At 44.7% G+C, this 137,407-nt stretch overlaps 2 protein-coding genes across 4 annotated transcripts; both read left to right on the top strand.

The window, feature by feature from the left end:
* The first annotated feature begins 46,548 nt into the window (after positions 1–46,548).
* Cgn (cingulin) lies at positions 46,549–76,501 on the top strand. Of its 2 annotated transcripts, none has more exons than XM_042682091.1 (21): positions 46,549–46,645; positions 54,002–54,887; positions 55,848–55,948; positions 56,074–56,143; positions 56,261–56,356; positions 58,676–58,803; positions 60,053–60,185; positions 60,497–60,709; positions 61,423–61,571; positions 63,299–63,431; positions 67,516–67,725; positions 68,022–68,228; positions 68,648–68,905; positions 70,296–70,466; positions 71,853–72,014; positions 73,004–73,093; positions 73,548–73,631; positions 73,720–73,838; positions 74,113–74,221; positions 74,567–74,730; positions 75,058–76,501. In XM_042682091.1, exons 2-21 carry the CDS (start codon positions 54,036–54,038, stop codon positions 75,197–75,199), a joined length of 3,591 nt encoding a protein of 1,196 aa, XP_042538025.1. In that variant the 5' UTR covers positions 46,549–46,645; positions 54,002–54,035; the 3' UTR covers positions 75,200–76,501. The 2 variants fall into 2 exon arrangements, with proteins under 2 accessions (XP_042538025.1, XP_042538026.1); XM_042682092.1 differs by lacking the exon at positions 46,549–46,645 and adding an exon at positions 46,666–46,878.
* A 1,639-nt stretch (positions 76,502–78,140) lies between these two features.
* Tuft1 (tuftelin 1) lies at positions 78,141–126,880 on the top strand. Of its 2 annotated transcripts, XM_042681811.1 has the most exons (13): positions 78,141–78,245; positions 97,418–97,492; positions 97,868–97,969; positions 100,540–100,626; positions 102,022–102,111; positions 104,671–104,736; positions 109,054–109,167; positions 114,461–114,589; positions 115,150–115,244; positions 120,071–120,176; positions 121,670–121,753; positions 124,130–124,230; positions 125,211–126,880. In XM_042681811.1, exons 1-13 carry the CDS (start codon positions 78,186–78,188, stop codon positions 125,272–125,274), a joined length of 1,173 nt encoding a protein of 390 aa, XP_042537745.1. In that variant the 5' UTR covers positions 78,141–78,185; the 3' UTR covers positions 125,275–126,880. The 2 variants fall into 2 exon arrangements, with proteins under 2 accessions (XP_042537745.1, XP_042537746.1); XM_042681812.1 differs by lacking the exon at positions 97,418–97,492.
* Positions 126,881–137,407: the final 10,527 nt, after the last annotated feature.

The following is a 137,407-nucleotide window of genomic DNA, read 5'->3' as shown; positions in this document are numbered from 1 at the left end:
GGTGCTTGCCTGCCACAAAGGAATAAAGGAAGAATATTTGTACTGAATGTAAAAAGGGAAATTTTGCAAGGTCTGGAGGCAACTTCAAGGAAATGAGTGAGGAGCAGTGGGTACATAACACCAGGTGATTGAGTAGAGTAGACACCATTTTCCAGTATCCTGACTGTGCTACACTGGACAGAAAGAATTTACTGAATGAAATTACAGTTGAATGACAGCTGGATGAATGGTGAGCAAAGGCAATTTGTAACTTCAAAAGAGTCACAAAGTTTGAAGACAATTCACCCATCTAAAATCCCTGGAGAAGCATTAAAAAAAAAAAAAAGACTATGTATAAGCCTAGCACTGGTGGCTCATGCCTGTAATCCTAGCTACTCAGGAGGCTGAGATCTGAGGATCTCAGTTCAAAGCTAACCTGGGCAGGAAAGTCCGTGAGACTTTTATCTCCATTTAACCACCAGATAACCAGAAGTGGTGCCGTGGCTCAAGTGGTAGAGCGGTTGCCTTGAGCTGAAGAGCTGAGGGACAGCGCCCAGGTCCAGAGTTCAAGCCCCACGACAGACACAGACACAGACACACAGACACACAGACACACACACACACACACACACACACACACACATACACACACACACACACACAGATTATGTATAGCTCATACTCCCACCTTCAAGAAACATATTCCCTGTGCTAGAATGTCCATTTAGCTTGGGTAATTTTGGGATATTTTGTATCATCAGCTAATGCACAGGTTCCTAGAGTGAAGTAACAGGACTAATGATGGTGAGAGTGACAGGAAACCAAAGCAGAGGGACAAATAATTGAAATCAAATCCTTAGCAACTAATTCACATGTGCCTTCATAACACATTGGAAGGGAGTCTGGAAGTCAAAGTGGTCTGATACATTGAAATTGTGCCCTAATCATGCCAACCCTAAAACTCTACCCCAGTCTTCAGTAGCCAACTTAGAAGCATTGAATCCTTCCCATCTGGTTTCTTTGGGGGGGGGGGGGGGATTTAATATTTTTAATTTATATTATATTACTTTATTTAATATTTTTATTGTTACTATAAAGGTGATATACAGAGGGGTTATAGTCACATAAGTCAGATAAAGAGTATATTTCTTTTTTTTTTTTTTTGGGTCCGGTCGTAGGGCCTGAACTCTGGGCCTGGGCGCTGTCCCTCAGCTCTTCAGCTCAAGGCTAGCGCTCTACCACTGAGCCACCTTCTCAGCCCCTTTTTTTTTTTTTTTTTTTGGATTCGGTCGTGCAGCCTGAACTCTGGGCCTGGGCGCTGTCCCTCAGCTCTTCAGCTCAAGGCTAGCACTCTACCACTTGAGCCACAGTGCCACTTACGGCTTTTTTCTTTTTGCTTATGTGGTGCTGAGGAATCGAACTCAGGTCCTCAGGCATGCAAGGCAAGCGCTCTACCACTGAGCCACCTTCCCAGCCCCAAGAGTATATTTCTTGTCTTTCTTTCTTTTTCTTTTTTTGCCTGTCCTGGGGATTGAACTCAGGGCCTGGGTGCTGTCCCTGAGCTTTTGCTCAAGGCTAGCACTCTACCACTTGAACCATAGCACCACTTCTGGCCTTTTCTGTTTTTGTGGTACTGAGGAATCAAACCCAGGGCTTCTTGCATGCTAGGCAAACACTACCACTAAGCCACATTCCCAGTCCTAAGAGTATATTTCTTTTTGAACAATGTCATCACTTCCCTTGCTCTCTCCCAGTTTTTTTCCCTCCTGACCCCATCCACAAGTTGTATAGTTCATTTTCAGCATAGTGTCTATTGAGTAATTACTGCTGCATTTGTTCACCATTTGTCCCTCCATTCCTGTGCCCCTCCCCCTTTCCCTTACCTTCCCAAAGTCCCTCTGGTTTCTAAAAGTGAAAGTCAAAGATTAATGGCAGTCCTCATTGGGATTTTCACAGTTAGGTAGCAGGACAATTTTTTTTCACAATTAGTTAGCAGTGTTTCTTTTCCTACTGTTTGTTGAAACACTTATTTGCTTCCTTGGCTTATGGTTTCCACCACAAGTTGAAAATTGGAAGCACTGTAGCTTGGAAAGTGTCAGGACAGAAAGACAAATGATTTCAACATGTCTTTGAAAGCAGAAAGTCATGAGTAACTCCTTTGGTGTCACTTGCTGATATACAGATCCAGACCCAGTTGCTTCCCCCGCCCCGCCTCCCTACCCTCCCCCCCCAGTTTTGTTTGATCAGTGTGAGTTGGAGTGGAAAATATAGTTAGGGAGGAACAGATCCTGAGTTCAGTTGGGGCAGAAAGCAGCTTTGAAGAGATGATGTCAGGATTCTTTTTTAAAAAGTAGACGTTTCACCCTCTATAACACCAGTAGTCAAAACTGAGAATCAAAGAAAGCTCATTTTGGAAAATATAGGAGAAATAAAGAAGAGGAAACAATGGAAGCCAGGAGGTTCACATCTGTGATCCTAGCTACTCAGAAGGCTAAGCTCCTGGACTATCCCCATTCAAATCCAGTGTAGGCAGAAAAGTCCAACAGACTCTATTTTTAATTAAATACCAATAAACCTAGATTGAGGGCAAAAATATCCCCTGGATTGGTGGCATGGCTCAAGTAGTTGAGTGCCAGCTGAGCAAGTGTGAGAGCCTGAGTTCAAACCCTGGTGCTAGAAGGGGAAAAATCAGTGAAGGAATTTTCACCATTTAAGCAGCTCTCAAATTGAAAAGACTGACAACTGATTGTAGACTCTGGGCGTATGCAATCTATAAGTGTAAGTGGAGGAGAGGACACTGAAATGCCTAACTTGACAGAGACGTTGCCATGAAATTCAGAGCAAGTGAAGATCTATGTTTGACTAATGTCAAATGAAGACTAGAGAGCTTGGAAATTGCATCTGGATTTCACTTTGGAAAATTATTTTCTACCACCTTAGAACATATGTAGAAGTGGGGACTAGGAGGTGAGAAGAAGCCTGAGCAAGTTTTTAGACTAGGTTTCCTTTTTTTTTTATCATTGCTTTTTCAATTATTTTGGTGATTTTTTTCATTTATTTTCCAGCACCCCAGCACTACAGACATAATTCAGCTTTCACCTTCATCGTGTGTGTGTGTGTGTGTGTGTGTGTGTGTGTGTGTGTGTGTGTGTGTGTGTGTGTGCGTGTGGTGTGTGGGGGGGGGTGTGCTGGTCCTGGGGCTTGAACTCAGGGCCTGGGTGCTATTCCTGAGCTTCTTTTTATTTATTTATTTATTTATTTATTTTTAATTTTTATTCCTGAGCTTCTTTGCTTGAGGCTAGCCTTCTTGAGCTACAGCCCCACTTCCAGCTTTTTCTGAGTAATTTATTGGAGATAAGTCTCAACTCTTTCCTCAGATCTCAGCCACCTGATTTACTAGGGTTCCAGGAATGAGCCACTGGTACCCAGCTTGCTTTTTGTTTGTTTTTTTGTTTGTTTTATCTTTTGTGCTGGCACTAAGGGCTTGAACTTGAGCTTCATGTTCTTGCTTGGCTGTTCCGCTAGATACACACCTCCACTTCTTGCTTTTGTTTCTTACTTTGTGGGTACAGGGGACATGTCTCCTCTTCTAAGAATCTTTGGACCTGCTGGCCTGCAAGACTAATGAAGGAAAGAGGATCTGGCAAATGCTCCAGCTGGGAGTGAAAGGGCCTGAACCAGGCATCGCCTGGATGCACTGGATGAGGTCATTGTCACCCCCTTCCCACTTAGCCAGAACAGCTGCCTGCTAGGAAAGCACTCACATTTTCTCACAGCAATCTTCTGGCTACCCCAGCTTTGACCATTGCCATAATGATGTTGTCTGTGACCAAGAATGGGATTTTGTGCCTAATAAGTCACTCAATTACTTTGGGGTGTATCAGAAAGATTCCACATAGCCGAGCACCAGTGGCTCACACCTATAATCCTAGCTACTCAGGAGGCTGAGATCTGAGGATCTTGGTTCAAAGCCAGCCGGGGCAGGAAAGTCTGTTAGACACTCCAATAAGCCACTCGAAAACCAGAAGTGGCGCTGTGGCTCAAGAGGGGCTGGCCTTGAGCTGAAGAGCTGAAGGACACCACCCAGGCCCAGAGTTCAAGCCCTATGACTGACAAAAAAAAAAGAAAAGAGAGAGAGAGAGAGAGAGAGAGAGAGAGAGAGAGAGAGAGAGAGAGAGAGATTCTACAGTGTATTCAATATAGTATCTATAGTGGAAAATGAAAAAAAAAAAAAAAAAAAAGATCCATCAGGTGGCACTCACATCCAGGGGGCTTTCAGACCACTCACTCACTCTCTGCAGCAGGCCCATGATAGGCTCACCAAGGCTGCAAGGCTTTCAGCATGAGGTTCCTGTGGGATAGTATTGCTTTTGAGCCAATCATCCATACAAAGATTTTGAATCGAGGAAGTGGCGCTATAGCTCAAGTGGTAGGGCGCTCACCTTGAGCTGAAGAGCTGAGGGACAGCGCCCAGGCCCAGAGTTCAAGCCCCACGACCGACAAAAAAAAAAAAAAAAAAAAAAACTGTTACAGAAAGATTTTGAATCGAGGATAGCACCACTTCTCAACTGTGATTTGCTGAGCAGGCTTGAAATGCATGAAAGCTAAGGTAGGTAGATCAGTGTGCCTGTCCCTCAGCAAAACCAGCAAGCCAAGAGTTCACTCTGGCAAGCTCTGGCAAAAGCCAGTCAAGTACATTTCTGAGAATGATCCGATCTGCATTGTCTCCGACGTAACAGGAGGTGGCACCAAGATAAATAATGCCTGCAGCTTTGGGACAACAGTGGCTACATGTGTGCGTGAGCAACCATATCATATTGTAACTATTTCTCTTCTGCAGCTGCCATCTTGAAGATGATCTGTGCACATTTGATTTCATCTCCTGAACTGAAGGCAAACTCAAGGTCCAGATTCTCCCTACGCAGAGGAAAAGCAGAGCAGAGCAAAGCAGAAAATAGTGGCCTAGAAAATTGAGACTCCAGTGCCATCACTAACTTTGTAGGCACTGCTAGACTACAGCCAGAGCAGCAGCTGTGTCCAGAATTTGTACCTGTAGCTGAACATGCAACATAGCTTCAGGCTGGCAGAGAAGAAAGCAAGTGGTAGGTGTCTTCCCCCCCACATCCCTTAGGCTGACCGGGTTTCTATAGGGAGGTAAAAAATATTCTTATTACCTGTCATAAGAAGCAATTAAAAATCTCTGTCTTCAAAATATATGTTGTAAGAAATTCATGAGCAGCAACTTCATCAGTCATCGAAATTTCCGAGTTACTGCCTGATTTCATAGGAGATAATGATGTAGATTAACTTTGAATCAAATTATCATTATTTAAGAGATACTCTGAAGCAAAGCTATACTTGTTTCATCTAGGTTGTTGCTATGGTTTTGACCAGGTATGATTATCTAATAATTAAATTGATTTCATAATGCTTCATGAAGTCATAAATTAATTTTATAGAGACTTGATATCTGATTATTCATTATAATGGACCACAGGATAAATTTAATAAAATTTTCTTCTCTAGGATACATTCTTCTTTTAATTTACGAGTGTTTACATCTTATTGTAGTCATGAATAATTTTCAGAATGGAACTGTGGACAGGAAATAATTTACTAATCTGAAGGCCAATATATCTATAAAGATAAGAATGAAGAAATATCTACAAAGAATGAAGTATCCCTCAGAATTAAATTTCAAAGGTTTCTGGTCTATATAAGTGGTCACATCCTTTTGGATCTCTTCCTACTGGTTTTTTTTTTTTTGGGGTCTGGTCGTGGGGCCTGAACTCTGGGCCTGGGCCCTCAGCTCTTCAGCTCAAGGCTAGCGCTCTACCACTTGAGCCACAGCGCCACTTCCGGCTTTTTTTCTTTTTGCTTATGTGGTGCTGAGGAATCGAACCCAGGGCCTCAGGCATGCAAGGCAAGCGCTCTACCACTGAGCCACCTTCCCAGCCCCATGTTTTTTTTGTGTGTGTGTTTTTTTTTTATGTGTTCGTTTGTTCATTTTGCTGGTACCAGGGTTTGAACTCAGGGCCACCACTTAAGCCACACCTCCAGCCCTGCTTTTTGTTGATTATTTTGGAGAAATGGTTATTTTATGAGACAGAGTCTCATAAACCTTTCTGCCTAGACTGGTTTTGAACTTCAATCCTCCAGATCTCTGCCTTCTAAATATTATAACTAGGATTTCAGTGGTAAACCACCAGCACCTGGTTCTTATTGTTGTATATATACAATAAGGTAGAGATGGAAGACATTTTCTATTATAGCCAAGGATCCTTTTGTGGGGGTTGGTGTACTAGGTTTTGAATTCAGAGCTTTGTACTTGCTACGTAGGTGCTCTAGAGGTTTTACCTCTAGCGACCCTTTCCCTTTTATTTTTATTTTTTTCCCTTTTTATTTTTGTATTAGTTATTTTTGAGATAGGGTCTCCCTTCCTGTCAGGGCATGTGCCTGGACTGCTATCAGCCTAGTTGGTCTTGCTGTTATAACTGGGATGATATGTACATGCCACCATTCCCAGCTTCTTTCCTTGAAATGGAGTCTCCAAGAGTTGTTTTTGTACAAGCTGGCTTCAAGTTGTAATCTTCCTGAGATCACAGTAATTCTCATTACTAGCCTTCTAAGTAGCTAGAATTTGGATCTGCTTCTATATTTTGAGTTTGCCATTCCACTGAATGGGAAGCAGATTTACCTACATTGATTGATTGATTGACTCAGATAGGATATGTCTAGGTAGCCCAGATGCCTTGATCTCAAAAACCTTCTTTCTTGGCTTCTGAGTGCTGAAATTACTGGAATGAACCACCATGCCCAGCTTGCCGAATGACCTTTAGTTCCTCTGAGCCCAGAAATAATCTATCACCTGCTCTCACATTCCCTTTTGCAAGGACTCAGACTTAAAGCCCAATAACAGCTACATGGAAGACTTGGAATTACAGAGTTCTCTACATGTATTTTCAGTGAATTAGTCAATGAATCAGCAATGTAGGTTAAGCATCTCAGGAGAGCCTTTATATTTGTAGGATTGGAAAAATCAGAGATAGTAAACTCAGTATTCATGATAATCAATTTAACTGCCTGAAGTAGCTGAACTATCTGGTCATATTTTGGGTCTAGAGGTTCCTGAACTTTCCAGATGTTAAAGAATATCTTCTATAATCCTAGAACTTGAGAGCTGAGAGAGGGAGGCAGAAACACAAGTTAGAGGACAGTTAGGGCTATGCAGTGAGATTCTGCCTCAAAACAAATAAAAAATAAAGAATATCTTCAGTGTAAATTAAGTAGGAAGTAAAATAGTAAGAGTAATAAAATCTATGAGCTGGTGTCTCATGCCTTTAATTCTAGCTACTCAGGAGACTGAACTCTGAGGATCAAGGTTTAAAGCCAGCCCAGGCAGGAAAGTCCTTGAGATTCTCCAATTTTAATCACCAGAAGTGGATCTATGGCTCAAGCTGTAGAGTTCTAGCCTTGAGGGGAAAAAGAAAACTTAGGGTCCAGTCGTGGGGCCTGAACTCTGGGCCTGGGCGCTGTCCCTCAGCTCTTCAGCTCAAGGCTAACACTCTACCACTTGAGCCACAGCGCCACTTCCAGCTTTTTTCTTTCTGCTTATGTGGTGCTGAGGAATCGAACCCAAGGCTTCATGCATGCTAGGCAAGCACTCAACCACTAAGCTACATTCCCAGCCTATATATTGCTCTGGGAAGACAGAAAATGAAGGGAATCTTGTTCAAAGAGCCCAGGGTCTGAGGTGCTTTCCCAGGGGTTCATGAGCAGATCTTCAGATGAACTTTATGCTGAAAGATGCTGCAAATTTTGCATCTAAATAAATGTGTACTTTTCTAGGAAAGATAATCCATAACTTTCATTGGGATTGTTGCGGAGTTCATAATGCAGAAAAAGATTATAGGCTAGGTATAAGAACTATGGGGCTGGGAATGTAGCTTAGTGGTAGAGTGCTTGACTAGCATGCATGAAGCCCTGGGGTCCATTCCTCAGTACCACATAAACACAAAAAGCTGGAAGTGATGCTGTGGTTCACATGGCAGAGTTCCAACCTTGAGCAAAAGAAGCTCAGAAACAGTGCCAAGCCGTGAGTTCATTTTTCTAAGAGAGAGAAAAGAAGGAAGAAAGGAAGAAGGAAGGGAGGGAGGAAAGAAGGAAGAAGGAAAAGATAAAGAAATTCTCAAGCTCGGCTTGGTAGATCAAATCTGTAATCCCAGTCACTAAGGAAGTGTAGTTAGAAGGATTGCCAGCTTCAGTTTTCCTGGGGGGGGAGGGGGGGGGGAAGCATCAAAGTATCAAAAAAAAAAAGTGTGGGGCTAGGAAGGTGGCTCAGTGGTAGAGCGCTTGCCTTGCATGCATGAGGCCCTGGGTTCGATTCCTCAGCACCACATAAGCAAAAAGAAAAAAGCCAGAATTGGTGCTGTGGCTCAAGTGGTAGAATGCTAGCCTTGAGCTGAAGAGCTGAGGGACAGCACCCAGGCCCAGAGTTCAGGCCCCATGGCCGGACCAAAAAAAAAAAAAAAAGTGTGAAGCTGGGTGCTGGTGGCTCATGCCTGTAATCCTAGCTACTCAGGAGGCTGAGATCTGAGGATCCTGGCTCAGTCCCAACCACAGCAGAAAAGTCTCTTAACTCCAATTAAGCACCAAAAGCCAGAAATGGATCTGTGGCTCAAGTGGTAGAACATAGCCTTGAGCAAAAAACTCAGTGCCCAGGGCCTAGGCTCAAGTCCCCCCCCCCCCCCAGCACACGCACACTCATGCACACACACACACACACACACACACACACAAAATGAGATGGAAGATGATGATGTGACTTTGCAACATATTACAAAGGAGAAGATCTAGAGATCTCCAAGTATAGTATATTTTCACTCCTTTGTTCCTTCTGTACTTGACTAAGATGTAGATACAATTTGTAAGCTGGCCTCCCTTAAGTTGCCTAGGCCTGTAGGTTCATCCTCTAACTCCCCTCAGCTCTCTGGCTTGTCTGACAGACCACTTTGACTGTCACCTGGGGAGAGCAGAAGAGGTAGAGCATTTAAGGGCTGAGAAGGTGGCTCAGTGATAGAGTGCTTGCCTTGCATGCATAAGGCCCTGGGTTTGATTCCTCAGCACCGCATAAACAGAGAAAGCCAGAAGTGGCGCTGTGGCTCGAGTGGTAGAGCACTAGCCTTGAGCTGAAGAGCTGTCACAGTGCCCAGGGCCAGAGCTCAAGCCCCACAACTGACAGAAAAACAAAAAAAAAAACCCAACGTGTCAGTTCACAAGGTGAGCTTTAAGGCATACCATCTTTTGCACTGATGTCACAAATGCCTTTTAGGCAGGATCCAATATTCAGTAAGCCAGTGAGAGAAAGAGAAAGACAACACAGGAATTAGATGAAGGGTCCTGCCAGCAGTGTAACAAAAGGCAGGAAGTCTGACCATCTGGATTTGTGAAGCCTACCTAAACTACTGACACTTTAACTTGTCTAAGCCTCAGTTTTGATAGAGAGGGTTATCAGGCAACTTCATTGATTTAAGGCGTATTAGGAAAGTATTAAGGGTGACACTGTTCAAGATGCATTGTACAACTATGCTCAGATAATTTTTTTTTTTTTTTTTTTGCCGGTCATGGGGCTTGAACTCTGGGCCTGGGCGCTGTCCCTCAGCTCTTCAGCTCAAGGCTAGCCTCTACCACTGGAGCCACAGTGCCACTTCCGGCTTTTTTTGTTTATGTGGTGCTGAGGAAGCGAACCCAGGGCCTCATGCTTGCAAGGCATGCACTCTACCGCTGAGCTACCTTCCCAGCCCCCCTCAGATAATTTTTTAAATAAATTTAAAATGCTAGGAATGTGGCTTGGTGGTAGAGTTCTTGCATAGCATGCATGAAGCCCTGGGGTCCATTCCACATAAACAGAAAAAGCTGGAAGTGGCACAGTGGCTCAAATGGTAGAATACTAGCCTTGAGGGGCTGGGAAGGTGGCTCAGTGGTAGAGCACTTGCCTTGCATGCTCGAGACCCTGGGTTCAATTCCTCAGCACCACATAAGAGAAAAGCCGGAAGTGGCACTGTGGCTCAAGTGGTAGAGTGCTAGCCTTGAGCTGAAGAGCTGAGGGACAGCGCCCAGGCCCAGAGTTCAGGCCCCACGACCGGACCCAAAAAAAAAAAAAAAAAGAATACTAGCCTTGAGCAAAAGAAGCTCAGAGACAGCACCCAGGTCGTGAATTCAAGCTCCAGGACTGGCAAAATAAATAATCAAATAAATAAATTAAAAAATTTTAAAAAGGGACTGGGAAGGTGGCTCAGTGGTAGAGCGCTTGCCTTGCATGCTCGAGGACCTGGGCTCAATTCCTCAGCCCCACATAAGCAAAAAGAAAAAAGCCGGAAGTGGCACTGTGGCTCAAGTGGTAGAGTGCTAGCCTTGAGCTGAAGAGCTGAGGGACAGCGCCCAGGCCCAGAGTTCAGGCCCCACGAACAGACCAAAAAAAAAATTTTTTTAAAAAGTGGCCAGCCACTTGTGGCTCACATCCAAGATCTGAGTATCACCGTTCAAAGCCAGCCTAGGCAGAAAAGAACATGAGACATTTATCTTCAATCAACCAGGGGTGGTAGGGGAAAATGCCAGAAATGAGCTGTAGTTCAAGTGGTAGAGCATCAGCTTTGAGTGAAAAAGCTAGGTACATTGTCCTGAGTTCAAGCCCCAGTACTGGCACCAATAAGAAAACAAATAAATGCAAGGGATCAGTAAAGCTGTGTATATTATATTATTATTATTGCCATTACCATTTAGTAAAATTAATAGTGACCCATTATAGACAATAGCATGTATTTCCCTACCATCTGCATACATGGCTTTCTGATCCAAATGGTGAAAGGAAGATGTGTGCAAGCAAGGGACAGGATGGATGAAAAGGTGGACGATCTGATCACAAGCAGCAGAGAACCAACCAACTGAAAACAAAGTCAAATTCGAGCCCTTCAGACTTTCATATTATCTATATTGGGAGTATAAAATTTTAGAAGAAGAAATAAGACAAATAAATATTAAATATTTTTAAATTCTTTCTTATGTGTAAGTAGTTGTACAAAGAAGTTTCCTTTCTACAAAACAGTATATGAATACAAGGTGTCTGACACAATTGTCACCCATCGCTCCTAACCTATCTGTCCTCTCTCACTTTTCTTTTCTTTTTTTTTTTTTTTGTCAGTTGTGGGGCCTGAACTCTGGGCCCTGGGCGCTGTCCCTGAGCTCTTCAGCTCAAGGCTAGCACTCTACCACTTGAGCCACAGCGCCACTTCCAGCTTTTTCTTCTTATGTGGTGCTGAGGAATCGAACCCAGGGCCTCATGCATGCAAGGCAAGCACTCCACCACTGAGCCATCTTCCCAGCCCTTTCTTTTGAAATATTAAAATTAAAAAATAAAATAAAATAGAGTTGGCCTACAGGGGACTGCACTGGAGCTATACTTTCCACACATATTGGAACGTATCCACTGCCTAGGCAACAACAGGACAGGAGAGGAGCTAGAGACAAAAAAAGGAGCCTGGTCGGATGGCTTATTTTAATTTACAGCTTTCCTAATAGAAACAATAGTTTCAAGGAGACAAATTATTCACAAATCATTAGTAGCAAATGTTGAGATGGGAAGATGATAAGCAAGAAAGATAATTAAAGTCTGTACTATTCTTAAAATGAAATACTGTCTAAGCATAGTGTAATAAATTAGATGACTTCTCAAACCTTTCAAATCTAAGCATCCTTAAAAAAAAATTCTGTTGTCTAGCACCATGCTTTTTAAAGGTTTTTTTAATTTTATTTTATTATTTTTCTGCAACTCACAGTAAGAAGCCTATTTATCCTACCAGCTCCGTATTTCTTGTGCATTCTTTTTTTTTTTTTGGTCCAGTCGTGGGGCTTGAATTCTGGGCCTGGGCACTGTCCCTCAGCTCTTCAGCTCAAGGCTAGCACTCTACCACTTGAGCCACAGCACCACTTGCGGCTTTTTTTTTTCTTTTTGCTTATGTGGTGCTGAGGAATCAAACCCAGGGCCTCAGGCATTGCAAGGCAAGCGCTCTACCACTGAGCCACCTTCCCAGCCCCTTCTTGTGCATTCTTAATACTCTGTTCTCCCATGATTCAGGTTTCAAACTCTGTTCCTCACTATGTGATACCTTTCTTTCCTTTTCTTTTCTTTGTTTTTTTTTTGTCATCGGTCATGGGGCTTGAACTCTGGGCCTGGGCGCTGTCCCTCAGCTCTTCAGCTCAAGGCAAGCGCTCTACCACTTGAGCCACAGTGCCACTTCTGGTTTTCTGGTGGTTAATTGGAGGTAAGAGTCTTGCGGACTTTCCTGCCTGGGCTGGCTTTGAACCGCGATCCTCCAATCTCAGCCTCTTGAGTAGCTAGGATTATAGGGGTGAGTCTCCTGCGCCGGGCTGTGATCCCTTTTTATTCTTTGATTTCCATCCATCCCTCCTTCCCTCCCTTTTTTCTTTGCTCCCTCCCTCCCTTTCTCCCTTGTCCTTTCCCTCTTCCCCTTCTCTTCCTAATACTTCTTGTCCTATTGATTATACCACCTACGTTGAAAATTACAGTCTCATGGGCTTTCCCAATCCTTAAATATTTCTGTAGGTTTATTAACAATGTGGAAGAAATTCAACTCATCTTCCTGAAGGAACAGTTTCTGTGTTGGGCTTTTGTCTCTAGGGTTCAAAAGTCATTTTCTGGGGGACCTGGGTTTCTCTACAGGTGAAGCCAGGACTTTGGGGGGTTGGGGGGAGGTGGGAGTAGGTAACATGTGAATCAATGGAAAGAATACCAAGTCTGAAGACAAAAACCATTTGTCCAATAGAATCTATTTCCTATCAATTTTCTTAAAAATCTCCATCTTGAATATTTAGCATCAAGATGTACCTTGAACAATTAATCTCACAACCAGAACTCTGGCTTGGCTGTCCAACAATTGATTTTGATGGAAGAAGCCCTCTGATTTTCGGGGCTGTCGTGGGTCCCCCTAGGGCCGCACCCCTGCTCCTGCCTTGGGTAACTTTTCCCTTCAGTTTGGCGGAAGGTTACATCGGAAGAAAATAGTCCCTACTGTCTAGAAAGTTTTCAGGGGAAACGAAGGCGTTTGACGTGTGGGAGGCTGGGCGGCCTCAGTGGGGACCCGAAGTGCCGGGCCGGGGCGGAGGCCATGGGACGGAGGAAGGGACGGCCGGTGACACCCGGAGTCCCCCCAGCGACGCTGGGCTCTGCACTGCACTTCCCGGGTCGCCTCCCTGGGAGCCGCGCTGGCCTCAGGCGTGAACCCAGACTATGGACTGGGGTTCACCCCAGCTCTCTTAACCCCCAGACTCTCCTTGGGTTTGCCCGAACCGCCTTTTCTCATCTGTAATTTGTTTTGTTGTCATAATCTCTTGGCCTCCGATTGGGTTAAGGATGCCATAGCAAGAATGCAAGAAAATGAAGTGACCTGGAGAAAAAATTAAAATGGGATTAAAATTATATAGATTTTTCCCCCCTCCTTCAAACGAATTTGCTTCTAAACTGCGCTGTGAGAAAGCTTCCAGATCAGGATCAGTGGACTCTTGTCTTCTGCCTTTGATTGACACCAGAATAAGATGTGTGTGTGTGTGTGTGTGTGTGTGTGTGTGTGTGTGTGTGTGTGATAGTAATTTTGCCAAATGAAGGCCTGCTCTCAAAAACATCCCCCTGGTAAGTAATGAGTGTTCCACGGGTGATGACTGAGTTTTGTTTTACTTCTAATTTAAGACCCTATTTCAAGTGTTAAGATTATGTACCTAGCTCAACCCAGGTTTAATTCTGATCATTTACAATTTTTTCAATGATGAGTAATTTACCTAGTTTGTCAGTCAGGTTTAGGGTATTTTGTTTTCTTGTTATGTATATTGTAAGGGTTTTGTTTGTTTTCTTAGTGCAAATTAAACAACAAAAAAACCCCCCACAAAGCCTGGTGTAAGTGGTTCACACCTGGCCTGTAGTCTTAACTACTCAGGAAGCTGATGTAGAGATTACAGTTCAAAGCCAGGCCAATCACGGAAATTCTTGAGATTTTTATCTCCAATTACCACCAAAAAGGTAAAAGTGGAACTGTGGCTCAAGTGGTAAATGGCTAGCCTTGAGCAAAAAAGTTCAAGGCCAACACATAGGCCAGGAGCTTAAGCCCAGTACTGGTGTGGGTGGATGTATGTGTGCACGTGCACACTCACAAAAATAACACACAAACACAACAAAACCCAGCTGTTTCTCTTGTTTACTCCTTTCCTCCCTACCTCCCTTCCTCCCTCCACCCTCTTTCTCTCACTAGCTTTCCCCTGGTTAGCATTATCAACAAACATTTGGAACATGCTTAGTTAAGGACCTCCTTGGGTGTTACAGTCCAAACATCCAGCTTTCTAATCCTCATTACAAATAGTACTTAGGATTCCATATATCTGTTGTTTATACCATGTTATGTACCAGCAATCTTTATGAACTATAAGCTCCTTAAAGACCCTCTTTTACTCTTCTGTGATAGGGAGCTTGTTTCTTTATGGTTTTTGTTATGCATGTAAAAGCATGTAGGAAGCAATGGAGATACATTTAATGAAATCTGTTAGTATTACTTATCTTGACATCTTTCAAAGTGCTTTGCACCTGGCAGACATTCAGTAAATACTAGTAGACTGAATAAAGGTACCGTGGCCCGTATTCTACCTGTAGGGATTTACACACTAGGATGGGGACACTAATACAATGACTTCATTTCATCAAGATATTTAGTATATATCAATCATGTGGATCATTTAAAATTTTCAAAGACAAAGTATATTTTGTTAGCTCACAGGACCTAATCACTTGTTAGTCTAGAATATAAAACATTTGTCTAAATATGGAAAAACTAAGCTCACCTGACACAGATGAGAGGGAAAAAAGATTTCTTTTTTTTTTTTTTGGGTCCGGTCGTGGGGCCTGAACTCTGGGCCTGGGCACTGTCTCTCAGCTCTTCAGCTCAAGGCTAGCACTCTACCACTTGAGCCACAGCGCCACTTCTGGCTTTTTGCTTATGTGGTGCTGAGAATCGAACCCAGGGCCTCAGGCATGCAAGGCAAGCGCTCCACCACTGAGCCAACTTCCCAGCCCCAGAAAAAAAGATTTCTACACGTTATTTATGTCAACAGTGATTAGGGGACCTCAGCTTCCATTACATCATTCCTTAGAAAAGTGTGTGCTGGGAGCTCTGCAGGTCACATGGTTTGATGGAGGAATTAAGTCTGGATTTTCTTTGTGTTTCTGCCCTTAGCTATGTTCTGATTTTAGTATATTTAAGAAAAGATTGAGGCAGAACTTAGAGATCTAGTTTATTTTAATGCTGTTAGACAGTTAAAGGGTGGAAAGTTGTTGAAGAGATTTACTGAGCTGTTTCCTTAGATTAAAGACTTTAGTGAATTAATTTCAAAGGTTCTGAGAGATAGAAGGTGCCAGAGCCTAACTGGCTCATAATATTGTACTTTCTTACTGATGCAGTATGACAGCTGAGCTCAGTACATGTAAGACGGAAGGGAAGTAATTCAAGATGTGTTCAAACTGGCTTTGACAACCAAGTCTGCTGAGCGTTGGATTTATTTAGTTTTGCCCAAGCCCCCTGAGTTTAGTAACTCAGATTTTGACAAGGTGCTCAGATATTTGGTGAAGATGAGGTCACAACTTCAAAAGAGCGTCATAGATATTAATGTGTTAGCACTGTTGCACATGTAAGTAGTTGGTTTTAGAATGTACACCTTAACATGGGCCTCGGTTACTGAGCCAATCAGTTTCCAGAGCAATTAGCTGAGCTGAAAGTAAACTAAAACCATAAGAAGACAAAGATTGAGGTTGAAGATTTAGCTCAGTGGAAGAGTACTTACCTGGCAAGTGCAAGGTCCTGATTTCAGTCCTCAGCTCCGCAAAAAGAAATATAAAAGGTGTGCTGGGAAGGTAGCTCAGTGTAGAGTGCTTGCCTTGCATGCATGAGACCCTGGCTGTGATTCTTCAGCACCACAGAAGCAGAAAAAGCTGGAAGTGGTACTGTGGCTCAAGTGGTAGAGCGCTAGCCTTGAGCTGAAGAGCTGAGGGACAGCGCTCAGGGCCCAGAGTTCAAGCCCCACGGTCGACCAAAAATAAATAAATTAATTAATTAATTAAAAATAAAATTAAAAAAATAAAAAAGGTGAGGATGGCCATGTAATTTTAGAGAAAAGTAGAATTGAAATGTGTAATTTAAGAAATGAGTAAAATTTTTGTTGAAGTGCTGGGCAGTGTTCTAGCTGGTTCAGAAATTACATACTTTTTCGGGAAAATGTTAACATTGAAACTGAGAGCCAGGCTGAGGGCATGGCTCAAGTGGTAGAGCAAATGCATGGCCTTGAATTCAAGCCTCAGTTACCACCACCACACACAGAGAAGGGGGGAAAAAAAGGCTGAAAGTCCTCACCTGTAATCCTAGCACTTGGGAGGCTAAGTCAGGAGGATTGTAAACTTGAGGCCAGCCTGGAGTATATAAAGAAACCCTGTCCCCAAAACAAAAAGTACACATTAGGGCTGGGAAGTTGGCTCAGTCGTAGAGCGCTTGCCTTGCATGCATGAGGCCCTGGGTTCGATTCCTCAGCACCACATAAGAAAAAAGAAAAAAAAGCTGGAAGTGGCGCTGTGGCTCAAGTGGTAGAGCGCTAGCCTTGAGCTGAAGAGCTGAGGGACAGCGCCCAGGCCCAGAGTTCAGGCCCCACGACCAGACCCCCCCCCCAAAAAAAAAGTACACATTAGGTCATGGCACTTCCCTGCTTAAAACCTTAAATATATGACAAATATATGTAGAACAAACATAAGATGATGTGGAGCACCAAGCCCCAAAACGCTATTGACTAAATTCAGTGTCTCAATTTCTTCCCTTCACTCTCCTCTTTTCTTTTCTTTTTTTTTTTTTTTTTGCTAGTCCTAGGGCTGGAACTCAAGAGTCTGGGTGCTGTCCTTGAGCTTCACTTGCTCAAGACTAGCACTCTACCACTTGAACCACAGCACCACTTCTGGCTTTTTCTGTGTATGTAGTACTGAGGAATTGAAGCCAGGGCTTCATGCATGCTAGGTAAGCACTCTACCACTGAGCCACCTTCCCAGCCCCCACTCTTCTCTTTTCTGCCTCTTGTTCTCTCCCGGCTTTTTTGTCAGTCTGCTCTTTATCACCTCCTTCTTCCTGTCGCTTATTAGTTATTCATTTCTATTTTCTTGCCTTCTATTTTCTTCCCAGTTTCTTTTCTTCCTGCCTTAGTCTATTATAATATTGAACATAAATAGATTTAATCTTTTTTTTGTCAGTCGTGGGGCTTGAACTCTGAGCCTGTGCACCGTTCCTCAGCAATTCAGCTCAAGGCTAGCACTGTACCACTTGAGCCACAGCACCACTTCCAGTTGTCTGGTGGTTAATTGGAGATAAGAGTCTCATGGAGGGGCTGGGAAGGTGGCTCAGTGGTAGAGCGCTTGCCTTGCATGCCTGAGGCCCTGGGTTTGATTCCTCAGCACCACATAAGCAAAAAGAAAAAAGCTGGAAGTGGCGCTGTGGCTCAAGTGGTAGAGCGCTAGCCTTGAAGAACTGAGGGACAGCGCCCAGGCCCAGAGTTCAGGCCCCACGACTGGACCAAAAAAAAAAAAAAGAGTCTCATGGATTTTCCTGCCCAGGTTGGCTTTGAACGGTAATCTGATCCTCAGATCTCAGCCTCCTGAGTAGCTAGGATTACAGGGGTGAGCCACCAGTACTCGGCTTAGATTTAAGTAATTATGTTGCCCAAGTTCTTTACTAAAGAACAGAAGAGCTTGACTTTTTATCAAGATTAAAGTTCTTTTGCCAAGCACTAGTAGCTCATGCCTGTAATCCTAGCTACTTAGGAGGCTGAGATCTGAGGATCACGGTTCAAAGCCAGCCAAGTCAGGAAAGTCCACGAGCCTCTTATCTCCAATAAAACCTAGAAAACCAAAAGTGGAGCTGGGGCTCAAAGTGGTAGACCACTAGTCTTGAATGAAAGAGTTCAGTAACAGTCCCAGGCCCTGAGTTCAAGCCTCATGACCCCTTCCCCCCAAAAAAAGATTCTTTTACTTTGACATTGTCCTCAATGAACTTTTCTTGTGAATGAATGAGTTTCTGTGGAGAAATACATATTATCTTCACCTTCTGGAAGGAAAAGAATAATCTTCACAATTAGTAGAGAAGAAATGATGCAGTTATGTAACACAGGATCATTTAGACTTGGCACCCTTCAGAAGAACCCAGGCCTTGGCCCACAGGTGAGCAAGTCTTAGGCTGATCCAGGTCTATAGCAGCTGCCTTCTGGCAGTAGAGCAGTAAGGCACGTGAATAATTCAGTGTTTGTGGAGGTGAGTAAAGAAATGAGATGTCTAATTAAATAAATCTTCAGGGTGCTGAGAGCTGGCAGGTTCTTTACACATTTTCTTTGGAGGATTAGTTCCCTTGCTTGGAAGAACCAAGCTAGGCATATGGGCCAATTCCTTGCAGTTATTAGAAAGCAGACTTATGACCCTTATGTACTCATCATCTGTTTATAGCTGTAACATAAGCAGTATGTCACTGGTCCACTCTTTTTGCCTGTGAGAACCAAGAGAGCCCCTGAGATTTTAGAAGGAAGACTGGAAGTCATAAATGAGAAAGACTTCTAGATGTTAAGGCACAATAGACATCAGCACAAAACAGATGTGGGCACCGACTGCTCATGCCTGTAATCCTACTTGCTCAAGAGACTGAGATTTGAAGATCATGGTTTGAAGTCAGTTCTAGCAGGAATGTCTATGGGACTCTTATCTCCAATTAACCACCAAAAAGCCAAAAGTGGGGGCTGGGAAGGTGACTCAGTGGTAGAGCGCTTGCCTTGCATGCCTGAGGCCCTGGGTTCGATTCCTCAGCACCACAGAAGCAAAAAAAAAAAAAAGAAAGAAAAAAGCCGGAAGTGGCGCTATGGCTCAGGTGGTAGAGCGCTAGCCTTGAGCTGAAGAGCTGAGGGACAGCGCCCAGGCCCAGAGTTCAGGCCCCACAACTGGACCCCTCCCCCCCTAAAAAAAAACCAACCCAGAGAAAGCCAAAAGTCAAGCTGTGGTTCAAATGATGGAGGCTTGAGCACAAAAACTCAGAGACAGTGCCTAGGCCCTGAGGCTCTTAGCCTAGAAAAGACGCCTATGTGTAGAAGAAGAACCATATTCTCCATCTAGCCTTCTCCAGAAAAGCTTCAGAATCAACCAGCATTTGTTGAGTAGATACTAAATATGAAGCAGCTCCCTATATATTTTCTTCTATACTTTTTTATATTTTAATCTTTTTTTGTTGTGGTGGTGGTGGTCGTGGGGCTAGAACTTGGCCTGAGTGCTGTCCCTGAGCTCTTCAGCTCAAGGCAAGTGCTTTACTTCTTGAGCCACAGCATCACTTCTGGTTTTCTGGTGGTTAATTGGAGATAAAAGTCTCATGGACCTTTCTGCCCAGGCTGGCTTTGAACTGTGATTCTCAGATCTCTGCCTCCTGAATAGTGAAGTTTTTTCCCAGGCAGATTTACAATTGTGAAAGAAAATATAAAGCAGTAGGTTGTATTAGTTAGTATAGACTAATTTCTATGACATATAGGCCCAAATAAGAATAATGGCATAATACAGTAGACTTATTTTTTGCTTCTTGGATGAAGGGCAATACTCCTCCATACAGTCTTTCTGAAATGTAGGGTAATGACAACTGTTAGGCAAAATGTGTAGGAGAGCATACACAGGAGGTTTGTATTAGCTTTAAGAAGTATGCACTCCAACAATGAGAGCCACAGACTGGCATTGGTTTGCTATTACTTATAGGTTTTACAACATAAGAACAGAAATGCAAATGGCAATTTTGGGAAAGTAATCTTACGTTTATTGAATCATTTTTTTAAAATCAAGTTTAGTTTTACTTTTACAATTTGTACAAATAATAATTTATTAAAAAAATCAAATTTACTAACTGGATTCCAGTAGCTCACATCTGTAATCCTAGCTAGTCAGGAGGCTGAGATCTGAGAACCACTGTTCAAAGCCAGCCCAGGCAGGAAAGTCCATGGGATTCTAATCTCCAATAAACTACTAGAATAATCTCCAATAAACTACTGGAAGTGGCACTGTGGCTCAAGTGAGAAAGTGCTTACCTTGAGCTGAAGAGCTCAGGGACAGCGCCCAGATCCAGAGTTCATGACCCAAGACCAACAACAAAAAAAGAAAGTCAAATTCGCTGGCTAGGGGTCTGACTCAAGTAGTAGAACACCAGCTTAGTAAGTGCAAAGCCTTGAGTTTAAACTCCAACCACCAAATAAATAGATTAATTTAATTTAATTCAGGAAGTAGAGATAGGCTTAAATGGTAGGATGCCTACTTAGCAAGCATGAGGCCTTCAATTCAAAATCCAAATGCTACCTATTATCCTAGTATGGAAAGCTAAGAACAGGATTATGGTTTTAGGCCAGCCTGGGCAGAAAACTCCATGAGACCATATTTCAAAAATTAACAGTGAAGGGCTGGGAAGGTGGCTCAGTGGTAGAGCGCTTGCTTTGCGTGCTCAAGGCCCTAGGTTCGATTCCTCAGCACCACATAAGCAAAAAGAAAAAAGCTGGAAGTGGCACTGTGGCTCAAGTGGTAGAGCGCTAGCCTTGAGCTGAAGAGCTGAGGGACAGCGCCCAGGCCCAGAGTTCAGGCCCCATGACCAGACCCAAAAAAAAAAAAAATTAACAGTGAAAAATAGGGCTGGAGTCATGACTCAAGGGGTAGTACACCAGACTAGCAAACACAGGCCCTGGATTCAAACCCCAGTACTGCCAGTAGATAAATAAGCAAGATACAGTGGCTTTACTTCCTTCATAATAATTGTAACCATTTAGTAAAGTATTGCTAACATTCTCCCCACTGACTGTATTTCTCCTTCTTTGTCCTTGAGCTAAATGATACCTATGATTTTTTTTCCCATGGCTCAAAGCTATATATTTTATTTGATTTGTCTACAAATTAACTTTACATTGGGGAGTGATTACATTTCAGATACATAGACTAAATTATAATAGAGTTGGAATACTGAAAAATTAGAATACTGGTAACTTGTTAGAAAATCAGTATAAGGTTTTTTTTTCTTTTTCTGAAAAGAAAATTGTCTAGGAAAGTAGATAACAGCCTGGAGCTAAGGAACCATATCATCTGATAGGCTAATCTTAGAACACGTTGTGGCTTCTAGAACTGCAAATCCTGCTAGCATGTGGCCACCCGAAGACTGGGAGTCCCACTGTGGCCATAATAGCGCAGAGAACTTGAAGGAGCCCCAGTCCCAAGAGAAAGAGCCACTGTACCCACATCAGCTTGGGTGTTTTGAACTTTTTGCACATAAGAGAGAAGTAAAGTTTTTGTTTCTTTAAACCACTTCTTAAGGAAACAGGGCTGTGGATCAAATGGTAGAGAGCCAGCCTTGAGCACAAAAGTTAAGAACAGTGCCAGGCCTTTAGGCACAAAACACCAACAACAAAGACCAAAGTCTTAGATTTTCTGTTTTATTTAGTTTACTTTTTTCTTTTCCTCTTTCTTTCCTTCCTTCTTTCTTTTTCTTTTTTAGCTTATTTATCCACCTTTTTAAAAAAAAAAAATTGAACTCAGGGCCTGGGCACTGTCCTTGAGCTTCTTTTGCTCAAGGCTAGCACTCTACCACTTGAGCCACAGCGCTACTTCTGGCTCTTTCTGCTTATGTGGGCCTAAGGAATCGAACCCAGGGCTTCATTCATGCTAGGCAAGTACTCTACCACTAAGCCACATTCCCAGCTTTTTAAAAAAATGATGTTATTGGATTTTGAAATCAGGGCCTCATACTTGCTCTGCTTGTGGGCTCTGCTGATACTCTCTACTTGAACCATGTCTCCAGCCTGGTCCTTTACTGGTCATTTTGGAGATGGAGCCTTGCAGACTTTTTTGCTGATGTTGAATCACAATCCTCCAGGTTGCGAGGCTCTTGAAAAGCAAGACAAGGCACACATCACCATATCCAGTTCTTCTGTAAGAAGCGGGGGAGGGGTCTCATGAACTTTTCTGTCTAGAATAATATCAAACCAAGATCCTCCCCATTTCAACCTTCCAAGTTGCTAGGATTATAGATGTGAGCTACTGGCGCCTGGTTCAAACTTAATCTTTTCTTTTTTTGTCTGCTATGGGGCTTGAACTCAGGGCCTGGACACTGTCCCTGAGCCTCTTTGTGCTTAAGGCTAGTGCTCTATCCCTTGAGCCATAGTGCCACTTCTGGCTTTTGAGTGGTTAATTGGACATAAGCATCTCATGGGAACTTTTCTGCCCAGTCTGGCTTTGAACTGTGATTCTCAGCTCTCAGCCTCCTGAGTAGCTAGTATTACTGGTGTTAACCACCAGTGTCCCGCTTTAAACTTAATCAGTAGACTCAATCAGTGCCTTCCTATGTCAGGTATTGTATATGTGTTATCTCTTTTAATTTTTTTTTTTGTGGGAAGGAGATAAAGAAAGCACTTCATGTGCAATTATGTTATTCCTAGATGCCCAGGACATGACCTCAGGAAAGGAGACTGAGGAGGGATCGAGGAGAATATTGCTGAGGAAGAAAAGCTCCAGTAGCTGCTACTTAATTTCCAGGGCACCAAATTCTACATTAAATGCAAAGGGGTATATATAATGAGGGTGTGCCATGTGGGTAGACTGCCTGAAGTAAGGTGGGAAGATCGAGAATGATTACCTTGGTAGTAATGTCATAGATACTAGGGACGTAGCGGCATTCTCAAGAGAAACAATATAACAGAGCTGTGCCCTTCACCATCAACCTCTCAAAAAGATTTCTTATCGAAATGAGCTTTCTTGGAAGGCTTCTAGATTTATCTGGAAACCTACTACCAGAGTAAGAACTGACAATATGATCAGTGTCCAATGATGCAGTGAGAATACATTATCTCTTTTTATCTTCATGGCCATGTTACAAAAGTTGGCCATAATGTTCCTTACAAACTGTCTCTATGTGCCTCGATTTCCTCATCTGTAAAATAAAGATAATAATAGCACTTCCTCATCGAGCTCTGAAGATGTCTCACATTCATATTTATAAAGTACTAGAACTATGTTTGGGCACAGAGTAAATGTAAAGTATTAGCCATTCAGTACTGTATGGCAATAATGCAACCATATTCAGAGGCCTGGTTATAGCTCAGAAAGCTTCAGTAACTTGTTGAGACGACACATTAAGTGATAGGGCCAAGATTCAAACTCAGACCTGAGTGACTTAAAACTATGTTTAATTCACTGTCATATAGATTGCAAGGTGGAGGGCTGGGTAAGAATGAATGAATGAAATACTGCCTTTTACTCCTGTGTAACTTATTTTTAATGTCTTCCCCACGGAGGAGCTGGATCCATCTCGCCCTCTAGTGGCCATCAGACTTGCTGTGCGCTTAAGGCTATTAGAAGAAAGCCAGAGGGAGGGGGCTAAAATCAGCCAAGTGCTTGGGTCTTCTTGTCCATGGAAGAAAACTGAGGTATTGGAAAGAAGAGTGGCAGTGAAAATAAGTTCAAGGGAACCATGTCTATCTCAGTGCCTAACTTTCTTTCATTCTCTCTCTCTCTCTCTCTCCTCTTTTTCAAAAAATTTTTGTTTCCTTCCTGAATTCTAGTAACTAGATAATAGGAATAGGGGCCTCTGCCTAATGGCTGTATGTAATATTCTAGGATTCAGATGGCCAAAAACAAGTCTGCAGTCTCTCTCTCTCTCTGGCCAGTCCTGGGGCTTCAACTCAGAGTCTAGGCACTGTCCTTGAGACTCTCTGTGTTCAAGGCTAGTGCTCTCTACCACTTGGGTCACAGAATGACTTCCAGCTTTTCTGTTTATGTGTACTTGGGAATGCAACCTAGAGCTTCATGCATACTACACAAGCACTTTACCACTAAGTCACATTCCCAGACCAAGTCTGCAGTCTCTCTTGCTAAAGCCTTCCCATTTAAGGAAGTGACTAGGAGCCAGGCACTGGTGGCTCACACCTGAAATCCTTACTACTCAGGAGGCTGAGATCTGAGGATCTCGGTTCAAAGCCAGCCTGGGCAGGAAAGGCCATGAGACTCTTACCTCCAATAAACCACCAGAAAACTGGAAGTGGTACTATGGCTCAAATGGTACAGCACTCACTTATAGCTGAAGAGCCGAGGGACAGTGCCCAGGTCGAGTTCAAGCTCCATGTCCAGGGAAAAAGAAAAGAAAAGAAAAAAAAAGTGACTGGGCGGGGCTGGGAAGGTGGCTCAGTGGTAGAGCGCTTGCCTTGCATGCATGAGGCCCTGGGTTTGATTCCTCAGCACCACATAAGCAAAAAGAAAAAAGCCAGAAGTGGCGCTGTGGCTCAAGTGGTAGAGCGCTAGCCTTGAGCTGAAGAGCTGAGGGACAGCGCCCAAGCCCAGAGTTCAGGCCCACGACTGGACCAAAAAAAAAAAAAGTGACTGGGCAAAAATAAGAGACTCTGAACAAAAAACAAAAATAAAACCTAAAGCAGAAAGGTTATAAATGTGGTTCAAGTGGTAGCATGTTTGTCCAACAAGCACAAGGCCTTGAGTTCAAACCGCAGTACCACAAAGAAGAAGGTGTCTGATACGATATCCACTTCATTAATGTGATTTATTATCACTTTTATTTTTGTTCTAAATCTTAAAGGAAAAAAATCTATGAACAGATAGAAGCTTCCCACCACACCAGAGCACTGCTGGGCGTGAGGCTGGGTTCAGAGGATCCTAGCTCAGCTAGTTCTGTACTTTCACATTTTATATATATCATTCACATGAGACTTCTGACCGAAATGATAGAGTCACATCTGAATAATTAGAGAGTAAACAAAAGCTACTCAGAAAAATAGTCTCATCTAAAATCTATTTTTCATGTTCACAAAAGGATTCTTATTTTCTTTTGTTAGTTGTGGGACTTGAACTTAGGGCCTGGGTACTACCCCTGAGCTCTTTGGCTTAAGGCTAGCATTCTACCACTTTGAGCCACAGTATCACTTCTTGATTTCTGGTGGTTAATTGGAGCTAAGAGTCTCACAGACTTTCCTGCTAGGGCTGGCATTGAACCACAGTCCTCAGATCTCAGCCTCCTGAGTAGTTAGGATTATGGGCATGAGCCCTTAGTACCCAGCAAACTTTTTTTTTCTACTCCTCTGTTTCCCTTTTTCTCTCATTTTTTAGGTGCTGATGATGAACTCAGGGCCTCACACTTCACAAATGCTAAGCATACACACTACCACTTACCTATACTCCCAGTCCACACTGCCCTATGTCTGAGTCCCAAGGTCATACATAGACCTAAAAGTGCTAGTGTCTCATGAAAATGAGCTCCAGAGGGCTGGGAAAGTGGCTCAGTGGTAGAGCACTTGCCTTGCATGCTCGAGGCCCTGGGTTCAATTCCTCAGCACCACATAAGAAAAAAGCCAGAAGTGGCGCTGTGGCTCAAGTGGTAGAGTGCTAGCCTTGAGCTGAAGAGCTGAGGGACAGCACCCAGGCCCAGAGTTCAGGCCCCACGACTGGACCCAAAAAAAAAAAAAAAAGAAAATGAGCTCCAGAAAGTTAGTAAGACTTTCTTCAGCATGATATAAATATCTCAAATGGAACATATAGTCTTTTCTTCAAAGAACTCATAATCATTCCATTTGAGCAGTCAAAAAGCAGAACTGTACATGGGTAAGAGTAAGATTGTAGCAGGAGCTAGGCACTGGTGACTCACACCTGAAATCCTAACTACTCAGGAGGCTGAGATCTGAGGATTGTGGTTCAAAGCCAGCCAGGGCAGGAAAGGCCATGAGACTCTTACCTCCAATAACCACCAGAAAACTGGAAGTGGTACTATGGCTCAAATGGTACAGCGCTCACTTATAGCTGAAGAGCTGAGGGACAGTGCCCAGGTCGAGTTCAAGCTCCATGTCCAGGGAAAAAGAAAAGAAAAGTGGTAGAGCACTAGACTTGAGCTAAAGAGCTGAGGGACAGCGCTCAGGCCCAGAGTTCAAGCCCCACGACCGACAACAAGAATAAAAACAAGTAAGATTGTAGAGTCAGATGTAAATCCTGCTGCTTCCTGTGTGACCTTAGGTACAATAGCTTACCTCCTCTGCTGTTCAGTTTTCTCACTGAGGGCTGGGGATGTAGCTTGGTGGTAAAGTGCTTGCCTAGCGTATGCTATACCCTGGATTTGATCTCCACATTACCAATAAATAAATAAATAGTGTCTTACTTGAAAGGAGAGTAATAGTACTACCTATTTTGTAAGGTTATTATGCAAATTAAATGAGGTAACACTTGTAAAGTAATTAGAATAGTAATTAAAGTAGAAAATGCTTTAATGTATCAATAAATATACACAGACTAATTAGATATAAACATAACATACATAAGCTGGGCGCTGGTGACTCACGCCTATAATCCTAGCTACTCAGGAGGCTGAGATCTGAGGATCCCAGTTCAGAGCCAGCCTGGGAAGGAAGGTCCCTGAGACTCTTATCTCCAATTAACCACCAGAAAACCAGAAGTGGTGCTGTGGCTCAAGTGGTGGAGCACTCACCTTGAGCTGAAGAGAGCAGGGACAGTGCCCAGGCCCAGAGTTCAAGCCCCTCCCTCTCCCCCCCCTCCCAAAAAAGAAAAAAAGAAAAGTAAAGTAAAAATTAGAGCCAGGTACCAGTGGCTCATGCTATAATCCTGGTTACTCGGGAAGCTAAGATCTGAGGATCATGGTTTGAAGCCAACCCAGGCAGGAAAGTTCATGAAACTCTTACCTCCAATAAACTACTCAGAAAAAGCTGGAAGTGGTGCTGTGTTTCAAGTGGTAGAGTACTAACCTTGAGCAAAAGAAGCTCAGGAACAGTGCCCAAGACCACAGTTCAAGCCCTAGGACAGATCAAAAAAAAAAGAAAAGAAAAGAAAAAGAAAGAAAGAAAGAAAGGAAATAAAGGATGGAAGGAAGGAAAAAAAAGAGGGAGAGAGGGAGGGAGGGAGGAAGGAAAAGGAGGGAGGGAGAGAAATTAGAAGTACTTCACTGAAATGGTAAAAAATAAGTAGTGGATAGGATTTGTGTGATAGCAGAGATGTGCCCAGTTCTGGAGACCAACAGGTAAATCTAAAACACAGAGACAGGAACTAGCATGGCTCAGGCACAGATCAAGTGAGAAGTGAGAAGAATTGGAAGTAGGAAGCTGTAAGGTTGAGGCCTCGTTATATAAGCCATAATAGGCCACAGGGAAATGTACCTTTCCTGAGTGAAATGACATGAAATGGCATGAAAGTGGTGTTTTAGGAATATCCATCTGGCAGTGGATTCCTGCAAAGATCAGAGAAAAGATTAGAAGAGAGGAACGCTAGGAGGTGGTTACAGCAATTCTGGCCTGAGGCAGTTAGGACCTAATTTAGTGATGCACTAGATATGGAGGAGATAAAAAAACAAAAACAAGCCAAGAGCAGGTGGCTAATGCTGCAATCCTAGCTACTCAGGAGGCTGAGATCTGAGGATCACGGTTCAAACCAGCCCAGGCTGGAAAGTCATTGAGACTCTATCTCCAATTAACCACTCAGAAAACTCGAAGTGGCACTGTAGCTCAAGTGGTAGAGCACTTGCCTTGAGCTGAAGAGCTGAGGGACAGTGCCCAGGCCCAGAGTTCAAACCCCACAACCAACAAAAAACAAAACAAAACTGGATGATATTCTCTTCTCTTTCTCTAGTTCTCTATGCCCAGTCTGATCTACAAAGGTAAAAGTAGATATACACAGTTGACTTCTTTCTTTCTTTGTTTCTTTCTCTTTGTTTTTTTTCTTTCTTTGTTTCTTTGTTTCTTTTTTTTTTTGCTGGTTGTGGGGTTTGAACTCAGGGCATGGACACTTGTCACACTGCTCAAATCTAGCACCCTACCACCTTGGAACACAGCTCCACTTCTGGTTTTGAGCCACCTTCCCAGCCCATGGTTTTCTTGAGATAAGGTCTCAGGGACTTTCTGGCCCAGGCTGGCTTTGAACTATAATCCTCAGATCTCAGCCTCCTGAGTAGCTAGGATTACAGGGATGAGCCACAGTCTCAACCTGGTCAGAGTTAACTATTTACTGAAATTTTTTTTTTCTATAAACTTGCCACAAACACAAAATTAGCAACTTTTTCTATTGAAGAAAATTCAGAATTATTGTCTTATAAACTCCTGCTCATAATATTTTCTTCTGATCAATACATAAGTTATTTTATACATGCTTTTGTTTGTTTGTTTGTTTGTTTATATCAGTCATAGAGCTTGAACTTGGCCTGGGTGCTGTCCCTGAGCTCTTCAGCTCAAGGTGAGTACTCTACCACTTGAGCCATCTTGCCACTTCCAGTTTTCTGGTTTGTTTGTTTTTTTTTGTCGGTTGTGGGGCTTGAACTCTGGGCCTGGGTGCTGTCCCTCAGCTCTTCAGCTCAAGGTGAGTGCTCTACCACTTGAGTTACAGCGCCACTTCTGGTTTTCTGGTGGTTTATTGGAGATAGGAGTCTCATGGTCTCTCCTGCCTGGGTTGGCTTTGAACCGCGATCCTCAGATCTCAGCCTCCTGAGTAGCTAGGATTACAGGCATGAGCCACCAGCGCCCGGCCCACTTCCAGTTTTCTGGTTCCTGTCCGGGCTGGCTTTGAACTGGGATTCTCAGATCTCAGACTCCTGAGTAGCTAGGATTATAGATGTGAGCCATGGTCACTTGGCTCATGCTTCTCTTTAAAGAGAACTTATTTTACTGTTGACCAACACTGACTTTATGGCCAGTAACCTCATGGAAGCCCGAAGAAGACATGGCATGCATTTTTTCCATAAGACACATCATAGTCTTCTTGAATTTTGGAACATTAAATAGTACTTCAGCACAACTGTTGGGGGCCATTTCATTTTATTTAGTCATCTGGATTGTGTGTGTGTATGAGTGAGTGTATGTGTGGAACACTCTACCACTGAGCCATATCTCCATCCCTTTTCAGTACTAGTCATTTGGAGCTAGGATCTTACTTTTTGCTCAGGCCCACACCTGAACAATGGTCCTACTGTTTTGCACTTTTTGCCATCCTTGGGATGGCTGATATAAGGCACAAGGCCCATCTTCTTCTGTTGAGAAAATCTGTTTCATTCCCCTCCTCCCTTCCTGCTAGACTGGCCTTGAACTCGGTCTCTTGAGTACAGAATTACTGGGTGTACTTCTACACCCAGTTTCTGGGAAACATTTTAAATAACAAAATCACTCTCCCCACAAAGAAAGAATGAAAAAAATGTAGCACTGAATAGATTATGAAAAATAAAAAGATACTTGTTTCCAGTGGTAGATCTGAGACAAGAAGACCTTAGTGTTGCCTTACCTGACCTTGTTTATTAACACAATTGCCCAGTGGCATTTTTCTTTTTGCTGCTGGTTGCATATTTTTTGGATGACCATAAAACCACCATGGGGTGTTAATCTGAGGATTATATAAATTTAGTGAGCTGGGTACTGGTGGCTCATACCTATAATCCTAGTTACTTAGGAGGCTAAGATCTGAGGATTGTAATTCAAAGCCAGTTCTGGCAGAAAAGTCCCTGAGAGACTCTTTTTTTTTTTTGGTCATAGGGCTTGAACTCTGGGCCTGGGCACTGTTCCTCAGCTCTTCAGCTCAAGTTGAGCACTCTACCACTTCAGCCACAGTGCCACTTCTGGTTTTCTAGTGGTTTATTGGAGATGAGTCTAACAGACTTTCCTGCCTGGGCTAGCTTTGAACCTTGATCCTTAGATCTCAGCCTCCTTAGTAGCTAGGATTACAGGCATGAGCCACTGGTGCTGGCCTCCTTGTGAGACTCTTAACTCTATTTAACCACCGAAAGCCTGGAAGTGGAGCTGTTACTCAATGTGTTAGACCACTAGTTTTGAGCAAAAGAGCTCAAGGACAGCACCAGGGCCTTGAATTCAAGCCCCACAACTTACCCCCCCCCCCCCCAAAAAAAAAAACTAGTAAGTGAATTGACAAATATAAAATCAAATAATGAGGATCAACTTTGTTTGGTGATAGGACTAGCTTCAAGGGCGGAGACCTGTGCAGTGGTATAGGATTCTCACTCTGAAGAGTCCTAAGCTTGTTTTAATGCTCTGCTCTTGCTGATGTATTGAAACTCATAAACAAGGGACTCCTGGCCATGAAGAGGGTGAATGAGTATGAGTAAGGTTTATTTGTACGTAGGAAAATAGAACAATCGAATCTGTTGAAATCATTTTAGGAAGGAGAGTGGGAAGAGTGTTAGAGAGGGTGAGGTTGAAAGGGATACATTGAATGTATGGAAATGAAATCCCTCCTTATACAACTAATGTATGTTAATTTAAAAAGATCATTACTGCTTTTACTGAGTTTTCTTAATAAATTTACTAAATGAATCAATCGTAATCAATGGAGCTCAGATCATATTGAGCTAGACATATTCAGGATGCAGAATCAGCAAATCATTGAGTATTAAGTTTCTATCTCCATTCCCCTCTTCAAGCTATCTTCTCTGAGGCTTTGGCACCTTCCTCTTTCTCCATCTCCACCCAATGCCCTGCACATTGCTTCTTAGTTTTCTTTCTTTCTTTCTTTCTTTTTTTTTTTTGGGGGGGGGGTCTGGTTGTGGGGCCTGAACTCTGGTCCTGGGCGCTGTCCCTCAACTCTTCAGCTCAAGGCTAGCACTCTACCACTTGAGCCACAGTGCCATTTCCAGCTTTTTCTGCTTATGTGGTGCTAAGGAATAAAACCCAGGGCCTCATGCATGCAAGGCAAGCACTCTACCACTGAGCCACCTTCCCAGTCCTTTCCAGTACAATTCTAAGGAAAGAATCGCTCCTTCTCTTCCTGGGGAAATTGAGGGCTATGATAAGTAAAGACAGGAAGTTGGGGAGGAATGCTGGGAAAGTTAATGCACCTCATTTGTCTGTGTTCTAAGGAAAAGTAAAATGCACAGGAATGAGAAGTTCCAGAGAAAGTTGGAAGTAAAGGTCAGTGTGGTATGCTTATCTCTATGATTATTCTGAGTATGTAGATGAGTATAGTAGTGTAGTAACCAGTGTTTAGACATCTCAAGGTTGTCTGCTTTTAGAGGTAGAAATGGAAAATGTGAGAGTGAGCCACTGAGACAAGGAAAGACCTTTTTCTACAGACAGAGGTCAGGGAAGAAGTTCCTTGAGAAGACGCAGGGCAGGGACTGGAGCTGGAGATTAAAGACAAGATTTATGCTATGAAAATCCAAGGACGAAAGAAGGTGACAAAGTGGAGGCAGAGGCTCAAGTAACCTTTATCAGAAGGAAGACTGAGAAAAGCTCTAGTCTCTGAGCTCCAGTACAAAAGAGACAAGAGGGATGTGGAACCACTGGGTATAAAGTATGTGGAGATGGCCAAGCACATTAGGGAAAGAAAGAGGAGAGCAGCAACACACTGCGAAAAGATTAGAAGTTTCTCTTACACATATTTTGGGCAGAAGGAAAGTAACCCACAAATTACATTTGGGAGGTGGAATAGGTTCTAGTTTTTTCTCTCCCCACAAAGAAAAACTCACAGTTAAGCACAAGAAAGCAGGGATCATTTCTAATGTGATTTCTGTCATATTCCTCGGCCTTAGCATAGTGCCTGACACCTTGTGAATGGTCAGTAAATATTGCTGAAGAAAAGAGCAGGAATTATGTTTCGAATACTGGGGAGTGGGATCGGGAGCACCCAGCAGGGAAGATTAGGCTAGAGACAAGGAAGAGTTAGCTGATAGAGGATGGGCTGAGGATGAACTGAGGAGGGCAGGCCTGTGAGGGAAACAAGGGTAGAAATCTGCCAGCTGCCACCATACAGGACAGCCAACAGCCTGCCAGGCACATGAGCTTAGCCCTTTGCATTGAAGCTGAGTGTCCCCCACAATACAATGAACAAAGAGAAGTGACAATGTGATGACCTGATTTAGGTTAATGAGCTACTCATCACCTCCTCAGCGGGTGGGAAGGAGTTTGTAGCTACTCACTTCTGTAGAGCATTTTTTGTTGTAAATGACTCAACTTGTTTCATTACTCAGAATGTGTGTGTGTGTGTGTGTGTGTGTGTTTGTGAGTTGATAGAGGTCAAAATTCAGGATGGCCTGGGTGCGGTGGCTTACACACTCGTGCAATCCTAGCGTTCAGCCTCAGGTGGGTGGACACCAAGTTTGAGGCTAGCCTGGCCTCTGCAATAAGACTCCATCTCAGAAAAAAACAAAAAAAAAACACACAAAAAAACCCCCCAAAAATACAAACCAGGGAGAACATCACTAGCTCCCACATCTGCCTCAATTTCTGGTGGATGCTCAATTATATTTATTGTAGGTAGAATATCATGGATGTGTATGTATGTCAGGACTATCCAATTGTATCCTTCACATTTTTATAGTTTACTGTGAATCTAGTATGCCCTAATAATACTATTTTCAAAAGGAAAATTTTTTTTTTCTGCCAGTCTGGGGCTTGAACTCAGGATCTGAGCATTGTCCCTGAGCTTCTTTTGCTCAAGGCTAGCACTCTACCTCTTGAACCACAGTGCTACTTCTGGCTTTTTCTGTTTATGTAGTACAGAGGAATTGAACCCAGGGCAATTAAAAAAAAAAATCTTATGTGCAAAATTTTAAAAATTACACAGTTGGGGTATTTAAGTTATATATGCTTATTTACAAATATAAATTGATTGAATTCATCTATGTGGGCATCATAAAGTCATCTGGAAATAAAATAATTCTTTGTTTTAATGCTGGAGAAAGAACGCAAGGCCTTTCTGCCTTTTGTGTCCCAGGCAAATGCTAGGCCACTGAACTGCACCCCTAAACTTAAAATTAAATAATCACTTTGGGGAAAACAAAGGCAGTCAAGGGACACAAGCTACAAAGAATGCCATTGTGGGATTCTAGCCCCACATTAGGATAAACCAACTACTCCCTTTCCTGGGAGGAGAACTGCAGATAAAATGTTGTTCGTTGGAGTGAGAATGTTGTGTTCTTTTTGTACATGTTTTGTAATTTCGCACTTAATGGGTTGACTCTGCCCTTGACACTAGTTTCTCCTGGCCCCCTCCAAATTACAGAAAAATCCTCACTTTCACAGCCCAGAAAGAAGGTCTTTTTGCTCCTAGGGAGGCTAGTGTTCTGGCATTCTGCTGCTCCAGGGTCCCAGTTTGTAGTTCTGATCAACACTTAAGAGATTATGCTGTGCAACTCACCCAGTCCATGGACCCAGGTACTGGTTTCCCTGGACTCAGTACTCAGCAAGGTATCAGACACTTGCTGGGGAAAGTCTACTTTATGCTTGCTAAAGACATTTCAGGAATTATTATTTATTTTTTAAGTATACTGAAGTGGCTAAGGATTTAAATTACTCCTAATTTAGTGCCCCACACCTATTGGAATGGGTTTTATAGTGGACAGTATACATGAAGCAGTGTTGGACACTACTCATAAGGAAACAGGGTTGGTTCTTTTTTGTTGTTGTTGTTTTTTGGGTCCGGTCGTGGGGCCTGAACTCTGGGCCTGGGCGCTGTCCCTCAGCTCTTCAGCTCAAGGCTAGCGCTCTACCACTTGAGCCACAGCGCCACTTCCGGCTTTTTTCTTTTTGCTTATGTGGTGCTGAGGAATCGAACCCAGGGCCTCAGGCATGCAAGGCAAGTGCTCTACCACTGAGCCACCTTCCCAGCCCCAGGGTTGGTTCTTGATCTTGACTTGAAATTCAGGTTGGGTACCAGTGGGTCAGGCCTGAAATCCTAGCTAGATACTCAAGTAGCTGAGATCTGAGGATCACAGTTCAAAGTCAGCTTCAGCAACAAAATCTATGAGACTCGAGCTGGGAAGGTGGCTCAGTGGTAGAGTGCTTGCCTTGCATGCATGAGGCCCTGGGTTTTATTCCTTAGCACCACATAAGCAGAAAAAGCTGGAAATGGCACTGTGGCTCAAGTGGTAGAGCGCTAGCCTTGAGCTGAAGAGCTGAGGGACAGTGCCCAGGCCCAGAGTTCAGGCCCCACAACTGACCAAAATAAATCAATCAAATCAAATCAAATCTATGAGACTCTTATCTCCAATTAAACATCAATAAGCAAGGAGTAGTGGTTCAATTGTTAGGGCACTATCCAGCCTTGAACAGAAAAGTTCAGGGACAGTGCTCAAGCCTCAAGTTCAAGCACCAGTACTGGCACAAACATACACACACACACAAACACAAAATGAGAAATTGAGGATTTGTAACCTTGGGATAGGGTAACAAATCTATATTTACTTTCTTAATCAGGCATAGTCTTCTATTAAGTTACTTATTTATGAGAGCAAAAGTTAATTCCTTGAATAAACAGACCCCAAATTTACCCAAACTTGAAGAACTCCTGAAGGAATGGAGCCAAAGTTGCCTGTTATTATTTTCTAATCATTCAGGCTTTAATTTGAAAGCTACCTCCTCACAGGCATACTTCCCTGCTCACTCTCCACATCAACTGGCCATCCTAGTCCTCTTTTAAAATGTCTTCACAGGGGCTGGGAAGGTGGCTCAGTGGTAGAGTGCTTGCCTTGCATGCCTGAGACCCTGGGTTCGATTGCTCAGCACCACATAAGTAAAAAGAAAAAAGCCGGAAGTGGTGCTGTGGCTCAAGTGGTAGAGCGCTAGCCTTGAGCTGAAGAGTTGAGGGACAGCGCCCAGGCCCAGAGTTCAGGCCCCACGACCGGACCCCCCCAAAAAACAATAAAATAAAATGTCTTCACAAGCCAGGTGCTGGTGGCTCATGCCAATAATACTAGCTACTCAGGAGTCTAAGATCTGGGGATCACGGTTCAAAGCCAGCCCAAGCAGCAAAGTCCATGAGACTCTTATCTCCAATAAACCACCAGAAAACTGGAAGTGGCACTGTGGCTTAAAAGTGGGAGAGTGGGCTAGGAATGTGGCCTAGTGGTAGAATGCTTGCCAAGCATGCATGAAGCCCTGGGTTCGATTCTTCAGTACCACGTACACAGAAAAAGCAGGAAGTGGCACTGTTGCTCAAGTGGTAGAGTGTTAGCCTTGAGCTGAAGAGCTCAGGGACAATGCTCAGGCCTCAGAGTTCAAGCCCCTCAACCAACAACAATTAAAAAAAAAATGTCTTCACAAGTCAGATGTTGGTGTCTCATGCCTGTAATCCTAGATCCTCAGGAGGCTGAGATCTGAATATTGAGATTTAAAGCCAGACAGGACAGACAAATCTAAGACTCTCATCTCCAACCAACCATCAAAAAGCTGGAAGTAGAATTGTAGCTTCAATGGGTGAGTGCCAGCCTTGCATAGAAAAAACAAAGCAAGAGTGCAAGGCCCTCAAGGAAGTTGGATCTTATCTCCGTCTTACAAGCCATGATAATAAGAACTCCTGGCCTCCCAAAGATGCCAACATTCTAACCATAGTAGATACTGGATTTGTACCTCACATGACAAAAGACATTTTGCAGGCGTGATTAAGGATTTTGAGACAGGGAAATTATTCTAAATTGCAGCTAGATCAATGTGATCACAAGAATTCATACAATAAGGAAGAAGGAGCATTAGAGTCAGAAGGAGATGTAACTACAAAAGCAGTGGTGTACAGGTAAATCAGTCAGGCATGTTGTTGTATACATTTAGTCCCAGCACTCAGGAACTTGAGGCAAGTGCTGAGCTAAGCCTGGTCTACATAATGAGTTCAAGATAGGCTTGGTTTCAGTACTGGGCTGCTGTCTCAACAAAACAAAATACTAGAACAAAAAAATTCTCAGAGTTTAGACAAATTATATTTAACAGTATTTATTTGCACAAAATCTAACTTGTGAATCAGGCAGTACTCAGCAACAGAAAAAACTCAAGAGAACACCATCCAACAATGTGAGCAGCAAGCTTTAATAAGCTTCTTACTGCTGGTGGAGACCAATCATCTGTTTGAGTCCAGATAGGTATCTGCCTTATTTGGACATGGTGTGAAAAGTTGGCTACCTGTGATTGGCTGAAACTTGGCTATTTGTTATATTCTTAAATTAGGTTTCAGTCTTTTTATATGCTGTTAGGTTGGAGAGTTTGTTGTGACTTGGGAACTTGAGGTACAGAGACAGTCTCTAGGTAGTAGTAGCCTCTTTTCTGTTTAGTTTAACAATGCTGTGTTGCTGGCTTTAAGGATTAAAGGAAAGGCCATGAGCCAAGGAATGCAGAGACTGGAAAAATTCTAGAAGCTTAAAAAAGGCAAGGAAACAAACTCTTTCTTAGAGCTTCCAGAAGGAGAATAGCCTTGCAGAGAACTGGTTATGATTTCTGAACTCCAGAATTGTAAGATTTGTAGCTTTTTTGTTTCTTTTTTGTGTAGGTTGTGGGGCTTGAAATTAGGGCTTGGGTGTGTTCTGAGTTCTTTGGCTCAAGGCTGGTGCTCTACCACTTTGAGTCACAGCTCCACTTCTGTTTTTTGTTTTGTTTTTTTGGGTCCAGTCGTGGGGCCTGAACTCTGGGCCTGGGCGCTGCCCCTCTGCTCTTCAGCTCAAGGCTAGCACTCTACCACTTGAGCCACAGCACCACTTCCGGCTTTTTTCTTTTTGCTTATGTGGTGCTGAGGAATCGAACCCAGGGCCTCAGGCATGCAAAGCAAGTGCTCTACCACTGACACACCTTCCCAGCCCTCCACTTCTGGTTTTTGAGTGGTTAACTGGAGATAAGTGTCTCCTGGGTACTTTTCTGCTGGGCTGGCTTCAAACCACAATCCTCAGATCTCAGCCTTCTAAGTAATTAGGATTATATATGTGAGCCACCAGTTCCTGGCCTTCTCCTTTTTTTTTTGAATCAGTTGTGGGGCCTGAACTCTGGGCCTGGGCGCTGTCCCTCAGCTCTTCAGCTCAAGGCTAGCGCTCTACCACTTGAGCCACAGCGCCACTTCCAGCTTTTTCTGTTTATATGGTACTGAGTTGATGTGTACCCTCCAATAGTTTACAGCACCCCTGTCCCTTCCCCTTATCGGGGTCACTCACAATATTATTGTTTTTTTTTTTTTTTGCCAGTCCTGGGGCTTGAACTCAGGGACTGAGCACTGTCCCTAGGCTTCATTTGCCTACCACTTGAGCCAGGTGAGCCATAGCGCCACTTCCAGCTTTTACTGTGTATGTGATACTGAGAAACTGACCCCAGGGCTTTATGTGTGGTAGACAAGCACTCTACCACTAAGCCACATTCCCAGCCACAGTAATTTTTCTTCTTGCCTGGTGATCTCTATGTACAGAGAGTTCAAAATGCCCAAGTGATAGCCATAGCATGTAATTCACTGTGACCCTTACTAGAAAGAGTAATTCCATCTGGGGACCAGGAATTGCAGTGAGTCATCAGGAGGGATGGGAATGGGGTCATTCCTTTGCTACTCTAGGCTTCCCTCTGGTAGCCTTTTGTGTCACCAAACACACAGGTCAGAGCAGTGTTTCTAGTGGGGAACATGTTCCCTTCAGAACCTAAAGACACCAGATACTGTGACTTTTTTTTCCTTGTGGCAGTGGATGGAAGACACAGCAATTTGTCTTTTAGAAAAGATACCCTTGGGCTGGGAAGGTGGCTCAGTGGTAGAGCGCTTGCCTTGCATACCTGAGGCACTGGGTTCGATTCCTCAGCACCACATAAGCAAAAAGAAAAAAAGCTGGAAGTGGTGCTGTGGCTTAAGTGGTAGAGCACTAGCCTTGAGCTGAAGAGTTGAGGGACAGCGCCCAGGCCCAGAGTTCAGGTCCCACAACCAACAACAACAACAAAAAAAGATGCCCTCGCATGCCCCATATACACTGGATTCCTCAGAACTTTACTGATGTAGTAGGCTCTGAATTTGGTGAATTGCTGGTAGCCCATCTGGGAGCTAGGATTATAAGTATGAGCCATTGGCGCCAGGCTATTCCTACTCACATGGCAAGCCTCGTTGGTTGTCCTTCTGACATCCTCTTCACTGATCATTGCAACCTCTATCCTCAGGCTTTTGTCAATTAAATGATACCAATAGCTTCTATTGCTTCAAGACTATCGTTAATACAAAAGGGCTAAGCTGGTAACAGTGTCTTGTTAGCTCTGATTTGTAAAAGGAGGTCACCACTGAGCTTTTGGGTTATATGGGTAATTTTTTTGGGGGGAGGAGGTCCGGTCGTGGGGTCTGAACTCTGGGCCTGGGCGTTGTCCCTCAGCTCTTCAGCTCAAGGCTAGCGCTCTACCACTAGAGCCACAGCGCCACTTCCGGCTTTTTTCTTTTTGCTTATGTGGTGCTGAGGAATCGAACCCAGGGTCTCATGCATGCAAGGCAAGGGCTCTACCACTGAGCCACCTTCCCAGCCCCATATGGGTAATTTTTTTCTCCAGCACATTCCTGCTGGTTCCTCTGGTTTCTTTTTCTTTTTTCTTTTCTTCTTGTCGGTCATGGAGTTTGAACTCTGGGCCTGGGTGTTGTCCCTCAGCTTTTCAGTTCTAGGCTAGTGCTCTACCACTTGAGCCACAGGGCCACTTCTGGCTTTCTGGTGGTTTATCGGATATAAGAGTTTCATGGTTTTTCCTTCCTGGGGCTGCTTTGAACCATGATCTTCAGAGCTCAGCCTTTTGAGTAGCTAGGACTACAGGCGTGAGCCACTGGTACCCCGCTCCTCTAGGTTTTCTATGGACCCCTCTTCAGCAGGGATTCTGGCCTTTTAGAATTGACTCTTTGCTGCTTGCTTCACTGAGGCATTTAATCCTTTCTTTTCCCAGTTATTATGGCAATTCAGGCATTTGACTTTCACTTAGTAAGGGCTATCACTTCCTTCTTGTTTCTCAGAGCCACTAGGGCATGTTCTTACCAGGAAGTTAAATTCTATCCCAAGAAAATGGCCCCTAAGTCAATTAACTCTCTCTTTTTCACTCTTGTAGTTCATTTCCTAGATAAAACATCACCCAAATCCAATCCCAGGGGCTCAGGGACAGAGAGCTTTCCTAGCATGGTGTTGTGTGTGTGTGGAGGATGGGGTGAGGGAGTGGGAAACAGACCCATAGTTAACTTTTATCATTCCCTGTTGCTAATTTTTGCAGATACTTTGAGGCACAGTCCCTTTCCTCCCTTAGCAAGTCCAGCATGTTCTTTCTCCCTAGATTATGCTGAAAACAAACCCTAATTACAATCCCAACAGGCAGGAGATTCTGAAGGGAGAGGGGTCTTTGCAGGTCTCCTACATGGAAGGAGTGCAAGCTATTCCCAAGCAGCTCCCTCCAATAGCCCTGAAGATTCAGAAAAATAAAGGAAGCCAGAGTCTTTGGGGGCATCCTTCTGATATCTCCACTCCATGTCCGGATTTTTCCCAACCAGGACCAGGGCCCTGACCTTGATGGCAGATCTGCCTCTGGGAACTCTACTGGGTCAGGAGTTTGATCTTAGGATTTTTCCCCCCTCACCCACTACTGTAGATAAGGGCTTCTTTGTAAGCCATCAAAGAAGCCTTGTGGCTTTCACAGTTAATTTTCAATGTGTGTTAACTGCTCTCAGCTTTTCACTATAACTTGGCAGGGCTTAATGCAATTTAATAACAGGCATCCAATTCCATTGTTCCTGTGTTCATTGCTATCCCTCTGCCCAGCCCATATACCAGAGTTGTTGTACCATAGAAGTATTCTCCTACTTGCTTTTAGTGAAAAAGCAATTGGGCCACAGCCTCTTCCTGTAGATTGTCTGTACCCCTAGACCATCTAGGAATTGTTATTTGTTTTTGTTTTGTTTTGTGCCAATTGTGGGGCTTGAATTCATAGACTGTGAGCTGACCCTGAGCTTTTGTGCTTAAGGCTAGTATTCTACTACTTGAACCACAGCTCCACTTCCAACTTTTTGGAAATTAGAGTCTCCTGGACTTTCCTGCCCAAGCTGGCTTTGAACCATGATCTTCAGATCTAAGCCTCCTGAGTGGTTAGGATTTACAGGCATTAGGCAACAGTGCCCAGCTAGGAATAGTTTTGTTTTTGTTTTATTGCCCAGGCTAGCCATGAACTCCTGAGCTCAAGTGCGCCTTAATTCTCCTGCCTCTGCCTCATGAGTAACTTAGACTAAAAGTGTTTACCAGGAGGGGCTTTGATTGCTAGCCAGGTAGTGAGTAATGAGATTTTCAAATCCTTCTTTAAAAAAAAAAAAAATCACTCCTGAAACTGAGTCCATTCAGGTGGTCTGGTAAGCAGATGGAAAAATGAAGTCAGGAGTCCAAAAGGTGCATGCAATGCTTGTATACCTATGAAAGACAGAACAAGGAGTAAGAGAGGGGCAGAGAAAGCTTTTGGGTAGTAATGACAATCTGATACTTTTGAAAGGAAATGAGATGGGAAGCAAAACTGGGCAAAGAGAACCTTAAACCATGGTACAGATCCTTCCAAGTTGTCTACCTAATGAGAAAGCTCCACAGCAAAGTACATTCTGTAGAGGAGTCCAACAGATGGTTCCAAAGGTAATGAAACAGGAGGCTGGCTGACTCTTTTTTTTTTTTTTTCTTCCTTTTAAAAAAATATCATTATAAAAGTGATGTACAGAGGGATTACAGGAACATAAATCAGGTAGAATACATTTCTTTTTGGGCGATGTCATCCCTTCCCTTGCTCTCTCCCAGTTTTTCCCTCCTGCTCCCCACCCACAAGTTATATAGCTCATTTTCAACATAGTGTCTAATGAGTACTATTGCTGCAACTGTTCACTCTTTGTCCAACCATTTCTGTGTCCCTCCCCCCCTTACCCTCCAAAAGACAGATAAATGAACAAACAAGACAAAAGGAAAAGAAAACAAAAAGAGCAACAAAGAACAAACAAACAAACCTCTTGTTTCCATTTCCTGGAATTCATTTCAATAAATATTATTTTATATGACTAGAGACACAGAGGCATTGTGCCTTTGTTTTCCTCCCCTAAGAAAATCATTATTTGGTGGCTGACTTTAAGTAAGGAACCCATGGCTGACACATCAAGTACTCTGACTTTGAGTCCCATACTATTTTTATGTGTCTTGTCTCTGTACTCTGAAACATAAACTTAAAAAAAAAAACAGACTCAGAAGAGGAACCTAAGCAAATCAAGCAATTAGTTCTACTAATTGCCTGCTAAAAGTCTTGGCTACAGTGGACTCAGTGGACTGTAGGGCTCTTAACGCCTTTGGGAATGTGTGTATGGGATTAAGCTGCCAAGTTTCTGTTTCCTTCACTGATGAGAGTAGGAAAGAGAACTTGGAGGTGGAATCAGCTGTTGTTTGGGTGAGTGATGGGAAGCTGGCTTTCTCCTCAGAATGGCATTTTAACAACCCCTAAAAAAATGTATGTGAAGGAATTTCATGCCTTTTTCATTTCATTGGAATTGGAGATATGTGGCTTTTTGCTACATATCTTAAAAACCTATATATATATTTTTTTCTTTACTTTGACATGATATTCTTGTTGAATGTATACAGGAGACTTTGAACATTATGGATTTAGTTGCTTGGAGCATTAGAGGTGGGTAGCTACAGGGACAAGAAAGAGGTTGGAAGGTGTGGGATCGTCCAGACAAGATTTTTTTTCCCTCGACTCTGATTAGACTGAAAAATGTTGCTTGGGATTCTTTGCCCTAAACAGTTACCATTCATGTACCAGATATGGTTACACTTATTGTTCCCAGATAGTGATAAAAGGAGGAGCTGGAGCCCAGCACCAGCAATCCTGTAGGATTAATCCTAGCTAAGAACAGGACTGTAGTTCAAGATCAGCCTAAGCAGAAAAACTTATGACATCCCCATCTTAATGCATAGGTGGACACAGTGGCATGAATCTGACATCCTAGCTTCCTTTGGCAGGAAAGTCCATGATACTCTTTTTTTTTTTTTTCTTTTTAGTCATGGGGCTTGAACTCTGGGCCTGGGTACTACTGTACCTCAGCTCTTCAGCTCAAGGCAAGTGCTCTACCATTTGAGCCACAGGCATGTCTGGTTTTCTGGTGGTTCATTGGAGATGAGAGTCTCACAGATTTTCCTACCTGGGCTGGCTTTGAACCATGATCCTCAGATCTCAGCCTCCTGAGTAGCTAAGATTACAAGGTGAGCCACCAGCACCTGGTTTTCCATGACACTCTTATCTCCAATAAACTACTCAGAAAAAAGCTGGAAGTGGTCCTGTGGCTCAAGTGGTAGAGTGCTAGCCTGGAGCAAAAAGAAGCTCATGGACAGAGACCAGGCCCAGAGTTCAAGCCTCAGGACTGGCAAAAAAAAAAAAAAAGTATATATACATATTTAAATATATATATATAGAGAGAGAGAGGGAGAGAGAGAGGCTAGAAGACCTGAATCATTTTTCCCTGCTGAGGAGCTTATAGGAAATGTATCACAAAATCTGGGATCAATTTCTTAATTTTCAGAAGGATCTGAATCCCCAATAATTTAGAAGATAGCTAGAACTACAGCTTTTCCAGAAGTAAAATTAGAATATAGGTCTTCTGACTCCAGAATCAGTGCTCTGCTCATGGACATCATAAAAGTTTCATGGTTCTGCTTCTCTAATTAAAAGAGAGGAGTGGACAACTTGGGTCAGAAGAATGAAATGCCTTTTGGAGATTTTTGGAGATTCTGAACCCCAAGGCTAGAGGGTTATTACAATGACCTTTTCATTTCTTTTCTTGTTTGTGTTTTTTGAGACAAGGTACAGGTTATATGTCCAGGCTGGCCTCAAATTTACAATCCTGCCTCAGCATCTTGAGTGCTAGGATTATGGGCATAAGCCACTCTGACTAGTTTAGGCTTACTGTGACCATTTCTTATTATCTTTCCTGACCATATTCAGGACAGAAGTTTGTCTCAACCAGGAAAAGCCCCAAATGTTAATATAATTGCTGGTTATTACTGCTGTTAAGGAGCAAAACATTTATTTGTAAATAAAGCCAAGGAGAGAAACAACGGGAAATGTGTCTTAAAAAAATACATCAGGTGAGTGGGTCCCCATCTCCTTTGCTGGCATTCTAGTTTGTAGGAATTTCTAAACCTCGCTGTAATATACCTTACACTTGCCAGGAGATTCATCATATAGACCTTTCTGGCATATTGTCCTTTACAGGCTTGAAAACCTTCACTAGCTCTCCATTATCTGCCATTTAAGCATTTGTTTATTTTGATATTCAAGGCCTTGCAAAATGGACTTCTCACTCTATTTCTCTCTATTCTCCTTCCCTCTATTATTCTTCTCCTCCTCCTGCTCCTCCTCCTCCTTCTGTTCCTCCTCCTCCTTCCTCTTCTTTTTTTTTTTTTTGCCAGTCCTGGGACTTGAACTCAAGGCCTGAGTACTATCCTTGAGCTTCTTTTGCTCAAGGCTAGTACCTACCACTTGAGCCACAGCGCCATTTCCAGCTTTTATTTTGTTTATATGGTACTGAGGAATTGAACCCAGTGCTTCATGCATGCTAGGCAAGCACTCTACCACTAAGCCACATTCCCAGCTCTTCCCTCTATTCTTCTTTGCTCAATCTATAGACTTTCCTTCCATTTCTTTCAAACATTTTTTCTGACCCTGGGTTATTAGACATTTTCTTGTTCTTTCCTCTTTCTCTTTTATCTACTTATTTTCTCAAGGTCCAGACTTGTTCAGAAGGTAAGCATTTCACTTGTGCCAGTTAGCATTTATCATACTCTTCCTTAGTCTTGTAGATTATTTCTTTTTTTTGGGGGGGGGGGGGGCGGTTCCGGTCGTGGGGCCTGAACTCTGGGCCTGGGTGCCGTCCTCAGCTCTTCAGCTCAAGGCTAGTGCTCTACCACTTGAGCCACAGCATCACTTCCGGCTTTTTTTTCTGCTTATGTGGTGCTAAGGAATCAAACCCAGGGCCTCAGGCATGCAAGGCAAGCGCTCTACCACTGACCACCATCCCAGCCCTTGCAGATTATTTCAACAACTCCAAACCTTGATTACAAAATTTCCAGCCTCAAAGACAGAATTATACTTCTCTTTGGCAGGTTCAGCAATCTAGTGACTAAAGTTGTCTAACTCAACTCCTTCACATACCTGCTCGCTCCTTCCTTCCTTCCTTCTTTCCTTCCTTCCTTCCTTCCTTCCTTCTTTCCTTCCTCCCTCCCTCTCTCCCTCCCTCCTCTTCTCTCTTTCTCTCTCTTTCCTCTCTCTCTCTCTTCTTTCTTTTTTTGTCATGGGGCTTGAACTCTGAGCCTGGATGTTATCCCTCAGCTCTTAGGCTCAAGGCTAGAGCTCTACCAATTGAGTTACAGTACCACTTCCGGTTTTCTGGTAGTTAATTGGAGATAGTCTCATGGAGGGCTGGGAAGGTGGCTCAGGGGTAGAGTGCTTGCCTTGCATGCATGGGGCCCTGGGTTCAATTCCTCAGAACCACATAAGTAGAAAAACCCAGAAGTGGTGCTGTTGCTCAAAGTGTTGGAGCACTACCCTTGAGCTAAAGAGCTGAGGGACAGCGCCCAGGCCCACAGTTCAGGTTCCACAACCTACAAAAACAAAACAAAACAAAAAAACAAAACAAAAAGAGTCTCATGGACTTTCCTGCCCAGGTTGGCTTCGAACCGTGATCTCAGCCTCCTGAGTAGCTAGGATTACAGGCATGAGCCACCAGCGCCTGGCCTGTTCTTCTTTTGCTATGTTTACAAATTGGACAAATTTTCCAAAATGGAAACTTTTTTTCTTGACAGTCCTGGAACTTGAACACAGGGCCTGGGTGCTATCACTGAACTTCTTTGTGCTCAAGGCTAGAGCTCTACAACTTGATCCACAAAGCCACTTCTGGCTTTTTTTTTTTTTTGGGGGGGTAGTTTATTGGAGACAAGAGTCTCACACATTTTCCTGCCTGGGCTGGCTTTGAACTGCAATCCTCAGATCTTAGCCTCCTCAATAGCTAGGATTACAGGCTTGAGCCACCTTCACTCCGATTGGAAACATGTGTTGACATGGTTAACTTCATCTCTAGGGCCTGATGACCACGTCCTTCTGAGACAGAGTGCTTCCTCAAAAAACAGATCAAGACAGTGACTCAGGTGCTCTTGTATTTTCCTTATAGCTTGCCATTGGTAGGGCAGGGTAACTACCCTACTTTGATTTACTACAAATACAATAAGTAGTTACAGGGTTACCTAGGAGAATTTAGTCACTTTCACTTTTCCAATATCTGGATCTATTCAACAATCCCGTAATTAAAAAGAAAAAAAATCTCTGTATAAAATTACCCCAGTGGTCTGGGGATAAATAGACCACTTCTATCTCTACACTCACCACACCTTTTCTTGTGGTTCCTCCCTAGGCCCTGAGCCGGTTGGTTGGCTCTATTCCTGGTAGACAACTTCCTTTGGAATGTGGAGACTTTGCAACCGAGTTTATAACAGGTAGGTGGACTTTCCCCTCCTGGGCCCACACCCAGCTTCTGAAGGCTGAAGAGGGTAGAGGGGGAGGAGGAGGAGGAGGAAATGAGTTCCAAGGCACCCAACAGCTGGCTGCACTGAAGATTTCTTGCAACAAATATTTATTGAACAAATTAATGAGAGAAATATTTAGAGCCCCAGCAAGGCAAGCCAAGTCAATCACTTTTTAATTTTTTTTTCAACAGTGTACACTAGAAGCCACCTGTCATGTTTAACTGCAGCTGGTGTGACCCTAGTGCCCCCAGATTCTGCTTTTTTCTGGGAACTGGGATCGGTATCTTCTTGAAAGGCTTTTCAGGACAGGTAGATTTATGTTCCCGGGTTGCGTTCCCTTCTACTTAGAATCAAAGTCATCCCAATGCCTGTAAATTTATATTCTCAGTTCCTATCGTCCTATCCTAATATATTCTGGACCCCGTTGTCGGCATTTAGGATGAAGCAAACAAGATCCTCGCCCTGGAGGAGTTTATCATAGGATGGGAGACAAATGATGAAAGTGTAAAAAATCCCAGAACACTGAAGTTGGGTGATGAATATCACCAAAGGAAGAGATGACAGGCTGGGAAATGTGGAGGCCAGGGGATGGGAGAAGAGAACCAAGACTGGGGATCCGGTTTGGTTTTGGGGTGGGGGTAGAAGAGGGTACGAGCTGAGCTGCAGGAGGCGTTGATGTCGGCGGTGGGATAACCGGGATGTTTTCTGCAGAAAAAAATCTGGCTTATGCGGAGGAAGATGAAGGGCAGCAAGGGCTCCGAACGGGGATTCGGACTGCGAAACCCGCGGTGGGAGGCTCTCGCACCGCACAGCCGAGGTGATGCTCTAACTGCAGTGGTACCGAGGCTCCATCTAGGGGGGCGGGGTGCCCACAGACTGTCAGCCACTACGCCCCCAAAATGGCCTCCGATGCCCCTCACCGCCCCGCCCCAGCACTTTGCAGCCTGCCGGCCCACGTGACCCGGCCGCCTCTCCCGCCCACCCGGCTCGAGACCCCAGGTCTGGGTCCCCTCCGCGGCGGAGGCCCCGCCCCCCAGGGAAATGGACCAATCGGAGGAGGAGGAAGGCGGGGACAGGTGCTGACGTCAAATGGAGGCGGGGCTCCGGAGGGGAGTAACAGGTTGGTGGGAGGGGGAGAAGGGAGGGAGCACCGAGGGACCGAGGGGGAGGGCCCGGGAGCCGCGCGTGCAGCTCTGCCAGAGCCCGATCCTGAGCCCGAGCCCGGAGCCGCGAGCCCGGGAGCGCTGAGCCCGGCTGGGGTGAGTGACTGGACTGAGGCAAGGGCACTTGAGATGACCGTGGAACCCCAGGTGGATCTGTGAGGGGCAGGAGTGGAGGCGATCAGAGATAACCCCTACTTGGGCACCGGTGCAGATGTGGAGAGGGGAAGAGGGAAGGTCAGGGTTTGGTGGCAGAACTACGAGCTTGGTCCCTACTCTTAAGATGCCCGAAGCAGGTGGCTGAGGAGGAGCCAGGCGTGAGGCATCTGAAGGTAAGACTATTCCCAGGGCACGAAGGCGTCTCAGCGCCAGGGTATCTCTGGAGGTCAGACGCCAGCCCTAGGGGCGGAATTTCTCCTGGAGACCGGAGTGGTGGGGGAAAGGAGTTGGTCTCAGCTGGGCAAAGGGAGGTTCCGAGGAACAGTGGATGGCATCGGCAGGTGCTGCTTTTCTAAGGTGCCTTCCCCTGGCTGGCCACTGACACCTCCTTTCTGGCGTGGGCTCTTTCTCCGCTCTGACTATGCGTCTACAGGTGCAGTCAGATGAGAAACACTAGTGAAGGGCAGAAGAGGGCAAGCCTATGGCTTTGCTAGGTGTGAAACTACTAGGGTTTTCTGTTTCTGTCTTTGTTTTCATGGCAGGGAGAAATTTTCCAGAGTCGGGGTGGGGGCGGGGAGGGTGAGTGAGGCTGGGGAGGGGAGCTTTAAGAGTAAGGGGTGTAGAGAGAGGAAAAAATACAGCTGTGGGAATATTTATTTCTCCTAGTCGTCTTTCCAGGGCCTAATACCAAACCCTTCTTTGGTTCTAGACGGGAGCCAATGGGGTGTAAGGTTTGGGAGCCCAATCAATTATGTCTCCCAGGATCTCTTCACTTGGAGAAACTTCATCAGGCATCTTTCACTCTTGATCCTTGCTGGCTTTTAGATTGGCAATAGGCTATACTGGTACAGGAAATAGGCAGAACTCCCAAGGAGACCACAAGACTAGGGGAATTACCACCTCCCAATCCCCAGGCCAGATGAGAGGTGTGCATTGGGGCCAGACAAGACTTCTGAGGCAAATTTCCTTGCCTTAGGCAGCTATGGAACCAGCGCCAACCTGAGTTTGGCCCCTTTGATGCCCTGCCTGAGTATAGTTGCTGTAATTGGGAAATAATTAGCAACCGCTATGTCTGTAGACATGCTGCCTATGCATACCAGGGTACCTCTTCTTTCATCCTGAATATTTAAGGGTAGGGGTCTGGCTTTGGGGGCCTGATAATCCAGAGATTTGCTGCCTGACTCTAAGAGGATTTTGGCTTCCTGTGGTTCCCAGGCTGCTGCAGGCTATTACTCTTGTGGGAGGGGAGGCAGAGGGGGGGTTCTCTTTGTACCAGGGAGGGGAAAACTAAGGGCCTGGGAGGTGGCCAAGGTAAGTGGGATTAGGAATGTAACTTTGGAAACTTGGGAGGGTGTGGTGAAGGTAGACGAAGTCATCCTGTCACCCATTGGTCTGTACTCACCGAAGTTCTTTGTTCATCTGCTGCACTTGTCTCTTCCCTGCCCAACCTTCTGCCTCCTTCAGAGCCTTGGTTTTGGCATCCAGGCTGGATAGTGCCCCTACTCATGGTCTTGCCCCTCTGCCTGCTCTGGCGTGGAATCTCTGGTCTTCTTTACAAGCTGCCAGTGTAGTTTCCCTGGCCCTCCCTTTCCCTTTGCCTCTCAAACCAGTCTAGCCAGTTTGCAGAGGTCCTGTTCTTCATTGTGTTCTGCCCCCCCCCCCCCCCATTGGCCAAGCAGCTCCAGCTTGGCTCTCAGGTTTCTGCTTTTTCTGTGGACTTAGCCAGGAGTTCACTTGGGGGGGTCTATTTGGACCTACAAGGAATCATCTTATCTCCCTATGAAAAAGGGAGCCAGCCAAGTGACCAAGGTCACTAAGCTGTCCTTTTCGGTCTTCGCTGTTTGCTTTTCTCATTTCCACCAAGGGGGATCTAATCTCTATTCCCTTAGTTCTCTCCTTTTTTTTTTCTAAATGTGCCTGTTATTTAGCACCTAGCATATTGCCTGGCTCTGAGTGTCCTTCTGAAGCCACCCCACCCCCACTTCCTGCCAGAAGTCCAGGGGCCCTGTCACTCCTAGTTGGAAGCCAGATGCATATGGCTGGGCCAGAGGTGATGGAATTGGGGCAAGGCAGGCTAATGAATAACTCAGGGAGAAGTCAGTGGATGTCTGGTACAGGTGTAGTGTGCCCTTCCCTTCCTCACAAGCAGGAATGGCAGAGATAAAACAGATAAGGCTTAATTCACTTGTGTCCTGGTCTCTTCTCAGAGTACATTTGGTCAGAAGAGCCCTGGGCATGTATCAGGAGAGGGAAAAGCAGGGTCAGGCAGGCTTTAGACTCCTAGTTGTGGACCCAGATTGTTGTTTACCTGCCTTTGGGGCTTACGCAAGGCCTTGAGCTGCCCTGTTCCTTTGGCCCCGCCCCACTGTCCTCTGTAACTGAAGGCGGGTAGGTTTCGGGTTTTCCATGTTGAATCATTTAGAACCTTGCTTTCTGACCCACCCCAAAGATCCCTCAGTCCTCCTGGCCTCTGACACCTATGTCTTGGTACTGAAGGTGATTGAGATTGGGGTGTCATTGGGACTTGAGGGAGCATTCAATACCATATCTGTGCAACTTAGAACACTCATCCAAGGAGCTGTACACCTTGCTGGGCCAAGGCAGGAACTATTTGACCTGAATCTGGAAGATCTGTAGAGATACTGACAGGGCAGAACTGTGTCATGAATAAATCATGTGACTTCTGAGGGCTGGCAGTCTAGGCACATCTGATTCTAATATCACAACTGTGTAGGGCAATCCAGACCAGGATGACAGACTAGTTACTAGGATAAAAGAGAAATATTGTGAACAATCTGTGACAATCTTCCTGCCCTTGCTGCTGGAGATGCCTTTGTTCCTGATACAATCTTCATTAAGGACTTACTCACATCTTCCATGTGCCAGGCACTGGAGTTAGCTGAGACCCATAGTTTTTGTCATCTATGAGTTTATAGTTTAATGGGGGAGATGGATAATAATCACTCCAATAAATGCATAACGACAAAATGAGGTAAACCCATCAAAGGGTAACTGAAAAGCATAGGTAGATCTGACCTATTGAGTAGAAGGGCCTGGTCAGGAAGGCTTCTCAGAGGAAGTGCTATCTAAAGGAATGGCTTGTGTTAGTGGTGACACTTGTGAGATTTTGTGACAGGAGTATGTATGCATGTATTTTATTTTATTTATTTTTTGTCAGTCCTGAGACTTGAACTCAGGGCCTGGGCACTGTCCCTGAGCTACTTTTGCTCAAGGCTAGCGCTCTACCTCTTGAGCCACAGTGTCATTTCCAGCTTTTTCTGCTTATGTGGTATGAGGAATCCCAACCCAGAGATTCATACTTACTAGGCAAACACTCTACCACTAAGCCACATTCCCAGCCCTGTATTTGTTTTTGTGCCAGTACTGGCGCTTAAATTCAGGGCTCACATTCTCATTTGGCTTTTTTGCTCAAGGCTGCCACTTTAGCCATACCTCTACTTCCTGCTTTTTGGTGGTTTCTTGGAGAATAGAATCTCACAGACGTCTGCCTGCTCTGGTTTTGAACTGTTCCTCAGATCTCAGCCTTCTGAGTAGTTAGAATTACAGATGTGAGTTACTAGCAAACGGCATGTGACAGGGATTTTATGTTTAATATCTTTACTCCACTGTTGGTTGAAGTCAAACCTAAGTACAATAAGGTTATTATAAAATAAGTATATTTTAAAACTATAGTTTGGTAACTTCTTGTATACATAGTGTAATTATCTAATTCTCACAGGTAATTACCTTGTGAGTTAGTATATCCATTTTACTGATGAGGAAACTGATGCTCAGAAGAATTGTACTTTGCTCAGGTTATATACATCAAGTAAAGAACAGATTAGAATTTTCTGAGTCAGATCCTAATTTCTTTTCTTACTCATGATTTCTGGAATGAATTTACCTCTTGTTGTCACAAATTTTTTTTTTTTTTTTGTTGGTCGTGGAGCTTGAACTCTGGGCCTGGGTGCTGTCCCTGAGCTCTTCAGCTCAAGGCTAGCACTCTACCACTTGAGCCACAGCGCCACTTCTGGTTTCCTGGTTGTTAATTGGAAATAAGAGACTCATGGACATTTCTTCCTGGGCTGGCTTTGAATCATGATCCTCAGATCTCAGCCTCCTGAATAGCAAGGATTACAGGTGTGAGCCACTGGCACCCGGCTTTGTTGTCACAAACTTTGTAAGATTTGGTAGTAAAATTTTGGCTCCAGGGCCCAAAAGGTGAACCAGCAGCTCCTAATAAAGAAGGGGAAGGGGGAGTTTTCCTTTCTCTTGAGGGAAGAGCAGGAATGCTAAGGATGCTGTTCCTCTACCTCCATTTCTCAGCTGGAACCCTTTCTTTCCATTCTAAATTCTGCCTTTCCTATTCCCTCCCCTCCCCAATCAGCTCACCTTGGTTACCTGGCTTCTGAGAGCTTCTATAATCCTGTGAAAAGGGACCTTGCCAAGTTTCCTTGGCCCAGAACTCCACAGGGAAGTTGAGTTGGGCATGTTTGTTTTCCTGTTTGGCATGCTAGAGACTCCTCCTCTAGTTTGATGCTGGGCTCTGATGGAGACTTAACACACTAGCTGAAGGGGTGGGGAAAGTTCCTAGAGCCAGAGCGTACCTGAAACACATTCCATTTGCTGACTCTAATCCTAGGTAATGTGGACTAGTGAGTCAGCCTGTGGATATTTTTTTTTTCATTTTATTTTTTTTTGTGAACATACTGTACAGAAGGGTTACAATTACATGGGCAAGATAATGCGTACATTTCTTATCAAGCATTGCAGCCTCCTCCTTTGTTTACCCTTCACATCCCTTCCCAGCCCCCCCCAGCCTGTGGATATTTTTTGTCCTGGCCCCCAGGTGGGAAGGCCCTATGTTTTCTGGGGCCCCTTGGATAGATGCATTTAAAATCGTATTTAAGTTCTTCTCCCTCTCTCCCTCCTCCCTCTATTTCTTGCTGTCTGCAGCACTAGAGATTAAACTTTGGGTCTTTCACATGCTGAGCAAGTGCTGACCACTTGAGCTACATCCCTAGCCCTAAATCTTTCTTTGAATAGGTAATATATGTACTTGATTCCAAATTAAAAAGACACAGAAGGAGGGTGTAACAATGTTCAATAGGAAATGTACTCATTACCTTACTCATATAACTGTAACCCTTCTGTACAGTATCTTAAAAAATATATGCTAGGGCTGGGAAAGTGGCTCAGTGGTAGAGTGCTTGACTTGCATGCATGAGGCCTTGGGTTCGATTCCTCAGCACCACATAATCAAAAAGAAAAAAGCCAGAAGTGGCGCTGTGGCTCAAGTGGTAGAGCGCTAGCCTTGAGCTGAAGAGCTGAGGGACAGCGCCCAGGCCCAGAGTTCAGGCCCCACGATGGGACCCGCCCCCCCCCCCCAAAATATATATGTTAAAAAAAAGACATACAAAAGTACCCTGTAGAAAGTCCATCCCTGCCGGGCTCTGGTAGATCACACCTGTAATCGTAACTACAGGCTGAGTTCTCAGGATCATGGTTCAAAGTCAGCCTGGGCAGGAAAGGCTGTGAGACTCTTATCTCCAATAAAACACCAGAAAACCAGACGTGGTGCTATGGATCAAGTGGTAGAGTGACAGCCATTACTGAAGAGCTGAAAGATAGTGCCAGGCCCAGAGTTCAAGACCCATGACCGACAAAAAAAGAAAGAAAGAAAGGAAGAAAGAAAGAGAGAAAAAAAGAGAGAAAGAAAGTCAGTCCATCCTTTTCTATTCTCCCAGAGAATATCTCTAGCTTTTAGTTTCCTCATCCCAGAGACAGCACTGCTGTTAGTTTGAATGTCTTCTCAGAAATGGGACAACTTATTTTCTGTTCTTCTATATTTTATTTGTTTTGTTTTTTGTTTTTGGGTCCAGTCGTGGTGCCTGAACTCTGGGCCTGGGCGCTGTCCCTCAGCTCTTCAGCTCAAGGCTAGCACTCTACCATTTGAGCCACAGCGCCACTTCCGGCTTTTTTCTTATGTGGTGCTGAGGAATCGAACCCAGGGCCTCATGTATGCAAGGCAAGCGCTCTACCACTGAGCCACCTTCCCAGCCCTGTTCTTCTATATTTTAAATGAGCCCTCTTTTCTCCAGTGAGAGAAGTATCTGATAGGCAGGGCATGAGGTCTGTGCTTTCCTCATATTATATGTATGAAGATCAAATGAAAGATTTTTTTTTTTTTTGTCGGTTATGAGCTTGAACTCTGGGCTTGACTTCAGCTCTACCACTTGAGCCACAGCACCACTTCGGTTTTCTGATGGTTAATTGGAGATAAGAATCTCACAGCCTTTCCTGCCCTGACTGGCTTTGAATGGTGATCTTCAGATCTCAGCCTCCTGAGTAGCTAGGATTCCAGGCATAAACCACCGGCACCCCGCCAAATGAAAGCTTTGTGTGTGTGTGTGTGTGTGTGTGTGTGTGTGTGTGTGTACACACGCATGCACGTGCATGCACACCAGTATTGGAGTATGAATTCTCAAATTCTCATTCTCTCTCTTGGCAGTTTTTTTCCCCCCAGGCTTGCCATCTACCTCTTAAGTCACACCTGAACCTGTGACTTTTGTTTTGTTTTGTTTTGTCAGTCATGGGGCTTGAACTCTGGGCCTGAGCACTGTCCCTCAGCTCTTCAACTCAAGGTGAGCGCTCTACCACTTGAGCTACAGTGCCACTTCTGGTGGTTTATTGGAGATAGGAGTCTCACAGTCTTTCCTGCCTGGGCTGGCTTTGAACAGCGATCCTCAGATCTCAGCCTCCTGAGTAGCTAGGATTACAGGCGTGAGCCACCAGCACCCAGCACACTTGTGACTTTTTGGTGGTTAATTGGAGATTAGACTGAAATTTATCCAGGCTTTTCTGCTTGTGTGGTGCTGAGGAATCGAACCCAGGGCCTCATGCATGCAAGGCAAGCACTCTACCACTGAGCCACCACCCCAGCCCGGAAATAGATTCTTCTTGGTGTGTTATGTGTTTGTTACCCTTCCCTGCTCCTGTTTAACCAAAGCTAGCAAGTACTCTACCACTGAGCTAATGTTATCTGGACCAAAGTACCAACAGCATTGCTCAAGAGAACTTGGTGAGAAACATAAAATCTCAGATCCCAGTCTAGACTCTATTGAATTAGAAACTGATGACAGGGTCTCACATCTCATTTCTGCTACTCACATGAAGTATGAGAATCCTGGTGCTATGTAGAAGGGACTGACAAGACTTCCACTAGAGCGGGAGGATGGAAGTTTCTGGGTTTCTATATTAAGTTTCTTAGCTAAAACCCTTCCCTTTGTCTTCTAGGGTCCCCCCACCGTCCATGGAATAGGCATTCGCCATGGCTGAGCCCCGAGGCCCTGTAGACCATGGAGTTCAGATTCGCTTCATCACAGAGCCAGAGGGTGCTACAGAGAAGTCCACACTACGCCGTGGTGCGCGACGCCCTGCTAAGGATGCAAGAGCCAGTAGCTATGGGGTTGCTGTACGTGTGCAGGGCATCGCTGGACAGCCTTTTGTGGTGCTTAACAGTGGAGAGAAAGGGGGTGACTCCTTTGGGGTCCAAATCAAGGGGGACAACAGCAAAGGAACCCCAGGAACTCTGAGCTCTGATTCGGAACTCCCTGAAAACCCCTACTCTCAGGTGCAGGGGTCATCTGCCCCCTCCCAGGGCAGCACGTCTGATGAGGAGCTTGGGGCTCGTTGGAATAGAAGACTGCTCCGTTCCCAGTCACAGGCTTCACTGGCAGGCCCTACCCCTATAGGGCCTAACAATAGGAGTTCCAGCTTGCTGGAGCTAGCCCCTCCAGAGCCTTCCCCAGGTAATACCATTGACACTGCTCCCCTGTCTTCAGTGGATTCACTCATCAGCAAGTTCAACCATCAAGTGGGGGGTCAGGTCAGGGGTCGGACTGGTCGTCGCACACGGACCCTGCCGCATGAACAGCGGAAGCGGAGCCAGAGCCTGGACAGCCGGCCCCCACAAGACACCCTTGTGGAACGGGAACCACAGTCCACCAAACACTGGACCCCTAGTAAGAATGACAGCCCTGTGGACAATTCAAAACAGCCACTGCCACTTCAGAGCAAGAGCCCTTTGGGTGCTTTCAGCCGCTCCCGTCAGACTCAGGACTGGGTCCTTAAGAGTTTTGAGGAGCCACAGGAGAAAGCACAGGATCCTGCTGTGCTGCAGGTCAGATTCCATCCCTCCCTATTTCCAACCCTTCAGCTCATCTCCCACCCTGACCTGTCAACCCTGAGGCTCCACTAATTCAAATAACCTAGGGCAGAAAAGTCTTGACCATTTGCTCTCCTTGTTATCCACCAAGTAGAAGGTATTCACAAGCAAAGAAGTTCCCTGGGTAAAATGCTAAAGAGAACTATGAACTCACCATTAACAGATGTGCAGTTACTTGTTTTTGCCCTAGCCATTAGCTAGCAAATGCTCATTTGTTCAGTGCACAATCCTCATAAAGAAGACTCGATGCTCTAGCCAAAATTCTATGCCTTTCTCTCTGTCTCAGGAGTGCAGGTAAGTGAGAGAGCAACTTTACTTTGAGACAAACTTAAGTCCATTCTGAAAGTAAATCATTTATGAATATATGAATATGGTACATCAACTGTCACAGTGGCAAATGCTTTGTGACACAGCCCACAGCTGGTTGAGATCTGCTTATTGAAGAAAATCTGGTTCAGAGTAACAATTTAGAGGGGATGAGGCCTGTTGCTCAGGCCTTATCAGCGAAGTTCATCATGCCGAGAGGTGACCTCATCTCCTTGATGCCACCTCTATTTCCCTCCCTCCTTTCTTCTCCCTCCTCTTCCTTTCTCCCCTTCTATATTCTCTCCTCTTCTTCCCTCCTTCCTTCCCCCACTTTCTCCCCTTTTCCCCTCTCTTTTTCCCTCTTTCCCTCCTTTACTTTTTTCCTCCTTTCTTCCCTGGTGGTCTTGGAGTTTGAACTAAGTGTCATGCCTGCCAGGCAAGTAGGCAAGTGATTGATCACTTGAGCCACATTCTCAACCCTTTTTGCTATTTGCTATGGTTTTTTTTTTTTAATTTTTTTTTTTAGATAGGGTCTTGTGATTTTCCTGGGGATAACCTGCATGCCTCACCTTACTCAGCTCTCTCTTCTTACAATAATTGTTTTTGCAGTTGAAATCAACTCCAGACCTTCTCCGAGATCAGCAGGAGACAGCCCCACCAGACAGTATGGACCATGTGAAGGCCACCATCTTTGGCATTCTGAGGGAAGGGTGAGTGGGGCCTGCTCGGTCACTTTTCTTTTTCATTGTCTCCATTTTACTTGTTTTTTTCCTTTTCCTTATCTCTTTTGCCTCTCTCCTCCCCTCCCCTTCGCTTCTGCCCTTCTGTCTTCTAGAAGCTCGGAAAGTGAGGCTTCTGTGAGGAGGAAGGTTAGTTTGGTGCTGGAGCAGATGCAGCCTCTCTCGGTAAGTGACCTTCCCTTGGTAGGAACAAGGGTGAAGGTTTGGATCTTGAGGACATCTAGGGATCTGGATATGGACTTATGTCCTATCCTCCTTCCTTGTCCTATATCTTTGTGGCAGATGATTGCTCCTGCTTCTAATAAGACCCTGGCAGGGCAAGGCGAGCTCACCCGAGGAGTAGAGGGACTGCAGAAAAAGCTGGATGAAGAGATGAAGGTGAGGAGAAGTTAGCCTTTTGGGAGGCATGCAGGACCACAGGGAAAACACCTTGGCCTGGGGATTGCTGACACTGGCTTTTGCAAGCAATGGGACAAGTTGTATTACTATATTAGTGTTGACAAGGATTTTGGGGTTTCTGTGGAACTTATTACTCATGTTCCCTGTGTCTCAAGTTCTTCCATCATAAGTAATGCTGGCAGTGACAATGACTGTCATTTACTAAATGTAATTTTTGTAGTAGATACTGTCCCGAGTAATATATAATCATAAAATTGACCCATAAAAAAGGAATTTTGGACTCTTTTCTGATGGGAAAAGTGAAGATCCCAGAAGTTAAATGGATTTACTCTGGTAATGTTTCAGCGAAAGAATTTATGTTTGGGTTTTTTTTTTTAATTGTATTTTTTTTTGTTTGGTCTTTTCTTTTTTGGTACTGGGGATCGAACCCAGGATGTTGCACTTGCTAGGCAAGCGCTTTGCCACTGAGCTACATCCCAGCCCCAAAGAAAGAATTAAAAAAAAAACAAAAACCAACACATAGCTTTAGCTGGGCAACAGTGGCTCATATCTGTAATCCTAAGTACTCAGGATGCTGAGATCTGAGGACTGTGGTTCAGTTAGTCCAGGTGGGAAAATCCGTTAATTCATTTCCATTAACCACCAAAAAGCTGGAAGTAGAGCTGTGGTTCAAGTAGACCACTAGCTTTGAGCAAAAAAGTTCAGGGATGTGCCAGGCCCTAAGTTTAAGCCCCAGGCACCAAAAATAAAAAAAGAAAGAAAAAGAGAAAAAGAATATATCGCTTTCTCTTAAAATTTAAAGGCCCTTTTGTGAAGTTTTTTTGCTGGTCCTGAACTACAGTGTAACTCCCCTCTTTTTTTCTGAGTAGTTTATGGAGATAAGAGTCTCATGGACTTTTCTTCCTAGGCTGGCTCCGAACTTTGATCCTGAGATCTCAGCCTCCTGAATAGACCTGAACCACCAGCTCCCAGCTTGTAAAGTTTTTCACAGTATTGCTTTTCATGTAGTTGGTGCTCATTATAAGTGGCCTCTTGTTTCCAGGAAAGCATAGCAGCCAGGCACCTGTGGCTTATACCTGTAATCCTAGCTACTCATACCTGTAATCCTAGCTACTCAGGAGGCTGAGATCTGAGGATTGTTGTTCAAAGCCAGCCCCGGCAGGAAAGTCCATGAGACCCAATCTCCAATTAAAAAAAAACAAAAAACAAAAAAACACCAGAAAACCGGAAGCAGTGTTGTGGCTCAAGTGGTAGAGCACTAGCCTTGAGCTGAAGAGCTGAGGGACAATGCCCAGGCCCAGAGTTCAAGCCCCATGATGACCAAAAAAAAAAAAAACCAGAAAGCACAGCAATGTAATTGTTAAGTGATGGGCTATAGAACCAAACTAAATAGATTTAGATCTTGATACTTGGCTGTGTAACAACTTGGATAAGTTCTTTAAGTGTTTTAAGCTTCTAGTTCTTTAATTGCAAAGTGGATATAAAAGTACTATTATTTATTTATGGCTGTAAAACTAATCACACTTAGAATTTAGCAGCTTAAAATAAGCATTTCCCAGGATCTGAGGGACAAGAATCTGAGATCAGCTCAGCTGGGAAATTTTGACCCAAGTTAAAAGTTCACACTCACAAGCTTGAGTAGAGATGGAGGATCTGCTTCTTAAATGGTTTAATTAAATGGCTTTGGTTGAAGCTCTCAGTCCTTCAGTGTAAGGACCCCTTCATAGAGGTGCTTTAGTGTCCTCAGAATGAGTGATGTAAGAGAAAAAGTATGAAAGAAAAAATGCAGTGCCTTTTTATGACCTAACATCAGAATTCACATGTCCATTCCTCATTTTTCCATTCTAGCCCACACTCAGAATCGAAAGAAATGCTAATTAATTTCTCCACACATACACACATATATATGTTTTGTTTATTTTTGCCAGTCCTGGGGCTTGAACTCAGAGCCTGGTCATTGTCCATGAGCTTATTTTTGCTCAAGGCTAGCACTCTTATCACTTGAGTCACAGCGCTACTTCCAGCTTTTTCTGATTATGTGGTACTGGGGAATCAGACCCAGGGCTTCATGCATGCTAGGCAAGCACTCTATCACTAAGCCATCTTCCCAGACCTGCACATATTTTTAATAATCCCAAATATCTAGGTTTGTTGTGAGGATTAAATGCCTAAATATGTATGAGGCCCATAGTACAATGTCTATCATAGATCAAGTGTCCAATATGTGTTGGACATTCCTTTTATAGTGGATCTTTTCTGTTTTTTTCTCTACTCTCTACTTGCTATACTCTTTTTCAGAAGCGGCAGAGGCTAGAACCATCCCAGGTTGGGCTGGAGCGGCAACTGGAGGAGAAAGCAGAAGAGTGTAACCGACTGCAGGAGCTCCTAGAAAGAAGGAAAGGGGAAGTCCAGCAGAGCACCAAAGAGTGAGTGCAGTGGATGGCACATGTGGGGCTGTTTGGGGCCCCTGTTTGACCTCTAGGCTGGACCTAGAGGTCACCCTTCCCAGGGTTGAAGGAGACAGGAAATCTCTAGAAGTTTAAAGGGGCAGGGATGGTTCAATCACGGAACCTTTTTCTTTACCTTCTCTCTCTCTCTCTTTTTTTTTTTTTTTTTGGATTGTTGATTGTGGGGCTTGAACTTGGGGCCTGGGCACTGTCCCTGAGATCTTTATGCTCAAGTCTAGTACTCTACCCACTTTGAGCCACAGCTTCACTTCTGGCTTTCTGGTGGTTAATTGGAGATAAGAGTCACACAGACTTTCCTTCCTTTGAACCTCAGTCCTCAGATCTCAGCCTCCTAAGTAGCTAGGATTACAGGTGTGAGCCACCAGCACTCGAGCCCCTTGCCTCTCTGTCAGTAATGTTGATAATGCATGTATTTTAGGCAATGTCTCAGGTTCTTAATCTATAAAATATGTTCATTATGAGGATTTACTTATTTATTTAGCACATGCCTTCCCAATGATGACAGACACTAATCTAAGTTCCTGAGGTACCTCAGTGAGGTAGCCATGCTGATGAAGGGGTCTGCCTTCTGGAAACATAGTAGGCAAACAGTTAGCAAGCATGGTATGTAAGTAAATGTGTAACACATAAGAAGGTGCTGAATAGAGCAGATTAAGACAGATCAAGGGGACTACATTGTTAGAGGATTGCAGTATTATATAAGATAGTCAGGGGAGCTGTCATTAAGATTTAAACAAGGGTTGGGAATGTAGCTCAGTGGTAGAGTGCTTAAATAATACAGACAAGACCTTGGGTTCTATTCCCATAGCAAAAACTAAACCGATGTAACAACAAAATCCAAAACAAATGACAAAAGAGAGGTGAACAAATACCTTTTTTTTTGTCGGTCGTGGGGCTTGAACTCTGGGCTTGGTTGCTGTCCCTCAGCTCTTCAGCTCAAGGCAAGCGCTCTACCGCTTGAGCCACAGCGCCACTTCTGGTTTTCTAGTAGTTTATTGGAGATAAGAGTCTCATGGAGTTTTCTGCCTGGGCTGGCTTTGAACCGTGATCCTCATATCTCAGCCTCTTGAATAGGTAGGATTACAGGCGTGAGCCACCAGGGCCTGGCTGAACAGATACTTTTAAAGGAAGTTTAAATGAACTAATATATGAAAAGTATTTCAAAACTGCCTGACACATAGTGTTCAATAATGTTGCTTATTACCAGGCTCCAGAACATGAAGCTCCTCCTGGACCAGGGTGAAAGGTTACGGCATGGATTGGAGACCCAGGTGAAGGAGCTACAGAACAAGCTAAAACAGGGCCAGAGCCCTGAGCCTGCTAAAGAGGTGCTTCTGAAGGTAGAGTATGGGGTTGTATGGTCTAGTCGTAGCTTCCTTTCAACTGGACCACTCCATGTTTGCTATTCACATGTGCCCCAATGTAGTCTAGCTTATAGCAGGTACTATTTCGTGTGCTTTCAGGAAGACTCAAAGGCAGAGAGAGGTCTCATGGATATGTCTGGACAGGCTTCAAAACCATGATCCTCAGCTAGGTTATAGGCTTGAGCCGCTGGCACCTAACTTCTTATTTTTATTTTTTCAGCTAAATGGATGAATTATTACTAAACAGATGGTTCCTAATATAGTCACCCCTTTTGATCTTTTCCTAGGACCTGGTAGATACCCGGGAACTTCTAGAAGAAGTCTTAGAAGGGAAACAACGAGTAGAGGAGCAGTTGAGGCTGCGAGAACGGGAACTGACCGCCCTGAAGGGGGCTCTGAAGGAGGAGGTGGCTTCGAGGGACCAAGAGGTGGAACATGTCCGGCAGCAGTACCAAAGAGACACAGAGAAACTTCGCCGGAGCATGCAGGATGCATCGCAGGCACGTGACAAAAGCAGGGGCTGGGAGAGGAGGGAGCAGCCTTAAATTATGTTTCAACTTTTCATGGTTGCAACTAGGAACTCTCCTTAAAGGGCATATGTGAGAAGTCGTGAAAATCATGTCCAGGAAATCTACATATTGGGGAAGGGAGAGAGAGAGAGAAAAGGGGAGAGGAAAGGAGAGAGGCGAGGGGAGAAGCGAGAGAGGAGAGAAGAGAGGAGGAACATAGGCCAGAAGGTTATGTGACTAAGTTTTTGTTGTTGTTGTCGGTCGTGGGGCTTGAACTCTGGGCCTGAGCGCTGTCCCTCAGCTCTTCAGCTCAAGGCTAGTGCTCTACCACTTGAGCTACAGTGCCACTTCCGGTTTTCTGGTGGTTTATTGGAGATAAGAGTTTCATGGACTTTCCTGCCCGGGCTGGCTTTGAACCGTGATCCTCAGATCTCAGCCTCCTGAGTAGCTAGGATTACTGGCGTGAGCCACCAGCGCCTGGCTGTGACTAAGTTTTGTCGGGGGAAGTAACTAGGAGAGGCTTCCTATAGATGGTTATGAAGGTGGACTCACTGGCATTGAACCAGGTACCCCCAGGGTTGTCAGAGTGCAGCCAGCATGGTGCCCTTTGAACCTGACCTTCCCCTTGTGCACACTCTCAGATCGCCTTGAAGTGAGCTCTGCCCTGAGCCTGAGCCTTCTGAGCCTGCCTTTCTTTTCCCTAGGACCATGCAGCACTGGAGGCTGAGAGGCAGAAGATGTCAACCCTGGTACTAGAACTTCAGAGGGAGCTAGAAGAGACTTCAGAGGAAACAGGGCATTGGCAGAACATGTTTCAGAAGAACAAAGAAGAGCTGAGAGCCACCAAGCAAGAGTAAGAACTTCATCTTCTCCTGGGAGCACTTATCCATGACTCTTAGATCCTTCTACTTTTCTTTTTCTTTTGTTGAGATACTGTAGGATATTACACTTGTTAGACAGTTTACTTGAGTTATCTCTCCAACTCCCTTTTTCAAAAAAGTTAATTTTATTTTAACTATTAAGGTGTTATACAGAGGGGCTACCATTTCATAAGTGAGGTAATAAGTACTATTTTATTTATTTATTTATTTATTGTCAGTTGTGGAGCTTGAACTCGTGGCCTGGACACTGTCCCTGAGCTCTTTTGCTCAAGGCTAGTGCTCTACCCCTTTGAGCCACAGTGCCACCTCCAGTTTTCTGGTGGCTAATCGAAGATAAGAATCTTACAGGTTTGGAACCACAATCCTCAGATCTCAGCCTTCTAAATAGCTAGGATTACAGGTGTGAACCACCAGCATCTGGCCATTTCTTTTTTTGAACAATGTTATTCCTTCTTTTACTTTCCCCGTTTTCCCCCACCCATCCCTCCCCACAAGTAACATAAGTAATTTTCCACATAGTGTGTACTGCATAGCATGATTGCATTTATTCACTCTTCCTCCCTCCCTTCCCCTCTCAGAAGAAAAAAACCCCAAAGCAAAAACACCAAACACTACCACAGTAACAATAACAAAAACAAAAGCAAAACATGTTCCCATTTCTTGGAGTTCATTTCCATAAATAGTATTTGACATGTTCAGAGGAGTTATACCTTTGTATTCCTTCCCCTAAGGGTATCTTCCTTTAGTCTGATTGTTTGTGTGTGAATGCCTAGAGTCTGTATAAGTTATTATGTCCAGTTATATTTTAGATCTAGCTTCCACATATGCAGCTCTTTTGTGTGTGTGTGTGTGTGTGTGTTGATTAATTTCAAGGAAGGGTCTTGCTATTAAGCAAGGACCAGCCTATGCTTCAGTCTCCTACTTATGATTTCCTATGTCACTGAGTTTAACGAGCACACACCACTATCCAGCCATTGGTTGAGATGGAATCTCATAAACTTTTATGCCTTGGTGGAAAGTGAACTGGGATCCCCTATCTCTACCTCCCAGTTAGCTAGAATTCTAGCCAATCCTCTCTCTCTCTCTCTCTCTCTCTCTCTCTCTCTCTCTCCCCCAGTCCTGGGGTTTGACCTGGGCACTCTCCCTGAGCGTCTTTTTTTTGGGGGGGTCCGGTCGTGGGGAACTCTGGGCCTGGGCGCTGTCCCTCAGCTCTTCAGCTCAAGGGTAGAGCTCTACCACTTGAGTCACAGCGCCACTTCTGGTTTTTTTCTTTTTGCTTATGTGGTGCTGAGGAATCGAACCCAGGGCCTCATGCATGCAAGGCAAGCGCTCTACCACTAAGCCACCTTCCCAGCCCAACTTGAGCATCTTTTGTTCAAGGCTAGCACTCTACCACTTGAGCCACAGTGCCACTTCAGGCCTTTTCTGTTTTATTTGGTACTGAGGAATTGAACCCAGGGCTTCCTGCATGCTAGGCAAGCACTCTACCATTAAGCCACGTTCTCAGCCCTCACCAATCCTTTCTAACATGCTGTGTTCTTCCATTTCCTAAACTGCCTTTCTCCAAATCCACTTTCTTCCTTGAGAGTGGGAGCTCAAGATGGTAGCCTCCGGAGAACTGGTTTACACTGTCAGACAGTGCAAGGCTAGAGTCCTAACCCTGTTCCCTTTCTTCTTTATTTTATCTTGCTGGGCTCAGACTCCTGCAGCTGCGCATGGAGAAGGAGGAGATAGAAGAGGAGCTTGGGGAGAAGATAGAGGTCTTACAAAGGAACTTGGATCAGTCTCGAGGTGGTGGTAGAGATGCTCAACAAGTTGAGGAACTCAAGAAGGTACCTGGCAGTTTGGGAACAGAATGGCAAGTTGGGGTGATAGACACTTGGGTATCTTATCGACAGGGGTCCTCATGCTCATGGGGCCAGCTGCTGGTGCAGACCTTACTGCAGTGTTTTCTTTCCAGCACAATAGAACTGGTTTCCTCATTGGTTCTGGAGGTTTGTAGTGGAAAAGGCTCTCAGTAGCCAGGTTGGGGTAGAGCCAGAGGATGCTGGCAGCCTCCCAAGAGACCTCATGGGGTAGCAGCATTTAGGTGGATTTGTGAAAGTCCAAGGTCATTTTTATAGGCTCAGAAACTTAATTTGGTCAGCATAGCAAAAGCTGCTCTGTCCTTCTAGGGGCGTGGTGGGAGGATTCATTAGCTATGGTTATGATATTAACTATGGGATTTTTGTCTAGAATGCTGGTTTATTAATTTACAATGAGAAATACGATCACGTGGACTGGAATGCTTCTATTGGCATGGCTAGCTGACCTACATGCGAAGCCAGACTGTAATCTGAAGGCTGTTGTAAAGTACACAGTCTAGTCATGGGGAAATAAAAGATCCCTCGCATTTAGTGTGTCCGTCTCCCCAGTCTCCAAGACACAGCCTTGCTGGTGGTTTGGTACCATCCAAAGTTCAGTCAGCTTCCTTTTTTGGTCTTTGTTTTCTTAGTCAATTCTATTTTTTTTTTTTTTTTGTCGGTCCTGGGGCTTGAACTCTGGGCCTGGGCTCTGTCCCTGTGCTCTTCAGCTCAAGGCGAGCACTCTACCACTTGAGCTACAGCGCCACTTCCGGTTTTCTGGTGGTTTGTTGGAGATAGTAGTCTCACGGTCTCTCCTGCCCGGGCTGGCTTTGAACCTCGATCCTCAGATCTCAGCCTCCTGAGTAGCTAGGATTACAGGCGTGAGCCACCAGCGCCTGGCTTATTTTTTTTTTTAACTCATGCCTAGGGTGATGCTTCATGAGTCATAAATGAAAGGTCATAAAATTGATAGGAACATAATTTCTTGATATTCTTAGTGTTTCAGTTTATGAAGGATAAAAAGGCAATGGGTTATTTTTTTATTTTTTGGGTCCAGTCATGGGACCTGAACTCTGGGCCTGGGCGCTGTCCCTCAGCTCTTCGGCTCAAGGTGAGCGCTCTACCACTTGAGCCACAGTGCCACTTCTGGCTTTTTTCTTTTTGCTTATGTGGTGCTGAGGAATCGAACCCAGGGCATCTGGCATGCAAGGCAAGTGCTCTATCACTGAGCACCTTCCCAGCCCTGGCAATGGGTTATTTTTTTGAACAACTTGGATAACTTAGAAAATCCTTTCATTGGGACACTGGCATTTAAGGCTTCCTGAAGATGCATTTATCTCTAATTTCATGGATATACTGTCCTAGACAGGTAGTAGGCACTCAGTTTACAAATATTAGTCAATGCTTGTGTATTATATTTCTACCATAAAACTATCTAATGACAGTGAAAATAATGGTATTTTTATTTTTAACTTTTGTCAGTTGTAGGACTTGAACTCAGGGCCTGGGTGCTGTCCCTGAGCTCTTTTTTTTTAAAGCTAGTACTCTGACTACTTTGAGCTACAGCTCCACTTCCAGTTTTTGAGTGGTTAGTTGGAGATAAGAATTTTATAAGGACTTTTTTGTCCCAGCTGGCTTTGAACCGCAATCCTTACCTTTCTTTCTTTTTTTTTTCTTTTTTTTTTTTTTGGGTCCGGTCGTGGAGCCTGAACTCTGGGCCTGGGCGCTGTCCCTCAGCTCTTCAGCTCAAGGCTAGCGCTCTACCACTTGAGCCACAGCGCCACTTCCGGCATTTTTTCTTTTTGCTTATGTGGTGCTGAGGAATCGAACCCAGAGCCTCAGGCATGCAAGGCAAGCGCTCTACCACTGAGCCAGCTTCCCAGCCCCAGATCTCAAACTCCTGAGTAGCTAGGATTACAGGTGTGAGTCACTGGCGCCTGGCTCATATATTATTATTTTGATATGGCTGTTGATGTGACAGGGTCATACCATGTAGCCTAAGCAGATCTGAAACTCTTCATCCTCTTCTGATCCTCATTAGTGCTGAGATTGCAGGTATATACAACCATGCCTGGTTCTTTTTTTTTTTTTTTGGTAGTAGTAGGATTTGAACTCAGGGCCTAGTGCTTATTAGGCAACTATTCTACCACTTAAGCCATACCCTTACCTTTTTTTCTGCCTTAGTTTATATTTTATAGATAGCTAGTCTTGTCTAGTCTTGTTTTAGCTATAAGTTCATCTACTTGTCTACCTTTCTTTCTTTCTTTCTTCCTTTCTTTCTGTCTATCTCTTTCTTTCTGTCTTTCTTTCTTTCATGCCAGTGCTGGGATTTGAACTCAGGGTTTTGCTCTCACTTGGCTTTTTCACTTAAGGCTGGCAGTCTACCACTTGAGCAACACCTCCTTTTCTTGCTTTTTTTTCTTATCTGGACATAAGAGTCTCACAGATGTTTCTGCCTGGGCTGGCTTTGAACTGTGATCATCAGATCTCAGCCTCCTGAGAAGCCATTGGTGCCTAGCTCTACATAGAATTTCTTAATGATATATTTATTTTATTTTATTTTATTTTTTTGCCATTCCTGGGGCTTGAACTCAGGAAGGGTCTGGGCTCTGTTCCTGAGCTTCTCTGTGTTCAAGGCTAGCTCTCTACCACTTGAGCCACAGCGCTACTTTGCTCTTTTTCTATGTATGTGGTACTGAGGAATACCCAGGGCTTTATGTGTGCTAGGCAAGCTCTCTACCACTAAGCCACATTCCCAGCCTGATGTTATATTTTATTTTATTTATTTTATTTATTTATTTATTTTTGTCGGTCGTGGGGCTTGAACTCTGGGCCTGGGCGCTGTCCCTCAGCTCTTCAGCTCAAGGCGAGCGCTCTACCACTTGAGCTACAGCGCCACTTCCGGTTTTCTGGTGTTTTATTGGAGATAGGAGTCTCACGGTCTCTCCTGCCCGGGCTGGCTTTGAACTGCGATCCTCAGATCTCAGCCTCCTGAGTAGCTAGGATTACAGGCGTGAGCCACCAGCGCCCGGCAGATGATGTTATATTTTATAAACTATGAAATTCCTCCTTTAAAAGTAGACAAGCCAGGCTGGGTGCTGGTGACTCACACCTGTAATTCTAGCTACTAAGGAAGCTGAGATCTGAGGATCATGGTTCAAAGCCAGCCCAGGCAGGAAAGTCCATGAGACTCTTACTTCTAATAAACTACCAGAAAACCAGAAGTGGTGCTGTGCTTCAACTGGTAGAGTGCTTGCCTTGAACTGAAGAGCTGAGCGAGAGTGCCCAGGCCCAGAGTTCAAACCCTATGACTGACTCCTTCCCCCCCCCCCCAAAAAAAAGGACAAGCCAGTTGTTTTCTTAGTGTATACATTCTAAGTTGTGAAACTGCCACCACTATCTACTTATAAAATATTTTAATCACCCAAACCAGATATGCTATGACCATTAGTAGTCATTCTTTGAACCACTGGCACCAGTAGTCAACCTGCTATCTCTCTGGATTTGCCTCTTCTGGCTATTTCATACAATTGTAATCCTACAGTAAGAGGTCTTTCATTTCTGGCTTTTTATTTTTATTTCTTATTTTTTACCTGACATCATGTTTTCAGGGCTCAACCATGTGGAAACAAATATCTTTTCCCTTTTCTAAGGATGCATAATGTTCTACTCTTTTTTTTTTTTTTTGTCGGTCATGGGGCTTGAACTCTGGGCTTGGGCGCTGTCCTTGTGCTCTTCAGCTCAAGGCGAGCGCTCTACCACTTGAGCCACAGCACCACTTCCGGTTTTCTAGCGGTTTATTGGAGATAAGAGTCTCACCAACTTTCCTGCCCGGGCTGGCTTTGAACGGTGATCCTCAGATCTCAGCCTCCTGAGTAGCTAGGATTACAGGCGTGAGCCACCGGCGCCCGGCTTTGTGTTCAACTTCTGGCTAAACTGCCAGATTGCTTTCCAAAGTGGCTACATCATTTATGCCCTGATTCACAATGTGTGAGAATTTCACTTTTTCCACTTTCTAGAGTCTCATTCTTGCTGTGATGGTCTCCCCATCACCATTTTCCCTCCCATCTAGGAGCTGCACCGGACAAAGGAGGAGGTTAAGGAGCTCCAGGCAGAACTACAGAGCCAGGAGATGTCTGGGCGACACAGGGACCGGGAGCTGGAGAAGCAGCTGGTTGTCCTGAGAGTGGAGGCTGATCGAGGCCGAGAACTGGAACAGCAGAATCTCCAGCTGCAGAAAACCATCCAGCAACTGAGACTCGACTGTGAAGAGGCTTCCAAGGCAAGGGGAGTGGGCCCAGGGCTTAGGAGGTGGAGGCTGAGGTAGGGCTGAGAAGCCAGAGGGCATGGAAAGTTACCTATGATGGGTATGTACCAATCAGCCCTGTGGCTTTAGGTGTGTGGTGAAAAGCATGATTTGGCAGTGGAGGCTATTGTACCTGGTGATACCTATTGCCTTTGTGTAGGGGTGAGATTCTCAGTGGAGCCCCTGGCTGGGGCTATCCTTCTCTAATTAAACCTGGCTCTGGTGGGCTCTGAGGCCTCCTGGTCTGAGCGGCTGCTCCCAACTGCCCGCAGGCCAAGCTGGCCGCCAAGGCAGAGGCTGAAATGTTGGGGCAGCGACGGGCAGCAGTGGAGACCACGCTTCGGGAGACCCAGGAGGAAAATGATGAATTCCGACGACACATCCTGGGTCTGGAGCAGCAGCTAAAGGAGTCAAGAGGCCTGGCGGAGGGGGGGGAAGTGGTGGAGGCTCGACTTCGGGAGAAGGTGCAGCGGCTGGAGGTCAGTGCATCTGCCCCCAGGGTTGGCCTCCTTGCAGGCCTCTCTATCTGTAGCCTTGGCCAAGTTAACTCCTTTGCTAAACAGTCAGCCATCAGTTTTCAGTTGCTGGTACTGTGTTTCTTTTTCTTTTGCCTTCCAAATCCTCTGTTAACCTTGGGTTTATTTCCTGGAGTGCACTTTGGTGTGAATGTTTCAGACTTTACACTAGTATTTTTGTCTCCTATGTCCCACCCCTTGCTTGCTCTCCAAGGTCTTAATGTCTTTTGCTGATTCCTCTGAGTCTTATTTTCACTGCTCACTTTTGAATAAATACCTTCTTCCCCACCCCTCCCATTTATCTACCTCCAAATGCCTTAAGCCCAAGCTTTGCCTTTGACCAGCTTCCTCACATCTCCCTTCTCTCCTCTCCCCTCTCCCAGGCAGAGAAACAACGGCTACAAGAGGCACTAAATGTATCCCAGGAGGAGGAGGGGAGTCTGGCAGCTTCTAAGCGCGCACTGGAGATCCGACTAGATGAGGCCCAGCGGGGGCTGTTGCGCATGGGGCAGGAACAGCAGGCCCTGAACCGGGCCCTGGAGGAAGAAGGGAAGCAGCGGGAGGCACTTCGCAGGAGCAAGGCAGAGTTGGAGGAGCAGAAGCGTTTGCTAGACAGGACTGTGGACAGACTCAACAAAGAGGTGGGCCTGGGAGTCTCAGGCCTTTATAAAAACTCACACAGAAGCTGGCCTGTGGGCTGGATTTGGGCTGGGGTCAGGATGTGTACTATCTGCTCTTCTCAAGTACAAGATGGGCAAGACCACGGTCTAACCTTCCTAAAGTATGTCCTTACCTCCCCTCTGTGTTCTTGGTGCCTTTGTTCGTGTGTGTGTGTGTGTGTGTGTGTGTGTGTATGTGTGTGTGTGTGTGTGTGTATGCTGATACTGGTGCTTGAACTCAGGGCCTGGGTACTGTCCCTTAGCCTTTTCACTCAAGGCTGGTGTTCTACTACTTGAGCCTCTTCTGCCCTTTTGATGACTAATTGTAGATGAGAGTCTCATGGACTTCCCAGTCCCAGCTGGCTTCAAACTACAATCCCTCCTATCAGCTTCCTGAAGAGCTAGGATTACAGACTTGAACCACCAGTGCCCAGCCCATTCTATTTCTTTATGGCCTTCATTCTTGCAGAATAGTCCTGGGATTCCTTTTTAGAAGTCTATAAGACCTATACAGAAAAATCTTCTCTTTAGAAGAGTTTTAAATTGAAAGGGGGGCAAGGAGAAAGAGGGATAAAGGAATCAGTTGCCTTTTGCTGGTAAGGTTCTCCTAATTTTTTAACCTTATAAAACCAAACACCCAATGTTTGTGTTATTACTTATCAATTCAGAAAAAAGTACATATTTTGTCATCTCTGAGATTGGATTGTATCTGAAAATTGATGGTATGCCATAGTTCAGTTGTCAGAGGTTTTTCTCTTAGTGGTACGGCTGAAAGTCATTGGCACCTTGGGTTTGTGGAGTATAGTCATTGAAGGTTTACTTTATAACAGACACTGTTGAATTATTCTATCCAGCTAATACAATTCTCATAACAACTGGCTATTGTAGATACTATTACTGTCATCCTATTTTATAGATGGGGATTGAGACCCAGTGTTAGTAAATATCTTGGCATTGGGTCAGTAGTAAGTGCCAGGATTTGAGCCCAGAATTTACATATAAGTACTAGCCATACTAGGAAACCAGGCCTGGAAAGAGCAAAAGAAGGTTTCCTGGCAGGACAGAGGCTTCTGGGAGAGCCTTAGGACCTGGACCTAGAGAAGGGGCAGAACAGCTGTTAAAGATTGTTAAAAAAACAGCTAAATGCTGTTGGGTCACTCCTGTAATCCTAGCTACTCAGGAGCAGGCTGAGATCTGAGGATCACAATTCAAAGCCAGCCCAGGCAGGGAAGTCCATGAGACTCTTATCTTCAATTAATCATACAAAAAATACAAAAAGGAGCTCAGGGACAGTGTATAGGCCCAGAGTTCAAGCCCCAGGACTGGCAAAAAAAAAAAAAAAATGCTGAAAACTTTTTTTCCTGCACTTTAGCTGGAGCAGATTGGAGATGACTCTAAGCAAGCGCTGCAACAGCTTCAGACCCAGATGGAAGATTACAAGGAAAAGGCCCGGCGGGAAGTGGCAGATGCCCAGCGCCAAGCCAAAGATTGGGCTAGTGAGGCTGAAAAGAACTCTGGGGGACTGAGCCGGCTACAAGATGAGGTAGGAGTCTAGATGGCAAGAGGATAAGAACCATCCAGGAGTCTTGAATTGGAAGATCTTTGCCTGTTAACTGAGCCTCTGGGCCTGGCATCCTGAGGCCTGGACTTAGGTATCAATTTTTACAGTGGCATACTAAGGTGGGGGAGGGGAAGGGAATCACCTGTCCTCCAGAGAGTGTAATGTCTGTAGAGCAGTGGCTTTCAAACTCTGTTGCCAATTAGAGTCAGCTGAGGCGGTCTGGCAAAGTCTCAGGGTCCCCAAAATGTATTCTATATTACTTAGTCATTCATCTCTAGTGGTGACACCCAGGATCAGAATTTTTAAAACCTCCTCAACTAGCTAGGCACAGTGACATTGATCTGTAAGAATAGAGCTATTTGGATGGCTGAGGCAAGAAAATCACTTGATTCTTGTTTTTGTTTTTGGCTTGAAATTAGGATCTAGGCACTGACCTTTAGCTTTTTTACTCAAGGCTAGTACTCTTACTACTTAAGCCGCAGCTGGACTTTTGGCTTTTGGCTGGTTAAGGTGATAAACACCTCATGCGTTTTCCTGCCCAGGTTGGTTTTGAACCATGATCCTCAGATCTCAGCCTCCTGAGTAGCTAGGATTACAGGCATGAGCCACTAATGCCCAGAAATTGTTTGAGGTTTTAGCAACAGCCTGGGCAACACAGACCACTTACAAAGAAAACCTCCAGCCAGGTGCGGGTGGCTCATGCCTGTAATCCTAGCTACTCAGGAGGCTGAGATCTGAGGATCGTGGTTCAAAGCCAGCCCGGGCAAGAAAATCCGTGAGACTCTGATCTCCAATAAACCACTAGAAAATCGGAAGTGGTGCTGTGGCTCAAGTGGTAGAGCACTCGCCTTGAGCTGAAGAGTGCAGAGACAGTGCCCAGGCCCAGAGTTCAAACCCCACAACCAACTAAAAGAAAAAAAAAAAAAAGAAAACCTCAAATGACTTAAGAAAGTTTTAAGACAAAAGGGAGTGAAAATCAGTCATAATATCACTCTGAGAGAGCAGTTCTAAAGAATGTCAGTGGCTGGAGCTGGTAGCTGATGCCTATAATCCTAGCTACTCAGGAGGTTGAGATCTGAGCATGGTTTGAAGCCAGACCAAGCAGGAAAGTCCATGAGACTCTTACTTCCAATGAACCACCAGAAAGCCAGAAGTATTGCTGTGGCTCAAAGTGGTAGAGCCCTAGCCTTGAGCATAAAGACCTCAGGGATAGTGCCCAGGCCCTGAGTTCAAGCCCCACAACCACCACTACCACCAACAAAAAGAATGTCAGTTATAGGATACTTCTCCTGGCAATGCATAGTATCCTACTCTTCACCTCCACACCTTATACTACTCTGAGCCGCTGCATGTTTTCCTCTTGTCCAGACCCAGAGACTGCGGCATGCCCTGCAAACATCTCAGGCAGAACGGGACACAGCCCGGCTGGACAGAGAGCTGATGGCCCAGCGATTGCAGGGGCTGGAGCAAGAAGCAGAGAACAGGAAGCGCTCCCAGGATGATAAGATTCGGCAACTGAAGAGCCTCGAGGTGAGAACACTGTGGGTGGTTTTTGGGGAATGAGTCTGGGCCTGGGTCCTGGCACAGGTGGCATGTCTATAGGGAAAGGAACCAAGCTTCTTCTTCATTAGCTTATGAACATTTGGATCATTTCTTTTCTTTTTTGGTCAGTCGTGGGGCTTGAACTCTGGGCCTGGGTGCTGTCCCTACGCTCTCCAGCTCAAGGCAAGTGCTCTACCGCTTGAGCTACAGCACCACTTTCAGTTTTTTAGTGGTTTATTGGAGATCAGAGTCTCATGGACTTTCCTGCCTGGACTGGCTTTGAACCATGATCCTCAGATCTCAGCCTCCTGAGTAGCTAGGATTATAGGCATGAGCCACCAGTGCCCGGCTGCAAGTCTGTAGTTTTTGAGCCTCTTCATGGTACTTCCTAGCTGAAATGTATTCCCTCAATCTGCACTCTGGTGCTTCTGTGTCTGAGTCTTTCCATCTTGTTCTCAGTTTAGGAAGTTGGGTTTCTTTCTTAGTTTTTCCTTTGGGGAATTTGAATCCCCCAGTGAGGAATGGATTCTGAGGTTTCCCTCATGATGACCATGCATGAACACAGCAAGTCCGACTTCATCTCCTGATATCACACCTGGCCAGCAGAGGGCGCTGGTTCCATGGTGCTTCTGGTAGGGATGGGAACCAAAAAGTTCCTGGAACATATAAGAGAGAAAATTCTTTTTTTTTTTGGGTCCGGTCGTGGGGCCTGAACTCTGGGCCTGGGCGCTGTCCCTGAGCCCTTCAGCTCAAGGCTAGCACTCTAACACTTGAGCCATAGCGCCACTTCCGGCTTTTTTCTTTTTGCTTATGTGGTGCTGAGGAATCAAACCCAGGGCCTCATGCATGCAAGGCAAGCGCTCTACCACTGAGCCACCTTCCCAGCCCAAGAGAGGAAATTCTATGGAGTTTGAGAAAGTACTGCTCTGAATTTGGCAATCCAGAATTTGGGGAAGAATTTTATCCGTCTGCCATAGGAAAAAGTCTCCCGGCTGGAAGCAGAGTTAGATGAAGAGAAGAACACTGTGGAGCTGCTAACGGACCGGGTGAATCGTAGTCGGGACCAGGTGAGTCTTCTTTACCTTTCATTATATCTGCCCTGTGTAACGTATAGGCCCCCTTGAAGACAATTCTTCCCTCCCATCTGTTGTGATCTGGAGAGTTCTAGATGTAGAGTCTGTATATAGCTGAGTCCACTTTAAGGTCTCCTGTACTTCTGGAAGAATTGGAAGGTTTCTTGAGGTGGAAAGATGCCAAGAATTTAAGTGGAAGAAGGAGTGGCCTGGGTTATTTTGACCTGAGTCAGAGTTGTTTTGGTTCAAGAGGGCTGCTGGTTGCTGGTGGAAGTAAAGAAACAGTTTCAGTCCCATGGCTCCTTCCATTTATAGATAACCATTTCTTAGTTGCCTGGGAATTTTTAAGATTCAGTGTTCAGAGATCGATTTCCAGGACCCTGTCCTACTTGATTCAGCTTGCTGGTTCACCTCTGCCAGGTCTAGCTCCTTCTTATATTTCCACTAGATGGATCAGCTAAGGACAGAGCTCATGCAGGAGAGGTCTACTCGGCAAGACTTGGAATGTGACAAAATCTCCTTGGAGAGACAGGTGAAAGGAAGGGGAATCTTGAAGGTGGACCCCAGATGGTGAGTAGAAGACCTACTGGAATGCTAACCATGGAAGCTTTCTATCTCAGAACAAGGACTTGAAGACCCGGTTGGCCAGCACAGAAGGCTTCCAGAAGCCCAATGCCAATCTCTCCCAGCTTGAATCTCAGAATCAGTTGTTGCAAGAGAAGCTACAAGCTGAAGAGAGGTAATTAGAGCTTCTTCTCTCCTTCCCTTCTTCCCTCTCAGTTTTATTCCTTCTGCCTTATAATCTAGCCAACCTGGCTTCATCTTCAGGGAGTCTTTTTTTCTTCTGATTCAGAACAGATTGTTGCAGAAACTCTGAGATGTGAATTCTTTCTCTCTGGTTCTTTAGATTTTCCATGGATGCTTCCTAATATACCGATGGAGTTCATGACTGAGAAAATGCTTAAGAGGCAGTAAGGGACGAAGTAAAGTTTCTTTCTTTTTCACTCTGTTAGGGAGAAGACAGTTCTACAGTCCACCAACCGAAAACTGGAGAGGAGAGTTAAAGAGTTGACAATCCAAATTGATGATGAGCGGCAGCATGTCAATGACCAGAAAGATCAGGTGAGGCCAAGCAATTGCAGCACAGGTATGTATTATGCATTTCCCTGAAGATCATAGAAGACCTGGATCTCTCATAGGTCTTCCAAACTTTGGATTTCCTTATAGAAAGTCAAAGCTTGGATTGAAGGGACTAGAAGAGTCATAGCTTATATATTGGGTACTATTTTCTCTAAGTGTTATATCTGAATTCATTTAATTTCCAAAACAACCTTCTGAGGCAAGGAAATTTGCTCATAGTCACAAATTTTTTTCCAGGGGCAATTATCCTTTATCATCATTGTTACAGGTGAGGTCCCAGGTAGTGGTAGCAGTTGCTTTTCTAATGTGGGCACTTGGTATCCTTAGTTAAGCCTGAGGGTGAAGGCTTTGAAGCGGCAGGTAGATGAAGCAGAAGAGGAAATTGAGCGACTGGATGGTTTGAGGAAGAAGGCACAGCGTGAGCTGGAGGAGCAGCAGGAGGTCAACGAACAGCTCCATACTCGGATCAAATCCCTGGAAAAGGACTCCTGGTATGGATTGCCCCTCTGTGCTTTGCTCTATGAGATCAATAGAACAGGAAATGAATGGTGCTTCCTGAGCTGGAGAAGGAGGAGATTCTCTAAGATGTTATTCTCCTTGGATTCATTGCATGTGCATGTGTGGTCATACCTTCCAGCCTGGTAGCCAGTATGATTATTTCTTAGCATCTCAGCCGCCATCCTCTACCTCATCTCGCTAGATCTCTGATTGGTGGGGTAATCTTGTGAATGGCCCTAGGCCCTAGAAGAATTAATTCCTTAGTATGAATCTATTCTCAATCTATTCCCCCTCATTTACCAGTATTTTCTCTGACTCAGGCGCAAAACTTCCCGCTCAGTGGCTGAATCAGCCCTCAAGCACGAGGGACTGAGCTCTGATGAGGAATTTGACAGCGTCTACGACCCTTCATCTATCGCATCATTGCTTACAGAGAGCAACCTGCAGACCAGCTCCTGTTAACTTGTAGTCTTCAGAGGTCCAAAATCAGTCTTGAAGCCTATCCAGACAGCCCTACTCTGCCTTACTTTGGTCTGATTGCCATGGATTCCTCTTTCCTGTGGGTGATCCTGTTATTCAGACCTAAAACAGGGGGAGATCTGGGTGAAGTTGATGGATGGACTTGGCCTTTCCAGTGGAGGAGTAGGTATTTTAGGCCTGCTGAGCTCTTCCTGTTGATGCTGACTCCTTCTTCATCTCCCTTATTGTGGAAGAATGGGCAACAGCAGATTGAGGGGGGCTGTGAAGGATAAAAGAAGATGGAAATTGCCATGTATATAAAGCTTTATTTCTTTAGCCCTTAATCCTACAGCTCAGGGAAATACCCAATGCTATTCTGCTCCTTGGATTCCCACAATTTATTTTCCTTCCATTCTGGAGCAAGGTAAAGGGAACGTTATGGGTAATGAACACGCAGGCGTGGTTCTGCCCACTTCTTATATGCTTCTCTTTGCACAGTCATGGGGGCCCATATGGTAGTCCCTACACATCTCCAGTCCCTACATTTTTGTCTTCTCTAAGCCAGTGGGACCAGGGGACCCTGCATCCTCTCCCTTTCCCATCTTGCTTCTTTCCTTTCAGTGCCTTAGCCAGGGTGAGGAGATAAGGATGCTCTTCTTGCCTTTTATACCTACACATTCATACCTCTCCAAAGATCAGCCTTCCCCCAACTGGGGTCCTCAGCCTGCCCTACTTCCCCAGTGTCTGGTCCAGAGACTATTCTGCCAAGGGGCTCCTGGGAGGGGGACTTTGGTAGAGCCATGGTAAGGTGGTTCTGCTCAGGGTTTCCGTTTTTCCTTTTGCTATTCTGGATGTGGGTTATAAGGAACTGCACCTGGGAACTCTAGCAACTGTCTATACAGGTTTCAAAAGCCAAGGACTCAGTCTTTATAGTCTTCCTTCTGGCTTCTCTGACCAGATGTACCTAGCCTCAGTAGAAAACCAATGGAGCCTCCTTTTCTCAGGAATGGGTCCCAACTCAATGCTTTGGCTAGAGTTGGAGCTGCCTCTGCAGAAATAGGAAGAGGCAATGGAGAATTTACTTCTTGGATTTTAGGGCAAGTTAGGTCCGGAGGAGGGGGTAAGGGGGGATTATTAACCATGTGTGTCCCAAGAAAGTTCTGTAGGGAACCTGCAGAAGAAGGCTCTTCTCACCAATGATTTGTAATTTCATGATTAAAAAAGAAAACCTATATTTCACAAATCAGGCATTTTCTCCCATCTAATCCAGCCTTGGTTTAAATTAAATATTAAAATTATATACCATATGGAATCATTGTCATCTTTTTCCTGGCTTATTTGAAGGTGTAAGATTTGGGAAGAAGCTCTTTTAGTTTAACTATACAGCTTTTGGAGGTTTCATTCATTTTTTAAAGAGGTCCTTTAGAGCAGATCAAAATTGGAAGTGTATATAGCAGCTCCATTTTTCCTTTTTTTCCCCCAATTGCATTTGGCATTCTACCACTTGAGCCACACCCCCACTTCTTTTTGCTGGCTTATTGGAGATGAGAATTTCAAGGATTTGTCTAACTGGACTGACTTCAAATCTTGATTCTCAGATCTCAGTTTCCTGAGTGGCTAGGATTTTACAGGCATGCACCACTGTTACTTCATTTTCTCCTAAACTATTTTCTGGGAATATAGCAAGGCCAGAAAACTGCCTCCTTTGAGAGCTATAGGGGAACGGTCCAGAACTGTGTTTTATTTCCTGAGGTCATAAAGATATCCCCAGTATTTACCTCCCAGGCAAAAAAAATTGCATCACTGCTCCTTGCCTTTGCTGGCTTGAAGAGACAGCTAACTGTTCACCAAACCTAGCACCCACTCAAGAATGAAGCCAGACTTCTGATATATTCTGCCTTCTGCCCAGGCAGCTCATAGTGGCTATTCCACTGGCCAGAACAGCTAAGCTGGGAAGAAACTCCAGGATCCCAGTGAGCAATTCCCTCTCTTCTCTGCATTCAAGATCTCAGCCCTAAGCCTTCGGATCAAGGGCCATTGTCAAAGTTACGAATCATTCTTGGTCTAGAATACAAATTCCTTTTAAGGTGATGTGTCCCGCCTCTCCCCACCAAATAAGGGTAGCTTTGGTATAATAGCTTCTGCAAAACAAGCCCCACCCAGAGCTGGCTTTGACTTTGGCCTGGGCGCCTTGCCAGGGAAGGGCACCTTGCCAGGGAAGGGCACCTGTCAGACTGGCTTAGGTTAGTCTGAATGAGCTGGCCCATAGTGCTTGCCTTTTTAAATCATAGAGCAAAGATTTACTCAGCTCTACAAAGCCTACAGGCTGATTTACCTATAACAGGCAAGTGCCTGAAAGTGTGTGCAGGCCTCAATTCCTCAGCTACAGGAAGAACAAATAGGGCAAATTCCCTCTAACCCACACTGAGAGTTGGAAGGAGGTAAGATTAATAAAGAATGTGGAAGCTAGGCGTCAGTGGCTCAAGGCTGTAATCTTAGCTATTCAGGAAGCTGGAATCTGAGGATCACAGTTCGAAGCCAGACGGGGCAGGAAAGTCCATGAGACTCTTATCTCCAATAAACTACAAAAAAAAAAAAAAAAGCTGAAGTGTCATTGTGGCTCAGGCCCTGAGGTGCCTACAAGCTTTGAGTTTAAGCCCCAGGACTAGCACAAAAAAAAAAGTATATTAAAGCACCACCAGAAGCCTAGAAAAAAACTGTTCAGTTAAGCAGCCCCACTTCACTCCTAAGCCCCACCTTTATGTAAATTTTAACCAGCGCAAATGGGGCGTGCCCGGAAGCCTCCTGACACCGCCCACTTGGTCCTTTCCTTCGTCTTCGTTGGCGAACAGCATGTGGTGGGCGTGGCTAACGTTCGCTCACGCCCCCGACGCGCCTATACCTGGGGGAGGTTCCGCGTGCGGCCGCCCAGTAGGAACCGGACAGCCGAGCGAAGGGGTGGCTTGTGCGCTGTGACCCCCGCGGGAAGATGAACGGAACGCGGAACTGGTGTACCCTGGTGGACGTGCACCCCGAAGGCCAGACCGTGGTAAGGAAACGTGCCCACGCCGCCTTTCCCCGCTTGGGCATTCTCGGATTCCGATTCCACTGCTCCGGTTTCCCCGCGCCGAGTTCACTGACATTTACCTGGAGCCTGGCTTCGGGGAGCTCCCGCGGCACTTTCTTTTCTCTTGTCCTGAGGCGGTTAGTGGAGGCTCGGGGTGGGGCTGGGGGGTTCTTGGGGCTCCAGGTCTGGGGATGTTCCTGCCCTTTGGGGGGGGGGACGCTGCAGCTGCCGCCGGAGACTCGGCGCGGGCGAGACCCGGGCTGGGGCCACACGCCTGGGCGCGCCTGACTCAGGCGACCCGTGGGCAGCCAGACTGGGTCGTTGGAGAAGGAGCTCCAGAGACGGGATCCCGGCGCTCTGTTGGACCTCGTGGGGGTGGAATAAGCTTTTCCGTGGGTCCTGGTGACCTCAGAGGCCCCTCGATGAATTTTCTGGTGCTTCAGGTGTTCAGTACGGGGCAAAGGTTGTAAAGGGTGAAATCCTAGTAGGTGGAATCGCAGCTGGGGGCGGTAGGGCTCACATTACTGGGAGGATGGTCTGGGACTCTTAACCTTTAAATGCTAAGAAGGACAGGGCCTTCCACCCGGTGGTCGCCTCTCGGATTTCTCCATACCCCTTGCTATTCTGCTCCTCTCGCTCTGCTGGCCCACCGATCGCTTCCCGGGACAGTTTTCTTGGTGTTGATTCCATCCAGTGCAAATGGATGTAGGGAATCTCTCAGAACCCTGGCTGAGAGAAGGGAAGGGACGTGGACCTCAGAAGGGAAATTTCTGATTAAGGGAAGATTGAAGAGAGAGGGAGTGTTCTTCACTGCAAGCAAGTCTGCCTTGTTTCCCTCAGTCTCTGACTTCCTGCCCCAAAGTTGACCATATGCTCTCCAGTGGCAAAGGTACTTTATGGCTGAGTGTTTTCTAGGCCTGGAATCAAACCCAGCACAGGTGTGTAGTGTATCATCAATAGGCAAGAGTGAAATGGGAGCCAAAGTGATGGGGAGTTTGTATGCTCCCCCCATTTGATTCTCTTCTGCCTGTCTCAGCATGCCACTTGCGGTAGAACTTAATCCAGCTTTCTTCAAAGAGTTTTTGTAGAATAGGTGCTTATTTGAAGTTTAGAGTACAGAAGATCATTTAATTTTGTTAACAGTTTCCTCACCATTTATGCCACATTGCAAGTCTTGCTACTGTCCAACCCTAGTAGGGCAACAGCACTCTCTTTTCTTTCCCAGCTATGGGATGCTGAAGAAATAGGGAGAAAAAAAAAATTCCAGCCCCAAGTCCTAGTCCATACTCTTGCTGTTTTAAAATGGTTTGAGGAAGAGCAAGGAGTGTGAAATAAATGGAGAGGGGTGTTTGGCATCATTTTACTTATAGAATAGGGATCCAGAAAGAAGTCTACTACCATGACATTGAAAACATTGAGAATGAATCTTGCTCCTTAATGTTTGCTGGGCATAAAGAATAGGTGGGAAAACAGTAAACAAGGAATTCCGAATAACCATAGATAAATTTGAAGCTAACCAGAAGCCTCTGTAGCAAATGGGGCTGCCCTAAATTCCCTTTATTCCCTTTTGTTCCTTTTGTCTAGGATGAACTTATGCTGGGAATGAAGTAGTCATTGCCCAGGTCTAGATCCTGGAGACATTTCTGGGCTCTTAAAGAAGGGGAGGAGGAGATGATAAACAATCTATCAGTCAGGAGACAGGCTTTGTCTTGGATTCCTCTCCTCTGAGCCAGCATGCATATAGAATTTATGGCTCTGGACAGTCCCCAGGAACCTGCCATATATTCATACCATCAAAAAGTGTTCAGCACATGTGCAAAGTGAATGAATAAATGAACAGACATTTTTTTTCTCTCTCCTGGAATTGGCAGTGTAGACAATTGGTATCCCAGTCTACTGATTCAGGACCCTGGGACCCTGTTAATGTTTGTCCATGAGTGGGCTGTGTGCCTTAGTCACACATTGATATGGAAATATGGCTAGTACACACCTCGGGTTGTTTTTATTGTTGGAATTAGATGTAACTGCTACAAGAAGTCAGTGTTTTTGAAAACTGCACACCATAACCACTAGTGGGTCTGAAATCAATGTAGTGGGAGTAAGAACAGCATTTAAAAAAAATAGAAGCTGGGCGCCAGTGGCTCACGCCTGAGTAGCCTCTAGCCATTCAGGAGGCTGAGATCTGAGGATCGCGGTTCAAAGCCAGCCTGGGCTGCAAATTTTGTGAGACTCTTATCTCTAATAAACCATTAGAAAACCGGAAATGGTGCTGTGGCTCCAATGATGAGTGCTCGCCTTGAGCTGAAGACACAGGGACAGCACCCAAGCCCAGAGCTCAAGCCCACAACCAATCAAAAATAAATAAATAAATAAAAATAAATAAATAGAATTCACATTCTCAAAGTGTTAGGTGAGGGGAGACTTTTTTAGCAGGACTTTTCTTTCAAATCTATATGTTTACATATGTATATGTATATATGTGATATCTATGATGGGAAAAATGTATATTTTTGCAAGTCCCTTTGGTTACATTGCACATAAAATACAAATAAACCTCAAACCCATTTTTATTAGACATCTTCATGAATTTCCTTTGGTTATAATAGCAGTTAACAAATTCCTACTGTGAGACATAATTTCTTACAAGGAAATGGGGCAGTGTACAAACTTTAAGGGAAAACTTTAAAAGTCGAAACCGAGGAAATCCAGAGTCCTGAGACTTTAAGTAAGTAAGTACAAAGAACTAATGGGAACTTTTTTATTTCTGGGTGAATTGGATCTATGTATTTAGATCTTTTGCCACCAAGATTCCAGGAAGAGGATACCACTGTTCCCTTACATCCCTACCGCTCTGACTGGGAATAGGACAGAGTTTCTTGATTGATAGACATACAAGATTAGATTAACCAACCACTTGAGGGATACTCTCCAGAACAAAAACAATTATTCTTACTAGTGGAGGATAGTAGAAGCTATGTGGTTAAAGAACAAATGTCCATGGCATTAGACTTTGGCATGGCGAATCTCCCTCCCTCCCTCCTTCCTCCTCCTCTTCTCTCCTCTTCTTCTTTTCAAGATATTTTTAATATATATTTTATATATAGCTGGGTATTGGTGGCTCATGTTTGTAATCCTAGCGGCTGAGGAGGCTGAGTTTAAGGATTGTGGTCCAAAGCCAGTCTGGGCACAAAAGTCTGTGGACTCTTATCTCCAATTAACCACCAGAAAACTGGAAGTGGCATTGTGATTCAAAATGGTAGAGTGGGGGCTGGGAAGGTGGCTCAGTGGTAGAGCGCTTGCCTTGCATGCCTGAGGCCCTGAGTTCGATTCCTCAGCACCACATAAGCAAAAAGAAAAAAAAAAAAAAAAAAGCCGGAAGTGGCACTGTGGCTCAAGTGGTAGAGCGCTAGCTTTGAGCTGAAGAGCTGAAGGACAGCGCCCAAGCCCAGAGTTCAGGCCCCGTGACCGGACCCAAAAACAAAATGGTAGAGTGCTAGCCTGAGCAAAAGAGCTCAGGGACAGTGTGAAGGTCCTGAGTTCAAGCCTCATGACTGACCAAAAAACCCAACACACACACACATTTTATTTAAACAGCTTTTAAAAGAATATAACAATCCTCTACTTACAAGTCTGCTCCATATAAGTTGCCAACTTTAGCTGTTTTGTCTGGTGTAAACCTCCATGTTTTCTAAATAAAATGTTTATAGTGATATTGCTTGATGTATCAGTTTTCAATACTTATTGATTTCCTGTTAAATGAGCTATAGGCAGATTTATACTCCTTGCCTCTTACATGCTGCTTTACCATAATCCCAGTGTAATTATATTACAATTTTAAGCTTTCTATTAGTAACATCGTTTACTTAAAAGCCTGGGTCTGGGAATCTAAGATGGGCTGTGGTTAGGGCTCTGATGTTTCCATTGCCAAAGATTACATTGGTAATTTCATTTCTTTATTCTCAGTTTCTTAATCTGTAAAATAGGGATAATAATTACACCCTTCTCATCATACTATGAGGATTAAGTAAGATAATACATATGAAACGTTAAGTACGGTTCTTGGCACATGGTAAATGCTCAGATATTAACTACTATTTCCTGTTTGCTACTGACTTGAACTAGACTAATTTAACCTTTTGTGGGCACCCAAGCCTGAGAGTCTGTGAATTCTCTGGCTTGGTCAAAGTTTGCTTTTTTTTTTTTTTTTTTTTCCCATTTCCCAGAGTTCATTCCAATAAATATTATTTTGTATAACCAGAGGCACATAGGTATTGTGGGTTTGCTCCTTCCTATTGTATTGACATTTGTTTGTTCTTATCTACTCTTTCCTTTCATTATTAGTCTAGGTCCTTCTGCAATAAGGGTCTCAAGGGTAAGAAAGGCCTGTGTGGATAGATCCATGGCAAAGAGCTGAGGGCCTTTACTAGTTCTAACTCAGCCAGGATTGCTTCTACACAGAGTTATGTTCAGGGCTTATATTTTGACATCCTTCTCAGTGCCCTTTCCTCTTTTTCTGATCTTCTGACCAGTCCAAACTAGTGTACACTGCTTCTCTGGGCTCTCTGATAAGGTGATTCTCTCTAATTTACCAGGATTACCCTTCTTTTGTTTTGAATTTGCTTTAGTCAGAGGGTTTCTAATAGCTGGGTAGATTTAGAATTTGTAGTTAGGACCATGGAACAGGTGACATTTCCTTGAGACCTCAGAAGCTGAAATAGTTTAATGTCAAGCCTTTCCTGAGCCCCACTTGTATGTGTATGTTTGTGTGTGTATGTCTGTGTGTGTGTATGTATATGCATGCATGTGCACTTGTGCATGTGTGCATGTGCTGCCATTAGGACTTGAATTAAGGGCTTTGTGCTTTCTCTTAGCTTTTTCTTCTCAAAGCTGGTGCTCTATCGCTTGAGCTACACCTCCACTTAAGGCTTTTTGCTAGTTAATTGGAGTTAAGAGTCTTGGATTTGTCTGCCTAGGCTGGCTTTGAACTTGCAACCCTCATATCTGAGCCTCTTGAATATCTAGGATTACATGCATGAGTCACCAGTGCTCGGCTAAGCCCCATTTTATTGGAAAGCTTACCATGAACTTAATCTGTTTTATAATAGCTTTATTGAAATTCTTTTTTTTTTTTTTTGTCAGTCTTAAGGCTTGAACTCAGGGCCTGGGTGCTGTCCCTGAGCTTTCCTGGTCAAGGCTAGTGCTCTATCACTTTGAATCACAGCTTTCCTTCTGATTTTCTGGTGGTTAATTGTACATAAGAGTCTAATAGACTTTACTGTTTGGGCAGGCTTTGAACCACAATCCTCAGATCTCAGTCTCCTGAGTAGCTAGGATTGTAGGCATGAGACACCAGTGCCCAGCTGAAATTAATTCTTTTTTTTTTGTTTTTTGTTTTTTGGTACAGTTGTGGGGCCTGAACTCTGGGCCTGGCCACTGTCCCTCAGCTCTTCAGCTCAAGGCTAGCACTCTACCACTTGAGCCACAGCGCCACTTCCAGCTTTTTTCTTTTTGCTTATGTGGTGCTGAGGAATTGAACCCAGGGCCTCATGCATGCAAGGCAAGCGCTCTACCACTGAGCCACCTTCCCAGCCCCCTGAAATTAATTCTTATATGATTCGCCCATTTAAGGTATACAATTTAGTGGATTTAAGTATATTCTAAAGAGTTGGGCAGTCATCAATAATTCAACTTTAGAACATTTTCTTCACTTTATAGAAATCCTGACCCACAAGAAGTCACTTTCCAGTTCCTTCCAGTCTCTCTAGATTTAGGTAATTCCCAGCCTACTTTCCTTCTCTATGAATTTACTCTATGTGTTTGTGTGTGCATGTGCACTTGTGCCAGTCCTGGACTTTAACTCAGGGCCTGGGAACTGTCCCTGGGAACTGTCCCTGAGGTGTTTGTTTTTTCTCAAGGCAAGTGCTTTACCACTTGAGCCATAGCTTCACTTCTGGATTTTTTGATGGTTAATTGGAGATAAGAGATTCACGGACTCTCCTGCCCAGGCTAGCTTTGAACTGCAGTCCTTAAATCTCAGCCTCCTAAGTAGCTAGAATTACAGGTATGAGCCACCAGGCCTGGCTAATTTACTTTTTGATATTTTAAATAAATGTAATCAGTATGTGACAGGCTTCTTTCAATTTGTATGCAGTTTTAAAGATTCACCTGCATTATAACGTTCTTACTCATTTTTCAAACTGAAAATCACAGTGTTTTTATTTATTTATTGTTTTTACTCTGGTGCTGGGGATTAAATTTAGGATTTATAGCATGCTAAATAAGTGCTGTAATCACTGAGAAACTTCTGAGACTTCTGTTGACTGTATTATAGATTTGTTCATCATGGCCAAATGATGATCAGCATTTGTGTTGTTTTTATATTTTGGCTACTGTGAATAATACTGCTGTGAAATTTTGTGTGCAGGTTTGTTTTTTTTTTGTCTGTTGTGGGGCCTGAACTCTGGGCCTGGGCGCTGTCCCTCAGCTCTTCAGCTCAAGGCTAGCACTCTACCATTTGAGCCACAGAGCCACTTCCAGCTTTTTCTGCTTATGTGGTACTGAGGAATTGAACCCAGGGCCTCATGCATGCAAGGCAAGCACTCTACCACTGAGCCACCTTCCCAGCCCCTGTGTGCAGGTTTTTATGTGGACATATATGTTTTCATTTCTCTTGGAGAGAGATATCTGAGAGTAGACTTGCTGGGTCAGAACATTTGCTTTTTTTAATTTTTTCTCTAGCATGGGGCCTTGAATTTAGGCCCTCAAGCTCTCACTTAGTTCTCTTGCTTACCTGGTGCTTTACCACTTGAGCCACACCTCCAGTTCCAGAACATTTGCATTTTGAGAGGCTTGATCTGGAAACATTGGTGCTTACTCCAATGGAATGATTCAGTTCTAAAATGATAGAGGGCCTGGCTCTGTGACACCTGTGTAGGGAAGAAACACCTGGGTGGAGAGAGGAACATTTCAAGTTTGGTGACTGTTTCTTGCAGTCATGAGACTTGACCAACACTCATAAATTTCTCCTCACATCTTCTCATCTCCCCCATTTGTTGCCAGGCACTTTCAGGAACGCTGCAGCCCACATCTCCTAGACTGCCAGGAATTTGGGGAATGCTGGATTTTTTTGGGAGGATTGAAGGGAGGATCTGAGAAAGGAGGGTTACTCAATCACCAGGCATTTAGTGCCAACATTGTCCATATTTCACCAGGGTGGAGGGAGGTGTGCGTTGAGATGGTTTCAGTTGCAGACGTGTGTGCTCAGAGCAGGTGGGACAAGCTTCCTCACCTGCTGGTAATTATGATCTGTGCCTCTTTGGGTCACAGTGCTGTCTTGTGCAACGTGTTTGTTTCCTATGGGTGGACAGGTTTAATTGGGAAAAGGTATGTGCCAAGAAGGCTAGTGGTCCAGATTTAAGCCTGGCTAGCAGAAATGGGAAGCAAAGAGATTGTGGAGTGGTAGAGGATGGTTTTGAATAGATGAAGAAAAGGGAAATAAAGCAAATCACAAGGCAAGGGTTAGGGATGTGGCTTAGTGTGTAGAGTGCCTACCTAATTTGCATGAAGCCTTGTATTGGATTCCTCAGTACCACGTAAACAGAAAAAGCTGGACGTAGCGCTGTGGCTCAAGTGGTAGAGTGCTAGCCTAGAGCAAAAGAAGCTCAGGGACAGTGCCCAGGCCCTGAGTTCAAGCCATAGGACTGGCCAGCAAAAACACAAGGCAAGCTGGTCAGAATATAGAGAGGAGAGTCATATTCGGCAGTCCTTTGGAGAAGTTCTCTGAGGAACCTTCCTATACCATTCATTCATTGCAGGCTACCTGGGTACTAATAGGTGTCCTGGAGAAAGATTAGATCAGCAGTGGGTGTCCCCTTTAGCATGAGGTTCAGCCCACCTTACCCCGTACCACTCTCCCTGCCAGGCCTCCATGTAGGGCTTCAGGTTAATGAGAAGGGCTGCCTATTTAGAATACCACCCGTTTCTCTTTTTCTTCTTCATTTTATTTATTTATTTTTGCTGGCCCTGGGGTTTGAACTCAGGGCCTGGGCACTGTCCCTGAGCCTCTTTGTGTTCAAGGCTAGTGCTCTACCACTTTTGGCTTTTTCTGAGTAGTTTATTGGAGGTAAGAGTCTCGCAGATTTTCCTTCCCCAGGCTGGCTTTAAACTGAGATCCTCAGATCTCAGCCTCCTCAATAGTTAGGATTACAGGTCTGAGCCACCAGCACCCAGATTGCTTTCCTTTCCCTCCCTCTCTTTCCATTTAACAGCAATTTTGGGGCCACAAACTCTCTCTTTCTTTCATTGGTTGTGGGGCTTGAACTTAGGGCCTGAGCACTGTCCCTGAGCTCTTTTGCTCAATGCTAGCACTCTACTACTTTGAGTCACAGCATCACTTCAAGATTTCTGGTAGTTAATTGGAGATAAGAGTCTCAGACTTTTCTGCCCTGGCTGGCTTTGAACTGTGATCCTCAGATCTCAGTCTCCTGAGTAGCTAGGATTACTGGTGTGAGCCCTGGGTACCCAGCTTTTAATCCCTTTTTCTAATGTCACCTAGTCACTCAGCTCAGCCTTCTGCATAGTGTGTCCAGCCCATGCCTCTGGGTAGGCAGTCAGATAAAAAGCAAATACCCATTTTGTTGGCTGGAAGGTGGAGTGATTGTCTTCTACTTAATGAAGGGCCCTTCTGTAGAAGGCAATTTCAGGTACCCCAAACCTACACATCAGGTGGGTTGGGTGTCTCTCCTGGGAGAGGACCATTACCCAGCCATCCATCTGGTCCTCTTCTTTGACCTTATTGGGTTTCCCCATCCTGGCCTCTTCAGAGCCTGTTATTACAAGGTGATGACAATTTCCATTTTTCAGAGTGGGCAAATTGAGGTGGCTGCTACTCTAGCTTGAGAGATCTTGTACACTTGGGGTGAGAAAGGGGACAGGATTGGAGAACAGGGGGATACAAGGTTCTGGGTCTCCAGCTCGGGGCCTCGCCTGTACTTGCCTTCCCTTTACAAAGAGTCTTACTTTTTTTTTTGCCAGTCCTGAGGCTTGAACTCTGGGCCTGGACACTGTCCCTGATCTTCTTTTTGCTCAAGGCTAGCACTCTACCACTTGAGCCACAGTGCTACTTCTGACTTTTTCTGTTCATGTGGTACTGAGGAATCAAACCCAAGGCTTCATGCATGCTAGGCAGCCAGAGTCTTACTTTTAACACCCACTCATTATACTCCTCCCCCTCACCCCCAACTCCATAGATTCCCCCCCCCCCCCCATGAGTCTATTCTTTCACATATAAACCTGTGGTGTGAGAACCCCTGCAGCCTGGCAGGCTTATCTCCCTGGAGCCTCCTTGTTTATCTCCTAATGCTTCTCCTTGAGGTCTTGATCGCCAAGCCCTTTGCTATGTGTTTACCCCCTGTTGGCTTTGAGGAATGAGTCACCACTGGAGAGTTGTTTGAACAGAGTAGAGAGGCTGCCTGTAATTTAGAGGTAGCTGGCTTCTCCTTGAAAGTGTTTATGAGGTTAGAGGTGGCTTACCTTGTGATTAGTGCTACTCCTTTTTCCCTAGAGAAGAAGAATCCACTTCACTTCTTGCTCTACGCAGAGTGTCTGGTGGGGACCACCCTGCCAGACATTTTTGAGGTATCTCTAAGGCTTTCTGGAGTCTGCTTATAGTCATGAGGTCATCCAGCTTCAGAGAACAACTAATCACACCAATCAGACAGAAATCCTAGGTTTTCCATCCTTGATTCTGAGTTGGGGTTGAGGGGTGAGGTTGGTGCCCTTGTAGATTAGACAGGATTTTCTGCTTCTAGAGGATGATGAGGTACTGAGAGCCTTAAATTCTTCTTCAATTCCAGTTAAATAATGTGCTTTTCCCACCCTTTGCCTGCACAGCTGCTTGGGAAAAGTAATGGTGCCTCATCTTTGAGAAGTGATTTATGGTTTGCAAAGCATTTTCACATTGCTCTTTTGCATCTGCTGGCCCTGCCTAAAATGTGGGCAGTGTGGTTCAGATCACCACTACTTTACAGAGAGAAAACTGAGGCCCAGAGATGAAATGGTTGGCTCAAGGATTAAGAGACATCAGTCAGAGTTCACACTCCACCTCTGACTCCAAGCTTAGTACCTTTTTTTCCTTCTCTTTGTATGTTTTATTATAGTAGTATTATGCAGACACATTTTATTGCCAAAATCTTAAATACCATGGAAGTATATAGAAAGAAAAGCCTTATTCCTACTCTTCTTTGATGTGTATGAATCCATGCTTTCCTATGTAATTACTTTGTGTGCGTGTACATGTGTGTGCGCACGTGCTAACACGCATACTCACGCACACACATGCGTTAGTGCTGGGGCTTAAATTCTGCCCACTCATGGCTAGTGCTTTACCACTTAAGCAGAATCTCCAGTCTAGTATTTTGCTGATTAATTGGAGGTGAAATCTCAGATTTGTCTACCTGGACTAACTCTGAACCTTGTTCCTCAGATCTTAGCCTCCTAAGTAGCTAGGATTACAGGTGTGAGCTATTGACACCTATGTTTTTACTTTCAACAAATGTCACATAGCATGGTGGTTTAGAGCCCAAATGAGTCACAAGACTTAGGTTTAATCCTGGCTGCCACTGAATACTTGTATGACCTTGAACAAGATACTTCTGTGTTTCAGTTTTTAAATCTATAAAATGAGGATGTTGATAATAATTATATACTATTGCCAGGTTTAAATGAGTTAATTCATGTAAAGCCCTTTGAGAGGGCCCAACAAGATCCCACATACAGTAATTTCTATTATAGGAGTTGGCAATTATCAAAACTTTGAGTATGTATATATATGTGCTTATAAACAAGAAATCATATTTTGTGAATTGATGTCTGATTCCCTCCCTCCCTCCCTCCCTCCTTTCTTCCCTCCCTCTCTTCCTTCCTTCCTTCCTTCCTTCTCTCTCTCATTCATTCATTCATTTATTACTGGAGACTGAACCCGCAGACTTGAATATACTAGTTAAACACTACCACTGAACTTTGTCTCCAGCCCTTTTTTTTTAATTTTTTTTTTTTTTTTTGGGTCCGGTCGTGGGGCCTGAACTCTGGGCCTGGGCGCTGTCCCTCAGCTCTTCAGCTCAAGGCTAGCGCTCTACCACTTGAGCCACAGTGCCACTTCCAGCTTTTTTCTTTTTGCTTATGTGGTGCTGAGGAATCGAACCCAGGGCCTCAGGCATGCAAGGCAAGCGCTCTACCACTGAGCCACCTTCCCAGCCTGCCAGCCCTTTTTTATCTTGAGATAGTCTTTTAAGTTGCCCAAGGCAGCCCTGAACTCACTATGTAGCTTGGGCTGGCCTTGAACTCAAGATTATCTTGCCTTAGTCTCTTAAATACCTGGGTTTATAGGTATGTATCACCATTCCCAGCTTTTTTTGGGGGGGGGAGCTTAATATCTCTTGGTGATATTTTCTTATCTGTTCTTAGATGTTTATCAACAGTATGATACTTAATATTTTGATGTTATCTTGAGTGTGTTTGTTACTTTTATCCATTAATTCACCTATTAGGAAATATTGCTGTTACTTATAGTTTTTGTTGATTTTTTTTTTTTTTTTTTGCCAGTCCTGGGGCTTGAACTCAGGACCTGGGCACTGTCTCTGAACATCTTTGGCTCAAGGCTAGCACTCTATCACTTGAGCCACAGTGCCACTTCTGGCTTTTGCTGTTTATATGGTACTGAGGAATCGAACCTAGGGCTTCATGAATGCTAGACAAGCACTCTACCAAGCTTTTTGTAGTCACCTGGTTTTCACAGTATCTTTGAGTATATTCCTAAATTGGGTCAAAGGATTTGCAATGCAGTGAGACTAGTCTTTTTCCCTGCATTCTCAGTAATTCTAGTATTACTAGTATATTTAATTCTTGCCATTCAGTTGGTCTAAGAAAAATATTTGCAGGCGTGTGTGTGTGTGTGTGTGTGTGTGTGTGTGTGTGCATATGCGTGTATGCGTGCGTACATGCACGTGCATACACGTGTATGTTTCCTGGTGCTGCAGTTTAAACCCAAGGCCTCATGGTTTACTTAGCTTTTTACTCAGCTTGGTGCTTTACCAGTTTGCCTTCACTTTATGGCTTTTTGCTGGAGATAAGAGTCTGAGGGATTTTTCTTCTTGAGCTGGCTTTGAACCACAATTCTCAGGTTTCTACCTTCCAAGTAGCTAGGATAACATGTGTGAGCCACTAGTGCCCAAGTATCTGCAAAATTTATGTGAAGAAAAAAAAAATTGCTTTCCTGAAAAGCAAGAACAATGACTTGGACATATGGAAGGTTTTAAAACATAACAATAAAATGGACAACTGTATACTGACAACCAACTTAATAAACAGCTGAATACTATACTCTTTTTTTTTTTTTGGTCAGTCATGGGCCTTGAACTCAGGGCCTGAGCACTGTCCCTGAGCTCTTCAGCTCAAGGCTAGCGCTTTACCACTTGAGCCACAGAACCACTTCCAGTTTTCTGGTGGTTAATTGGAGATAAGAGTTTCACGGACTTTGTTGCTCGGTCTGGCTTTGAACTACAATCCTCAGATCTCAGCCTCCTGAGTAGCTAGGAGCTACTAGGCGCTGGACCTGGTTACCATACTTTTGAAGCAACCAAGGGCCCTTCTAGATCATTATCTTCTGCTTCCTCCACAGAACTGATCACTGTCTAGAATTTTGTGTTTACTTCTTTGCTGCTTCAGTTAATACTTTACACACACACACACACACAAAATGATATATTGCCTAGTTTGGCATGTTTTGAATTCTGTATAGTTATCATATTATGTAGGTTTTTTTATTTTACTTAACATAGAATTTGAGATTTATTAATGTCAATGCATGTTGTTGTAGCTGATTTATTTTCATGGTAGAACAGTAGGTCATTGTGCTATAATATACCAAAGCTAATGAATTCATCTGCTTGTCAGTGAGCCATTAGGGTTGTTTCTACTGTTTTTCCATTACAAAAAATTTTGCTGTGACCATACTTGTACATGCCTTCTCTTTATACTTATATACATCTATACTTCTCCCTTTGTTATCTTTCTTTTGTTATTGATGATGGTGATGGAGAATGAATCCAGGGCCTTGAGTGTGTTCTGTGCGTGCGTGCGTGCGTGCGTGCGTGCGAGCGAGCGTGCGTGCGTGCGTGTGTGTGTGTGTGTGTGTGTGTGTGTGTGTACCATTATTGGAGCATGAACTCTCAGGACCTTGTGCTCTTGCTTGGCTTTTTCACTTATAGCTGGCACTCTACCACTTGAGCCACACCTCCAGTTCAGCATTTTGCTCATTAATTAGAGATAGAGCCTCTTAGTCCTTTCTGCCCTGGCTAACTCCAAACCTCAATTTTCTAAGTCTTATCTGATTAGTTAGGATTACAGGTATGAGCTGCCCTGGATCTTAAAAAAAATGTTTTAGTATAACAATTGAACCCAGAGCCTCAAGTATGCTAGGCAAATGTTAACATAATGGGCTCTTTCGCTAAATTATTGAAGAAGAAGCTTAAATGAATAATTTAGGACATTTTTTTCTTGGTACTGGGGCTGGAACTTGGGGCTTACTAGGCAGGTACTCTACTATATCTTCCAGGCCCCTCTCTTTTCTTCTCCTTCCTTCCTTCTTTCCTTCCTTCCTCTCTCTCTCTCTCTTTCTTTCTTTCTTCTTTTTTTGTCGGTTGTGGGGCTTGAACTCTGGGCCTGAGAGCTGTCCCTCAGCTCTTCAGCTCAAGGCTAGTGCTCTACCACTTGAGCTACAGTGCCACTTCCGGTTTTCTAGTGATTTATTAGAGATAAGAGCTTCACAGACTTTCCTGCCGGGGTTGGCTTTGAACCTCAGATCCTCAGATCTCAGCCTCCTGAGTAGCTAGGATTACAGGCGTGAGCCACCAGCGCCTGGCCCTTCCTTCCTTCCTTTCTTCTTTCTTGTTGTTGTTATTGTTCTTCTTCTTGGGGGCTTGAACTCAAGGTCTAGACCCTATCCTTGAGCTCTTTTGCTCAAGGCTAGTGTTCTACCACTACCACAGCACCACTTCCAATTTTCTGGTGGAATTGGAGATAAGAGTCTCACACACTTTCCTGCCCTGGACTGGTGTTGAACCATGTGATCCTCACATCTCAGCCTCCTAAGTAACTAGGATTACAGGCATGAGCCACCAGAGCCTAGGGCCTCTTTTCTAATGTACACATTTAATACTATGAATTTTCCTTCCAGAACTGCTTTTACTATGTTCCACAATATCTAATATTGTATTTTCATTTTCACTCAGGTCAATGATTAAAACATAATATTATTAAATTACATAATTTTATTTTTTCCTGGTCCTTAGAAATTTTCTACCTGTTTTTCCTGTTACTTTTTTTTAAACTTTGATTCTGCTATGTTCAGACAGTATATCCTATATGATTTCAATTTTTCTAAATTTGAGGTTTTATGACTGAGATTATGGTCTGTTTTCTTTTTGGGGGGGGGTCTGGTCGTGGGCCTGAACTCAGGGCCTGGGCGCTGTCCCTCAGCTCTTCAGCTCAAGGCTAGCGCTCTACCACTTGAGCCACAGCGCCACTTCCAGCTTTTTTCTTTTTGCTTATGTGGTGCTGAGGAATCAAACCCAGGGCCTCAGGCATGCAAGGCAAGCGCTCTACCACTGAGCCACCTTCCCAGCCCACTATGGTCTGTTTTATCATGTGTTTCATAGCCATATGAAAGAGTATACTTTCTTTTCATGGTGGAATGTTCTATAAATGTTGATTAGTCTGTTGGTTGATGATGGTATTGTTTTTTGGATTATTTTTTGTGGGGAGGTTGGGGGTGGGTCATGGGGCTTGAACTCAGGGCCTGGGCACTTTCTCTGAGCTCTTTTGCTCAAGGTTAGCCCTCTACCACTTTGAGCCCCAGCACCACTTCCAGTTTTCTGGTGGTCAGTTGGAGAGAAGAGCCTCATGGACTTTCCTACCCTGCTGGCTTTGAGCCATAATTCCCAAATCTCAGCCTCCTGAGTAGATAGGATTACAGGTGTGAGCTACTGGCCACCTGGCTGATGGTATTGTTTTTATATATTCTTTTTTGGTGTGTGTGTTGGTCCTGGAGCTTGGACTCAGGGTTTGGGCACTGTCCTTGAGCTTTTGTGTTCAAGTCTAGTTCTCTGCCACTTGAGCCACAGCGCCACTTCCAACTTTTTTTCTTTTTGCTTATGTGGTGCTGAGGAATCGAACCCAGGACCTTATGCATGCAAAGCAAGCGCTCTACCATTGAGCCACCTTCCCAGCCCCCTCAAGATTTTTAAAAAATATATTTATTGTAAAAGTACTGTACAGAGGAGTTATAGTTACATGAGTAAGGTACTGAGTACATTTCCTATCAAGCATTATTACCTCCTCCATTCCTCAAGATCTTTAAAAAATAGTCTTTAGTTATGATTGGAAGTTTAATTATGATCTATTGCAATATGAATTTTAGGTCTATCTGTTTGAGGTTTGCTTGGCCTCTTGGATTTGTAGGTTTATGTCTTTTGTCAAGTTTGGGAAAGGAATTTTCAGCATTTGTTTATGAGTACTTTTTAAAACTCACCCATTTCTTTCTCTGCTGTGTCTGGGATTCTAATGAACCCCATGAATTCATTAGAATGAAAGGCTGGGATAATCTTTTCAGGCCTCCACCCAGTCTAATTGTTTATGCTTTTATTTACTGGAATGCCTGGATTAATGAAACACACTGGGCTTGATGATTTTCCTTGGGTAGTTAACTCTTTTGTTCTCATTCAGAGATGCCTTGCCCTGGCTTTGCTCAGCTTCCTCTAGATATGGGGAGTCAGTTTTTTAATCAACCTTTTATGTTCATGTCCTGAGGAAAAGAACTGGCAGTAATTCTGGCTATCTTGAATCATCCCCTCATTCTTTTGTTTTATTCTCTCAACCTAAATATCACACTGCATTCACTGGGCATTCAGAAAGTACTTAATCTGTGCTCGGAGCTGTGGATGACAACAGTGTTTGAGGAGTTGATGGTAGAAAAGGCAATTCCTTATGGAACATAAATAACTGAGAGGCAGATGCCTTGGGAGACTCTCTGGTTCTGAGGGAATTCAGGGAGGGGAGGATGTGTTTTCCACAGGATGCTAGGCGCGTCATGGAAGATGTGGCGTTTTAACATGAGCACTTGTGAAACTCGTAGATGCCCTAGGAGAAAATGGGAAGCAAGCATATTTAAGGCAAGAAAAATGATGAGAGCAATGATAGTGAAGTTGAAAAGCACAGGGTGCATTGGAAAAGAGATAAAATGAAGTGAGTCCACCCAACCAGTGAAGAGTCTTGTATGGTTCTGGCTTTTGCTTAGTAGGAGTTAAGTGCTTTTGTTAAACAAGAGAGCTGTAATAGCTTAATGGTAGAGCACATGCTTTAGGACGTAGAAGGCTCTCAGTTCTATTTCTTTTTTTTTTGGGTCCAGACGTGGGGCCTGAACTCTGGGCCTGGGAGCTGTCCCTCAGCTCTTCAGCTCAAGGCTAGCGCTCTACCACTTGAGCCACAGTGCCAATCTGGCTTTTTTCTTTTTGCTTATGTGGTGCTGAGGAATCGAACCCAGGGCCTCAGGCATGCAAGGCAAGTGCTCTACCACTGAGCCACCTTCCCAGCCCCTGGGTTCTGTTTCTATCTATTCCCTCTCAAAAGAAATCCAGGGAGGTTTACTGGGTGTGGGCATGCACACCTGAAATTCCAGTACCTGGGAGGTTAAGGCAGAAGATTTGAGGGTTAGAGGCCAACTTGGACTACATAGTGAGATGTGTGTGTGTGTGTGTGGTTTTGGTTTTGTTTGTGGATTGGTTTTGTGTGTATATGTGCTGGTCCTAGGGCTTGAACTCAGAGCTTGAGTGCTGTCTCTGAGCTTTTGTACTCACGGATACAGCTCTACCACTTGAGACACAGTTCCAGTTTCAGCTTTTTTATTGCTTTTTTGTTTTGTTTTGGGTCTGGTCATGGGCCTGAACTCTGGGCCTAGGTGCTGTCCCTCAGCTCTTAAGCTCAAGGCTAGCACTCTACCACCTGAGCCACAGTGCCACTTCCGGCTTTTTTCTTTTTGCTTATGTGGTGCTGAGGAATTGAACCCAGGGCCTCATGCATTCAAGGCAAGCGCTCTACTACGAGCCATCTTCCCAGCCCCTTTTATTGGTTGAGATGAGAATCTCACAGACTTTTCTGCCCATGCTGACTTCAAACTATGGTCCTCAGATCTCAGCCTTCTGAGTAGCTAGGATTACAGGTGTGAGCCACCTGGGCCTGGCTTCCAGCCCTTCTTTCCGCTCATGGGAACCAAGGGCTAAGCTTATTCTACACCACATATAGTATAGTTTACTGGCAGTGTTTGTTCCATTCTGTCTTGCTAGCCTCTCTCAAGGTTATTGTCTTCCCAAATTTCCATCCCCTACTTTTCTCTCTTACTCATCCCTTCACAAGATTTTGTTTTTGTTGTTTTTTGGGTTTTTTTTGTTTGTTTGTCCTGGCAATGAAGCTTGAACTCTGGATCTCAAGCTCTGGCTCAGTTTCTCACTCAGCTTTTTAGCTCACAGCTGATATTCTGCCATTTGAGACATATCTCCACTTCTGGTTTTTTTTTTGTGTGTCCGGTTGTGGGGCCTGAACTCTGGGCCTGGGCACTGTCCCTCAGCTCTTCAGCTCAAGGCTAGTGCTCTACCACTTGAGCCACAGCGCCACTTCCGGCTTTTTTTTTTCTTTTTGCTTATGTGGTGCTGAGGAATCGAACCCAGGGCCTTGAGCATGCAAGGCAAGCGCTCTACCACTGAGCCACCTTCCCAGCCCCTCCACTTCTGGTTTTTTGCTGGCTAAATGAAGATAGTCTCTCAGACTTTCCTACACAGGCTGGCTTCAAACCTTGATCCTCAGATCTTGGCCTTTTGAGTAGATAGGATTATAGGCATGAGCCTGAGACTCCCAGCTTCCCACTGTGTTTTTATGGTCGTGTGTGTGTGTGTGTGTGTGTGTGTGTGTGTGTGTGTGTGTGTGTGTGTGTGTGTGTGTGTGTGTGTGTGTGTGTGTGTGTGTGTGTGTATGTGTGTGTGTACAGCTAATACTAGGACTTGAACTAAGGGCTTGAGTTTTTGCTTGGCTTTTTCTCTCATAGCTGGTGCTCTACCATTTGAACTATACCTCCATTTCTGACTTTTTGCTGATTAATCATAGATAAGAGTCTCAGGAATTTTTCTGCCTGGACTGGCTTTGAACTGAGATCCTCAGATCTCAGACTCTTGAGTAGCTGGGATCATAGGCATGATCTACCACCTCTTGGCCACAAAAGTGTTTCTTTTTTTGTTTGTTTGTTTTTTTCCCTTTGAGTTAGGAAATTAAATCTGCTCATCCTTTGAAAATGAGGCTGATCTTTAGATAAAAATCTATTACCTGGGCTGGGAAGGTGGCTCAGTGGTAGAGTGCTTGCCTTGTATGCATATGAGGCCCTGGGTTCGATTCCTCAACCCCACATAAGCAGAAAAAAAAGCCGGAAGTGGCACTGTGGCCCAAGTGGTAGAGTGCTAGCCTTAAGCTGAAGAGCTCAGGGACAGCAGCCAGGCCCAGCGTTCAGGCCCCACAACCCACCAAAAAAAAAAAAAATCTGTTCCCTTACTTGCTTTCATTTGGATAATTTCCATATGGCTCAGGGAAATAGGGTTTGAATTCTAGTGCTTCCTTACAGTTTGGTTCAGAAAGGTTATCCTAGTCTTATAAAGGGCTACTGTAACTTCCTGGCTGGTTGTCAGGAGCAGAAATTCTGGGTTAGAAATGACCAGTCCAGGGGTAACTTCTGCACCATTTGGAAAGAAGTGTCCAGGCAATGTGTCCCCTGTAATTTGGAACTCAGGACAGCCCTCTGGTGCTGTATGGAGCAGTGTGCTTTATGGTCTCTAGTGTGGTGAGAAGAAGATTGTCAGATGACCCAGAAATATGCCAACACCCAGGAATGATTTGATCTTGGGCAAGTTAATACCACCTCTCTGGACCTTAGTTTTCCTGTCTGTGAATTGACCATAGAAAACAGCCCATTCCACAGAGCTGGCAAAACCACTGTCACTGGTAGTACTTTGTAGACTATAAAAGTAAGGGGTTATTGTTGCTGTCATTGTCATTATTAGGGCAGCGTGGACATTCTCAGGCTGACTCTCCAGAGTGAACTGACAGGAGATGAACTTGAGCACATAGCCCAGAAGGTATAGAGGTTTCTGGTGGGGCAAGGCCTCTTCTCCTTGGCCAGTTCTTCTGTCTTGTTGCTGACTCCTCACCCCAATGCTGCTGGGAGCTGCCTTTGCTGCTACAAGCTTTCAGCTTTCAGCTGAGCTCAGCATTATGTGCTGCTTTGGGGGGTGAGACCTCTTCCCCCACTAACATGAAAACCAAACTGTATGTTCTACTAATGTTCCCCCACCCCACGATCGTGCTGCTGTTTGGCTTGTTAGAGGTTCTAAATGATGTTTGGAGGGGAATCTCAGACTAATACTTCAAGTCTCTTGAGGAGCAGGTCTCCTGCATTGGTCAGGGGCAGGGGTTTGCAGAGTCCTTTTTGAGCCACTTCTTCTCTCTGGCAGGCGGGCACAAAGACTTATGCCATGGTGTCTGGCCACTCAGCTGGTCATTCCCTGGCTTCGGAAATGGTGGAATCCAACGATGGACATGAGGAGATCATTAAGGTATGCTTTATTCTCCTCCCCTTTCCTCCTTCCTTTTTTCCCTGCAGACGTAGGAGAGGGAGTGGTGAACATTGCCAGAGGTAGCTTGTGGTTTGACTGCAAGGACCCAGACCTGAGAGACTGGCTCCTGATCATCTCCTGCACAGCTCTTAGTTAACACCAGGAGAACAGAGTCTGCCTGTAGTGACTTGGCCTTCAGCATGGGATTGATAGGATGATTTTTCTGAATGTTTGTAAAATTAAAACAATTGTTATTTTTCATAACTTCCATATGATATAGTTGGATCAGTTCTAATATTCAATTTAGTCATTGTAACTGGGCGCTGGTGGCTCACACCTGTAATCCTAGCTACTCAGGAGGCTGAGATCTGAGGGTCATGGTTCAAAGCCAGCCCAGGAAGGAAAGTCCATGAGACTTTTATCTCCAATTAACCACTAGAAAACCGCAAGTGGCACTGTGGCTCAAGTGGTAGAGTGCTTGCCTTGAGCTGAAGAGCTGAGGGACAGCGCCCAGGCCAAGAGTTCAAGCCCCACAACCAACAAAAATAAATAAATAAGTAAATAAAGAGAAAAATTTAATAATTGTTAATATGTCACAGACTTGTACAGCCAATCACCTCTGTTAATTCTAGAACATTTCCAGTTCCTCTCTGCTCTCGAAAGCCACTAATGTGCTTTTTGTCTTCCTGAATTTGACTACTCTGGATATTTCGTAGAAATGGAATCATATAATATATATGTCTGATTTCTTTTTTTTCCTACTCTTTTAAATTAGTACATATTAACTATATGGAATTCAGTGTGCTCTTTAGATACATGTTTATACTTAGCATAGTTTCAAAGTTGATGCATGTTTTGTGGCATGTATCAGTACTGATTTTTTTTTTCCAGTCCTGGGGCTTGAACTCAGGGCTTGCTCACTGTCCTTGAATTTCTTTTGCTCAAGGCCAGCACTCTATCACTTGAGTTACAGCGCTACTTCTGGCTTTACCATTTTGAGCCACAGTGACATTTCTGGATTTCTGGTGGGTAATTGGTTATAGGAGTTTCACAGACTTTCCTGCCTGGGCTGGCTTTGAACTGTGATCCTCATATCTCAGCCTCCAGAGTAGCTAAGTTTACAGGCGTGAGTGACCAGAGCCCAGCCTAATTTTATTTTATAGGCTTTTATTCTATAGAGTTTTTGCTTTTTTTTGAGATAAGATCTCTCTTTTTTCTTTTTTTTTTTTTTTTCTTTCAGTCCTGGGGCTTGAACTCAGAGCCTGGGCACTGTCTCTAAGCTTCTTTTGCTCAAGGCTAGCACTCTACCACTGAGCCACAGCACCACTTCCAGCTTTTTCTGTACTCATGGGTAGAGCCCATGGTTTCATGCATGCTAGGCAAGCACTCTACCACTAAGCCACATTCCCAGCCCTGAGACAGGATCTTAATAACTTTTCTCTAGCCTCAAGCTCACAGTTCTCTGAGTGAGAGAACTGTGAACTTCTGTTTCCTGGATATCTGGGTTACAAAGATATACCACCATGCTCAGCCCCATCCCACATATTCTGTGTCTACAAACATAAATAGCTGGCATTTTAATGGCTGTAGAGTATTCTATTAAAGACCAATTTAATTAAACATTCATTCATGAGCATTTTGTCTGTTTTCATTCTTTTGTAACTATATACAATATTTTGTTGAACAGAAATGTTAGTAAATTATGTATTTCATAGTACAAGTAATACAGAAAGATTTTTTTTTTAATTTTTTGGTTAGTTGTGGGGCTTGAACTCTGGGCATGGGCGCTGTCTGTCCCTAAGCTCTTCAGCTCAAGGCGAGCCCTCTACCGCTTGAGCCACAGCGCCACTTCCGGTTGTCTAATGGTTTATTGGAGATAGGATAAGGGCTAGGAAGGTGGCTCAGTGGTAGAGTGTTTGCCTTGCACATGGGAGGCCCTGGGTTCAATTCCTCAGCACCACATAAGCAAAAAGAGCCGGAAGTGACACTGTGTCTCAAGTGGTAGAGTGCTAGCTGTGAGCTGAAGAGCTGAGGGACAGTACCCAGGACCAGAGTTCAGGCACTCGACTGGCCAAAAAAAAAAAAGAGTCGCACAGACTTTCCTGCCCAGGTTGGCTTTGAACCGTGATCCTCAGATCTCAGCCTCCTGAGTAGCTAGAATTACAGGCGTGAGCCACCGGCGCCCAGCTATGTTTTCTTAATTGTAAAAGATTCAAGCATGGTATGCAGAGTCATAGCCCTCTTCCACAAGAGGAGTCACAGTAAGTAGTTTGGTATGCATTCTTCCAGCCTGGTTTCCATGAATTTACATACATATGGTAAACACATGAGTACTTATGACTATGGCTGCATATTGTTTGGCTAAACTTATTAGGACACATTTGTACTTGTTGATTTAGTAAGTCTATGAGTAAGTATATTATTTAACTCTTCTGATCTGAATTACCAGATTGCCTCCCTGTAAATTGGTAGTAACAGGTTGCATTCCACCAATAGCTGAGGCCATGTCTTTGTATGGAATTAATTGAACTTGAGGTCTGGTAATACACAGTGTCATTGTCCTGTTCCAGGTTTACTTGAAGGGAAGGTCTGGAGACAAGATGATCCATGAGAAGAATATTAACCAGCTAAAGAGTGAGGTCCAGTATATTCAGGAGGTGGGTACTCCCCCCCCCCCTCTCTCTTTGTGACAGTTCTGGGGCATGAACTCAGGGCCTGGGCACTATCCCTGAGTTTCTTTTGCTGCTAGCACTCTACCACTTGAGCCACAGTGCCACTTCTGACTTTTTCTATTTATGTGGTACTGAGGAGTCGAACCCCACAGGCTTCATACCTGCTAGGCAAGCACTCTACCACTAAGCCACATTTTCAACCCCAGTACTCCTTTTTGTGAGAAGTTCTTAGGCCATTTGTCTATACCTTATATTTTGAGGATCCTTTCTTTTATAGATTCTTTCGTCCTTTTGTTCCCTTTATATTCCTGAAATGCCTCCATGTGTTCCCATGTGTCAGATATACTTGTTTATTTATTCATTCATTTATGTAATGATTTGTGAGGATTTTTTATTTCTTCTACTATTTTTTTTTCTCCATGCCAGTATTGAGACCTGAACTCAAGTCCTGGGTGCTGTCCAACAGTGTTTTTGTTCAAGGCTAGAGCCCTAGCTCTTGAGCCACAGCTCCACTTCTAGCTTTTTGGTGGTTAATACGAGATAAAAGTCTCATAGACTTTCCTGCCTAGGCTAGCTTCTAACCTTGATCCTTAGATCTTAATCTCCTGAGTAGCTAGGTTTACAGACATGAGTGGTTTGCTGGCACCCAGCTTTTCCCACTTTTTTTTAATTAGTATCAATTAGTTGTACATTAGGATTTTCTTTTGACATGTTCACATATGCATGATATATCCTGATCAAGTGTACCCCCCCCCATCATTCCCTCAAATACCATTTTTGAACCTTTGGATACAATCCATTAATTAACAAATACTCGAATGGAGGGATGCTCATGTAATAGAGTACCAGCTATGGGTGAAAAGGCTAAGTGAAAATGAAATAGCCTTAGTTCAAGCCCCACTACCAGCACGCACGTGCACAGACATGTGCGCACGGACACACACACACACACCAACACATACTTATGAAGTACAGTGTACCAACTAATTCTCTCTGGGACTATTCCATCCAGTGCTGTCAGCCACTTCCCCAGCCTTTGTCAGCCCCCCCAGCTTGTTTTTCTTGGTGCACACACATACACACACATACCTATATCTATAAATACCCATAAATATGTTGTACTATATATACCATACACTGTGCTGTATACTATATACATGTTATTGGTCCTTTGTGTTGTGTTTCTTCTCAACTAAAATGATAGCCAGGTTAGGGGACTCATCTGTTTTGTTGCGTGCAGGAGAGACCCATTTGACCATTTTCCTTTGTCCCCTAGCCAGTATTCAGTGCAAGATTCATAATAGTAAGGCAGCAGGGGAACCACAAAGAGTGTTTCTCTCCCTACTCTGAAGCTTAAGTATCGTTCTCTCCCTTCCTCAGGCCAGGAACTGTCTGCAGAAGCTCCGGGAGGATATAAGTAGCAAGCTTGACAGAGATCCAGAAGACTCTCTCAATCGACAGGAGATACAGGTGAGGGAATGGGGCACCATAGCCTGGAAGGGAGAGGATCTAAGGGACGCTGGCTTCTCTAAGAGCTCACAGTGCAGGTAGGGCTCTCAATAAGTATGCTTACATGCATCAGCCTGTACCTAAGTAACCTGCTCTTGTAATGTTGCACAAAATTGAATTTTCATAAATTGTCCTAACTTATTGACATATCCTCTTATCTGTAAAGACTGTATGATCAATTGTCTAGTAATGCACTTTGCAAAGACTATTATGTAATACAAAATAAGGTGCTGTGAGGCTGAATTCAAACTGTAGTTCTATCACATGCACAAACACACACACATGTGCATACAAACACATACACAAAAACAGTCACTTATAAATGTAAACTTTTTCTGGGCACCAATGGCTCATGCCTGTAATCCTAGCTATTCAGGAGCTAAGATCTGATGATCACAGTTTGAAGGCCATGAAGGAAAGTCCATGAGACTTTTATCTCTAATAAAGTACCAAAATAGCCAGAAATAGAGCTGTGGTTCAAGTGGTAGACCATTAGTCTTGGCAAAAGAATCTCAGGGACAATGCCCTGGCCCTAAGATCAAGCCCCAGGACCAAGAAGAAAGGAAGGAAGGAAGGAAGGAAAGAAGGAAGGAAGGAAGGGAGGGAGAGAGAGAGGAGGGAGGGAGGAAGAAGGAAGGAAGGAAGGAGGGAAGGAAGGGGAAACTTTTTATAAGTTGACCTTGCTCAGTTTGGGTGACATGTACAATATAAAGGAAGTCTTGGCCTGCAGAAAGAAAGAAGGAAAGAAAGAAAGAAAGGGGCTGGGAAGGTGGCTCAGTGGTAGAGCGCTTGCCTTGCATGCATGAGGCCCTGGGTTTGATTCCTCAGCACCACATAAGCAAAAAAAAAAAAAAAGCCAGAAGTGGTGCTGTGGCTCAAGTGGTAGAGCGCTAGCCTTGAGCTGAAGAGCTGAGGAACAGCGCCCAGGCCCAGAGTTCAGGCCCCACGACCGACAAAAAAAAAAAGAGAGAGAGAGAGAGAGAGAGAAAGAAAGAAAGAAAGAAAGAGAAAGAGAGAGAAAGAAAGAAGGAAGGAAAGAAGGAAGGAAAGAAGGAAAGAAAAAAGCAAGCTGGGCGCCAGTGGCTCATGCCTGTAATACTAGCTACTCAGGAAGCAGAAATCTGAGGATCACTGTTCAAGGCCAGCCCAGGCAAGAAAGTCAGTGAGACTCTTATTTCCAATAAACCACTCAGAAAACCAGAAGTGGCACTGTGGCTCAAGTGCTATAGCACTTGCCTTGAGCTGAAGAGCTCAGAGACGGTGCTAGGCCCTGAGAGACGGTGCTAGGCCCTGAGTTCAAGCCCCACAACCAACAAAAAAAGAAAGAAAGAAAGGAAAGAAGGAAGGAAGCTTTTGATAAGTTGACCTTGATCAGTTTGGGTACAATAGAAAGGAAGTCTTGGCCTGTTGTTTATCCATGTATACAGCTATCTCTCCCCTGGGATGGGAAACTCCTTGAGATTACAGGTTCACTTCCATTTCCCTGTATCCCTAACCCCAGCCAGGGTGTATGATGTGAAAAGCATGAGTAAGTTGGGTAAATCTTTCCTTGGATGGAAAATCTGGGATCCTGCTTTCCATCTTTTCTTAAAATTCTAGGACAAGAATTTTCTCAGGAGAGCAGAGCTGTCCCTTGGTGTCTTCACTCTTGTCTTCATTTATATTACTTCAGTTGGGGGGGGTGGGGGGGGGCGGTATTTCTCCATCAACCCTGTCCTCTTCCCCCTGAAGGGAACAGTAGCCTAACAGGAGGAAGAAAGCAGGGAGGACAGAAAAGAGAAAGAAAGGAAAGGAATGAGGAACTTTTTAGGAAAGTTCCTCTCTGTTTAGGACACAATTAAGTTTTGTTTGCTGGACATTTCCTAGCCCATTTAGCTTTGGTTGAAAATGGAACTTAAGGTGGGTGATGTTACATCTGGCTAGTGGGAGGTCCTTTGTCATATAGCAAAGGCACTGAACTTCGAGTGCTCAGAGACTGACTGAAAAGCCCCCGCTTCTTATTGGCACAAACTAGCCGTCTTAGGACGAATGATCATGCTGCGGATTAGAAAGAACTGTAGCCTCCTTCCTCATTTGATTATACTTTGTTAAGCCTTGTCAGGATCTCAGTGGGCAAAGGGAAAAAGTATTGTCTGTGGCAAGCAGCTGCTTGTTTTCCCAGGAGGAATGGGCCTCACATATTTTCCAGTTTGGCTGCAAGGTCTAACAAAGGTTAGAGTATCCTTTCTCAAGACTACTTTCCACTTACTCTGGTTTCTGTTTGCCTCTGGAACACTGGAAATCTTTTTCTTCTTTTTTTTAACCTCCTTCCTCCCTTCCTTGTTCCCTCCACTTCTACCTCCTTACCTCATTCTTTTCTTTTCTCTCTCTTTCTTTTCTGTCCTTCCTGCTTCCTCTCCTTCCTACTTCCTTCTCTCCTATCTCCTTCTTTGCCACTAAGATTTAGAATCTTAGGCATATAATGCTTTGAAGTTAGTTGGTTTATTGGTTACATTGTCTTTTTTGTTTCTCTTTGAACAGGTGGTGCTAGAAAAGCCAAATGGCTTTGGTCAGAGTCCCACCACTCTATACAATAGCTCACCTGAGGTAGGTAATGGGATGATCTGGTGACGGATACATTGCTGTGTCACATTATCTCTCCAAGAGGAATATTTATTTAGTGTAAAAATGTAAGCAATAGAAAAGTAAAAAGCGGGAATTCTCCTTTCCCAAACCCACTGCTTGAACGTATCCACTGTTGGCAGATTGGAGTAGGTAAATCCTTCTGGAGCAGTGTGTCTTAGCTTTGGTCTCCACTTAGAATGAACCTGGGAGCTTTAAAGGAAATGATGCCTGAAGCCATCACCAGTGGCTCACGCCTGTAATCCTAGCTACTCAGGAAGCTGAGATCTGAGGATCTAGATTCTAAACCAGCCTGAGCAGAACAATCCTTGATGCTTTTAGCTCTAATTACTCAGCAAAAATGCCAGAAGTTAAGATGTAGCTCACATAAACAAAAAGGCTATTGAACAGAAAAGCTGAGTGAAAGCACAAGGCTCCAGTAGTAATATACATGTGTGTACGAGTGTGTATGTGTGTGCACGTGCACACGCACGCACAAAGGAGAGTATGCCTGGATCTCCTATCCCTGGAGACTATCGTTCTGAGATGTAGGGCCTAGCCTGGGCATCAGAACTTTTCAAAGCTCTTCAAGTGCTTGGCATAGTGGCTCACACTGTAATACCTACTTATGTAGGAGGCAGAGGTAGGGTTGTAGTCAGATGCTGGCCTGAGCAAAAGTAAAAGACCCTATCTGAATAGTAACTAAAACAGTTGCCTAGCTTGAGGCCCTAAGTTAAAAAATCCAGTACTTCCCCCCCCACCAAAAAAACAACCCTCTTCAAATGATTCGAGTATTTTGCCAAAGTTGAGTACCAGTATTCTAGAGTATTTTTCTATGCATACAGACTCATATTTAAATTCTATGTATACCTGGGCATAGTGGCTCATGCCTATATTCCTAGATATTCAAGACACAGAGATGGGGAGGATCATGGTTAGAGGTGAACCCACGCAAAAAATTAACAAGACCAATCTCAACAAGTAAAAGCTGGAACCGTGAGCCGATGGCTCACACCTGTAATCCTAGTTACTCAGGAGGCTGAGATCTGAGGATCGCAGTTCAAAGCCAGCTCGGGGGCAGGAAAGTCCATGAGACACTTATCTCCAATAAACCACTCAGAAAACTGGAAGTTGCGCTGTGGCTCAAGTGGTAGAGTGCTAGCCTTGAGCTGAACAGCTAAGGGACAGCGCCCAAGCCCAGAGTTCAAGCCCCGCGACCAACAAAAAAAAAAAAATCACAAATTTCACAGTATTGTGGGATAGTGATACTTAGTTAAAGTCACAAACACATTTCAACCTTCACAAGGCAAGGTGTCATTATCATGGTCTATAAAGTTTGTGAGTTCTATGTACTTTGACAATACAGCTATTTCTTCCAAATGGGGTGATATGTACATTTTTTCCTGTTGCTTAGTATATGCTGTTCCCTTTCCCTCTCATTCCCTCCTTCCCATCACTGCCATTGAGTTGCTTAGTTCATTTTCATCAATGGCCAGTGCAGCTGATGAGCCCCTCTTTTGTTCTTGACCTCATAGATGGTATACATGTGCATATCTGAGCGAAGCTAGGAGGTGGGCACAGAATCAGGAAGACGGGAAAAAGTACAACTGAGACTCTATTTCTAAAATAAATAAAGCAGAAAGGGTGTAGCTGCAGTGGTAGAGTGCCTGCTAGTAAGTGCAGGGCGCTGAGTTCAAACCTCAGTACCACCAAAAAGAACACAAAATATGTGTATATTAAACATACCATATATACATACATAAATATATGTGTGGGGCTGGGAAGATGGCTCAGTGGTAGAGCGCTTGCCTTGCATGCCTGAGGCCCTGGGTTCGATTCCTCAGCACCACATAAGCAAAAAGAAAAAAGCCGGAAGTGGCGCTGTGGCTCAAGTGGTAGAGCGCGCTAGCCTTGAGCTGAAGAGCTGAGGGACAGCGCCCAGGCCCAGAGTTCAGGCCCCACTACCGGACCCAAAAAATAAATAAATAAATAAATAAATAAATAAATATATGTGTGTAATACAAAATTTTCAAATTCATGGTAGATCTTTGCTTATTTTTTTTAATTTGAAGAGTATAAATTCATGATAGATCTTTGCTTATTTTTTTTTTAATTTGAAGAGTATATTGCAGCCTTCTTTCCTTGTTAGTACATATAGTCCCGCTCCATTCAGGTCGTGGGGCCTGAACTCTGGGCCTGGGCGCTGTCCCTCAGCTCTTCAGCTCAAGGCTAGCGCTCTACTACTTGAGCCACAATGCCACTTCCGGCTTTTTTTTTCTTTTTGCTTATGTGGTGCTAAGGAATCGAACCCAGGGCCTCATGCATACAAGGCAAGCGCTCTACCACTGAGCCACCTTCCCAGCCCCTAATACATGACTTTAAGTATGGATGTAAGATATTTTCTGTTTGTGTGATGATCTTGTGTTTCTGAGATTCCTTCCCCACCCCCCCAAAGTTTTACCTAACACCATGTGTCTAGGATTTATTATGTTATCTCATTAAAACATAGTTTGTCATTTCTCCTCACATGTAAAGTTTTATCATTTTTTGGCTTCGTCTTATATGATGAAATAATATTTTCTCTCTGTGTGTATGTATATGTGTGTTGCTGGGTATCAAACCCAGAATGTTCTACCACTGAGCTTGCCTGAAATAATAATTTCATGAAAAATTCCATGTCACTTACGAGACAAGATAACTTATTAATGTCCACATTTTAAATGTGATTCTAGCCACTTGCTTTAGATGTACAGTTTAGATTTTTTTCTTTTTCCTTAAATCACCATGTTTGGTGACAAATTCTAGTAATACCTGGTAATATCTGGTTAGCTGCTTTCACAAGCTCAAAGCCCTACTCTATATTATCCTAACACTTGGGAGGCAGCTAGAAGGCAGGGCATGATAAGGAGTCTTCCCCCTGTTTTACAGACAGAACAATGGAGAACCAGAGGAGCCTGTAATAAAGCAGCAACTGGGAAGCTATTGCTGCTTCTGTGCAAGACAGAGAGAGATTCTCTATCAGACAGACACTCAGGGTTGTTGGGATCTGAATCTCCTGCCTTTGCAGAAGAGATGGAGGCAAGACCCTACATGTCAGCTCTGCCCTCACTACCAGCCCACAGTTGGGTGTGTCTGAGAAACACCTAAGCAGTAACCTCTAGGAAAGTATCAAATCAGGTGCCTGCACTCCTTGGGTTCTTTTGCTTTAAACAAGTCCTTTTATTAGGCCTTTTTAAAAAAACAACAACTGATTTCTGTACTAAATAATGACAACAGTAAAAGCTGTGCCTTTGGGCTGCTTTTCTTGTAATGGGAATGACATAGTATTTAGGGGAAGTCTAGGCCAAAGGAAAGCATGATCCCTGCACTCAGAGCTCTAGTGATGGAAAAAAGCAAGATATACACAGAAAGTCAACATATACATACCTGTTAAGAAATCGTTTGGGGGCTGGGAAGGTGGCTCAGTGGTAGAGTGCTTGCCTTGCATGCACGAGACCCTGGGTTCGATTCCTCAGCACCACATAAGCAGAAAAAATAAAAAAGCCGGAAGTGGCGCTGTGGCTCAAGTGGTAGAGTGCTATCCTTGAGCTGAAGAGCTCAGGGACAGTGCCCAGGCCCAGAGTTCAGGCCCCACGACTGGATCCAAAAAAACCCAAAACATTATTTAAAAAAAAAAAAAGGAAGAAATCATTTGGCTGAGTGTGTCCGAAAATAATGTTCTTAGAAAACTTCTGAGGGGGCTGGGAAGGTGGCTCAGTGGTAGAGAGCTTGCCTTGCAAGCCTGAGGCCCTGGGTTTGATTCCTCAGCACCACATAAGCAAAAAGAAAAAAGCTGGAAGTGGCGCTGTGGCTCACGTGGTAGAGTACTAGCCTTGAGCTGAAGAGCTGAGGGACAGCGCCCAGGCCCAGAGTTCAGGCCCCACTACTGGACCCAAAAACAAAACAAAAAACAATTTCTGGCACCAGTGGCTCATGCTTGTAATCCTAGCTACTCAAGAAGCTGAGATCTGAGGATTGTGGTTCAAAGCCACCCTGGGCAAGAGAGTCCATGAGACTCTTATCTCCAATTAACCACAGTAAACCAGAAGTGACACTGTGGCTCAAGTGGTAGAGTGTTCACCTTGAGCTGAAGAGTGCCCACAACCAACAAAATAAATAAATCAAAAGAAAACTACCAAGGGAGAATAACTCCTAACTGCTCTCACCTTGTATGATGTTAATTCTTTCATGAATATGGACCTGGCAAATGGTCTAAGCAAGAAAAATGGTGGCTTCACCTTCCTTTTTGTGCTGTGGTTATAGATGAACACTTACGAAATGGAAGATGTGGAGAGTTTGAGGAAGACTGTGCAGGACTTGCTTGCCAAGCTGCAGGAGGCTGAGCGACAACACCAGTCAGACCGTGTGGCTTTTGAGGTGAGATTTGAAATTTGGGGAGAAGGTGCCCCAAGGGATGGATTACTGAATGCAGGAGCCCCGTGACTTTCTCCACATGGACTTCATGTTTTCCTGATTGGGTGCCACCAGCCGGAAGGCAAATCTTTGAGGCCTGGGATATTACAGTATTTGCTATCCAAGTCTGGCCTGTATTTCAAAGATCAGATCTTCATTCTCTTCTGTCTTGAAGTTGAGCGGTAGTACTGGTCTGAGACAGGTAATTGAGAACTCCTTTCTCTGTGTACCATGATAAGAATCACCGGGTTCCAAGGCTTCATCAGCAAGAACTAGTGCTGTCATGTTCACCGCTGAATCTCCAGTGCTGGCACTGCACATGATGTAAGGTGGGTTTTTTTTTTTTAAATAAATGCGGACTGAGTGAGTGGGTAAGTCTATGTTGTGGTAGAAAGAGATGTACCTGCCAGGCGCTGGTGGATCACACCTGTAATCCTAGCTACTCAGGAGGCTGAGATCTGAGGATCATGGTTTGAAATCAGCCTAGGCAGGAAAGTCCATGAGAGTCTTATCTCTAATAAACAACTCAGAAAAGGCCAGAAGTAGCACTGTGGGTCAAGTGGTAGAATGCTAGCCTTGAGCAAAAGAAGCTCAGGGACAGTGCCCAGGCCGTGATTTCAAGCCCTAGGACCAATCCCTACCTCACGCCATCCCACCCCAAAAAAAAAGAGGAAAAAAAGAAAAAAAAAAAAGTGAGGTCTTCTGACTTTCCAGAAAATTCTGTGCATATAATATGGCAGTATTTAAGTATAACACTGGGTAGTTTTCTACTCTATGTATGCTTAACCATCTGTTATCTCTTCTTGTTCATCCATAAATGAAGTATTTGTATATTATACATATTTTATGATAGAATTATATTTTGCTTAGGTATAGCTGGAGGCTGGTGGAAAGAGGAAAGCCAGCCTGAACTCTGCTTTTGTCATGGAAATAAAGGATTTTTGAGAAAAGGATTGAGAATGAGGAAGAAGGCCACTAAGAATGATAAATTGGTTGGGTACTGGTGGTGCATGCCTGTAATCCTAGCTACTCAGGAGACTGAGATCTGAGGATCATGGTTTGAAGCCAGCCCAGGCAGGCTGACTTTGAATTAACCACCAGAAACAGAAGTGGTATGGGGCTCAGTGTGGTAGAGTGCTATGCTTGAGCAAAAGAGCTCAGGGACAGAGCCCAGGCCCTGAGTACAAGTCCCACAACTGACAAGAATAAAAAGAATGATAAACTGACTTCTTTTTTTTTTTTTTTTTGGGTCCGGTTGTGGGGCCTGAACTCTGGGCCTGAGCGCTGTCCCTCAGCTCTTCAGCTCAAGGCTAGCGCTCTACCACATGAGCCACAGCACCACTTCCGGCTTTTTTCTTTTTGCTTATGTGGTGCTGAGGAATCGAACCCAGGGCCTCAGGCATGCAAGGCAAGTGCTCTACCACTGAGCCATCTTCCCAGCCCTAAACTGACTTCTTTTAAAGTAACTGAGCAGGAAATTTAACCTCCCTTAGAATCAATTTCAAATTTTGTAAAAAGGAGTCATGAACTTTACATTGGAATAGTGTAAGGTAATATATGAGAGAACTTTATTATTCAGAAGTGTTTTGGGAACATTAGACATTTTTTAAATGATCAATTTAGTAAGCAGATTATCCTATTGTAAATAGTTTAACTTATACTAGTACCAAGACTAGTTTGAGGAGTTAAAGCAGATGCCAGGCACCGGTGGCTCACACCTGTAATCCTAGCAACTCAGAAGTTTGTGATTTGAGGATCACGGTTCAAAGCCAGCCTGGGCAGGAAAGTTCGTGAGACTCTTATATCCAATTAGCCACCAGAAAACTGGCAGTGGTGCTGTGGCTCACGTGGTAGAATGCTTACCTTGAACTAAAGAACTCAAGGACAGTGCCCAGGCCCAGAGTTCAAGCCCCATGACTGACCAAAAAAAAAAACAGGCAGCCATGTGGGAAAGGAGCTAGTGGCATCTGTTTCGGGTGTCACAATTAGGATAATTTGGTTAGTTGTGTGTCATTTTGATGACCAGCTATTTCTTCACCACCTCTGAAAAAAAAAAAAAAAATAGAAGAGAAATGGGAAGAAAGGAGAAAATAGAAGAGAAAGGTTGAAATTGTACATTTTGGAAAGCAATTTCTTTAGCGAGACTTCATGCAGGTTATGTTAATTCCAGAAATACTTGTTTGACCCTCCAGGTCTGTTGCTCCTAAGCCAAGGTGCCTGAATATGAACAAGGCCAGAAAGCTCCTGATAGCTGCATTTAGAAGGGTCTTTATTTATTTATTTATTTATTTTGGTCGGTCGTGGGTCTCCCCCCAACCCACCCCCACCCCCAGTTGTGGGGCCTGAACTCTGGGCCTGGGCACTGTCCCTCAGCTCTTCAGCTCAAGGCTAGCGCTCTACCACTGGAGCCACAGCACTAGTTCCGGCTTTTTTTTCTTTTTGCTTATGTGGTGCTGAGGAATCAAACCCAGTGCCTCATGCATGTAAGGTAAGCATTCTACCACTGAACCACCTTCCCAGCCCCAGTGAGTCTTGAATGCTGGGCCTGTGTGCTGCTCTTCAGCTCAAGACTAGCATCTACCACTTGAGATACAGTACCACTTCCGGTTTTCTGGTGGTAAAGTAGAGATAAGAGTCTCATAGACTTTTTTTTTTTTTTGATCGGTCATGGGGCCTGAACTCTGGGCTTGGGCGCTGTCCCTCAGCCCTCCAGCTGTAGACTAGTGCTCTACCACTTGAGTGAGCTTCAGCCCCACTTCCGGTTTTTTTTTGCTTATGTGGTGCTGAGGAATGGAACCGAGGGCCTCATGCATGCAAGGCAAGCACTCTACCACTGACACACCTTCCCAGCCCCTCTCATAGACTTTCCGGCCCAGGATGGCTTTGAACCATGATCCTCAATTTTCAGCCTCCTGAGTAGCTAGGATTACAGGCTGGAGCCACTGGCGCCCAGCTGGAAGGGACTATTCTTTTTTTTTTTTGGGGGGGGGTCCGGTCGTGGGGCCTGAACTCTGGGCCTGGGCGCTGTCCCTCAGCTCTTCAGCTCAAGGCTAGCACTCTACCACTTGAGCCACAGCGCCACTTCCGGCTTTTTTCTTTTATGGTGCTGAGGAATCGAAGCCAGGGCCTCGAGCATGCAAGGCAAGCGTTCTACCACTGAGCGACCTTCCCAGCCCCGAAGGGACTATTCTTTAACCCCAAGGTGCTTAGCACTTATTTACAATGGAACATGTTCCTTGGGTATTTCCACTATCAAGGTAGGTGGCACACATTCTTGTAGTTAAGAGTTCTTTTGAGCTGGCTAGAGTTACAGGAACAGATGTGGAAAGGGAGTCTTTTATGAATCTTTGTGGGGGCTGGTTTGGTTTGAACGTGGCCCTATTCACACTGTGGTCCGGGCACACCTGAGCCTGAGTGGGATGTTCTTGTACTGAGATAAGAGGCCTTTGTTTTTAAGTTTCTGCTGGTGAGGCTGTTTTAGGCTAACAGGGTTTTGTGAGAGTTTCTCAACCTCTCCCATTGAATTGAATTTTTTGATCTACTTTGCTGAACCTGGGGGTAGGAAGGACACGGTCATCAATTACCATGAAAAGAACCTACCATTAAGCTTGGGTTTCTCGTTCTACTGGCTGTTCTCTCTCATGGTTTGTGGAGAACTTGCGATGAGCTAGGCTGGTTTGTAGTGTGCACGTGTCCTGTCACACACACTGTGTATGTGCAGTGCTTTCTCCAACCTGATTCTAACTCTGGGAGGAGCCAAACTAGCAGCTGGAAGTGTTTTTCCAGGGCTGCCTAGGCCTTCCAACAGGCCCATGGATTCTCTTTCTTTTTTTTTTTCTTTTTCTTTTTTTTGTCAGTCGTGGGGCCTGAACTCTGGGCCTGGGCGCTGTCCCTCAGCTCTTCGGCTCAAGGCTAGCGCTCTACCACTTGAACTACAGTGCCACTACCGGCTTTTTCTATTTATGTGGTCTTGAGGAATCAAACCCAGGGCCTTATGCATGTAACTCAAGCACTCTACCACTGAACCACCTTCCCAGCCCCCATGGATTCTCTTTTATCAAATGAGAAACCACTGGAGTAACTGGGAAGCAGTCAACCAGATTGTAGAGTAACTAGGGTGTAATATTGGCCTTGTCATTCCCTAGCTGCATGACCTCAGTCAGTTAACCTTTACTTACAAACAGGAGGGGATTAGACTAAACCATACAAGTTCCATTTCTGACCTTTTTTTTTTTTTTTGTCGGTCATGGGGCTTGAACTCTGGGCCTAGGCGCTGTCCCTTAGCTCCCTACCACTTGAGCCACAGCACCACTTCCAGTTTTCTGGTGGTTTATTAGAGATAAGAGTCTCATGGACTTTCCTGTCTGGGCTGGCTTTGAACCGGGATCCTCAGATCTCAGCCTCCTGAGTAGCTAGGATTACAGGCGTGAGCCATTGGTGCCCGGCCATTTCTGACCTTATTGAGTAGTCACTGCATGTGAAGTCCTTACTGTGTGCAGCTCTGGAAATGCAATGGTGGTCAAGGCTGGTCCATCCCATCATGAAGCCAATAGTCTACTCAAGTATGTCCAAAAGCCTTGGCAAAATTGGCCTAGTGCTATGAGAGAAGGACTGTATGTCCCCTGTGGGCCTCCCCAGGCTCTGAAGACTCCTTAATAGAAAGGATGTCTTAAGTGAGAGTTAGTAGGTAAGTAGGATTTGGAAAGACTTAGGAAGAAAAAAGCTCTGACTTCACTTTCTCATTCTGAAATTCTATTTGTTTCTTTTCCAAACTGATTTCTTACCTGATAAGTGAACATTTCTTCCTGGTGCTCAATAGCTCTTTCAGATGCTGTGTTGTCCTTCATGTGAGCATGAAGAAGAGTTGGGGATTTCTTCCCCTGTATTTTTTTTAATGGTACTGGAGATTGAACCCAGGGCCTGAAGCCCTGGCTTTTGAGTTAAGTAGGAAAGCCACACTATTGGGTGGTACTGAAGGATTTATGGGGATATTGAAGACCCATCTGAAAACAGGTACTTGGGAATTCCAAGTGCCACTTTAAAGAGCATCTCACTGAACCGTGTGTGCCAGTTAATATTGGAGATAATTAATCTTCAAAGGGCTAGTTAGTCTCCAGGGTTGGACTGAAAAGGGATGGGAAGGGGCTGTGTGTTCATCATAGATGCCTCGTTTCTCCCATTTTTGACTCCAGAGCCACTTTATCCATGTTTGCCTCCCTCATATCCCCATTATACAATGCTTATCCTGTGTTTATAGGTCACACTCAGCCGGTACCAGCGAGAGGCAGAGCAGAGTCATGTGGCCCTTCAGAGAGAGGAGGATAAAGTGGAACAGAAAGAGGCAGAAGTTGGAGAACTGCAGAGACGCTTGCTAGGGATGGAGATGGTAATGGCTCACGTCTCTTGTTTCCATCTCTGGACACCAGGACTGGAAGAGGCTCAAGGATTGATTGAGAGGGTTGCTAAGGCCCTCCTTTTCAAAAAAAGCAGCTCCCCCAAAACCACATGTACAGCTTTGTCACATCCCTTTGAGTATCATTTACCTTTTAAAGCATGGGAAAACCTTTTCTCTCATCCAGCTTCAGCCTCCCTTTGTCCACTTTAGTTCCATGTTTATACAGATGGCTCTTCGGGGTCTTTGAAGCCTGTTTTTTAGTAGCCACTCAACTTGGTTCCTGAAAGATTGGCCGCCAGAGGTGGCTGGTGGTCTTGCATAATGCAAGGTCAAGTTCTCCCTCCGGGCAGCTGGGTGAGGCTGGGAAGTTTCTGTGTGCTGAGGGTGGGAAGGGCTATACCTAAAAGGGGAGGACACCCATCAAACCAGCTTGGCCTGCTGCTCTTTGGCAGTTGTCCCAGGCTGTCCCAGCCCTAGTAGCCATCTTACCCCAAACACAAAAACAATTACCTTCTGCTCACGCTAGATGTCTTTCTCTTTGGCCCACCTAGGAGCATCAGTCCTTGCTGGCGAAAGTCAGAGAAGGAGAGATAGCCCTAGAGGAACTTCGGAGCAAGAACGCTGACTGCCAAGCAGAACAAGAAAAGTAAGGGCCTTTGGGGTGCAGGGAGCAGAGGGCGAGCTGTGCAGCCTACAGCTCCCACATTGGCCAGGCCAGGGAGGAAACATTGCTGACGTCAGATCTTCCAACTCTGACTCATAACATGCTTGCTCTGGGTGGAGACCTGCCTTGGGACATATTGTTGGGAAGGCTGCTGTCTTGGGGAGTTTGTTTTCTATGGAGCAATAACCTAGGAGAAAAGATATTTATGGTTTTACAGCCAAGGTCAAGGGAGAGCTGGTAAAATCTTCTCACCTCTTGTTCCTCAAGTGAACTATAAGCTATTGGAGGACTATAAGCTAGTGGAGGGACAGTCATCTTCTGTCTAGTCCTGCTGATGAAAAAGATAGGATGAGTAGTTTCTTAAGGACTTCCAGTTACTCAGAACAGTTCAGAGAGAAGCTGCAACCACTTTTCCTCAAGGGATCAGTGGGATCTTTTCTATCTCTAGTGTTAAAAGGTTTTGTAGATTCCCTCTTATGAGAGAAAGGGAATTGCTTCAGATCAATGGAATCTACACAGCAAAGATTGTGCCTTCTGCCTCTTCAAAAAGTTGGAAATTCTGCTATTGGAAACTAAAGTCTTCCCACATATGTATAGTGATATGTACTTTCTGAGGCAGAAGAATTACAAGTTCAAGGATTTATACCTATTTATCTGATTCATAACACCAATATGGAGGGTCTAATTGCCATTATAAGCTGGACCTTTTGGGTTTTTTTTAACAGACATTACCTGAAGGGCCTTTAAAACTTTTTTTTTTTTTTAAAGTCACAAACACCTTTTAATCTTCAGATTAAGACACATTCAAGGGCTGGGAAGGTGGCTCAGTGGTAGAGCACTTGCCTTGCATGTATGAGGCCCTGGGTTCGATTCCTCAGCACCACATAAGCAAAAAAGAAAAAAAGCCAGAAGTGGCGTTGTGGCTCAAGTGGTAGAGCGCTAGTCTTGAGCTGAAGAGCTGAGGGACAGCGCCCAGGCCCAGAGTTCAGGCCCCACGACCGGACCCAAAACAAAATGCAGACATCTTATTTTGTACCCTCCTTTATGATTTGTATCAGAATTAGTTTTTTTTCCCCCCAAGAATTACTTTAAATTACAGTTGATCCTCTGTATTAATGGGTTCTACATTTATGGATTCAGCCAACTGGAAATCCAAAATGTTTGAGGCAAAAAGTTGCTTATATATTGAGCATATATATACTCGTCATCATTCCCTAAACAAAGTAGTATAACAACTATTTGCCTATAATTTACATACTATTTACATATAATTTACATAAGTAATCCAGAGCAGATAGAAACTATATGGAAGGATCTGCATAGGTTATATGCAAATACATCATTTTCTGTAAGCAACTGGCATATTTCATGGGGGGTCTTGGAACTGTCCCTTGGATATATTAGAGATGGATTTTTTTTTTTTTTTGGTGTCTGTCCTAGGGTGTGAACTCGGGGCCTCAACACTATCCCTGAATTCTTTTTTTCAAGGCTAGTGCTCTACCACTTGAGTCCAGTTCCACTTCTGGCTTTCTGGTAACTACTTGGAGATAAGAGGCTCATGAATTTTCCTGCCTAGGCTGGCTTTGAACCTCAGTTCTCAAATCTCAGCCTCTTGAGTAGTTAGGATTATAGCATGAGCCACCAGTGCCCAGGTTGGGATGGGTTTTTTTTTTTTTTTTAAGTACTTCTTCAGTATTGGAGGTTCCGAGGGGCAGACCAAGAGAAGGGAGGAGCAAAAGACAAAAAGGATTAGACAATCCCAAACCAAGTCTTGGGAATGGCAATTGATAGCCATCTACTGACTTTTTTTTTTTTGGTCAGTTATGGGGCCTGAACTCTGAGCCTGGGTGCTGTCCCTCAGCTCTTCAGCACAAGGCACTTGCGCCACAGCACCACTCCTGGCTTTTTCTGCTTATGTGGTGCTGAGGAATCGAACTCAGGGCCTCATGCATGCAAGGCAAGCACTCTACCACTGAGCCACCTTCCCAGCCCATCTACTGACTTTTTTTTTTTTTGTTTGTCTGTTTGTTTTTTGCTGGTCATGGGGCCTGAACTCTGGGCCTGGGCACTGTCCCTCAGCTCTTCAGCTCAAAGCTAGTGCTCTACCACTTTGAGCCACAGTGCCACTTCCAGCTTTTTCTGCTTATGTGGTGCTGAGGAATCGAACCCAGGGCCTCATTCATGCAAGGCAAGCACTCTACCACGGAGCCACTTTCCCAGCCCCCCCATCTACTGACTTTATAGATAGGAGGAGACTAAGAAATAGGGCGTTGGATGGCTATGGGTGAAGACATAGAATGTTCACATTAAGGAAGGATGTGGGTTGCTCCGATTGCATCATTCTTTCCACTTTGCGAACTGCCTACCCTCTGGCAGCTTGCACTTGTCAGCTTCCTAAAGCAGAACTGCAGAAGTAACCTTATACCGTGGGTCCAAGACCCTGAATGCTCTCTCAAGTGTCCTGCTCTGCTACTCAAAACACTCCAAAGCCAAATGTGTAGGTTTCCCACAACAAGCAGTTCTCTGCTGACACCTAATGGATGTCCTAGAATTTAATTCTGTTCAGAGACTACAGAGTTAGTGTAGACCCCATAGGTTAAGGGTTCAGGTCCCGTAAGATGGCCCTTGCTTTAGTTGTCAGTCAAAATTGTAAGTTGTAGGGAATACACTCTTCTACCATCTGGTATAAATGAGTTCTCTGTGCTGCCTCCTTAAGTTTGGTAACTTGTTATAATGATTTTGGTGGTGGCGGTGGTGGTTGTGGGGTTTGAACTCAGCTTAGGCAGTTCCTCAGCTCTTCAGCTCAAGGTGAGCACTCTACCACTTGAGCCACAGCGCCATTTCCTGTTTTCTGGTAGTTTATTGGAGATAAGTGTCTCATGGCCTTTCCTGCCCAGGCTGGATTTGAATGGTGATCCTCAGATCTCAGCCTCCTGAGTAGCTAGGATTACAGGCGTGAGCCAGCGCCCAGCTTTATAATGACTTTTAAAACTCAGGAAACACTTAATATTACTGGCATATTATCAAAGATATTATAAAGGGTTCAAGTGAACTGAGAAATGCAGCAGTATGTAGGGAGAAGTCCAGAGGGGTACTGTCCATTGGAAGTCCAGGTTGCTGCTGCTTTGGCACATGGATGCACTCACTAACCTGGAAGCTCTCTGAATCCCTTTGTAAGTTTTTTTATTAGATGTTCCCTTATGTAGGCATGATTGATTAAATTGTTTGCCATTGGTAATGAACTAAATCTTTAACACCCTACCACCTCACTCCTCCCCAGAGGTAGGAGCATGACTGAAACTTCCAATCCTTACATCATACTTTGAATTTTCTGATGAGTAGCTCCCAACCCAAAGCTATTTAAGGACCCCAGCTACCAGTTACCTTGTTAACATATAGAAGCAATACTGGGGATTGATCTAGGGCCTCACACTTGCTAGGCAAGCCCACTACCACTTTAGCTATACCCCTAGCACACAAAAGATACTCTTTATCATTCCTAGAGATAGGAACTCCATGTCAAAAACTGGTCAGAGACTTTTTTTTTTTGCAGGTCCTAGGGCTTGAACTCAGGGCCTAGGCTCTGTCCCTGAGCCTCTGTGCTCAAGGTTGGTACTCTACCACTTACAGTGCCACTTCTGGCTCTTTCTGCATAGTTTATTGGAGATAAGAGACTTTCCTGCCCAGGCTGGCTTTGACTCAATCCTCAGATCTCAGCCTTCTGAGTAGCGAGTATCACAAGTGTGAGCCACCAGAGCTGGGAAGGTAGCTCAGTGGTAGAGTGCTTGCCTCACATGCATAAGGCCCTGGGTTCGATTCCTCAGCACCACATAAGCAGAAAAAGCTGGAAGTAGTGCTGTGGCTCAAGTGGTAGGGCACTAGCCTTGAGCTAAAGAGCTGAGGGACAGCGCCCAGGCCCAGAGTTCAGCGCCCACGACTGACAAAAAAAAAAAAAGTGTGAACCACCAGCAGTGCCGGCTAAGAATATATTTCTTATTGCACTTCATAGCTCAATGTGCTTAGAATGTAAAAGAAGCAATCATGGCATTGGTGGCTCACACCTATAAATCCTCAGATATCAGGAGACTAATATCTGAGGATCTTGGTATGAAGCCAGCCAGGCAGAAAACTCATCGCCAATAAACTACTCAGAAAAAGCCAGAAGTAATGCTGTGGTTCAAGTGGTAGACTGCTAGCCTTGAGCAAAAAAGCTCTGAGACACTGCCCAGGCCATGAGTTTAAACCCCAGGACTGGCCAAAAGAAAAAAGAATATGAAGGAAGCAGCAAAGGTTTAGGATCAGGAGCCTTAGAAACAGTTGTGTGGAGCAGCAGCTTTAAGGATCTTCAAGTCTTATCTCTCCACTACTAGAAAATCCCTGCCCACAAGCTTGATAGTGAGTGGTATAGTAATACCACTTCCTACTTGAATCATCAGGAGGCAGTTAACTTCCTGACAGCTTTAGTATGGAGAGCTTTTCTTGTGTTAATATAAAAATTGCTTTCCTGGTGCCTATTGGTTCTAATTTTAGCCTCTAGAGATGTCCAGAATGACTTAATCCTGTCTAACCTTCCTGAGCCATACTTTTTCATCTGAACTTAATGATGTCTGAAGATACTTCCAAGGTACTTCCGAGGTGTGAGAGCTAAAAATGTATCTCACTATCTGTTCCTCAGGGCACAGTGCGGGGGAAGCAGTCCAGGGGAATCACCCTGGGTAGGAACTTTCTAAGCAAAAGGCTCTTTCTATTAATGAATAGAGAGGACATCTTTTTCCCTTGCTCTTCAGCCTTGTGGTCTTTATCCCCAGGGCTGCTACCCTGGAAAAAGAAGTGGCTGGCTTGCGGGAGAAGATTCATCACTTGGATGACATGCTCAAGAGCCAACAGCGCAAAGTCCGGCAAATGATAGAGCAGGTAAACAGGGTCAGATCTTAACCTGCCCTGGGTTATTAACCTAAGGCTGTGTCTTTGTTTATATATTCTCCTAGGCAGTTTGGCTTATGCTTGTGTGTTCTCATAAGGCATTTATAGCAACCCATTATTAGGGTTTGAGTTACTAGGAGTTTGGGGGTCATTTGGCCTTTGCTTTCTGATTGGAAATGAAGAATTAATTCTCCCTTATACTCTGAAGAAAGTGCTGATAAAATGAATAATGAAGCTCCCCCGCACCCTGTCCCCCTCTCCCCCTTGGCTCACACCTGTAATTCTAGCTACTTAGGAGGCTGAAATCTAAGGATCACAGTTCCTAGCCAGCCCAGGCAGGAAAATCCATGTTACCTCCAGTTAACCACTAGCAAACCTGATGTGGCTTAAAGGAAAAGAAAACCTGTAGCTTAAAGTGGTAGAGCATTAGCCTTGGGCGGAAAAAGCTCTGGGATAGCACCCAAACCCTGAATTCAAGCCCCATGTTTATGTGAAATTTATCAGTTTTTGTGCCTCATAGTAGATCTCCTGAGTTATCTTGCTTGAGCTTTATTAGAGTACAACATATAGGATGTATGTTGAGTTGCAAAATTGTTTTGCGAACTTAGAACCCCAAACTGGGAGGGCACATTTCCTTCATGTCAGTTCCATTTGTATCTGCTTTATTTACTGCCATTTCCATTGTCTAGAACAAGGACTATAATATGGTAAGCACTCCAGAAATATTTACTGAATGAATGACTTGTGTTTTCTTTGTTTTTTTTTTTTTTTGGTCTGGTCGTGGGGCCTGAACTCTGGGCCTGGGCGCTGTCCCTCAGCTCTTCAGCTCAAGGCTAGCGCTCTACCGCTTGAGCCACAGCGCCACTTCCGGCTTTTTTCTTTTTTCTTCTGTGGTGCTGGGGAATTGAACCCAGGGCCTCAGGCATGCAAGGCAAGCGCTCTACCACTGAGCCACCTTCCCAGCCCCATGACTTGTGTTTTCTATAGCCAAATTGCAATGAGTTTGAATCATCCATTTTGTATTTTGGAGAATGAGGGTGTTATTCTCCTCTCACTCCACCTCGTCTCCCACCTCCAGTATAATTAAGAATTTAACATTGCCGGGAGCCAGTGGCTCACTCCTGTAATCCTAGCTACTCAGGAGGCTAAGATCTAAGGATCATGGTTCAAAGCCAACCCCGGGCAGGAACATCCGTGAGACTCTTATTTCCAATAAACCACTAGAAAATGGGAAGTGGTGCTGTGGCTCAAGTGGTAGAGTGCTCACCTTGAGCTGAAGAGCGCAGGAACACTGCCCAGGCCCAGAGTTCAAGCCCCACAACTAACAAAAAAAAAAAAAGAAAGAAATGTAATAAAGTCACGTGATAGTTGCAGAGCTTTGCTTTTCACCTTTGCTGGCTTGTCCAGCAGCTGGAGTGAAGTTTGGTGAGTATGTAGCAAATCACTGGAAAATGAACCCTAATTAATCTCCTACATCCTTGCAGCTCCAGAATTCAAAAGCTGTGATCCAGTCAAAGGATGCCATCATCCAGGAACTCAAGGAAAAAGTTGCCTACCTGGAGGCAGAGGTTTGTATCCTGGGCAGCCCCAGTAGGAAACAGCACTCTTGAGAAGCCTGGCCAAGGAGGGTGAAGTATGGAGGGGTCTTGTTCCCATCCAATGATGCTCAGAAGAGAGTATCTGGAATGATTGCTCTGTGGTCAGTTTAGTTGAGCAAACATTTTCTGAGAACCTTCAGGAAGTTGTTTATAGTGATTAAGGCCTGCTCTCAAGAAACATAGCAATATGATGTAAGCCTCTTGCCAAAGCAAATTTTGGCCATGTGGCCTTTGCAGTGAGTGAGCAGAGGAGCCTGGCTTTGAAGGAAGAGGAGGCATTCTGTAGTTGGAGTCTTTTCCATAGCTACAATGTTGGGCTCAATTAGCTACTGAGTTGTCCTCCTAGTCTAATTTCTGGTTTACTAAAGAGCTTCTCCTGGAGTGTGTTGACTACCTGAAGATAACTTTGCCAGCCACTGTGTAAAGATCCCTGTAGAAGGGAAGACAACTGAAAACCAGGATTGAACTTGGGGCTGGGCTCTGTCCCTTAGCCTCTCTGTGCTCAAGGCTAGCCCTCTACCACTTGAGCCACAGGACCACTTCCAGCATTTTCTGTTTATGTGGAACTGAGGAATCAAACCCAGGGCTTCACCCTAGGCAGGTACTCTACACTGAGCCACATTCCCAGCCCCCCAGGATTCTTTATCTGTGTGTGTGTGTGTGTGTGTGTGTGTGTGTGTGTGTGTGTGTGAGAGAGAGAGAGAGAGACAGAGAGACAGAGAGACAGAGAGACAGAGAGAGTCAGAGAGACTGACTGGGATTTGAGCTCATGCCTTACATTTGGTTGGCTTGCTTGTTTGGCTGTTGCTTTACTATTAGTGCCACATCTCCAGCCCTTGCTGGTTATTTTAGAGATCAAGTATAACAGACTTTTCTGTCTGGGCTGGCCTCAAACCACAGCCCTCCAGATCACAGCCATCTGAATAACTAGGATTACAGGCATGAACCACCAGCAGTGGCTATAATTTAGTGTCTCTCTTTTTTTTTGGGGGGGGGAGGGGGTCAGTTGTGGGGCTTGAACCCTGGACCTGAGCTCTTCAGCTCAAGGCAAGCGAGGTCTACCACTTGAGCCACAGTGCCACTTCTGGTTTTCTGGTGGTTAATTGGAGATAAGAGTCTCAATGACTTTGCGGCCCGGGCTGGCTTTGAACCGTGATCCTCAGATCTCAGCCTCCTGAGTAGCTAGGATTACAGGCGTCAGCTCCCAGCTCCCAGAAATTTAGTGTCTCTTAAAGGTGGACATCCTTTGCAGGCATGAGGCCCTGGGTTCTATTCCTTAGCATCACATAAGCAGAAAAGGCTGGAAATGGTGCTATGGCTCAAGTGGTAGAGTGGTAGCCTTGAGCTGGAGAGCAGAGGGACAGCGCCCAGGCTCAGAGTTCAGGCCCCATGACTGACAGAAAAAAAAAGGTGAGCATCTTCTTGTCACCATGTGAGAGGTGTGCTGCATGTGCCCAGCTATAAAAGTTTACTTTTAGGAAGTGGTGCTGTGGCTCAAGTGGTGGAGCGCTTGCCTTGAGCTGAAGAGCTCAGAGTCAGCACCTAGGCCCAGAGTTTAAGCCCCACAACCGAAAAAGAAAAGAAAGCTGCTAATAGGGCTGGGAAGGTGGCTTAGTGGTAGAGTGCTTGCCTAACATGCATGAAGCCCAGAGTTCAATTCATCAGTAACACATAAATAGAAAAAGCCGGAAGCGGTGCTGTGGCTCAAGTGATACAGTGCTAGCCTTGAGCAAAAGAAGCTCAGGGACAATGCCCAGGCCCCAACTTGAATCCCAGAACCCCACACACACAAACACACACACAAAAACGCTGATAATACTTCACTAAAATAAGATAGCTTATTGGAAAGGCAAGTGAATATGTCAACTTATGACAGGAACTATTTACAGGGAACATATAATGAGCAGATACAGGAAATGGTCAGTATTACAGGATTATTGAGCAAGTATCAGAGAAGAGAGCATTCTGTAATGATAAAGGTGAAAGGAGGGGATTCCCAGTGGTAGCATGTAGAAGTAGGGATGATAACAATACAAATACGGAGGTGGAAAGACCAGAGGAGCTCCCTAAATGTAACCCTTGAAAAACCATAGAAAGGCCCATCATACAGGCTAGGAAGGTGGCTCAGCGGTAGAGTGCATGCCTTGCAAGCATGAGGCCCTGGGTTCGATTCCTCAGCACCACATAAACAGAAAAAGCCGGAAGTGGCGCTGTGGCTCCAGTGGTAGAGCACTAGCCTTGAGCTGAAGAGTTGAGAGACAGCGCCCAGGCCCAGAGTTCAGGCCCCATGACTGGCCAAAAAAAAAAAAAAGGAAGGCCCATCGTAACCTCCACCTTCTGTTACAGAATTTAGAGATGCACGATCGCATGGAACACCTCATAGAGAAACAGATCAGTCATAGCAACTTTAGCACCCAGACCCGTGCCAAAACAGAGAACCTGGGCAGGTGAGTATATATGTACAGAATGGGCCTCGGCAGGAAAGGAAGGGAAGAAGAAAAGATCCATGCAAAGCATTCAGTGCCAAGGCAAGGACAAGCTCTTTAAAATCAAGTTTCCGTGGCGGGGGGTTTAGCCCCAGCGGAAGGGCGCCTGCCCGGCACGTGCAAGGCCCTGGGGTCGGTCCTCAGCCCTGGAAAGAAAAAAAAGAAGAAGAAAAAAATCAATTTTCCTCTTAGCCTCTGATCGAGGCAATTCTACACTAGAACCATATTCTAAGTTATTTAGTGTGGAGCCTCATACTATGAACCAAAGAGGACTATGAATGGTGTCCACAGGTATGTGCTAAAATTGTAAGCAAAAATTATTTGTCATTTTTTTCGTATTGCATCTGTGTAGGTATAATATTTGCATATTCTTGAGAGGTTCTTTGGCTTCCAAAGAACCTCTTCTTTGGGCCCCAAATCTTGAAAAAGAAAAAAAAAATCAACTATCACATCTATACCCACTTTATTTGTCTAACTTCCTTTCCCTGTATCATTCCTGCCACCAGATAAATGTATTATGCTCCAAATCTTTTTGATGTTTCTGAAAATTACTGTGTCAAAGCACTTATAGCTTGGGTGATCAGCCAACTAAAATGTGTAGGATTCCAGAGGCAAATGTGGAGGAGAGGCTAGATGCCGATGGCTCACACCTGTAATTCTACCTACTTAGAAGGCTGAGTTCTGGGGATCACAGTTCAGAGCCATCCTGGGCAGGAAAATCCATGAGACTTATCTCTCCCAAACCGGAAGTGGTACTTGGCTCAAAGTGGTAGAGTGCTGACCTTGAGCAAAAAAGCTCAGAGACAAGAGCCCAGGCCATGAGTTCAAGCCCCATGACTGACCTTCCCGCCCCTCCCCCCCCCCAAAAAAAAAATGGGAGGAGCAGCTTTGTGAATGGTGGGCAGTAACAGAACACTCAGTGTTTCTAACTTTCTTTCCAGTGTTAGGATATCGAAGCCACCCAGCTCTAAGCCCATGCCTCTTATCCGAGTGGTGGAAACCTGAGCTGTGAGGAGATGGACATGACCATTAAAGCTGCCTCTCGCCTGGGAGAAGTCCACCACCCCTGCAGGCTTTTAACACGGACTCTGAGTTCCCGATTATTTCCTGGCTGCACCCAGGCCTTGAGGCTCACTTGTGCCACCAGTCCTAAGTTCCTTCCTGTCCTGATTGCTGGGCAGATGGCTTGTGAGTGCCTCCTCTGGTCACCACAGCCCTTTGAACGATGTTATCCTGACAGAAGGGACCACACATTGTCCTATTCCCTATTTTTTCCCCTGTAGCAGAGCCTCCCTTCTGTTGGACTTTGGAGTCCAGCTGTCCTAGAAGCCAGTTCTTCCTTGGGTTCAGCCAAGATGACAAGATTGGTCTGAGCCCAAAAAGCTGGAAGCACAAAAGTCCAGAGTGATTGGAGTGTATCCTAGAAGGATGAAGTTCCTTCAGTGAACACAGCTTAGTTCTTAGCAACAAACTGTTTATCTGCTTGTTCCACCCTCAGCCCATGCTGACCTAGGCCTCCTACTGACAGAGTAGGGCAACCTGTCCAAGCCCAGTCAGTCAGGGAGCCTAAACTTAGAGTGGACAGTCTTGTCTTTCTGCAGACAAGGAAATGTACAATCAGGGAGGAGGTTTGAGCAGAAGATTTTCTAGGCCATGGACAGATATGTGTGATTTCTCTCTGCTGTGAAAACTCTAAAATCTCTTAGGGTTTTCCCCTATTATAGTACACACCAAAAGACACATCTCAGTCTTCCTGATGCAGAGCCTAAAAACTCTTTTCACAGAGTTGCATCTCTCCCAGAAAAGCCCTCATCCTATTTATTTTGCTAAGTTATTGGTGGTTTTGCTTATATCTCATAATTGACTTAATACCAAAGTTCTATAGCCTTCTCTTGAGATATTTGGGCTTATATGAAACTGAGAATGTGTTCTCATTGGTGGTGTTATTTCAGAATACTGTGGTGATGAATCTTCCTCTACCTTTCCTTCCCCTACCTGTTCTTCCTTCCTCCTCCATAGTGGATCTGTGCCTCAGGAAGGCAAGCATCTTCCCCTGTGGCATTGGGGACTGAATGCATGCAGAGGGAACAGTGATCAAGACTCTTCTGGATGGAGGGGTGCTTTTCCCTAAGCTCTCTGAACCCCTTTACTCCATGGTTGGTCTTTATCCTAACTCTAAATGACCTTGCAGTTTGTCATCTTTTCTTTAGGACTTTTCTGCAGCCTTAAGAAGAAGACAAGCATCAGAGTGTGATACTATAGGAAACAGAAAATTTTTAAATAAATAAATAGGGATTTAGTCTTTGACTCTACTTGGGCTTATGTCAAGAATTAAAGCCTTAAGTGTGTGTGTGTGTGTGTGTGTGTGTGTGTGTGTGTGTGTGTGTGTGTGTGTGTGTGTGTGTGTGTGTGTAGACTGGATTCCCATGCTGGCCTTGTCTATATTAGTGTTTTGGGACAGCAGACAGATGTCTCATTTGTAAAATGAGGGGGTGGGACCAATGATCTCCCTGTCCCAGTTCTTAAGGTTTGTTTTCTGTAATGTAGTCTTTGTGTGGTGAATTTAATAAATTATGTTAATGTGTCTCTTTGACTTCTTGGCCTGATTATATTTCACTTCTTCACTTCTGGGGAGGATAAAAGAACATAATTTAATCTCTCTCTCTCTCTCTCTCTCTCTCTCTCTCACATACTGAGTTTTGAACTCAGGGCTTTGTGCCTTTCTGGCAGTACTCTACCACTTGACCATGCCTTCAGCCTTGCCTTTTGCTGGATATTTTGGGGATGGAATCTAACAAACTTTTCTGTCTGTGTTGGTCTCAGATCCTCCAGATCTCAGCCTCCTGAGTATACAGGCATGAGCCACTGGCTCCAGCTCATAATTTAGTGTCTCTTGAAGGTAGGCATTCTCCTGGCAACATATGAATGATGTGATCCTTAGGTCCCAGATGCTATGGCATGAGGATGCTGTGGCATTTACAAGAGTTAGAAGCAGTCCAGTTCCATGATCTGAGTCCTCATTGTAGAACATGGCCCCTTAACCTTAGCTTGGATCCTATCTAGGACAGGGGCCAAGCACAATCCCTAAGCTCAGCCACTCAGTGTCCTCCTTATTTAGAGAAGAGGTGATCAAGAAGTAGAGGTCCTGAGATTACATGGAGATACGCCAATCAGAACTGGAGCTAGGGGCTGGGAAGGTGGCTCAGTGGTAGAGCGCTTGCCTTGCATGCCTGAGGCCCTGGGTTCAATTCCTCAGCACCACATAAGCAAAAAGAAAAAAGCCGGAAGTGGCGCTGTGGCTCAAGTGGTAGAGTGCTAGCCTTGAGCTGAAGAACTGAGGGACAGCGCCCAGGCCCAGAGTTCAGACTCCACGACCGACAAAAAAAAAAAAAAAAAAGAACTGGAGCTAGGTGAGCAACTTACCTCCTTTGCAGAAATGAAAAACACTCTGGAAATGCTGACTACAGCTGTTTGAAGGTTCAGTTTGTAGCTATCTGAGTATCATTCAATTAATTCAATGATTTTTTTTTCTTTCTGCCAAAAAGCTGGTTGACTGCAGAGCCAAACTGGGACATAGCTGAATTTACACCAATCTTGTCTGGGGCTAAAGAAACCGGAAACAACCCTCTCAATCTCTGGCTCTGATTCTAGTTCCCTTTTTTGCTTCAATTCAGAATGTCCCCACTCCCCCTTTCTCTGATTACTTTTCCTACTTCTTGCTCCTCAGCTAATTCACACTGTAAGCTTCAAAATACATTTTGAAGACCCAGATTTGTTTTCTGACACCCTGAGTTCTCTTCTTCCCCTGGCAGTCTTGCTTGGCACAAGTCTAGACTGTGCTTGTCTTGGATATGAATAGGGTGGAAGCAGGGCGGGGCTGGCTGAAGAAGCAGGAATGAGTGTACTGCCCGCAGGAAAGGAAGGCTATCCAGTTGGGCCTCTCGGGCTCTGGGGGAAGGGGTGGAGATTTCAGTTGGAGATAATGAAGTGAAATGTTCTGGAGACTAGAAATGGGGCTTTAAGAAATTCCTCAGACAGGCGCTGGGTAGAGCGCTTGCCTTGCAAGTCTGAGGCCCTGGGTTCGATTCCTCAGCACCATATAAGCAAAAAGAAAAAAGCCGGAAGTAGCACTGTGGCTCAAGTGGTAGAGCGCTAGCCTTGAGCTGAAGAGCTGAGGGACAGTGCCCAGGCCCAGAGTTCAGGCCCCACTACCGGACCAATTCCTCAGACAAGCCAGGCAAGTGACTCATGCCTGTAATCCTAGCTAATCAGGAAGCTGAGATCTGAGGATTTGTAGTTCAAAGCCAGCCTGGGCAGGAAAAGTCTGAGCGACTCTTATCTCCAGTTAACCCTCAAACAGCTGGAAGTGGAGCTGTGACTAAGTCTGAGCGACTCTTATCTCCAGTTAACCCTCAAACAGCTGGAAGTGGAGCTGTGGCTCCAGTGCTAGCCTTAGGGGGAGGAGGAGGGTGCTAAGGGATAGCACCCTGGCCTAGAGTTCAAGTCTCAATCACACTTAACATACACGTGCACACAAATGAGTTCCTTGGAAAACAAAAGTGCTTCTGGTGTTTTATTGCCATGCTTAGGCATACCACTGCCAAAAGAAATAGGGCCTTGGCACAGAGGATAAGGAAGATGAACCAGAGGAGATAGTAGTTGGAGGAAGCTATTAGATGTCTTGGTAATGTTTCCAGTTCTAGATGGAGATTGTGTGAAGAAAGGGAAAGGAGAAGGGAAACTCTCAGGACCTGAGAAGGGTGATGAGCGAGCTGCTTCTGACTTCAGTGATCTTTGTATTACCTGCGTTTGTGATTCTTAAAGCCATCTCCTGTGTGCTGCTCTGCCTTTGCGGGACCTTTGCCATGAGGGCCTCTTTCTCTGAGCTGGGTGTTAAGAGCTGTCCAGACATGCAGCCATCATTGACAGCCTCCTATAAACCTGGAGCATCAGCCCCAATGTGGGCAAAGTAGCTGTGGAAGCATTCTTCCCACCAACCGCTTGGTTGTCAGTGACATGGTGCTTTGAAGTGTTTAAAAACTAATTTTCAGCTGGGCGCCAGTGGCTCGTACCTGTAATCCTAGATACCTTGGGGGCTGAGATCTAAGGATGGCAGTTCAAAGCCAGCCTGGGCAGGAAAAGTCCATGAGACTCTTATCTCCAATAAACCATTCAGAAAACAGGAAGTAGTACTGTGGCTCAAGTGGTAGAGCACTAGCCTTGAGCTGAAGAGCTGAGGGACAGCTCCCTAGGCCCAGAGTTCAGGCCCTACAACCAACAAAAACAAAACAAAACAAAAAGATAAAAAGCCACAAACAAAACAAAAAGAGTCTCCTGGACTTTCCTGCCCAGTCTGGCTTTGAACCGTGACCCTCAGATCTCAGCCTCCTGAGTACCTAGGATTACAGGTGTGAGCCACCAGCGCCTGGCCTGGTCTTCTTTTGCTATGTTTACTACTTCTGGCCCCTCCTAAACCTCCTAGGTTATATAGGTCACCTCAGACAATAGCCGGTGCTTCTTCTCACTTCTCCCTTGTGACAAGGGGTCTTGCCGGCCCCTTTCCTGGCAATGAACCTTTCTTTGGTCTCTGTACCTGGATGTCTGCATGATTTTCTGTCAAAGTCTAAAATAATCTAACAGCTCACATCTATAATCCTAGATACTGGGAGGCTGAGATTCAAATATCAAGGTCCAGAGCCAGCCACAGCAAACAAATCCATGAGACCCTTATCTTCAATTAACCAACAAAAAGCTGGAACTGGAAGCATGGCTCAAATGGTAGAGCACAAGCCATGAATGGAAAGGCTAAGCGGGTCCTGAGTTCAAGTGTCCAGTACTTGTACCAAAAAATAAATAAATAAATTGTTGGGCACCAGTGGTTTATGCCTGCAATCTTAGCTACTCAGAAGGCTAAGGTCTGAGAATTACGGTTCATAGCCAGCCTGGATAGTAAAGTCTATGAAACTTCAATTAATCACCAAAAAGCTAGAAATGGAGTAGTAGCTCCAGTGTCAGAGTGCTAGACTTGAGCAAAAACAGATTAGTGACGGTGCCTTAGTCCTGAGTTCAAGCTCCAGGACTGGCATACACACACACACACACACACACACACACACACGGATTGAGACTGGCATACACACACACACACACACACACACACACACACACACACACACACACACGGATTGATTTGGTTTTTTTTAATCTGTATTTTAAAGTATCATTCACCATGAAATGGTCCACCATGAAATGTCTCCACTTGGAAAGGTGCTGTGACATGATACAATGTAAAGTAACTTACCTTGACCAAGAAGGATAGTCATTTGGGTTGGAAAAGATATTTTCCCTGTCTAGCCAGCTCTCCCCTCTGAGAGGCTGTTTTCTGTGTGGCCTCTAATAATTCCCTAGGCAAACTTGTTCCTCAGAGCCAAGCTGCTGGGCTTCAGCCTGAGCTTGTTCAGGCTCTGACCCAACAGCAGATGTTAGCCTAAGGCCCTTGGCCTCTTTTCCACGCTTCGATTTAGAACTCTGCTTTGCAAGCTGTAATTATTTCCTATCTGTCTTTCCTGTCCCAGTTCTAAGCATCATGGTCTTGAAACTAAAATTTGGAGACCTAAATATTCTGTAGCCCCTCTTTCCTAAGGAAAATCTTTATCCAGGCTCAGAGAATTAAAAAAAAAAAAATTTCTTAAATGAGTACTTTCAGGTGTTTGTGACTTTAGCTAAGTATAACTATGCCACAGTATTGTGAAATTTATGTAGTCACCTAATCTCAATAAAGAAATGTTTTGGGGGAAAAAAAACAAACAAAACATGAGTACTTTCTCAATTCAGCCATGCTCTGAGTCTTGGCACTGAGACCAACTTTGAAATAAAATGTGTGGCTTTTGGGCTGGATTTGTTCTTCCCCGGAGTTTTCAGGGATGTGGGATTGAGTGTAGATAGTAGCAAGATAATTAACTTCCTGTCAGGGTGTTGGCCACCAAGTCTTAGACCCCAGGACCTCAGGCAGCTGAGAAAAAGGAAATCGTTAATCCTTATGACTTCATCTATCAGTTCAGTGCTGATCACATACCTGCCTTCCTCCTCATTAGGGACCAGGCCCAGGCCTGCCTAGGTCTGCAGAAGTTTGTGACTCTGTCTGCTGTGAATCTCTGTCTGCTGTGAATCTTTCAATATGTTAATATTGAATGGTATGGAAAAAAATTTTTTTCCTGGGGAGAAATTTTTTTTTTTTGGTCCGGTCATGGGGCCTGAACTCTGGGCCTGGGCGCTGTCCCTCAGCTCTTCACCACTTGAGCCACAGCACCACTTCCAGCTTTTTTCTTTTTGCTTATGTGGTACTGAGGAATCAAACCCAGGGCCTCATGCATGCAAGGCAAGTGCTCTACCACTGAGCCACCTTCCCAGGCCATCTGGGGAAAATATTTTGAAAAGCACTAGTGTATAAAACAGACTTCTTGGGGCTGGGAAGGTGGCTCAGTGGTAGAGCGCTTGCCTTGCATTCATGAGGCCCTGGGTTCGATTCCTCAGCACCAAATAAGCAAAAAGAAAAAAGCCAGAAGTAGTGATGTGGCTCAAGTGGTAGAGCGCTAGCCTTGAGCTGAAGAGCTGAGTGTTCGAACAGCGCCTAGGCCCAGAGTTCAGGCCCCACGACCGGACCCATAAATAAATAAATAAATAAATAAAACAGACTTCTCCTGGGCTATATTGTAATCTCAAGTTCCACGGGATCTGAGTCCTGTCTACACTGTAACCGTCTCCTTTCCTGCTTTATAGTCTCTCAAAGCCCTTCAGATTAGCTGTTTTCAACAGGCTGTGACTTCCTGCCTGCCTGCCTGCCTGCCTGCCTGTCTTCCTTCCTTCCTTCCTTCCTTCTTGCCTTTCTCTCTCTCTCTCTCTCTCTCTCTCTTCTCTTTCTCTTGTGTGCTGGTACTGGGGCTTGAACTCAGGACTTGTATGATGTTCCAGAGCTTTTTGTTCAAGGCTGGTGCTCGACCACTTAAGCCACAGCTATACTTTTGGCTTTTTGGTAGTTCACTGGATAGAAGGATCTCATGGACTTTCCTTCTTGAGCTGGCTTTGAACTGCAATCCTTAGATCACAGCCTCTGAGTAGCTAGGATTATCAGCCTGAGCCCTTAGGCCAGGCTCCTCTCTATTTCAGTTATACCGTTTGTTGCTGCCTTAATGTTTCACAGCTCGCCTAGCATGCACAAGACCCTAAGTTCATCTCCAGTACAAAAAAAACAGGAAAAACCATATGCCAGTAATCCTGATTTGATTGTTGTACATTGTACACAATTGATAATGTGTTGAAACAGCATATTAAACCCCATGCAGAGGTACAATGTACATATAATTACTAGATGTTAAAATTATTATGTATTCAAGTTGGGGAGTACTCTAAACAGTATAACTAAATAAATTCTTTTTTTTTTTTTTTTTTTGGGTCCGGTTGTGGGGCCTGAACTCTGGGCCTGGGCGCTGTCCCTCAGCTCTTCAGCTCAAGGCTAGCGCTCTACCACTTGAGCCACAGTACCACTTCCGGCTTTTTTCTTTTTGCTTATGTGGTGCTGAGGAATCGAACCCAGGGCCTCAAGCATGCAAGGCAAGCGCTCTACCACTGAGCCAACTTCCCAGCCCCATAACTAAATAAATTCTAGGTAAATTAAATATTAAAAATTAAATGTAGAAAATCTAGAAGAAAATACAATTAAGCCAGATGCCAGTGGTTTACCTGTTAATCCTACTCAAAAGGCTAAGATCCTGAGGATCACAGTCCAAAGCCAGTCTGAGCAGAAAAGTCAAACAGATACTATCTCCAAAATAACCAACAAAAAGCTGGGTTGGAGACCTGGTTCAAGTGATAGAGCATAGACCCCTCCCCCCCCCCCCCCCCCCCCCAGTTCAACCCTGGTGCCAGAGAAAAGAAATGGACTCAAATCTGAACGGAGAGACATTGAAAATGATTTTTCCCACTAGTGTTAAGGATTGAGCCCTTGAACTACATCCCTCAGCTGTAGTATTAAAGGTTATGAAGGGAAATATTTTAACTCATGAAAATGTGAGCTTGAGTTTCCATGAAGGAATGAGGAATTACCAGTGGCGATTCTGCTGAAGAGGCAACATTGATGGATGAGCTCAAAACCAATCGATAGAAAATGTAAGATCTCGCTAAATCAGTGGTCAGGACAAGAGAATAGTTAGAAGAGAGAGGTCATTTTTTTCCCCCTGCACATAGTTATTAAGTGTCTTCTCCCAGGGAAGGGCACCTGTGAGGCCTCCAGTGGGGTTGTAACAGTGAACAGGCCAAGTCTAGTCCAGCCTTTGGAAATCTGTCTTGTGTTAGTGGGTTAATGTAACTGATTGGCTGAAGCAATACAGGGCCGCTGCTGCTGGCCAAGGCAAAAGAAAAGTCTAGAGTCACTGGAGGATCAGGTGAGTCGCATCAAGCAACTGAAGGTCTTGCCAAAGCTCCAATTTCTTTCCACTTCTCTCTGCACAACAGGTTTGTCCTGGTGCTTGTAATAATAGAAACTGAAAAACAACATGTTTTCCAACAGCAGAGCAATGGGCAAGCAAATTAGAACACAACCACTCTGGGATATTATGCATCCACCACAAATGCGGGTTATGAAGACTATGCTGCACTAGGGAAGAGTGCTCTGAATGTTAAGTGATCAAAAGTAGGACACAGAACTTTATGGTGACTTACTACAGCTAAAAAACAAAACTTTCTAGACAGGCCAGAGATGAATAGACTCGAATATACTAAACATATGACTGGAGTGGATTTTGTCTTTGGGGTTTTTTTTTTGTTAACTTTGTCCAAAATGTCTAGTGTTTGTTCTCCTTGTGCTTGCATGGAAGTCCTCATCCTGTCTTTACCCCAACCCCTGCCTCTGCACATGCGCAGATCATTTGCTGGTGTTCATTCTTTTACCTGTAATGCCTTCCCCTTTTGACCTAGCACATATTTATTGGAAATTGATAGAGAGGCACGGTATAGCTTGGAGAAGATGATATAGATGAAGCTGCTTTGTGAAGTGCTTTATAGATGTTGTTAGGTGAAAAAAGGGGTAGAGGAAGAAGAGAAAAAAACCATTAAATTGCACAATAATGAACCCTGTACTTTAGAGGCAGGAGGTCAAGATGATAAAATGTAAAACAGAGCTGGAGCTATTCTGCAGCTTAAAAAAAATATAGCCAGGGAAAAAACCATCTGTAGAATGGAATTGGTGGAGCAAGAACAAAGCCCTGGAACCCAGGAGTGGGTGGATCCCAGGAGAAAGTGCAGAGCGAAAGCTGAAGGTTAAAGTCAATGTGGCATGTGGGAAGTTAGGAGCCCTGCTGGAGGGGTCCTCTGGGAAAGGTAGTAGGGGTGGTGGTGATGGTGGGCCTTCCCTGAGGAGGGTCTGGTCTTTAATCTTGAAAGCAACAAGGCTCCACTGGACTTCTTTGTTTTGCTTTTACTATAATATGAGGTCCAGGGAGACAAGGTTCTTCCTTACCTATCTTTGTTTGTCAGTTATGGGGATTGAACTCAGGGCTTGGGCACTGTCCCTAAGCTCTTTTTGCTCAAGGCTAGTAGTACTCTACCACTTGGAGCCACAGTGCCACTTCAGTTTTGTTTTTGTTTTGTTTTGTTTTGTTGGTCTTTGGGCTTGAATGCTGGGCCTGAGTGTTGTCCCTGAGTTCTTCAGCTCAAGATGAATGCTCTACCACTTGAGCCGCAGCACCACTTCTGGTTTTCCTTCACGAGCTAGCTTTGAACTGCAATCCTTAGATCATAGCCTCTGAGAGGCTAGGATTATAGGCCTGAGCCATCAGCATACAGCTTCCTTACCTGTCTTGTTCAAAACTGAGTCTCAGGGCTGGGAATGTGGCTTAGTGGTAGAGTGCTTGCCTAGCATACATGCAGCCCTGGGTTCAATTCCTCAGTACCATGTAAACAGAAAAAGCTAGAAGTAGCACTGTGGTTCAAGTGGTAGAGTGCTAGCCTTGAACAAAAAGAAGCTCAGGGACAGTGCCCAGGCCCTGAGTTCAAGCCCCAGGATTGGCAAAAAATAACAACAACAACAACAACAAAGAACCACAACTGAGACTCAGGTACCTAGTAGAGTGGTGCCTTACATACAGTAGATGCTCAATAAATGTTAGTTGGATGGAAATTGGGATGAACCAATTATAGGAATGACATGATAGAATAAGGCTGATCCAAGCCAGGCACCAGTGGTCATGCATGTAATCCTTGCTATTCAGGAGCTGAGACCTGAGGATTGTGGTTCAAAGCCAACCTGGGCAGGCAGGAAAGTCCGTGAGACTCTTATGTCCAATAAACTACTCAGAAAAAGCTAGAAATGGCACTGTAGCTCAGGTGCACTAGCTTTGAGCACAAAGAGGCTCAGGGTCAGCACCCAGACCCTGAGTTCAAACCCCAGGACCAGGAAAAAAAAAAAATGGCTGATCCCAAAGAGGTAGATATCAGGATTAAAAATATAAAGGCGGATGGCAAGGTATTAGGGTACCTCAAGGAATGAGCTGAACTGGAATAAAGGTTTCAGTCAGGAAGGACTGCTAGGAAAAGTCATTTGGAAAGAACTGATAGAGCCAGGTGCTGGTAGCTTACTCCTGAAATCCTAGTTACTCAGGAAACTGAGATCTGAAAGTCAGTTTGAAGCAGCTGGAGCAGGAAAATCCTTGAAACTCTTATCTCCAATTAAACACCAAAAAAGCCGGAAGTGGAGTTGTGGCTCAAAATGGTAGAGTGCTTGTTTTGAGCAAAATAGCTCAGGGACAGCTTCTAGGCCCTGAGTTCAAGCCCCTTGAGCAACAGCAGCAGCAACAAGAAAGAACTAATGGGAGAACTTTCTGATTTTCTGGTGGTTTATTGGAGATAAGAGTCTCATGGAGGGGCTGGGAAGGTGGCTCAGTGGTAGAGCGCTTGCCTTGCATGCATGGGGCCCTGGGTTCGATTCCTCAGCACACATAAGCAAAACCGGAAGTGGCTCTGCGGCTCAAGTGGTAGAGCGCTAGCCTTGAGCTGAAGAGCTGAGGGGCAGTGCCCAGGCCCAGAGTTCAGGCCCCACGACCGGACTCCTCCCCCCATCCCCCAAAAAAGAGTCTCATGGACTTTCCTTCCCCAGGCTGGCTTCACACTGCAATCCTCAGATCTCAGCCTCCTGAGTAGATAGATTACAGGTATTAGCCACTGGCGCCTGGTTGATTTCAGACTTTTAAAGAGCAGAGAGATCTCTAATCTACACAGTACCCAGCTCAAGCACTACCTCAAAGTATAAGCTGCACAATATGTGCTCCTTGATTTAGAAGAAACCTGAATTCTCTGTGCTGAAGGCAGCATTTCCTTCTTTGCTTGTTTGAGGATTTTTTTTTTTCTATCTTCTCTCGTCTAAATTGGTCTTTGAGAATAAGGAAGAGGCAGATCCTCAGTACCAATGTCCTCCTCATGAGTCATGCCAACATCTGGCATTGCCATCAGCAATAAAACACCACATTCATTCAATGTCTTTGTATTTGATCTTTCAACAACAGTGGAATCGTGTAGCATAGCACTTAAAGAGTTAGTATGAGTCCAGAACTTGTAATCCTAGCTACTCAGGAGGCTGAGCTTTGAGGATCACAGTTTGAAGTCAGCCTGGGTAGAGGGCAGACATATCCAACAGACTTATCTCCAATTAACTAGCAAAATTCCAGAAGTACTGGTGTGTTTCAGATGGTAGACTGCCAGCCTTTAGGGGAAAAAGCTAAAATAGAGCTAGAGGCCCTGAGTTCAGCCCCTAGTACTGAAGCATGTGTGTGCACATGCACATAATGTATGCATGCATACACACACACAGATTGGCATGAGCTTTGGATCTTGTGTGTGTGTGTGTGTGTGTGTGTGTGTGTGTGTGTGTATATATTATTTTTTTTTGTCAGTCATGGGGCTTGAACTCTAGGCCTGAGCACTGTCCCTCAGCTCTTTAGCTCAAGGCGAGTGTTCTACCACTTGAGCCACAGCACCACTTCCAGTTTTCTGACGGCTCGTTGGAGATAAGAGTCTCACAGGGCTGGGAAGGTGGCTCAGTGGTAGAGCACTTGCCTTGCATGCTCGAGGCCCTGGGTTCGATTCCTCA

This window comes from Dipodomys spectabilis, unplaced genomic scaffold (genome assembly GCF_019054845.1).
Source record: "Dipodomys spectabilis isolate Male_0828 unplaced genomic scaffold, ASM1905484v1 ptg000069l, whole genome shotgun sequence".
NCBI classification, from domain to species: Eukaryota; Metazoa; Chordata; class Mammalia; order Rodentia; family Heteromyidae; genus Dipodomys; species Dipodomys spectabilis.
The sequence above is the reverse complement of the archived record's forward strand: the minus strand, read 5'-3'. Positions and strand labels throughout refer to the sequence as shown.

Excerpts from the sequence above, each read along its gene's own strand:
- Cgn (XM_042682091.1), top strand. The coding sequence starts at position 54,036 with ATGGCTGAGCCCCGAGGCCCTGTAGACCATGGAGTTCAGATTCGCTTC. Across the intron at positions 54,888-55,847 it reads AGGATCCTGCTGTGCTGCAG|TTGAAATCAACTCCAGACCT; the intron begins GTCAGATTCCAT and ends TTGTTTTTGCAG. Across the intron at positions 60,710-61,422 it reads GCATGCAGGATGCATCGCAG|GACCATGCAGCACTGGAGGC; the intron begins GCACGTGACAAA and ends TCTTTTCCCTAG.
- Tuft1 (XM_042681811.1), top strand. The coding sequence starts at position 78,186 with ATGAACGGAACGCGGAACTGGTGTACCCTGGTGGACGTGCACCCCGAA. Across the intron at positions 78,246-97,417 it reads ACCCCGAAGGCCAGACCGTG|GGCAGCGTGGACATTCTCAG; the intron begins GTAAGGAAACGT and ends TGTCATTATTAG. Across the intron at positions 120,177-121,669 it reads TCCGGCAAATGATAGAGCAG|CTCCAGAATTCAAAAGCTGT; the intron begins GTAAACAGGGTC and ends ACATCCTTGCAG.